General features: G+C 42.4%; 8 protein-coding genes and 1 long non-coding RNA gene across 18 annotated transcripts in view; 4 read left to right on the top strand and 5 right to left on the bottom strand.

Annotated features, from left to right (window-relative positions):
* keap1a (kelch-like ECH-associated protein 1a) overlaps positions 1-869 on the bottom strand; it is a 14,740-nt gene extending 13,871 nt beyond the window's left edge. The window contains exon 1 of the mRNA XM_085768437.1: positions 609-869. The gene's annotated coding sequence lies outside the window, so the exon portion shown is untranslated. The remainder of the gene's footprint in view (positions 1-608) is intronic.
* An 11,613-nt stretch (positions 870-12,482) lies between these two features.
* Positions 12,483-26,799, top strand: crlf1a (cytokine receptor-like factor 1a). 2 transcript variants are annotated; one of them, XM_085767317.1, is made up of 9 exons: positions 12,483-12,893; positions 16,391-16,669; positions 18,034-18,163; positions 19,555-19,724; positions 23,844-24,001; positions 25,153-25,227; positions 25,317-25,410; positions 25,643-25,827; positions 25,957-26,799. In XM_085767317.1, the coding sequence occupies exons 1-9, from the start codon at positions 12,821-12,823 to the stop codon at positions 25,978-25,980; spliced, it is 1,188 nt and encodes a 395-aa protein (XP_085623443.1). In that variant the 5' UTR covers positions 12,483-12,820; the 3' UTR covers positions 25,981-26,799. The 2 variants fall into 2 exon arrangements, with proteins under 2 accessions (XP_085623443.1, XP_085623445.1); XM_085767319.1 differs by having other exon boundaries at positions 12,486-12,893; positions 25,643-25,831.
* Positions 26,800-29,922: 3,123 nt separating this feature from the next.
* Positions 29,923-32,187, top strand: odf3l2a (outer dense fiber of sperm tails 3-like 2a). Its single transcript, XM_085767029.1, has 5 exons — positions 29,923-30,130; positions 30,567-30,671; positions 30,821-30,943; positions 31,368-31,509; positions 31,603-32,187. The coding sequence occupies exons 1-5, from the start codon at positions 30,082-30,084 to the stop codon at positions 31,946-31,948; spliced, it is 765 nt and encodes a 254-aa protein (XP_085623155.1). The 5' UTR covers positions 29,923-30,081; the 3' UTR covers positions 31,949-32,187.
* On the bottom strand, positions 32,187-35,888 carry ebi3 (Epstein-Barr virus induced 3). The gene is made up of 6 exons (XM_085767028.1): positions 35,772-35,888; positions 34,583-34,697; positions 34,370-34,475; positions 33,770-33,887; positions 33,463-33,626; positions 32,187-32,792 (listed from the first exon to the last, which is right to left on the bottom strand). The coding sequence occupies exons 1-6, from the start codon at positions 35,863-35,865 to the stop codon at positions 32,637-32,639; spliced, it is 753 nt and encodes a 250-aa protein (XP_085623154.1). The 5' UTR covers positions 35,866-35,888; the 3' UTR covers positions 32,187-32,636.
* Positions 35,889-36,201: 313 nt separating this feature from the next.
* Positions 36,202-62,339, bottom strand: LOC146963584 (rab GTPase-activating protein 1-like). Of its 2 annotated transcripts, XM_085768246.1 has the most exons (8): positions 62,293-62,339; positions 40,506-40,642; positions 39,873-39,950; positions 39,514-39,624; positions 38,677-38,958; positions 38,474-38,545; positions 37,992-38,249; positions 36,202-36,792 (listed from the first exon to the last, which is right to left on the bottom strand). In XM_085768246.1, the coding sequence occupies exons 2-8, from the start codon at positions 40,614-40,616 to the stop codon at positions 36,559-36,561; spliced, it is 1,146 nt and encodes a 381-aa protein (XP_085624372.1). In that variant the 5' UTR covers positions 40,617-40,642; positions 62,293-62,339; the 3' UTR covers positions 36,202-36,558. The 2 variants fall into 2 exon arrangements, with proteins under 2 accessions (XP_085624372.1, XP_085624371.1); XM_085768245.1 differs by lacking the exon at positions 62,293-62,339 and having other exon boundaries at positions 40,506-40,961.
* Positions 44,781-54,694, bottom strand: LOC146963585 (protein FAM163A-like). 6 transcript variants are annotated; one of them, XM_085767158.1, is made up of 5 exons: positions 54,276-54,694; positions 53,223-53,275; positions 47,336-47,439; positions 45,445-45,559; positions 44,781-45,184 (listed from the first exon to the last, which is right to left on the bottom strand). In XM_085767158.1, exons 4-5 carry the CDS (start codon positions 45,535-45,537, stop codon positions 44,804-44,806), a joined length of 474 nt encoding a protein of 157 aa, XP_085623284.1. In that variant the 5' UTR covers positions 45,538-45,559; positions 47,336-47,439; positions 53,223-53,275; positions 54,276-54,694; the 3' UTR covers positions 44,781-44,803. The 6 variants fall into 6 exon arrangements, with proteins under 6 accessions (XP_085623284.1, XP_085623281.1, XP_085623282.1 ...); XM_085767155.1 differs by lacking the exon at positions 54,276-54,694 and adding an exon at positions 54,013-54,222; XM_085767156.1 differs by lacking the exon at positions 54,276-54,694 and adding an exon at positions 54,013-54,222 and having other exon boundaries at positions 53,218-53,275.
* On the bottom strand, positions 60,094-83,270 carry nrd1a (nardilysin a (N-arginine dibasic convertase)). The gene is made up of 32 exons (XM_085768239.1): positions 83,159-83,270; positions 82,187-82,463; positions 81,363-81,615; positions 80,980-81,061; positions 79,586-79,739; positions 78,794-78,867; positions 78,519-78,614; positions 78,204-78,326; positions 77,082-77,139; positions 76,292-76,365; positions 75,784-75,853; positions 74,550-74,627; positions 73,431-73,551; positions 70,800-70,858; positions 70,491-70,545; positions 70,301-70,405; positions 69,701-69,824; positions 68,598-68,684; positions 66,752-66,871; positions 66,563-66,614; positions 66,134-66,284; positions 65,301-65,428; positions 64,968-65,130; positions 64,767-64,798; positions 64,345-64,483; positions 64,166-64,213; positions 64,002-64,054; positions 62,902-62,985; positions 62,571-62,661; positions 62,165-62,281; positions 61,041-61,130; positions 60,094-60,944 (listed from the first exon to the last, which is right to left on the bottom strand). The coding sequence occupies exons 2-32, from the start codon at positions 82,399-82,401 to the stop codon at positions 60,720-60,722; spliced, it is 3,321 nt and encodes a 1,106-aa protein (XP_085624365.1). The 5' UTR covers positions 82,402-82,463; positions 83,159-83,270; the 3' UTR covers positions 60,094-60,719.
* Positions 83,271-83,354: 84 nt separating this feature from the next.
* On the top strand, positions 83,355-104,281 carry LOC146963587 (SLIT and NTRK-like protein 3). 3 transcript variants are annotated; one of them, XM_085768240.1, is made up of 7 exons: positions 83,355-83,502; positions 92,112-92,392; positions 92,582-92,833; positions 93,059-93,174; positions 93,453-94,382; positions 95,868-96,087; positions 102,760-104,281. In XM_085768240.1, exons 2-7 carry the CDS (start codon positions 92,177-92,179, stop codon positions 103,972-103,974), a joined length of 2,949 nt encoding a protein of 982 aa, XP_085624366.1. In that variant the 5' UTR covers positions 83,355-83,502; positions 92,112-92,176; the 3' UTR covers positions 103,975-104,281. The 3 variants fall into 3 exon arrangements, with proteins under 3 accessions (XP_085624366.1, XP_085624367.1, XP_085624368.1); XM_085768241.1 differs by lacking the exon at positions 83,355-83,502 and adding an exon at positions 88,118-88,859; XM_085768242.1 differs by lacking the exon at positions 83,355-83,502 and adding an exon at positions 88,729-88,989.
* Positions 104,282-128,055: 23,774 nt separating this feature from the next.
* LOC146963588 (uncharacterized) lies at positions 128,056-130,125 on the top strand. Its single transcript, XR_015034760.1, has 3 exons — positions 128,056-128,329; positions 129,579-129,633; positions 130,040-130,125. It is a non-coding gene; the product is annotated as an uncharacterized LOC146963588 (long non-coding RNA).
* The last annotated feature ends 12,770 nt before the right edge of the window (positions 130,126-142,895 follow it).

Raw genomic sequence — 142,895 nt, forward strand, 5'->3', positions numbered from 1 at the left:
TAAATCAATAGGGACAATCAATGATGATGAATGCCTTTCTTTTTAAATGATTATGTAGTATTTTTGTTTTATTAATATATGCCAGAGAATATGGGGGAAAAAATAACAGCAGAGTCCGAGGTGACTTATTTAAATTGCACGTTTTGTTGACAACCAACATTTGGGAGAAGAAAAAAAGGGCTGGAACTAGAGAATATTTGGCGTTTTTAAGATCAATAAAACTTGGCTAATCGATTATTAGAATACAATTTTTAAGAGGATGATTAAAAATCACAACAAATGAGCTACAACAGCCTCCAAGTGTCAAAAGAAGCTCACAGCAGCTCAGCTTAAGTTTCAATTCCCTTTTGGGAGTCTGCGCACTACGGAGGAAGCAAACCGACACAAAGTCAGTGACTGGTCGACAGCACAGTTACAAACTCTACACGGACGATGTTGGTGTAGCAGCTTGTAAGAATAAGTAGAGTCACGAGTGCTGCTGCTCTGAAGATGAAACATTCACACCACGGCCAGAAGCCTTTCTGTGTTTACACTGATTTTAGGAAAGGGCGCGTCCGCTCCGAGCGTCCAACTCCTCCAAACAGTCGAACCGCTGCAGATTCACTCACCTAAAGCTACAGCTCGGCTGCAGCCGCTGGAAACTCCGTATCACAGCTTATCACAGCAATATTTATCACTTGTGAGAGTTTCCAGCAGGAGTTGTCCGGCCACAGGATGTCTTTCCCCCGGTCAGTCGATCGGTCGCTGGCTGAGGCTCCGGGTCCTGTCAGGAAACCAGCTGCTGCTGCTGCGTCGTCGTCCTCCGCCGCGCTACACGGAGAAAGAAACGTCCGGAGACGTGAGCGTCGCTGCCGAGCTGCGCCGCCACTGGCAGACGTTCAAAGGCCGCGGAGGTGGAGGTGGAGGGGGCGGAGGGTGGAGGTGGTGGAAGGGGAGGAATTTCTGCACCAACATGACTCTGCAACTTCTCCGGCACACTACAAACAAATGTGCGGGCTGTTGTACGCATGTTCAGAGACCTGCATGGCAGCGAGTCAGGAGCAGCATTCCTCAAACTGAAAGTGATCAGGGTCAGAGACTGTGTAGAGCTGGGACATGCTGCAGCAGGACAACAACAGAGCTGAGATATATGACTCATATGCAGGAATCAGAAAGCTGTAAACACTGACACTAAAATCCATTAGACGAAAGGCTGAACAAACAAAGGAACCAAACTCTAAAGAGTAGATTCAGATACAAGCAAAAAGAAAAGTTGCAGTGGAATCAATACAATAAATAGAAAATTGTATCTTTGCATTGCTTCTATATGTACAAACTGTCAGTGGCAGGTGCACACTTTCTGATGATAAATTAATAAATACTGTATCATAATCCATCCGGTAATGACCAAGAGGAGGCTCACAGAGCTGAGGTACAAACACCAGCAATAAGGACATGATGTCCATAATAACATGCTGGTGGGACATAAATAAATCCAAATAAGATGCAATACAAAAACAGCACAAATGGAAGGGCACATTTTCACTATAAAAAGAACATTTATCCCCAACTATGTTTCATTTAAAACTAAGAAAAAAGAAAGAAAGAGAGAGAGAGGGTGATCCAGCATCATAGGTCTGGTATTAGTGTTTATTAGTCTTTGTGATCAGAGATTTAACTGTTCAGCAGAATTGGGCTTTGTCTGACTCTTCCAATGGTAGAGAAGTACCAATAAAACCAAAAACTGCAAATCCACATCAATTGGATAAAACTTTAAGAGCGACATGTTTCCTAATGAGGGCACAGCTGGGAGGACTGATGAAACCACTGCCCAATACTTTTGATGACTGTTTTTCAAAAAGGAGAAGTAAAAGAACAATGTAACTGTGAGTACTTTTGAGTACTTATTTCATGTCTTTAATATATGTCTAATATGTGGTGTGAAATACTGTATGTCCACTGCAGTTTTAAGTGAGTACATGTAGCAATATAATGTTGACAGGTCAGTAACAATCACTCAAGGCCCACACTTGTTTTTGCCGTGGACTTTTACTGCCATGGTCTTCCTCTGCAGCTAGAGTTTGTTCACTTGGCACCTACCTGAGCAGTTTGTATTTTGAAATGTGAGCTCATTCATGATCTAAAAACGACATAAAAATTCAATAAAATCCCGACTCCATTAGCTAATGAAGACCATAAAGTGTAATTGAAAGCTCCAGAAAGGAGCCAATATGTGAAAGTTAAGGTAAGATAATTTTGTCAGATGACTAAATCCAGGATCATAAACTTCTACTTTCACTATCGCCAGTGGAATGAAAACCATTAAGCCTTCCTTTATGAGCCTTAAGCTTAATAAGGAATTTAATAAGATTATGCTGAGGAAAAAAAGCTTAAAGGCTTATTTCCATTGTGCTCCTTTGTAAGATCCTTTTGTCCCTAAACTCCTTTGCTCAGAGTAAAGACCATCTCCCACCTTCACCTGATACATTTTCCAGGTATGTTAAGGATCTTTGTTGTGTCTGTGTTCATCCTGACCACGTCAAACACCACAGGACCTCAGGCGTGTACCTTGACATCCTGTCATGCCAAACGGGAAGATAGATGACAGACCACACCCTTGGCACAATTCACCACAATGAATGTGCTTTAGTGAGAAAACAAACACAGTGCATGCTCGGAACATATGGAGAATACAGAGTGGATGAGTTAAAAAAAAAAGATTTTCCCAGTGTAGACTCAATAAACTGCTTCCCTTGATCTCTTGATCATCTGTGATAAAGGGAGACACGTTAATTATAACCACACTGTGTTCTTTTCATGCCCACAGACACTCTGAAACATTTTATCAAGTGGAAAAATACACATAGAGTTTGAAGGTTAATGTTCGACTTTATCCTGTCTCACCTCGACACTGTCTTAATACTGCAGCGCTCATCTCATTCTCAGCCCTCTGGATGTTTTAAATGGGTGTGTGTGTGTTTTTTTTTTTGCACTGCAGCATACTTTCAGTCAGTATCAGGTATAAAGTGTCAGAAAGTCTACATATCACTCACGTCTCACGCCACACCCAACAACATTAAAAACGTGGAAGCATAAAACGACTGCAGTGCCAGGGCAGGTTGCATCACATCAGCTGCTTCACCAAAATATGAGTTCTGTCTCTCATGTAAGACGCAACAACAAATCCATAATGATGTGAGATTTTGGTTGTCATCTCAGTGAGAATGAGATCATTTAAGATTAAGACAATATTTTACAGCATAATTATGCAATAAAATTAATTAATAAATGGGACTTTTTATATATTTGTCTCTTTACATTGACCTTTTTTTTGGACTTATATGTTGCGAATTTGGGCTGCAGGTAATACTGTGGTTAGCTCTGTTGCCTCTCAGCGAGAGGTTTGATTTCCACGCCTCGGGCCTCTCGTATTCTCCCTGTGTCTGCGTGGGTGCTCTCCGGCTTCCTCCCACAGTCTAAAGACATGTACAATTGCCCTCAGGTGTGAATTTGAGTGTGTGTCTATATATGTCAGCCATGTGATAGACTGCTGACCTGTACAGGATGTACTTCGCCCTATATCAGCTGGGATTGGCTCCAACCCCCACCCCCATCCCCCCCTCACAACCCTGCACATAAGAGCGGTACAGACAATGGAAGGAAGGGCTATGAATTCTGATTTCCATATCTTGGTTATTTGATCTTTACATATTCTTACAGAGAGAATTCATGTGAACTTCTCCTGGTGCAATTAAGGTATAAATGCCTGAAGTGTCTGACCTGATCCTTAATTATATGTAATAAACACCGTTGAATGTGACTCATATACCTGATGATTCATTGTGATTAACAAGAAAATGAGAGGTGTGTTACAGTAAAAGCACGTGTACGGGAATGTAATCAGAGATGACGGATGTTTTCTCTAGATATCTGCACTTCATGATCTTGTAAATAAACATAACACAGCCCTATAGTCTTTTTTTCTTACGTAAAGGGCTAACATCATTGTGCAGAGGCAAGAAATCAGAGATTGCTTTGTGATAATCAGACATTGCGAGGAGCAGCTGACAGCAGTGGGGGAAGTACAGTGGCCCTGAGAAAATCAACACATTGCAACTTAATGAAACACATGCACCAGTCAAAATCCAAACAAGTTCAGAAAACATCTTCATTAAATTGACAACTCATGTGCTGCAAATGTTCACATCATAATTGATGGTGTTTCCAGGGGGACACAAAACACTGACGAACACGGCTGGGAATCTGGGATGCACATGTTGTTCAACGGCCAACTGTGACTTTTGAAGTTAAAAGTGTTGAACAAGTGTTGATACAACTTCTTTTTTTTTTTTTCAAAATTATTTTTATTACTGAGTGAGAGAGAGAGAGAGAGAGAGAGAGAGAGAGAGAGAGAGAGAGAGAGAGGATGATATGCAGCATGGGCCACAGGTTGGGGTGGAAAGGGCTTTACCTTTATGGTATGTGCTCTGTTTCTTTCACATGAATTCCCATGTCGATAAAGTGCCTGTTGCACGGCATTGTGCAAATCTCTATTAACTGCAACAAGGAAGTCATAAAACAAAATACAAAACACAAAGGCATGATGACACAGCACATTTCTGCGCTGTCAGTGACTCCCTTTTATCAGTCTCTTTAATCCATCCTTTGCTGCAGCCATCCTCCTCCTCCTTTGTCTTTATTTCTCCTTTTCTTTTATTTCTTTATGGGTATACTTCTCTCTCCTCTCTTCCTCTTCTGTAGTAATGAGAGAGAACCATAGCTTAGATTCCTTTTGGCATTGGATTTTACATCTCTACATAAAATAACCCATGCATGTCTGACTCCAACAAAAAGACTTTGTTTGTTTGTGAACACACTTTTTGAATTAAGGGTTGATGTGAAAATGCTGCTCGGTTCCTATGGAGGCTGGTTAGAGCTCCGTGGAAGAACCGCAGGATTTTTATGGACCTTTGTATGAGAGTGATAATGAGAGGGGAGGGAAACTTAATATCTTACAGTGTGAGCGTGTTGCCCTCTGCTGTTTGAACACAGAAACGCAAGCAAACAGGAAAACACCACATACAGGCCACTCCACTGCATTTATACTCACTTTTTTTTTTCTTTTTCGCTGGAACAATAAAACTACTGAGGTTCAATTCCCAACTCTAATTTCCCTCCTATGGGTCCCAAGAGAACATATACTGTAGTGTGGGGGAATATTGGATTTTATACCAAATAGATAATACATTATGTTTTACAGGTTGACAATCCTCAGTCAGCTAATTACTAAACACAGTGATGATAGGTTGTGTGATAAAGGGATAGCTATAGGTAAATTAATTACCCTTGTATTGTAGAGTTTATGTCGGCATATGACTTGGGCATTTGGCAATATAGGTACAGTACACATATATGAATACTATTTGAACTACTTACGGAGGGTGATGTTTTAAAATCTTATTCCTTTTACTTATTAATCTAATTAATTAATTAATCTAAAAAAGGAAATTAAACAAACATTTGAAGTTTGGGATATCAAATATCAAAATAAGATTTCTGAGGAATTCATAAAAATTGACATGCCAAGATGTTTTTGTCAGACAACCTCTGCAAAAACCCAGACAACATGAATTACATTTAAGACCCATATGCATTTAAGTGATTGGAGATGAATAATGCTATTCATAATTTTAAAAAAACAAAACAAGACTCATTTTCACCAGGCTTGATATGTTTGCAAAGTTTCATAAGTTGTGACTTGACTTCCTCCTAATACTTTCTCAAATGGATTATATCTTAAAAGCTGAGTCCATACTGTCTTTGAGCAGTCTCTCCTGCTCTTGGACATATTAACTTCCAGTTATGTAATGCCACTGAGGCTGATTTCATTTTCAAAGGAGGCCTGACTGCATGAAAACACTGATAACATAATGAGAAAGATGCACATTTTAGCAAGATGCAGAGAAATTCTGATAACATACGACAGAAACTATAAAAAAAAATATTAAAGGAAGCTCCATCACTTTATTCACACGTGAACTGTCTAATGTAGGTGGTCCTGTCTGTCAATGCAAAGAGCGTAAAAAAACAAAACAAAACAAAGCACAAACCCATGTTTGAGCTGACATCAACACCATGTCGGTGCTCAACTGCACGTCTCCTCGGACGAGATCATAATCCTGTCTTTCTTTCTTTCTCTCCATTTTTCTTTTCTTTTTTTGTGTGTGGTTTATGTTTAGATGCGTGGTGCCCATCACCAACAACACATTGGGCCCAGATGGGAGGAGGCAGAGACACAAGGAGAGTGAGTGAGAGAGAGAGAGAGAGGGAGGGAGAAACAAAGACAGACAGAGAGAGAGAGAGAGAGCACGGTTGATGTACATCTGTCATGCATTATTGCGGCGAATGCCAGTGCTGTTATCCTGGCTTTAGAAACTATGTGAGGAGGGGGCTGATGGGTCCTCTTTAAATCACAATCTGAATCCTCCTCCTCCTTCCCACTGCTCCTTTTTAGTGTCTATATCAGCATGCACACACACATGCACGCATACGCACATGCACGCACACACAAAAACATTGTCTCTTACTTCTTCAACGTTAGTGCTTTCTCCAAACACACACACACACACACACACACACACACACACACATGCACTGACACACCACACACTATCCCCCTATGAATTCCTCAGGAAGGAGTCAGCCTTCTTCATTCCTCTGGACACAACTTTTCCTTAACAAGGTACTGATGGTCTTGACCTCCTCTTCAAACAAACCCTTCCCTCCAATCAGCAAGGATTGTGGAGCTGGGGCTCAGCCGGGGCCTGTGGGTATTACAGAGGAAACGTCCTGATTCTCCTTGATTACTCCCTCTCTCTCTCTCTCTCTCTCTCTCTCTCTCTATCCCCCTCTTTCTGCCCCCGCTCTCTCTCTCTCCAAATATCTGTGTCTCAGTGGCTGCTGGCTCTCTCCGGTTGTCTCTAACCCAATCTCGAACTTTTCTTTCCTGTCTCTGTCTGTCTACTCACTGCGTTTTCCCTCCGCTCCCGTCTGCACCCATCTGTCCCATTTACTCCCTCTGAGTTTCCCCGTTTCTTGATGATGGGCTGTTTATCCACTTTGTCACCAAATTCAGCAAATCTTTCCAAAAGGACACTGTTTCAATCTTGTTGTTGTGTTATAAAAATGTATATCTCAGATCTCTACATTGAATACTAGTAGTATAGTATTTGATTAAATTCTGTACATGACCAAGCAAGTGACTTATATTCTTCTTAGCAGTAAATATTTGCTGTCACTTTATAAATAGTTACAAGCATTAAAAGCCCAAAGAAACAATAAAGAAGAATTTAGATTGCTGTAGATTAGATTTTACTTATTTTCTATTTTCTTTCTAAGTGAAGTTAAGTTTCACAATTCCGGATTTATCCTGATCCTGAGTTAGTATTATTTGCTTAACTTTTGCTCCCTCAAATATTGAAAGAAAGAGAGAAAAAACTCAGAAACCTCATAGGAGTTAGGAACAAATTATACAATGTTTTCCTCTTAATCGGAAAATGTTAAAGTAAAAGGAAACCCTTTAAAATGAATAATTCATTTCTTGTGGGAGCCTTTTGCATGCATGCTTAACAGAAAATAGTGAGTTTTTATATTTATAAGTGTATTTTGACTTTAACATCATAACTAAGATGTTGCTCAATGTGACTTTCAGGATTTATCCAAACCAGAACAGAGCTGCTTTGCAAAGTCATGATGAAAACACAAAGTAGAGGACAATCCCACAGTGAGAGGGAAAAGGTTCACTTCAGGAAAAAAATCTTTACTGTAATGAAATAACCAGAATAATATCTACTTTTACTTGTCATCTTTATCTAACAGAGCATCTTTATCTGTTAGATGAATCACCTGAATAAATATTCTTACAGTTTAAAACAGATAATGTGAGATTTTCCAACCAAAAAAGTTTTTATTCTCACTGGCAAATCTAGAGACTAAGGTCAGTTCTCAGTGTGTGTGTGTGTGTGTGTGTGTGTGTGTGTGTGTGTGTGAACTGGAGGTCTCATGTTGTCATCCTGCTTGTACTTACCCAGGTTTACCTCTAGATTTAAAGGCCCCATGCTGTGCACTTTTCTCTGGGTTTATTTACCTGCTGATATCCCTAACAAGATGTATCATTGGTTTTGAGTGCCTGTGATCTGCTTAATATCGTCTATATTGCCCCTTTCTGTTGCCTCTTTCTGGAGTTCTAACAGGCACAGGTCATTTGGCCAATCAGAAGAGAGAATGAGAACCTCTCCTCTGATTGGCTGACTGTTTTAGAGTGGCATGTGGTCGGGCCAATCACAGGCAAGTAACTGAAACCTAAGCTGCATTCATAGAAATTGAAAAATAACAACTGGTCACGGTGGGCGGAGTTACCTTGTGTGTGACATCACAGAAAGGAGGAAGTGCTATCTGCTCGTCTTAAAGAGAATGTTCCTACAAATGGGCGGTGTGTGTTTCTCCGTTTATGACCAGTTTGATGCATGGGGCAGTATATACGTGGCCCAGAGACCTCCCCAAGCACAAAAAAATAACCAAAATCACATTTTTCATGCCATGGGGCCTTTAAGGTGAGAACAAAGGAGCATCTCCCCATCACTAGATCATTTCTCGCCCATATGCGCCAGTGGTTTACACTGAGCCATGTGTGCCCAGGCCGTGGTTCTAACCAAACACATGTAAAAGCCTTTTGTCCTCACATAACCAGTAAGATAAGAGAGCATCCATCCTCATCAAACATCTTCTTCTCCTGTCACCGTCTTAACTGAGTTTCACTGTCTCTCAACACGTAGTCCTCTGCTCTCTGTCTGTGTTTTGTATTAAAGATTGTCTGGTTGGAAGATGTGTTATTTAACTGGAACTGTGTGTGTGCATGTGTTTGTGTGTTTGTGTGAGAGTGTGTGTTTAACCCTACGGCATGCATTTGTACAACAGTAAACAAGTGGGTTTCTTTGTATGCATGTGTGCGAACAAGTGTGAAAGAGAAGATTTATGGATGTATATGTAAATGCGAATGAAGCAGTGTGTGTTTGTGTATGTGTGACTGTGTGTGGAGGAGGCATTGAAATGGAGACGACATCAGCACAAAACACACAAACCCAGGCAGTGACACAACATTTTCACTGACATGGGCGGGCGCTGACGTCTGCCCGTCATAAATCAACTATTCTAACTGTAATGTCACAGTGAATGGAAATCAGAGCACCATGACCGGAAAGTGACACAACGGACGTGACAGTGTCATGAAATTTCTTTTCACATTTCCTGGACGGTAACCATGCGGCACAAGCGGGAACTTGCCCCAGGAACAAGAGCCTCCTCTGAGCGAGGAGAAAAGGGGGACATTGTCGACCGGGGACCCAAAGGTCATCATGGCTGTTAGGCTCCCGCTCTGCTCCGGACTGGACTCCTGCTGACTCACTGCGGGTTCAGCCATGGACTAACTTGTGCATGTCTTGGGCCACCATTAGTCAAACATTAATCACAGTGCCCACCGAGGCGATGAACACAATGAAGAGTGCTTCTGTTCTCCACACACACACACAGAAGCCCCCCAATGTGGATTTCTCCGTCCCAGTGTGACTCGGTGTGATTGCATTGCATTACCTCTCCCTGCTGTGTGTCCCCGCTCTGCTCCCTGCTTATCTCCGCCGGTGTCTGTTCGGTGGCAGAAACTTGTTGGATCTCTGCCTCCACTGAGATCCTGACTGGCTAATCCACTCAGCTGATACCAAAACTGTGCCAGAGGGCAACTCTTCCTCTGTGGAGAAAACAAGTTTCTTCTGTGGAAATCAAAGTTGCTTTTCTTCCTATGAGGAATTTTATCTTAAGCTTCACTCAGTGCTTGTCATTGACACATTATCTGATCTGTGTCATTTTTCGGAAAAAAGGTGGATGTTTTATACATACATGTATGATACCACTCCTCAGAGAAGATGTCCTCTATATTTACATGATTTCTCATCAATTGATCAGCTGGCTTTAAGAATAAAAGAGTTGTTTACTGATTTATAATTAAAACCTTAGTCTTTAAATATAACCTCATATTTAAAATTTTGTGAAAAAAAGTGAAAATATTTTAAATAAGGATTTTCCTGCAGATTAGCCTACTACACTGAGTTAGATCACTGCTGAAGGGAGAGAATATTTCAAAAACAAATCTGATTTGGTGACACTGATTCATCTACATCTGCTTAAACTTTAGAGTCTTTTATTATGGTAGTACTTTTCAATCTACTAAGTTGTTTATTTCATGGATGAAAAGAAAGAATGATCTATTTCCATTTTCATTTGCCTTACATTGTCTGAATGTTGTCTTTGTCTTTTGGACAGCGTGGCATCATTGACTCAACTGGCACATTTATTGGTATAATAAAATAAGATTTACTCACTCACATTGTGCTCTGCTTTGTCATTTCTCTTCAATTTCAGTCAAAACATTTTGACAATGTGATGTTTTCCACATTGTGCCTTTTCACCTGAATTACCTAGACAACTATTTGGGAGTTTTCCTCAACATGTTTTATTCTCCTTTTCACAGTAGTAAGGGAACAGGTGTAAACAATAAAATGAATAATGGCTGAATTCCATGTGGCTGCTTCAGTTTCAGCTCCTGGTTTTGTGCATATTGGCTCACTGTCATGAACCTTGGATAGAACTGAGCCTGTTAATGTTATGAGTAAGAATTGGTGTTGATCCAACTTTGCTATGGATGATCTATGTGTATAAATGGAACTGTTGTGATTCTTGTTTACATATTTGATGTTGGTCATCGAGACTGAAGGGCAGACTGAATAAATATGAAATAAATCATCAGTGAGAGGATGTTTTAACTCATATTTAGTCAGTGTATATTTAAAGTATCATGATCTGCATTTTCAACTGGACTACAAGTAAACCAGACAAGGATGTGACATCCTGGTTGGTGCAAAGAAAAAAGGACCAGTTAATAAATATTTCAGTACATCTGTTTATAGAGACCGCAGCGAGCTGTTGGAAATATGCGGTATCGTTTTTGAAACTGTCCTGAGTTTGACTGACGATAACATCTGATAACATCAGTTCTCCCCTGCTCTGACATTTTCTGCTACTGTAAGTGTTTTGTATTTTTAAACTCTTGGCTGAATTTTCCCCTGTAAGGGAAAACATTTTGTCCTGGGCTGATGGGGGCTCAGCAGCTTGATGTGGTTACACGGTCAGCCATATTTTCTAATGAAAAAAAAAGAAAGAGCAAATTTGACCAGAATCCATGGTAAATTAGTCCTACTTATGACAGCTTTGTGTGCAAGTGAGTAATTATTTCAGCATGAGCCTCAGAGCCTCAAAGGCCCATATTTCCCATTCATACTTCCAATTACCCATATCCCTATTTTGCTGGTGAATTTTGCTGGTATTCTGGGTAATTTGCCATAACGCTTTGTTTGTATTGTGGTCCTGACTAATCTTCAATTCAAAGGCTTTGTTACCCTCCCCCTTGGCTCTGTGTCTTCAACCAAAAGGGAGTCGGGATACCCCTGCCTCTCCCTGAGGGGTAGTGCTGAGGGAGAGGCAGGGGTAGAAATGGGATTGGACCATAGTCCGTCTTTTGGGACTCTGGCCCAAAAAGTCACTTATACAACTTGAAGGGTAAATGCTAAAAAAGCATCCGGTTGTTACACTACAGTTCATGTGCATCTGTTTGCTAATGTTACCACCGCAAAGCTGCTGGGCATACCAGACCAAATGAGGCTGTAGCAGGAAAACCCTGGAGTGTACTGAACCGAGCAGGAATGTGTTTTATCTGTATTTAAATATTTATATATATATATATAAATTTGTCATCAATGTGTTTTGACATTGAAGACAAGTTTAATTGTCTCATTTTAAAATTTGTGAATCATCCCGTGTAAACTTAGGTCAACAATAAAATGTAGGGAGGGGGTTGTTGTTGACGTCCACCTTCACAGGGATGCTATCAGGAGAGTCTTTACATTTTAACACACAATAAAGACTGCAAATATAATAATAATATGCAAAATGAAATCACATAATAACTTAAATAATAAGTTAAAACAGAGAAAACATCAAATATCAAGTGGGTACAAAGAGGTTTTCTACTTGGAAAGCATCAAGTCTGTGTCACACTCCTCACAGACAAAGAGATAAAATAGAGGAAAAAGAAAAAAGACACTTCAGGATTTGGCAACCTTTCCTGTAACACTGTGACTCAACGGCCTCCTATGGTGAAAAATTGTAAAGCAGAGACCTGAGGCATGGAAAGAAACAGAGAGAGAGAAAGAGAGAGAGTGTGTGATTCAGTGAAAGTGAATGGTTGTGACTCTCCTACCCATCACTGAGGGGGGAGAGGCTGAAAAAAGAAAGGAGCAGGGAAAGGACGGAAAAAGGGGGAAATGACTGGCGACTGTGTGGGAAGAGAGAGAGAGGAGGGGCTTAAAAAGTATGAACTTGTGTATGATTTAGCTGCAGGAAGCATTAAGAAGGGAGAAGACTGCACACGGGACGTGGTATACTCACTCTTTTGGGGGCTTTACTGAGGGCGAGATGTCTTATGGCTTCGCAGAGTGAGACTTTTTCCACCGGGTCACACTTTTTCTAGTGCGCTCCCTCACTCCTGAGACTTGTCTTGGTAATAAAAAAAAAGTGAGAGAGAGATCCGGAGCGTTCAGCTTGAACCCCGTGTTGCGTTTTTTTTTCTTCTCTGGATCTGTGCGTAATTTCTGTCCAGGATCGAAAAGAAGGGCGACATCACAACAAGACAAGGGCGAGGGATCAGGACAGAGATCAAACCAAGTGGGGGAAAATGAAAGCCGTCTTGGATTTCTACTTGGTTTTCCTCACGCTGCATACTCCCGGCGTGCTGTCCTTGTCCACACGTAAGTTGCACACAGATGTCCATCGATGCGCAAAGTCGTGGTCTTGCTGGGGAAGGGTTTTAGTCTTGGTTGACTGTTTTTTTCTTTTCTTTCTTCTGTCATCTTGGAGTCCACTGAGATCAGTTTAATCCATGTGTCACCCAGAGATGTAAGTGTAAACAAGGCTGTGTGACACTGTCCTGCTCGGGTAGGCATGATAGAAGATAAAAGTGGTGCAAAAATGGACTTCAGCAAAAGTGCATCCCATTCTTGAAGGTTTTTTGGTTAATGCAAACACTACAGAGCAACTACAAGTCCTCACAGGACTATGATAGGAAGTGATATCGAACAAAAATACTATTTCATAATGCAAACATTACATAAAAGCTGCAAGGAAGGAAGGATATTAAGGCCACTAACTGCAGTGGACAGGACCACAGATGAAGTGTTTCCATAAGTGGATAAAACTGACACAAGCCAATAAAAATCCCACATATACAAATAAAAGGGATAACTCATTAGGTAATACTGTATTTCTGTTCCCAATACAAAATAACTCCACAGATTCTTTCCAAAGATGTCTTACATAATAAGGGACCACTTGCACAGGACACACTGGATCCACTAAGGTTGATTTCTGGAGACAATGAAAAAGGACAAACGCCACTTTGTCCATTTGACAGCTCCTGTTATTGATGTGCTCCTGCTGAAGTATATTGGTTGTATCCCTGCAGAGAGAGCTCGTCTCCCAGGAGGCAGAATTTCAACAAGTCAGGCCATAATTCGTTTAACACATGGAGAGCATGGGGGCTTTATGAACCGCAACAAAACAGTGACATCATTTGCTCGGGTTTTGGAGAATGTTAACCGGCAGCTTAATGCACAGTAAGGTAAATAAATCAAAGTTATGTCCGCTTCCCTCTGTTAAGTGGCTGGATTAGTTTTTATGGTGAGCTCACTGGCACAGAACAGCTCCTTGCAGAGGATCTCCTGTTATCCATCCTGTTTGAAAGGCGCTAATAAAAGAAAGTGTAGTTGTAGGGGCTTAAAGGAGACAATGGGCTTTGATCATGAGCTGCTCTGCTGTTTATTGTAAAGCCTAATTGGTCATTACTGTTTTACTCACTGTAATAATGGCTGGTACTTCCCTCCCTCACTCAGTGCTGTGGTTTTAGATACCGCTGAAACGTTGAACAGTTAATATGTGGAACTTTCTTACTAACATATAATTAGATTTTAGTGCAGCTTATAATCAAATAAAGTTAAAGTGAACTGTTAAACATATAAAGAGGTAATAATGTGGAGTATAATCATTTAATACTGAAGTCTTGACTCCAAAATACACATAAAAACACAGCCTTTTAACCAGAAACTAACTTCCCATGTCCAAATTTCCCATCTCTCCTGCCTGTGCTTGCCCTAATTTGACTTGGCGTGAGACAAGATAATCTCTCCTCTCTCCAGATAAGAGCATCTAGTTAAATACCTCAAACTTATATCTATAAAAACAGGAAGAAAAGATGAAGGCACACACATCCGCTGTTGTCTCCTCGGTCTCTTTTCAGATGGCGCTGCATGGCTCATTGTCACTAAATGTTGCGTGACTCCTTCTACTTGCCTCGTCTGCGCCGGCCCCTCAAAGAGTTCCACATGAAGGTCTATTGTGGAGCAGACAGGAGGAAAAGTATAGGCTGTCTTTGAGCTGTTACATGGATGAGTGAGGAGTAAATAGTTCTTTACAAACGGGAGCGGATGTCATGTGCTTTTGAAAGAGTGACAGCGTAAATAAGAGGCTGTTCTCAGTCCATCACAGACATTCATCGGAGACCTCTTATTATTAAACCTTTTCTCCTTCGCTTCTCAGCTCAACCTGCCCGGTGACTCCATGTCCCGCTGTCGTAGGGCTATAAGATCACTCTCTGCCTCGATCGGAGAGCAAGCGCTTCAAGCCTCCTCGGCCTCTCCAAACAAATAAGATTTTACAAGTCATTTCCTCCAGTCAGTGTGTCGAGCAGAGACAATAAACAGCAGTAATTGTGTCTCACTCTGTGGTGTTTGAACTGCGAGGGAAGGGGTGTTAGAGGGCTTCACACCCCGCTTTGGGGCAAGGTCCCATCCTCAGCACTTGGAATACATAAACACTGATTGTTATTCAGCTGGATCAGCATATTATTGGCTAATCACCCTCCTCCTCCTCCACTCCCTTTTACTCCACAACTGTATCCGATGACAAAGACAACCGACCTCTGTGTATGTGTTTGTTTCCATACATGTGTGCGCATAAATGTGCGTGGAAGTGTTGTGTCAGTGTTGGAGACGGGGTTATGATATTTCTCTTGGTTTGGAGTCACGGTTGAATTAAGTTCGTCAAAGGCGGCTTCTCTCATAAAGGACCACACAATGTCTGTCAGCGTGAGGTGGCTGGCAGCTGAAGAGATGTGGCCCCAGGCACAGATTTGTAGTGGTCTGACAAAGTGTTGACGCTGACGAATGTAAACTCTTCCCCTTTTCCTTTCTTTCTTCTATCGTTCTGCTGCTTTGTTCACCTGCAAGCGAGAGCACGGGCGCGGTGAAGCTTTATTTATTCACGCAGATTGAGATCTCGATGCGTTTTGGAGGAGACGCCGTCACAACAAGCCGATTTAGTCACACAGATGCAGGAAAAGAAACATTCACGAACATTATTGGAAGAAGGAAAAAAAGCACCTCTAACTGCAGTTTGTTTGGCAGTTTGCCACTTGTGTGGTTGTAATTTAATATTCAGTTTTAAAATATGATAACAAATGATATGTAGTTTATTTATTAAACCACTTTTATTTGGAGGATACCAAATGTTTTACAAGATTAAAAACCAAAAACCACAGGAAAATAAGGAACAGCTGAAGAGAATTACTGTAAGACAAGTGAGAGACACAATTAGAACCAGATCGAATGAAAAGCAGGAGGAAAAATAAAAAAGATAACAAACAAAAAAATGAAATGAAAAGGAAATTGGCAAAAAAACAAACAGTGAATGCTTTACATCACTACTGACATTTTGTCTCTTTTTTTCTTGGTTTTGAACCTTTCCACATATTTTTTGTCAAAGCCATGCTATGCTATGATGTAGGAAGTGTTTTTAAACTTTTTCTTGTGTCACTCCTTTTTTGTGACATTCACGCTTTACTTGAATACCCTGTATTACACAACATATTTAAATTTAGATGCTATATCTAAATGTGACAGTGAATTCAGCCCCCTCAGGTTGGTGCTCTCTATTTCAGCGATTATCCTGTACTATGTCCACAAATTTGAGGATAGCAACACTCACCTTATCTCCTAGGGAAAGCTCCTAAAATGTACTAGATCCTACATTTACCATGATGATGCATCTTTCCAATGCCACATCTGTAGTTTGTAAAGACCTAACTGAAGATGACCTGATGACATCGCTATGGCGTCGTCGACTACACACCAATCAGCATGTTAAGATATTCCTATATCATTAAGTATCACCCTCCGTTATCCATCTCCTCCAGATGTAGCAGTCATATACCCCCAGGACCCCGTCCTTCTCATGGGGTCCAACTTGACCGCCAGCTGCTGGGTCCACCCCGACCTCGGCGTCCATGCCAGCTCTCTGTTCTGGACGCTGAATGGTCAACCGCTGCCCACCTCCCTCTACAGAGTGCTGAGCCCCACCAACCTCAGCGTGACGCTGGCAGGACTCAACGCCTCCAGGCAAACGTCCGGAGACAACCTGGTCTGTCACAACCCCAAGGGACACATCTTGGCCGGCTCCTGCCTCTATGTGGGGAGTAAGTTCAAGTTTGTCAGGGGCTGTGATTCTGTTTATGAGCGTCTTGTGGTGGAGGATTATTTCATATTTGAGTCGTTTTAAGATGCATTTTTATTGATTCTCCTTGTTTGACTGGAGGAAGTTGTGGCAGATATTTCAAGTGTCCCTCCACAGTTGTAGCTGTATTTTATTAGTATTCCCGGTGAGAGGCCTCCATGAGAGTGTGATGCTCTGACCACCTGTGTGGTCCATTACTCGCACTATCACTCACAGAGCGTGGGTCTGACATTTTGCACAGACACACACACACACACACACACACACACACACACACACACACACACACACACACACTACTAAGTACTTCTGTACTTATGAGGGCATTGCCTATTCCTGAATGTTTGTCCATACTTTAAAGCAAACTTAAATTGTGATAGTGTTGATGTGGTATCTTAATAACAACATAAACATAAAATAATCTCAATTTCTCCAAGGTGAATCCATATTTTAATGAAATAGTTCGACATATTCAGAAGTATGCCCATTTGATTTCTAGATGACAGTTAGATGAGAAGATCAATACCATCCTAAAGTCGATTAAATTAGCTTAGCATGAGGACAAAGGCCCTGTTGTTCACCCTACCATTAAAATGATTCTCTACATAAGTTTGTTTCTTGGCCAATCCAGCTGGTTTTATTTTTCAAGAATCTCCCCATCTTACCAAAATTCAGCAGTTAACTGGATTAGTACCTTCTTATTATGACCAATAAACAGGATGACTGAGGCTACCCAAACCAAACCAATGCCGTAATAAGATGGAATTCTCCTTTAACCTCAAACAGCCTTTTGGAGAAATGAGGACCACCCAAAATGCCCTCACGTTTTAAAAATGTCCTCACCCTCGAGATCTAAATTTACAAATGGTCATCGAAAAGATGAGGTACACACACGCACGCACACACACACACACATACAAGGAGCTGCAGTCATGATCTTAATCTCTGTGCGACACTGGCGTTGAGCACCCTGTGTTCTGAGAGAGGAGGAATGTTGGCAGGGATCCTGAGTCTGACCAAATCAGACTACACACACACACACACACACACACACACACACAGCACAATTAAGAAAAAAACACCATTTTCTGAGGAACATCACTAATGGGTGAATTACACTCAAGGGGAAGGGGCTGAAGTAATGGCTTGAGGTAACACTGTGCCCTCTCTGACCGTATGTCTCTCCTTCGCCCCCTCTCTCTCTCTCTACTTTCCCACTCTTGTCCTGTCGCTCTCTAACTTTCTCTCTCTTCCTCCTCACCCATTTCTCCTCTCCTCTCTCTCTCTCTCTCTCCTTTTTTCCGTCTCTCCCTCTTACCGTCCCAGTGCCTCCAGAGAAGCCGGTCAATTTGACCTGCTGGTCCAGGAACACCAAAGACCTGACTTGCAGCTGGGCACCAGGAGGAAGAGGAGAGACCAACATTAGCACCCAGTACACACTCAAGTACAAACTCAGGTATGTACACACACATCGCAGCTACACTGAGAAAAGTTAAAGGGATAGTTCAACATTTTTGCAAATTGGCCCATTGCCATAATTGCTATAGTCATAGCAGTAGGTTCGTTACCTTTAATTGTAGGTGTAAGCTATTTTTAGTACAGCGGAGCGCAGCAGCTGGCTGCTCAGAGCTACGCTATGGAGGCTAAGGGAATTTCTTGGTTTCCCTCATTAAACTCATCAAATACAAAATCCCAAAACTCCACAGCGCTTTTGTAGACAAGTTGTGAGCTGCACAACCACCACGCTATGAGATAATGACGGAACGATACGAAACGGAGCCGTTTTCGAGGTAAATTCATACAAAACCGCTGATGCGCGTTGCGTTCAGGGACAGTTTTTCAGCAAGCAGTCTCCGTATTTACCCTGTATTTACCTCGAAAACGGCTCCGTTTCGTATCGTTCCGTCATTATCTCATAGCGTGGTGGTTGTGCAGGTCACAACTTGTCTACAAAAGCGCTGTGGAGTTTTGGGATGTTGAATTTGATGAGTTTAATGAGGGAAACCAAGAAATTCCCTTAGCCTCCATAGCGTAGCTCTGAGCAGCCAGCTGCTGCGCTCCGCCGTACTGAAAATAGCTTACACCTACAATTAAAGGTAACGAACCTACTGCTATGACTATAGCGATTATGGCAATGGGCCAATTTGCCAAAATGTTGAACTATCCCTTTAAAGTTATTTAACCCATAATGCAGTTTAAAAACAGATTATTCATAATATAATTACTGTTGTATTGCTTTGTAAAGACATTTTTCACTACCATTACTTGCAGTGCCTATAGCTATGGTTTCTGAGTAATGACTAGACAATTAAAGACAGAGAGAGGGTTTAGTTAATGGTCAGCTCTGTTAAGTATCCCAACTTATCCTGGATATTACAACATGTAGAGACGTGCAGTGAATTTTCAAAAAGCCTGCAAATGAAGTGAGTGCAAACCAAGAAAAAACATCTTGGTGAGCATGTTGCAATTGTTTTTCCTCAAAATCAACATGTTTTTTGTACTACTGTCAGACCTGAAAAAACACCCAATAAACCACATAAAAGTGGATCTGGAAAGAAAACCAAATACCATATCTTTCTGGCAGATCTCAATTTGAGAAAAATGAAAATGAGTTTCAGATGGGTTGTAAGAGATATAAAAGGGAAATGACTTGACATGCATTGCCCACAGGCGTGCCAACACATCTCTCATGTTAAACAGATTAGTGTAAATAATGAAACTTAATAAAAAATCACTAATGCCAGACTAACAATTTAACTAGTGACAAATTCTGTATCAGATTCATTATTCACGGATATTGAGTTGCTGCCCTGGACTTTTCCTCAGTACTTTGTGTTTTCCCTCCAGGTGGTACGGCAAGGAGAAGGAGTGTGAGGATTACACTCACACGCAGCCTTACTCCTGCAGCATCACCCGGGACCTGCACCTCTTCACACCTTATGAAATCTGGGTGGAGGCCTCCAACCAGCTGGGACGGGCCACCTCTGACGTCATCACCCTCGACATCCTAGACGTCGGTGAGTGTGGGAAGTGGTGAACTTTGACCTTCTTTCTTTTAACCGCTGTTTCTACAGCTTAGATCCCCATATCAGTGACCCCCCAGGATATAATCTATAGGTACATTGACAGTGGACACCAAACTTTTCAGGCTTGGGAGCCTTAGAAATGAAGCAGTATCTCCATACATCACAGATTGCAAATGCTTACAACATGGAAGCAGCCAATCCAGTGAGGGATTTTATGTATTTTTCTTCTCTTTTTTTGACTGTCCACCTGCTTCCTTATATTTTCCTTGGGTTTGCAAATATACAGTAACTTAAACACCATCACTCAAACACAAAAACCCACAAAAGTGGACTAGACGACAATACTACAACACTACTACAACATCTATGTAAAATTCCTAAACTTTGTTTTCCCAAAAAATCTTCATTCATTCTTTATCTTCAGTTTAACTAATCCAAGCTAACATGAAATTAGCTAGCTCGATTGTTATCCAGTTAACTAGACTCCAGACGCAGTTGGAGGATGGATTTGTTCATTACTACACAACCATTTTTTCTTGGTATTAAATTTGGGGCTGGAGCGGGGAGGCATATTAGCTTAACATTAAATCCATAAACTGGAGTAAACAGCTAAATAATGGATAAAAAATACAAGTTATCTTACCAAATCTCTGCAGTTTAATGTGTAAGAAACTTTTACAATCAGTATTTTTACAAGCAACGTGTCAGATATTATCTCTGTAACTATTTACTTCCCATTCCCAGTCATTATGATACTGCTAAGCTGGTCTTATGTTGCTGTTCATATTGAATGGACAGATATTCAGTGGTTTGGTATCATTCCTCTAAACTCTAACAGAAATGTAAGAGAGGTTAACGGGGAAACCGCCCTTGCACAGATAAATCTTTGTCTCTTTTATTTCTACAGACAGGACATTGGCTTGAGTTCTGTGGCTTCTGTCTTTTGAAGAAAACTGTTCACATGTTCTCATTCAGCTTCACACTGATAGGAGCTGAGCGCTGTTCCCTTTTAAAGCTTTGTTATGCGTTCCGTTGCTTAGCTTAGCGTAGCTTAGTGTGGTTTATAGCAAACCGAGCATGCAATAAGACCAAATTTTTCTCTTCACCCTTCACACCAACCCCCTCCGCCCCCTCAAAAAAACACACACACTCATGTCCACACCTGGACACGCGTAGGTGTGTGACGAATGGAAACACCCTCTCTTTTGATGAGCTGAACTTCTCTTTACTTATGCCCACTAGAAAACGCTCGCTGACCCCCTTTTTATGAAGTGCTGGAATGTTCCATACTGATCCTCGGACCTAATCCCATCTCAGAACTGACCGAAAAACCCCTGAGGCCTGAAGAGTTTGGGCTTTGAGGCTTTAAAACTTGGACCTGACAATAATGCAACCTGATTAACTTGCACCTCTTCACCTGGTTCACCCCTAACACGCAGCTAACGGTGCCCAGAGGATGCCATATAGAGTTTCAGAGGTGAACACGTCATTGGTGATCAAACTGGAATCCCTTTTTCATTCCCTGATGTAAGCACGCACACACACCTGTTGACACGCCTTGAGGCCAGGGCCGGACCTGGTGACAGTGTAGAGGCAGAGTGTAGGCGGTTTCTGGACCTCTTGTGTGGACGTGTGTGTGCGTGCGTGCATTTTGTTTCGCTCAAGTTGCCCTCACGGATCTTTTCGGGGCTGTTTCCACAACAGCAGCGCGTCATAAAACACAGAAACCACACCTGCATGCTTGAGCTGCTCTGACTCACTCACGTCTTACCGTCATGTCCAATCAGTAATAAAGGCGAGGCAGGACAACCTTTACATTCCTCAGTCACGGGGAGTCCTCTGAAACCAGGAGACTAGAGGCAACTTGTATTGGTGTCTCACTTTAGAGGCGAGGATGTACCGAGGAATGACGGCATATGTAAACAATGACTGATTTTGTAATCGGTCATGTCCCATTGACTCTTATTACTAAACACCTAACGTGTAGGAAGAAAGCATTTGCTGTCATCGTGCTCTTTATTACACTTGACATTTTTTTTTAAATGACTTATGCTGTTGCTCCACATTAAAATGCCAAGAGCAACTGTGGTTGCAGTAATTTTAAGTTCAATTTCAATTAATTATCTCGTTATCTCAGGATACCTTTGGTTTTCTTGGGAACAGGGTAATTCTGACTGAGACATGTTGTCTGTCTTTCCAATTGAGAAGTTAAAATTAGAAAGGCACCTTTATATTTAATGCCAAATGTTTAATGTATTCTTTTTACACAAAAAAAGCCTGCAGCCATCATCTCAGCAACAAGTAAAAACTCCATTTAGAGTAAAGGGGCAGCAGCCTCGTTGTAGCCTGAGGGGTGAATCGCAGGGCAAAGAAAATCAAGGAAGAGTTAAACTGCTGCTAAACACATAAATAACTGAATATACAGTGTGACAGTAATAAGACTCTGTTTAGAGAGATTTTGGTGAGTGAATCAGATGGAAATCCAAAATGTAGAGACAAACTGATGATTGTGAAAAGAAAAGAATACACTCTTTGTTATAATGAATCCATTATCATCAGAAAACAAATATCTTATTCCACAACAATGAGCAAATTAAATTGTGGATTTCAAGATAAAAGATAGTATGAAATGTATTACTATTGCAAGCAACTATTTGAATAGTTTTTGTTCCATTGGTTCAATCTAAACCATCAACCAAACATCAAGTTAATTGTATCTTCACTCCATTCTTTCTACCTAATATCACAACTTAGTCTGAACTGATTATCATTATTTCCTGATTGAAAGTCATAAAGCTCAGTTAAAAGTGTTTTTTTGTTTGTTTTAAAGCTTTAAACCATTGATTTTCTTAATTTTCCTGTTTAAAACAAATGTTTTTCAAAGATGGCTGACCACCACCATTGGATTTCTTTTTAAATCACTCATGCCACAGTTTGAACGAACACATTTTACTTTAGAGAGAGTTTATGAGGCTTGTTGACCAGAAATAAATCCTTGCGTGTCAACCTCCACTTTTCTCCTCCGCTGAGTCCTTCCCGTCTTCTTCTTTCGCTCCTGGGCCGTCTTGTTTGTTTACTGGTAAGAGATGACATTATGCAAAGGAACTGCAGTTTCTATTGAAACGATCTCAAAAGACCAAAACCAAAGGCGAGGAAAGTTAAAGTAATGGTCTCTTGCCACATGTTTGTTTTTCAAAAAGATAATCGTTGTCAGATGAAAAACCACCTCCAGCTCACACACGTCAAGACTTCAGAAAGTTAAGGGCTCTTAGAAACCTCCGCCAATGCCGAACAATCCTTAGACGTGCTCGAACACATGAAGATATACCACCTATCATTTAGAATTTGAATTGAATGCATTTCTTGACCCTGCAAACAAAACCATAGGATGGAGGGAGAAGCCCCTGTTGCCATAGCTACAAATCATAATCTGGGCCATCTGTCAACCAGAGGTTTATTATTATGATCTTGGGATATAAATAAATGTTTTGATTGTAGTAAATGACTCATTACAATTAAGAAAAGTGAGTTGCTCATAATGACAAACCAATTATCCACCAATTATCACAGCACTGGGAGCTTTTAAACAAGAGTTAGCCACCTGCTACGTAGCAAAGACAGACTCCATGAGGTGATCAAGTTGTTTTGGCATCCATCTTGAATGGATGTTGAGTGGTTAAGAGCACATCCCATGTTGGCAATGCTCAATGTAATGATCGCCCGTTAACTCCCGACTGTGCCGATCCGTCTCTCGCCATTATTGCAATTAAAGGCAAAAGTTGCCCCCATCCCAAAAAAAGGCCCTTGGTCAGGAAAAATATTCAAGTTAATCTGAGTAAATGTGGATATGTGGGATTAACACTGCAGCTAATTGTTATTTTCATTTTCTAATAATCTGATGATTCATTTTATCATGATTATTTGGTTTATAACAGTGGAAAATGGCCATTGCATTTTCCCCCAGCCGAAGCTGATGTGCACTTTAACATCCAAACAAAATTAGACCATAAATTTGCTCATGAAATATTCACCTTGTTTCCACAGTTTCAGTTTTCTCTTGATGAGATCTTCCTTCTTGACACCCCCTCTCCCGTCTCCTCTTCCTTCCAGTGACCACCGATCCTCCGTCAGGTGTGACCGTGAGTCGTGTCGGGCAGTTGGAAGACCAGCTAAGCGTTCGCTGGGAGGCCCCGCCCGCTCTCAAAGACTTCCTGTTTCAGGCCAAATATCAGATCCGCTACAGACTCGAGGACAGCCAAGACTGGAAGGTAAACGAGACAAGGACGCAGAGTCAAAAGGACAAACTTTTAGGCTTAAGTTGCTCTTTTTTTGTCTCTCGCACTCAAACAGACACGTATCACTGCAGCGCTGTTTCAGCTGTTTCTCATCCTTCTGCTGTAATCACCTCTAATCTAGTCTGATTGAAGCCTCTGCTGCCAGATGAGTTAATAGTTGGGCCGGTCAAAAACTTTCATAAGTCATAAATCTAGAAGTCATCTTCTGACCGGGTAAAAAACACAGGCCAGAGCCACTGTGTATACCTCTGTTTAAGCTTTTAATGAATGAAAAACACAGTGTACAACCTTCAGCTATGCAGATGGTGCTTTCCAGAATCCACTCGAGTCCTCTGGGTAGGAGTGAAGATTCTCCAGTAATTAAGGGGGAATTACACAGATGTAATATAAGCAAGTCTTTGCTCGCAAAGGTGGAGGAAGAAAAGAAAAGGGGAGTGGAGCGGCGGCGGCGGAGGGATGGGACCATTTTTCGAAAGGAGGAGAGAGAAGACTTAAATCCAAGTGCTTTAAGGGTTTGGTGGTGAAAACAGGACGCTGTAACCAACCTTAATCATGAGGTCATGCTGAGGAATGGAGGGATACATCTCAACTGTTAATGTCTTCAATATGGCTGTAAAAAAAAAAAAAAAAAGCTCAACGGTGACTTCTGCCGATTTGGCCTCCACACGTCACATCATTAGCCCTCTGATGCCTGTAATTTCCGTGCTCTGTTTTCTGTTGGAGTCGCCCTTAACAAGTGTTTACAGACTGAATGCCAGAGAGAAAGTGGGGGCTATTAGACAAGATTATTAACTGCAGCGTGTGTGTGAGTGTGTGTGTGTGTGTGCATGCTTCTTTCTCTGCATATATTTGCCTGCGTGTGTGTCCCAGCCCTGTAATAAGTAATAGAGAGCAGATTTTTACCCAACGAGCACAATTACGTAAAAAATATTTTCATAAACATGCTGATCAGAAGTCACCAAACAATGTGGCGTGCATGCATGTTTAGGTCTGTACATGGTTTGTGGTTGTGTTTTCTTGATTCTGCTCTGTGTTTTCGTTTATGCCAGTAGGTATTTAATACTGCGGTCAGACCTCCAGTGTGTTTGTGACTTGGTTTTTTTTTTCTCTTGTCTGTCGTGTAGGTGATGGACGATGTTGGGAACCAGACTTCCTGTAGACTGGCTGGACTGAGACCTGGCACCGTGTACTTTGTCCAGGTAAAGCGTGGATACATGCATCCATGTGTTACCATAACTGGTAACTGGTGTGTGATCCAGAGCGTTAAAATGTGTTGTACTTTCCGCAGGTCCGCTGTAACCCCGTGGGCATCTACGGCTCTCGCAAAGCTGGAATCTGGAGTGAGTGGAGCCATCCCACTGCTGCATCCACACCCCACAGTGGTGAGCACACACTCACGCACACACGTTGCGTCTCAGTTCTCAGGTTTTGAGAGGCTCTTGGTCCATTTGAAGAGGTACTTTGTGCCACTAAAAATTGTTTTGGACCACATATCCTGCAGTCCTCTCCCACTGTTTGAAACTGGCAACCTCATGGAAGAAGTAGATGGTGTTATTCTACCCTTCTTGTCCAGTCTTTAAGCTTGTGTTATGTTGTCTTCTCCTCTTCCTGCAGAGCGGTTAATGTCGGGCTCCTGCGACTCTAAGTCCAGCGGGGACTCCAACTCTACCCTGCGCAGGGAGCTGAAGCAGTTCTTCGGCTGGGTGCGGAAACACGCCTACGGCTGCAGCAGCATGTCCATGAAGCTGTACGATCAGTGGAGAGTGCTGATGCAGAAATCCCACAAAACTCGCAACCAGGTAGGTAAGCATCACTAATGCAAGGATGAAACACAGACACACACGCACAACATGTGCTGCACATACACATACTTTAAAAAATAAATAAATAAAAGCTGATTTGTAACAGATTTTGTCTTTTTAATTCAGGTTCTCCAAGGGGATAAATCCTAGCACATGCTGCATTTACAAGTCGAGAAAAGAACTGTGTGATTTGTGTTTTTGTCTATGTGTGTATGAGAAATGAGAAAGAGATTGTATTCGTATATGGGAATTATAAAGACAGTTTTGTGTGGATACCAGCTACAGAACGTGAGAGGACATCCAAAGAAAAACTGTGGAATTAATGCATCTTCTCCACCCGACACGACGTCGGCCGCTCTTGCCTGAAAGCTGTGAGTGGGAAGGACGGAGAAGGTGGACTTGTCACAGACATCCCGCTATCATGTGGTCTAGAACAGAAAATTGTAGCATGAAAAACCTGGACATTCAGTCAAGGTATTCAACAGGTACCGGCTCCAAATGGGCACAGATGTGGTTAAGGCAGATTCAAGCAAACAAACAAACAAAAAAAAACACACACAAGTGTTGCCAAAGCATCTAGAAGTATTCTGTGACCTTCCTGGGTTCCTCCTGTGGATTCAAAGCACCATCTAGTGGCTGATCAGCGTCCATGGAGACTCCAATCAATCAAAGCTTTCACTGTGGTCATGATGTAAAAGGAAAAAAAAGTAACTAATTATCATTCAGTATTTCTAAATCATGCTTTGTTATATAAGTGGATAATCTGCCAAACTGGTTCACCCAGGATTCCTCTGTTTCCGAGTGACAGTAAGTGACTGACAACATGATGGTGTTTGTGTATGGAAGCGTTTCACTGCCTTTATTTTTGTACTGAATTGTGTACCAGCATATTTAAAACTGTATAAAGTTATGTTTTATTTCCTAAGTTATGTTTAGTTAGTAAAGAAATATCAATGACTGAAGCTGTTATTGATTTCTGGTGTTGTTTTTGAAGAAGGTTGTCAGAGCAGGAGATTTAGGAAATCACCTGGATCCAGTCCAGGTAGCTGTTTGTGTGGCTAAAGATGACAAATGTGACACAACAACCACGTTTATCCTCATTTGATCTCTTTATAAAATGTGAGATTGTAACAAGTATTTCTGTTGAAGCAGTCTGGGAAGTGTGGAGGAAGGTGACGAAGACCAAGAACTCACATCCACATTGAAGCTGGGATTTATCGGCTTACCAGACTTCAACCTTACCCTGCCTGCGCACGGACGCCTCTATCTTAGTGACAGAAGCCACACGAAACACTAAATGTCTTTAGTCGAGGTGCCACAAGAATTAAGAAGCTCAGTGACAGGCCACTGTTATCAAGGTGTGCCATTCAACTAACTCAAGGAAAACAAAAGTGTGCACTGATGCTGCTTCTCTTGTTCCAGGCATACAGCATTTATAAAAGGCATATTTCACCATTTTGACTTTTTGGTAACACTTTACTTGAATACGGGTTCATAAGATTGACATAATACTGTCATAACCATAACATGAAACCTGTGTCATAACCATAACATGAAACCTGTCATAAACATCAATGAATACTTATGACAGTTGTTGTTAAGTGTCATTCGGTAAGTTATGTCACTTTTAATGCAAAGTTGACATTGTTTGAGGTGTACTTGTTATGAGAACTTGACATAAAGACAACATAACCTATCATAGCAGACCTAATTGCCAAAATTTTAAAATTATGTCAAGTTCTCATAACAAGTACATCTCAAATAATGTCAACTTTGCATTGAGATGTACTTGTTATGAGAACTTGGCATAATTACAAAATTTTGGCAATTAGGTCTGCTATGATAGGTTATGTTGTCTTTATGTCAAGTTCTCATAACAAGGACATCTCAAACAATGTCAACTTTGCATCAAAAGTGACATAACTTACCGAATGACACTTAACAACAACTGTCATAAGTATTTATTGATGTTTATGACAGGTGTCATGTTATGGTTATGACAGTATTATGTCAATCTTATGAACCTGTATTCAAGTAAAGTGTTACCGACTTTTTTTTTCACAATCTAAACTGGTAATATTAGTTGCTTCTCAAAGAAGAGAGGGGACCTCTAGTTAGTATATTTACTGTATTAAATATTCTGCATTAAATCTGTATTTAGTGTATGTATTAAGATATATTTATATTTTCCTATTTTGGAGCCAGAGATTTCTTCCCAGAAAAGACAAAATGTCTCCACTTACAATGAACCTGAGTAGATGTTTAATCAGTGACTTGCAGGGTATTTAACAGTAAACCTGGAAGCACTCAGGTCAGGAGTTTGAGGGATCACCTTCTCCTGCAGAGAGACATCAAATTAGACACTAGTGGAAGTCAAGGTCACTGTGTACACTTACAGTAAGGACTAACAGGGGCTAATAAATGTAATCATGCACATGTGATTTAAGTTTCAATGTAACAAACATATTTCCATCCCACAAGTTTAACAAGTACATGAGTGCTTAGAAAACAGAAAATGATTTGCAGCTGAGGAGGTGTTAGGTAGGCCAGGTCACAAACATAAAATCCCACATGATGGCGCTATGAACACGTTGGCATAACTTTCAGTTAAATAAACTTTCTGATTTGTGAATGAGCTCCTGCACAAAATGAAAAAAGGGAGTGGAAAAACAACAAGCTGTGAATTAATCCTGGCTACATCTCCTTTCAGCCCCATGTTAGTTAGTTTCATCTTTTCCCATATCGGTGTTGCTGCATTGTCTCACAGATTCTCAGAGACTTCTTTTGCGCAGCAGCAAGTTTATCTCCTGGTTTGCGACGCTGCAGAGTCTTGTTACTGAGCCTGTGACCACTCAAGAGTCACTGGTGCTTAATATTTAACCAGTGTGGGGTTTTTTCTTGGTCATGGCTCTGCACTAAAGGCTTTAGTTACCTCTGTGCTCAGGAACAGACTGAGAGAGCAAGAGGGTGAATTTCTACCTGAGTTTCTCACACTGCAAAGTAAACAGCGTTGTCTTTGCCAAAGGTTAATCCTCCTCAGGGCTCCTCTGCCACAGTTGACACTTTTCAGGCGCTGCCCTGCTGCTAACCTCGCTCACAAAGGGTTTAGTATGGAATATGCTGCGAGTTTTCTGGCAGCAAACCCAGTTCCCACAATCACAGAAATTACTTTTGAAACTGGGATGAAAGTCTTGAGCATTTTTTATCCTATTTTAAGCCCTGGAACAAGCTTTCACTGATTAAATGGAGGTTAATTCTACGTAGATCTGAAATATACTTATCTTTTGTAAATCATTATAAATAACAAAACTATAGTTTATCAGTCTTAGTTCTGTTGTTCTGTCTACTTGTCTGATCACTGTGGTTCAAGAACAAGCAAACATTGTAGAAATAATGTATCTGAAGCATCAAAGGTTTTTTGTTTTTTTTTAAATCCTGCTACACAAATTCATTTTTTGTACTTACTGTACATTATAACCTTTTGCAAAATTGTTAGCCACTTTTATCTAAATGAAATCTCTCAAATGTAGTGGATTAGGAGGATAAAGCAGAATTCGATGGAGAAGTCAATAAACGCACCTCATAACTGTGAAGATGAGATCTTATGCTGATATGAAATATGAGCAAGGTCAAATTTTAATACTTACAAGTCCATGGTTTTCATTACAGTGATGTTCAGCAAAAGAGGATCAGTGTAAGTCCTTTCATTTTTAATAGCATGTATACAAGGTGCTGTTAGTTACAGTATACATAGAGCAGTTGAGAGGTTCACTACACTATAGCGGTGTTGTGCTCTTGTAACCTAATGCCCTGGAATAGGATGACAAATGAACTACATTACATCTTACTGGCACCGTTACAGAGCCTTCAGACTTGACATCAACAGAGCACTTGCCCTCTGAATCCTGAACGTTAAACGTATGATCAGCAGCTCAGAAGCTTTCGACCACGTTCGACCATCACAGACGTTAATAAGACGTCTCAGTTCCAAACAGTCAGTGGTTCGGATGTTTTTAGACTTGACACGGTTTGACTTTGGAGGGGGAGAGCAGGGTTGGGGCGGGCGTACCCAGGGCCCCGGTCAATATAGGGTTTCTTCACCTTGTGGTCATGTATAATTCAGGGAGGCCTGTGAGGCCGTCGATCACCTGGAGAGAGCTGCACAAGAACAGGATGTGTCTGAAGTGACAGAGGACCCAAGGAGGGAGAGAAGAGGACAAAGAAGAGGAAGGGAGAGAGAAGTTGACAGGTATGGAGGAGGTGGTGAAGAAACGGCCCATTATCTCTGCCAAAGAAAGAGGTTAGTTTAAGAAATGTGTGTTAATGTATGTACATTCATGTGTGTGTGTGTGTGTGTGTGTGTAAGTGGGTTATACAGTACACACATATGGACTGTATTATAGCTGAACTGGTTTTGGTATAAAATCTCAGAGCATTATACAGTCATTGCTCAATACTTGTTTGAGATTTCTACTTTGTTTAAAATCTATTCCCAAACAAGTGGAGGAAGGACGCTAAAATGCATAACCATAGAAAATAAGTCAAAGAGCTCCATATGGAAATCATCAGAGACAACACAGGCTGAGCTCAAGCACAGTGGGTGTGCTATACTGCAGCTTGGAGATGAATCTGTTGCATCATTTTCATCACTGTCCTCCTCCTCCTCCTCCTCTTCCTCCTCCTCCTCCTCCTCTTCCTCTTCCTCCTCTCTTCTTTCTTTTGTTTCTCACCGTCAGGCCCGGGACCTGCACGTTACGCTCTGCCCCCTACAGTTGGATACATCAATCATGACTACACCAAACCCAACAGTCCAGCGTACACGTTCCACAACCGCATGAGCTGTGAGTTTTCATGTGTTGCACTGGTCGGCGGCAGCAGTCCAGCTTTCACCTACTGACGTTTTAAGTTCACCTTTTATTTAACACTTAATACCTCTGTCTCAGGGCAAAATATGTCTGTAGACGATCCTTTGCAATTGTGTTTGTTGCAGTGGTCCCTGTGGACTCAAGCCCAGGACCACGGTACCATGTTGGTGCCAAGGTAACGCGGTTTGGTCGAATGGAGACGCCATCCTACTCTATTTTGGGCAGAGGACGTCGACCAGGAAGTAAAGGTGACAAAAACTCCCCTATCACTGGTTTATTTGGCTGCTTGAATGTCATCATGGGCAAACAACAGTTACATGTACAGTATGTATTGTACGTAGATGTTGGTTAAATCATCCAATTAGAGGATATGCCTATGTTCTGTAGTGTTCATTTCTTCCATAGGATTTTGTAAACTGGAAATTATAAATATATATATTATGGTATATTATTATACAATCCTACATAAAACAGTGGAAAACTAGAAAATGATATGGTAAGGATGGTTAAAGGACTATTTATGCTTTATCTGGGGTGAGTTTCTCTGCATCGTCTCTAAGTAGGACTTCTGTGATAGATAGACCACCTGATAAAAGTTGTTTGAAAGTTTTAAAAAATACAGCAGCAGTGACCAAAATAATGTTAGTTTCTTTTGTTTAAAATTCAATACAGGTGAGCTGTTCCACACTCCTGGGCCAGGGGCCTACAGCCCAGAAAAGGCTCCACCCATCAACGCTCAGCGCAGACCTCCGTCCTACACCATTGGCAACCGCACCAGATACCGCTCCGTGGACGCCGTACCAGCACCCAACAGGTAGCAGATAATCAACTCTCACCAGATCAGCCTCAGTGTTTCAAAACTCTCATCTGAACTTTTCTTTTCTTTTTCTTTTCTTTGCTCCACCAGCTACAGCCTCCCTAATCTTCTGGGTTGCCAGGTTCCCAACAAACCCTCCAGTGCCAGCTACAGTTTCTCAAGCCGAAGGAAGGTCGGCGCTCCGGCTGAAGATCTCTCCATGAGCCCGGGACCGGGAAAATACAACAGCACCCACCCAGATATCTACCGCAATCGCCAGCCCTCCTTCTCCATGCAGAGCCGGACTAAGAGGCCCAATTACTCTGCTGTCATTCCCGGCCCGGGCGCTTACAGCCCGGAGAAATCTCACCCACATCTCCGCAAAGCCCCATCCTTCACTCTGGGTGTCAGACACTCAGAGTTCGTCACCCCACTAGTCGTGGATGTAGCTGATTAAACATTCTGTGGGTTTATTTCAATCACTTTTTTTTATTCAGTTTTTCACACAGTGTCACTTAACCCTCCTGTTATGTTGCAGGTCAAATTACATTACACACATACACACACACACACACACACACACAACCTCTCCCTATTCTCTTGACCTCAGCTATAAAGTGCGAGAGTGCAGGTGTTTTTGACGGAAACCTTTTATGTTCCCGTGGGCAAACTCCATGTACTGCTTCCTGTATGCTCCTCCATTCTCCCTCCCTGTTTCCTGACATATTTCCACTGTCCTATCTAATAAAGGCAAAAAATGCCCCACAAAATAACTTAAATAAATAGATGAAAAAGTTAGTAATGAGATGTAAACAATGCTTATAAATATTTTTTTTGGTTTCTGACACTTGTGGATAAATAAACATGCACCAGGTCAAACTGACCCTGCAGGAGCGTCATTGTTGTTCTGGAGAAATTAACATAACAGGAGGGTTAAATAAAAAATGTCAGCGAACACAAACCAACAAAATTACAAGAAACACTCTGTGGAAATGCACTTCTCTATAAATATAACAAAATATTAATATTGTATTTGCAGTTAAACAACAATGTCTCAGGCTTGTCTGCAGCTCTTAACTTTGCCATTACCAGCAGCTTAATAGGAGCGAGGTAATTAAAAAAGGGTTGTGAGGATGCATGGCTTTCTATGGCTCTGTACTTGGTATGGTGACATTCACAGGTGAGCTCCAGGTGCTACACTCGCCCAGACCCAGCAGCTCCATCGCGCACACCTGGAACAGGTACACCTGCACTGGGGTCAGCTCCTTCAGTTCAATCTTGGTGCTCTCCACTGGGCCCAGCTGGAGGAGAAGATGTACGATGTCATTTTAATTAAAACTGTTTTCTGATTAGCATGGAAATATACTATGTGCTCAGTTTATTAATGATTGATGAAAAGTTGTTATGAATACTTCATAGATCAGATAAAAAGCCTTTTATGAGAACAACGTTTGGGTTGGCAGGACATGAAACATCTATTGGCTAACATTGATCATTTATCATTTCTGTTAGGTAATAGTGCAGTTATAAATTACTTTTATCCTCAACATACTCACACTCTCTAATTAGCCCTGAGGTCTGGATAAGACATATTCATAAGTGTTGACTCAATCAGCCAAAGGATGTTTTCACCATAAAAAAAAATGTTTTTGTTCATAACTGTTCAATGAAGCCCTTGTAATTTTTTATAGGACAAATAATAGTCACTACCTGCAAATAATAATTATTTTTTAATCTTATTGATTTATTGGGACAATTTAACACTAATGCCTCACAATGAAATTCTGCTACATTTGTTTGGTCAAAATAATCAAAAGGAGTGGCAAATAACGAAACATTAGGGTTTACAGAGGATGGAACTTTCTGAAATTTCCTACATGCAAACAATTCTGCGTAATTTTGAAATGCCACTTGTTAGGTTGGTTTGTGTGTGTGCGTGTGGGTGTGGGTGGTCAGATGTGGCACTCTTACATTGACTGTTTTTGGGGAGCCCCTGTTTTCCCACTGGTATCTTAGCTGGTATTTCAGGGGGAAGATGTCCAGGTTGGGCCAGGTGCGGGGAGGAGACCACTCCACCAACAAGTCTCTGCTATTATGAGGGGAAACCCGGACATGTTGAGGAGGGTCTGGTTTCACTGTGCAACGAAACAGAGACACAGAAGGGAATCTTTACACTTCCTTGTACAGTACTGTACAGTATGTAAAACTGCCTATCTGTCAGTGTCGGTAATAAAACATTCATTACTTTCTTCTGATTATGTAAAAATGCAGCACTTACCAATTTCCTCCAACATAAAACTTGTGAGATGGGAGCTGCTGCCGCCAGAATAAACCGCTGTGACATTGATGATGTAGTCGGTAAGAAGCTTCAGGGTGGGAAACTGGCAGTACCAGAGCTGAAATAGACAGAAGATTATATGTGATGCCAAGTTGTATATATTATTTATATATTTTTTTAATAAAGTATATACTGTATTTTATATGTTTTTTGTACTTTCCATCAGAAAAATGCTCAAAATTGAAATCAGTTGCTAATTTCTGCACAAACATGCAGCTTTATTAAAAAAACTATTGCAACACTGTGCTGCTTTTTCTCTTGTCTTACTGCATGCCAAACCTAAAATTTGTTTGTGGTCTGTTGCGGCTAAAACAAGAAATGTGAAGAGGGGTTTTTCCAATACTCAGTCCACTGTGACCAGTTTGAAGATGGAATTTAAAGTAGTTGGATCAAGATGATATAATTTTTTGATTTATTTATTTCCATCATGTCATTCTTTATAAATGAGTAATGCGTGCTTGGTTTCATTTTGGCTCAAGTCTTGTTGTTGTGGAAACCCCCCTCCTTAGCTAAAGTTTGTATGCAGATCACAGCTGGTACCTTATCAGATGAGGATGACGACAATGACGACGAGTTTAATGCAGGGGATGAAGAGCCGGGTGGGATGAGGTGGCCCTGATTGGTAACCGTCTGGTTGTGTCTCTCTCTGTAAAAAAACACACAAATACATTCACACACATACCAATGTCATCCAGTGATGACACAGAGGAGGAGGAGGAGGAGAAGGACTGTTGTTTTCTTTGTCAGATTTACCTGTAGGTGGCGATGTAGTGTGTCGGTGGAGAGTTAGGTGGCTCAGGCCAGGAGCAAAGAGTCACATTTGGATAGCTCGCACACCAGCAATGCACTCTGGGAGCAGAGGCAGCGTCTGCCGGGAGAAATCACAGTTAGTCCAATAATATGCAACATGAGCAGAACACAAATACACCAGATATCTATCTATCTATCTATCTATCTATCTATCTATCTATCTATCTATCTATCTATCTATCTATCTATCTATCTATCTATCTATCTATCTATCTATCTATCTATCTATCTATCTATCTATCTATCTATCTATCAAAAATAAATAGTAATATAATACAGTTTTTCTCTTCTTTGGTGCTTTTCTCACATCACTATTAACATTTGCACAACAGTTAGTTCATTTCTCAAAACAATTAGTACAAACTGCAAAACCTAGTGGATAACCTGCAAAAGCAAATCACTTGATCAAAATGGAAAGTTCATCCCTCAAAAGCAAAGTATTCATGGCAATGAAACTGTCAGTGTCATCAAAATGAGAAAAGTCTTGACACGGCTGTTTATGAACAAGATAGTCAAATGGCTTTGTCATGTTTTCAATATGACAGTTTATTCTCTAAGTGTTTTCCAATGCAAAAAAGTCAGGTCTTGGTGACACTACCTGGACATGCTTCAAGACAGCACTATACACTACTTGTACAGCCATGTGAAAACTACAGTACAGTTACACTTTACTGTATTTAGTGGAGTAACTGATACTGTTTCACATTTTTACTGCATATGCTCTTTGCAATTCTGATTTGTTCACAGCATTGTGCAAAAGAAAAATACACTATAGTCATCTATTTACAAAGAAACATAAGAAACACCCTTTGGGTAGAGCTGTGCACAATCCTAAACAATATTGCAGTACATATTGTAATTGAACCTACAGAGTATTGTAAATCATTCCTGCACATCCAGACCTTCCTGTCTGTCTGGCCACATATTTCTATATACATCACTCTGTCAATTGTAACAATTGAAATGGATTCAATATTCCAAAACATATTCTCATCCTTGCATTGTATCTTTCTCAACCTTACAGTAAATAAAATAAAATTACTGCAGAATGATGAGTGAATCTTGTGTGTGAAAGCAAACACACATCACAGGTAAGACACTCTGTACTGTATTGTGACAGATGAATACTCACTCCCTGAGGTAGAAGTCGCTCTCAGCAGGTCCAGTGCTTGGCCTCCGAGAGCACACATGAGGAGAGCGACAGTGACACACACACGTCCAAACATTGCAGCTATCAGCCTGAGAGCGTTAACCAGGTCTATAAAGAGTGCAGTCAACCCTCCAAGATAATTCTGCTCCTTTTTTCCTTGTTCTCTTTCTCTCTTGACTATATGATCTATATCATTAGGTGTCAAAGTTCTCTGATAGCAGCTGGGCTCCTCGTACCTCTGCTCTCTGTGTGTTTTGAGCAGCAGTTGATCAGCGCTTTAAAGGCAGACGCGGTCAGAACGAAAGAGGAACAGCGGTTGTGGTATCTCACAGGAAAACCTCCTTGAGAAAGACCCGTTGGGGTATGTCTCTGTTGATGCGTCAACTTTCCACGTGACATAAAGAAAAACTTAGAGTGATACTTGATTTAATATTGTATTTAAATTGTTTACAGTTAAATAACAATATACAAAGAAGCTCAAATGCTACATAGATTAAGTGTGCATAAGAAGACAAAGCTTCATCATTGGGTAAAGTCTTTCTCTGCTGGAGAGAGATGAGGAATTTTGTCTGACAGCTCCTTGGTGCATTCAGGTACTCTTCTCTTCTCATTCAGTCTGCCCTCTAGTGCACAAAATCCAAAATAACAGCTACAGAAATCGTATGCATGGTGTTCATAACAGTGTGAGTTCATACAGCTCACTCTGTAAGAAGTTTGACCAGTCCACAATGTCCAGTTTTAGCTGATCTGCAGCCTGCAGTCTGAGCTGTCACACGTTCTCTTGATTGTCTCTGTGAGGCCACGACAGCTTCTTGCTGCTCCAGCCGCTCAGGGAGCCGCCGTGGAGGGTCCAGCCCAGCGCCGGGGTCCCGTCCTTAGTTACGCCAATGCCGTGATGATGTCCCCCGCTGGACGTCCTCAGGGAGGTGAAGGCCTTGCTGATCCAACTGTTCTTTGCTTCCTGCAGGTCATTGGTCAGGAGTCCTTTCTGGTGCTCCAGCTCCTGTCAGGAAATAATACACATCACATGTGAACATCGGTACAATACTTATTTTAATTGTACTTGAATAGTATTATTTCAATGTAATGTATAAAATATAAATATCTTTGGTAACACTTTATTTTAAGGGGTCCTTGTTCCTGTGTATCTACCTAATTAATTACAGTGTAATTACCTATGTAACCGTATGTAATAACATGTACTTACATTGTAAATACATAGTGTATTTTGGTGTACTTGCAGGTCCTTGTTACACTTGTAATAAGAAATGCCAAAGTGGCCTCTCTCTTTGCACAAGCATTTCTTATTACAAGTGTAACAAGGACCTGTAAGTACACCAAAATACACTATGTATTTACAATGTAAGTACATGTTATTACATACGGTTACATAGGTAATTACACTGTAATTAATTAGGTAGATACACAGGAACAAGGACCCCTTAAAATAAAGTGTTACCATATATTTTAAATGAGATTTCAATATGGATTCAGTTAATTGTTTTATGTAATAGTAATAAATCACATTATTATTTTTTATTATTTATGTTTAGACTGCTCAAAGCATACTTTAAAGTTGCAATAACTGAAACCAATTCAAAATATTATTGCTAATGAATAACTATACTTTTTTATAAATATTATGGTTAATTATCATATTATATTATTGTTATAATACTTACAGTACATTGAATTCCTACAACAGCCATAATGAATAGCATTTCAAGTTAGCAACAAAAGAGAGTGTTATTTATGTTTACTTCCAGTATATCACAGAACTGTTACAGTGTTTCTGTAGAGGAAAATTATTATAGAAAGTGAAGACATTATTTTCCACTTTGTCATTTTTTTCCCAAGGGGCTTACTGAGAATAAAGGTTGGATTTGAGGTTTCAGGTTAAAACTGGGATTAGTTTATATCAGAACTGACGCTTGTTGCCTCATGAATGAATTTCCGTTTTTTCTTCCCGCTCTAATCTTCTGTCACTTCTGCTTTCTTACGCTGTCAAATGCGCTCCACTTCTTTTACTTTCAACAGCTTAATGAAAATGTTTTACATCAGGTTGAGGTGTATTCCCCAGAAAGTCCCCACAATCACAAGTGCAGTTTCAAAGACTTTCTTGTAATTAGCCTGTTGTTTGATCAGAGCACTGAAAGCGTGTGCACTGATGCGTGTGCTGGTAGCGTGTGCACCAACATTTACCTGGATTTTGCACTTAGCCTCCACCATCTGGAGTTTGGTTTGTGCCAACTCCCGTTCCAACGCCCTGATCTGAGCCTTGAGGGACTTCTTCTCCTGGTCCTCCCTCCTCCGCTCTGGCTTTTCAAGACCTTCATCCTCCTCCACGGCCTGGCCTGGCTCACGCAGCCCCTGGCCTTCTGTTGGAGAGGTCTGACCTGCAGTGGGTGGTTTGTATTTTTCCAACACACGCTGACAGCGGACGCAGGCCTTCACTGCACTCTGTAGATAAGGAGAGAACAGATAAAACATTAGAGAGGATGACAACTTTTCCGCCCCACGTATGACACACAGCGATTAAAAAGCGACTGGAATAAATGATCTTTAATGAGAAGGTTGAGCAACAGAGGCGTTCGCTCCTTTTGAACATGTTTCCTACAGCGTGGTGTTAGAGACGAAGCCTGACAGAGATAAAAGATGAAAGAGATTAAAGTATATGTTGTCACCTTGAGTGAATCCAACTCCTCTTTGTGGGCAGCCTGCTGCCTCTCCAGACGGTTTGTCAGCTGAGAGCAGATCTGAGAGGAAGAGCATCTGATATTAACATCATTAGGCAAAGCACGAGCAAATTCTTTATTAATATATCTTATATAACATGTGCTTCCTGATACCCTGCAGATAAGCTTTATATTTTTCAGATTCTCTCTACCTGTTTGTAGTCTGCAACAATGCCCGACGACCTCCTGACCTCCTGCTCAGCTTTCTCCAGCTCCCTCCGAAACACCTCCTTTAGCTGGAAGAAGAAAAAATCCTTTACTCCTTCCTGCTTGTGAGTACATAACATGACTTTGTAAATCATCAGACGTGTGGATATGTTTGCTCTTGCCATTGCAGCTTCTTCTTCCTTCCCTCTCTTCTCGTCCTCTGTGGCCTGCAGCCGGTATCTGGACTGCAGGAGTTCATTGGTGAGTTCGTCCACCCTGTCCTCCGTCTGTCAGAAGAGCACAAGCAGCACGAGACGTTATTCCAGTCAGCATTGTGTATCTTAGCATTTAAATTAGTATTTTATCTATGTGAATGAATGAATTACTGATGTTTTTTTTTATCAAACAGCTGTGCCCAGAGTTACAGTACAAGATCCAAACAGCTACATTTAAAAACATGTTACCAAAGGGTCCAAAAAAAGAGAAAACTAAGGAATTCACAAGATGTAAATCAACCAAATTAAATAATCTAGTAGTTTTTTAAAACTTAAAAACTTTTAACTTTGAAAACTTACATTCACTCAATTTCAATCACCTCTACACCAGGATATTTCAGGGCTTTGTTGAACCATCTCAAAAAGCGGAAACTCTTAAAGAATAAATGTATGCTGCATGTCTCTCAAGATCCAATGACAATCCATTCAAACAGAAATGAAGTACAATTTGAGCTCCAGAGCTGAAATGTAGAAGTGGATTCTCAATAGTGACCTTCAGCAGGTGATTATTCATTTTTAAATTAAACTCTTTTAGCTTTTCTTGTGAGGGGCTGCAGCTAATTGTACCTTGTCCAAAGCGTTCCTCAGGGCGACCTTGCTGCTGATTAGTCTGTGGGCCAGGTTGTCGTTCTCCTGCTCCAGACGGAGGCTGGTCTGCTGAAGCCGGTGGTTTTCCTTCTGAAAAACACAGAAATATATTTTTAAAAAATCTATCAGGGTCTGTTGCACACAGAAGCATTCAAACTGCAGTCCTTCAGACAGCTAAGCAGTGGAAATCAGGTCATTTCAGAAAAAGAATAGCCTTAATTTCTGCTGAGCTGGAGAAGGACTGCACACTGGGACTGAGTTCTAACAATGTTTATTTCATCAGTGGATAAAAATGACTTTCATGCTTTTATTACGAGACGAAGTAAAGGATTTCTGACCTGGTACTTGTCCAGAGTATCTTCATCATCCATTATCTGAAGCAGGCCTTCTCCCAGTTTAGCTTTCTTTGTTGGAACCTGAGACAAAAGAGTTAAGTGTAATTCAACACAATAATGTAAAAAAAAAATACTGTCACATTTGACTGAAGTGAAGAAAGCTATCTCCAAACAGATCTGAAGCTGGATTTAGTATGAGTATGAATGTACCAAATTAAGAACAGGCCGCAAAATACAGATGAAGATAAGAGCTGAAGACATGATGATAATTTAGGACTAACAGTGGAATGAAGCATGAAATGACAATTTCTATATCTCAGATATCTAAAATTAACAATAAGAATTAATTTCACTTCTCTCTCTTGGCCTGCAGAGGAATGTGTTTTATTTTTGCAGTTTGCCATCTGCTCATGGTTGTGTAGGAAGCGTGCAGAGAGGACATTATGTTTCATTTTTGCATTAGTATAACTCTTGAGCATCTGTTGGTGTCATAAACATTGCAAATATAAGTTTTGTATTTGCAGTTTTTAGGTTCACTGCATTGACCAAAAAGTTTCATAGCATTTCTAATCATTTATATCAGAATTAACTTACCTGATATACAGTAAATGAATTAAATTCAAAAGTGAGTCTTACTGTGAATCTGGGTCCCGTTTCATCCACCAGACAGGCCAGGATCTCCTCCTCGCTCATCTGCTCCATAACCTGGGCATCGTATGCCATCATGACAGACACCTCCTCCATCATCCTGCCCAAGTTTGCAACCCTCCGAGCTGTTCCCGCTCACACACTGACGCACACACCAGTAATCTCTGTCTTTGCAGATGAAGCCTCCTGATTCCAATCACAGATATGGAGGAAAATTCACCAGGACTTCTGGTAACTGATGTAACATTAATTCAGAAACATCAAGTCGTCTTGTCTGGAGGAGACAGGTGTGTGGTCAGTCCAGCGTGTGAGCATAAACAGGAAGAAAAGAATATTAACAGGGACAAAGTCCAAGTTGTCCTGACACAGGGAGCGTCCAAAGGTGAAGAACAGAGATAGTCCACAACAGGTGAGGTGTAGCTGCACGCGTTCACACTGTCACATAACAAGCATGTAGTCAGAGCCACTAAGACGCAGCGTCTGGTGGAGGGGTGTGTGTGTGTGTGTGTGTGTGGTGTTTCAGGTGCGTCGTGGACAGTAACAGGTTCAACAGGGTTTATATGCGACCTGACAGTGTGTGAAAGAACAACAGTCTTGGACACACCCACCACAGAGCTCACCTTGCTTATCACATCACCTCATCTCTCTCTCTCACACTCAAACACACTTAGTCAACATGACGTATTTGCTGGTAATGAGCTCCTGTAAACTGTATAATATCATTATTTCCTCAAACACTTTCTTTTTCATCCATTTTCCCCCCTTTCCCTCTCTAGCTCACACCTCTTGGCCTAGCTGGCAGAAATGTAGCGTGAACCTGCCAGACTGCCAGACTAAAAAGTCTGCAGATGAACGCAGAAAGGAGTAAATGATGTGGTATTTGTGATGTTTCACCCTGGGGTGTTGGTGTGACACAAGCACCTTCGCTCTATTATTGTAATGGGCTGAGCAGCGACTCAGGCAGCAGAGCAAACGGGTCCAGCAGGTAAAGCGACAGAATACCAAAGCATGAATGCAGAATGACAGAAAGATTTGGCACCTCCGCCCCCAACCCCCCCGTCCTCCTCCATATCACAATGCGGTTTCTCCTGAATTTCCCCCTCCATCCTAAAATCTCTTGTTTAATTTCTCGTCTTCTTTCTCATGACAGATGATGCATCAGTTTCATGTCTTTCCCACATTTCACTTCCCTTCCTTGAAGCTTATGTGAGTTGCTATTTTTCACTTCTGTCTTTGAATTTACTCAACGGTTTTTTTTATTTTTGTCTCTGTGGTTTTTCAGTACTTCCCGCTACATGCCGGTGCTTTTCTTCTCTTTTTTTTTTTCTTTTTTTAACCAGAAACTGTGATTCCACTGCCTGTGTTATTGTAAGTCAAGAAAAGTCCAGGCAGATGTATAAACATTTATTCTTCCCTTAAAAAAAAAAAGAGGAAAAAGGACAATTTGTGAAACATGGTGGATTTTTGTTGCTGTTTCAGGAAATACCAAAACTCATTCTAGATTCATACAGAAAACCTGAAAAATACAATTTTTTAACAATCAGAACAACATTATATTAAAAATAAAAGGCGCACAGGTCAGTTGTGATACAGCTATGTGGCTCTTTGTGGTGCCACAAACATAGAATCAGTGGGCACTATGACTAAACCTCTTGCACCACACTATGAGGATCATTATGTGTGTGAGTGAGTGTATTGGCTGAGTGGCAGTGAACACCAATGCTGAGTGGATGTTTAAAATAAATAACAAAAAGGCATTTTACATATATAATGTAGCACATACTTACAAATGGCAATGGGATGTGAGGATAATGAAGCTCACAGCTCAGTGGATATTTTGTGATGTGAGAATATACTGAATAAATATATTAAATATGTCATTTAACTGATAATATTTAATCTGTTATTCTAAATATCATTGTTTCTTTCCTTCTTTCTTTCTTTTTCTTTTTTTTTTACAACATTTTTATCAATCTTGGATAATCAGATAAACCAAATCCCCAGTTCCCCATTCTCTTCCCATTGTGTTCCTCTGTTGTATCAAAACGGGCAGAAACACAAAATCAAGATGGACTAATAATCAAAGAAGAGCATGGAAAACACTTACATTTGGTACAAACTCACTAAAACACACCTAAACCCTCACATCCTTCACAAAAACTACAATATTCCTTAAAAATATATAGATTCAGGCATATACTGTGGAATAACACTGCATCTTGTTACTGTACTGTATAGCAGATATAATGGCTTATAGATACAAAAACGGAAGCTTTTCCAGGATCAACAGAATATGGTACACAATCCTAGTATCTTCCTACTGTCTCAAACTCTTTCCTTCTTTTCATCCATTTCAGTCTGTAAACTAAATTTCACACACCAGCTCATGTGGAAGACACTGCAGAGCGAACGTCCTCTGAGAGGCCCAGCTCCACTGCAGTTAACCAGAAGTGAAAATAGAAACAAACAAACAAACTTTTTTTTTTTCCTTTGGAGGCTGAAACCAGACTCGAATTCTTGCAAGATGCACACAGAAAAAAAAAGTCTCTAAACTGGACACTTCTCAACTCCTCATGTCTCTCCTCTGGACAACAACAATCTCAAGCGCCATTAGTAGTTTCTATAGTCGGCAAACAAGAACGCCTCATAGAAAAACTGTTAGCCCTCATGTACAGTGAAGATGGGGGAGGGTGGGGAGCGAGCTTATTAGCCTTTCAGTTAACAGTAACAGGCAGGGGGGGAAGGGAGGGAGGGAGGATGTGGGACAATACAGAGGGGGAAGCAACAGAAACTGAAGAAGTGACAATGATCCGGGTTTTAGTCTCTGGATTTCTATAACCAGACACAAAAGAAAAGTGGAGACTGCAGCTGATACCTGCTGACATCACAGTGCGTTTCAGCCACGTCTCCTCAGTCATCAGGTTTCCCACAAAAAAATCCCCTGGCTGGAGGCAAATTTGTGTTAAATAACTCAAATCTGGCAACAAAAACAGTGTTTGGAAGGATTTCTGTGCTTATTCAGAACCTGTTTTGGGAAAATAAATGTCTATCTGTGGTGTTTGAGAAATAAAAATCAACTTATTTAGATACATTTTGATAGTAATTAATCAATGAACAAGATATTATGGCAATTAATCAATGAACAAGATATTATGGCAACCTATCATGTGTTGTTTTTGTTGTTTTTTTCTTTTCACCTAATGCAGGCTTCAGTCTTCTGACCTTTGTTTTAAGTGCCTTGCACATTGAATCTAATCTGTGTCTTTTTAATTGTGTTAGTGTCATTAGACAATATTAGCTAATGCAACAAAGGCACAAACACTTGCTTTCTTTTATGACTGCATAATCTCCTGACTTTCTATGTTAAGTCCAATTCTGAATTAGAGAATTAAGTTAAATCAAATACTCAGATTTCAGAGCGTTTTTGTACCTCCATTCCTACCTTCCACATGGTAACTATCAAAATACACTGTTACATCCAGAAAATGTCATGATGTAAATGATTCAGATACGGTGAACCAATGAATCAAACATTAAGTGCAACCAAAAAAGCTAGATAGATAATAAAATCCAAGTTATTTTTGTTTCATTTTATTCATCACACAAACCGTTTGTTTTTGTTTTTTTCTTTAAAAAAAAAGAAAAATGTTATAATGAATCTGTAATTGATCATTAACATGGGCGATAGGTGGCTGCTTCAAATTTGCATCCTTAGCACCTACACATGAAAAATGACAGCAGTTTTGCAGTGTGTGTGTGTGTGTGTGTGTGTGTGGAGGGGGATGGATGAAGCAGCTTTTGTTTTGACACTATGGTACATGCACGGCTGCACCTGTCACTGACAACCTTCAAATGATGTCTTGATTGACAGCAATAGCTAGTGCAGGTAAGTTCACACCTGTAATCATCCAATTTCCAAAGGACACATTTCATTTCAGTAGCGCGTGTGTGATTTGGCCCTGCATGAAACAAACCGAGTACTAGAGCGATGTACGCCATCCCTGCTGATCACACACATGTTGCGTTACCATCTGCAGCTCTACGAGGGCTGCTCAGTGGATTTGTTGCCCACACGGAGGCTTTTGTTCAGTTCGTGGGTCAGCCCCTCGGATAAAACGTGTGGCTGAAATGAGCATGTGCGGTGATGTGGGTGGAGAGTGTAATTGTGCTGTTTTGTAATCCATCACCTGAATGTTAGTCCCAACCAAAAGGGCATGTGCTCGGTGTGTGTACGACGTGTCAGGTGTGTGAAAGTAAAGTCTTTTACTTGTTTGTGTGTGTCGAGGTCAGACCTGGGTGCTATAGGGGCGCGGCGGGGGAGGGAACAGGTCCGAGGGACCGTAGAAACTCAGAGGGGTGGAGCCCTGCTGCGGGTTGGCGGACAGCGGCAGAGAGACGGACGGGTTCTCGTAGTAGGTGTGGAAGCCGAGCCGCTCCCCTCCGTTACGCATGTCGTCTGTGAGTCCAGAACGAACCGGGTACGGCGAACAGCTGGGGCAGTGGTTGAGGTGAGAGCCCGCGTCCAGCTGGTCCAGGGAGACGGGGGTGATAGGCGCGCCGTCCATGGCGAGGGCGTTGCAGGCGTTGCAGGGAAAGTGAGAGAGAGGGTCCGCTCCCACCACGGAGCCCATGTCCACCTCAGAATCATTCTTCTTACAGCAGTAATACTGCAGAGGTGGACAAGGGGGAGAGGGTTACAGTTACATACTGTATGTTGTACACCAACACTAAACAAGACGCTTTTGAAACAGAACTGTGTACAAAACGGAATTAGTACCAGTTCTTGTTTTTTTCCTAATCGCATGATATTCACAGATCACTGAGCTCAGTTATTGTTTCTTATAGATCATCTGTCTAAATCTTTATCATGCAAAAGTTTACAAGGCTTTGGTTAAAAAAGAATGCACACACAGCCGCACAATGATACCTGGAGTCTACAGTAACAGAGCACTGCTACAATGCACAGCAGTATCACTCCGGCGAGAATTCCTCCGGATATAACAATAGTTCCCGCTGACATTCGACCAGCTCTCCATCAAACCCTTCAGAGTGAGACAGAAGGAGATAAAAGCAAGAGAGAGAGAGGGGGTAAAAGAGGGAGAGCAAAGGGAAATGGACATTTAAAGACAGAGGAATAAGAGTCTGAATGAGCCTATTAGACATCTGGATTTTCAGCACTGCTGCAGAATATTCTGCATACTTAGGCTCAACAAAAGGTTTCTATAATGTCTGCAATGATAATCAGTGTAGGCTAAATAAGTATATTCATGTACCATCATGATGTAACTGCAACTGATGAAACATGTTGTAACTATCTGGTTATCAGGCAGCTGTTCTCAGACAGCTGGGGTTGTTCCAGGCCTCGGAGATAGAGATGGGTGATAAGTGAAAAGGAAAAAAACATTTACACATTAAGTGTGTGAGTAAGATGCTGGCTGGGCCCCTACAGTACGAACCTGCAGAACAACCTCAAAGGAGGCATGAACACCAATCATCACTCAATTAGACCTGTATCGATACGATATGATATGATAGAAAGCGATACTATTTGATACAATCTGTTACAATAGGACACAGTGCAATATACTGTATAATACAGTAATACGATACAATTAGGGATGCACAATAACTTTTTTTGAAACCGATACTGATAACTCTCTACTTCCCGGTTTGCGAGTCGTTCTTCCGACCTTTTTCTTTCATATTTCTATGGTTTATGTGCAACCCGCTGGGTAATGGGTAAAATACTGTGGATACTTGATATCGAGTCAAGTCGGCAACTACCAAAATTATGACAGAGTCGACGAGTTGCTTTCCGAAATGATGGAGTATTCTGATGATTTTTCAGTCAGAATGTTGTTTTTCCGATTATACCAAGGCCACTTGAACGCAGCATTCACTGCAGGCCGTTCAGGTCTCATGTAGGAGCTAGAGCGCTTGATTAAAAAAACGACCCACGACACAGGGCTGACAAAAATATATACTAAATCTTATCGGGCCGATAAGTTATGATAATCAGATTTATTGAAATGACATCATAATTTCCTGATATCAGGACGATAATGTGCATCCCTAGATACAATACAGTACAACTTGATATACAATGGGATGCAATTCACTTATAAATTACATACCATGAAGGTTCCAAAGGATAATACCCTTTGTCAAGACAAAAAATAATTACAAGACGTGTACAATAAATTCATAAAAAATCCTGACATCCAAAAATTGCAGCACCACAAATTAAATAAGAAATGGGGAAGAGAGCTGTTCAACACACTTCCCCCCAAAATATCTCCCAGAGCTCCTGTGTTTGGGTTCACATTATTTTCATCCTCATCCAACCATTGAGTCGTCACGCCCCATGGACTCGTTCTCTTTCTCCACATATTCACTTTCGCTCAACGGGAGATGGCTGATACCACTCTTTTGTCAGCGCGCTAATAACAAACCACATTGTTCAAGCCGAGTCAGCAAGAGATATTGGGAATTCTTGACAGCTAGGATTTCTAACTCTTGGTTAAAGGAGTTGGCAAACTGTTTTTTTTTTTTTCAAAATGAAATGTCTGCAGAGCCACCAACCGTGGTTACATCTACATTAAAGAAAATCCAATATGAACCATCTGACCATGACTTGAGCCAAGCAAATGCTGATTTAATACAGCGGAGGTGCAGAAAGTGTTGTTTAGTGAGATAGTTGCCTTATTTAAACATTTGGTGTATTTTTAAACTTTGACCTTGACTCATTTAACTCTTGAAAACTGAATGACTTAACACAGAAACGTCTGAGCTCTCATTGAAGCTATATGGACACTTACATTAGAAGACAGCTGGAGATGCAGAGATGGAAGAGTGTGAGAAGGTAGGAAACCATGACAGGTCTGTGGAGTATCGCTTTCTAAACCTCCTCTCACTGGAAATCCTGCAAGAAGAAAGAAAAGGCTTTTGTCAGAGCTGCAGCTAATGGTTGTTGTCATTGGCCATTTATCCAACAAGTCTTGATTCATTTTTTGCTTTTGATCAAATCAAATAATTGTTTGGCCCGTTTAATGTTGAAAATAATCACTGGTGACTGTTACAAGACACCAGGGCATTACGCGATGAGCTTCAAAGTGATTAGTTCATTTAATAAACAATCAAAAAAAACCATAAATATTCAGTTTGCAATAATGAACCATTAAACAAATGAGATTTTGACCCAGTTACGACTTGAAACTATTAACTGATATTGATATGGCTTTGGAATCTGTTGTTGCAATAAAATCCTGAAACATAAGGCCACCATATAGACAGACTGTGCATCATTAGACTTCCATTAGATAGCAACAGGACTACTTTGGATGAGGAGATGCCTCTCAGGATGTCTATGTATTAGCATGCCGAATGCAGCGGCGGCACCGACTGTGCACGCAGGACATATGGCCAGTGTGTTATATGCATAGTGCGCTATAGTTGCAGCATACTAAAATGGATGCGTACGTGCACTTCCTGTCACTTCAGCAGCATGTGACCAATTCCAAAGCGCCCCTCAACTTGCAGGTTTAATTGTCATGGTGTAGGGGAGACTGTTTGCAGCATACTGATTAGGTCATTAAGACACAAGAGCACAGATCTATTTACTTCACCATAAAAAAAAAACAAGAGAGTGTTGCTGAGAACATTTGAGACTCATTAGACACGTGCCATCAGTGAAGCTGTGCAATTCCTGTATTTCTACAGTGTTCTACTCTGCATTGCAGGCACATAAGCATTGAAATATGATTCACACAAAAGCAAAAATGCTGCAAATGACAAAAAAAAAATCAAGCCGCATGCACTCATAATCATACATGCTGCACACAGCAGATATACTGAAACAGACCGTATTATAAACAGGTCCATCTGACAGAAAGCAGAGAGTTAATTGTGCAGAATAGATATAGAATTATGTCACATTAAGCACCAAATAAACACACAATCTAAATATTATTGCACTCTGACAGAATGGCCTTTCACAGCAGTATGTAAAATGCACGATTTTGACATTAATTTAAACTAATTTATACGTTTAAGCTCTGGCGTAATGATTCATTTTAAGCACTGCCATTTAAGTAATTACAACACCAGTCGTCTTTATTTATCTACTGTGCAAGCTGATTAACTGAAACATCCAGATATGTCTCAGCAGATGAACAACATTTAATTATCCAAATTAAACTGATAGAAAAACTGAAGTTTCTTTTCTCGTTACCAGTGTATTAACGTGATTTTCTAAAAAGCTACGAGCCTCTCAAGGCTGTAATTTGCGGTGAATTTTTTTGTCTTGGATCCTAATGAAATGGTTTTAAATGTTCTGGCACTTGTTGTGTTGTTATAACTGAAGAACCTCTGCCAGAAGATTAGTTAAGTTTAGGGCTGGGTGGCTTTTGGTCTGGAGCCACTCAGTACAGTCAAAGTCAAATCCAGCCAGACGTCTCTTTCTCTTTCTCTCTCTCTGCTCTCTAAGTGTCTGAATGGAGACAGAAATGCAAGGTGGCACTGAGTAGGTGGAGTTAGGATGATAAAGCATATCGTTTACCAATGAATGCAAATGAATCTCTGACAAATTCAACACAGTCACAAAGAGAAATGTGTGTGTGCGTGTGTCTGTGTGTGTGTGTGTGTTGAAAAGAGCATGTGAGCCTCCCTCGTGAGCTCACTCGGTGCAGTATCTTCCATTGCGTCACCGTACTAAATTATATACACCACGGGCCACGTTAATGTCGTTAAAAGCGATGTGAAGTCTCTCTTGCTCCACATTTCTCCATCTCCTCCCTCCCTAGCTCACTATCACCGTCTCCTCAGCCCCCCTCATGTCTCTTGTCTCTTCTTTACACTCTTTCTCGCCCCATTCACTCTTAACCCCCCACCCCCCTCTCCCTCCCCATCCCTTCCATCTCACCACACCACATCACACACTACCGCATCATTCCCCTCCTGGTCCCTCGGAATCAATTCAATGTAAAACCCGTGTTCTGCTCACTGTAGCACATTTATGCAAAAAAAAAATCACGACTTGTTCTCTGATGTATATCAACGTAGACAAAGCAACGGAGTCTTCCGAGAAGCAAAAATAAGTGATTTTGACTAACATGCAAGCAAATTATGCTAGAAAAGGGAGTGTTGAGGTAAAGCCTCAGATTAGAGAGTTTCCAAAAGACTGGAGAGACAAAGACGCCAAGTGACAGAGGTTGGGAGACTCAACTCTAACGCTGTCAGAGTATCTTAACCAAAGCAGTTCATGTATGACTCTCGGTGGGTTCAGAGCTGTCTGATTCAACCGGGAGACACACGCACACAACACAAAGCCGAGCAAACACACACACACACACGCCCGCGCGCGCACACATAACATCCTCAGATTTAACTGTGCCCTGAAAGGAGTTAGAGGATCTGCCAGAAATCCTGTCAGTTGCTGACTTGGAGAAGTGACAGGGATGAAGGAGGAGAGGGGAGGGATGAGGAAGACTCAGAGGAGCCAACAGGCATCTGATTTCCACAACACACACACATACACACACACACACACACACACACACACACAAAAACCCCTCCTCGAAGTCATTAAGTGTACATGTCCCAGGTGACCAGCAGGCTCCAGTTATACTGTGAGTATCTATCAGATGGGCTTCAGCGACAGTAAATGTAGGCTCATCTTCCTCACTGTACAAGAGGAAAATGTGTGTCCCTGAGATTTGAAGGGATTTTGAATTGAGAAGTGTGTGTGTGAGAAAGTCAGCGACACTTCCACCCAAATGATGATGTATTGACTTGAACTGCATGATGATGGTATCAGCTTATTGTGTTAGGATGTTAGAGTAGCTCTGTAGTCTCAGAGTCGACACAGCAAAGAGCTGACTGAGCTGACTGAGCCGTGTGGGTCACGTCCGAGCGGTTGAAGGATCACACCATCTTACTGCAACGTCCTCTGGCTCCTGATGGGACTTGGTTAATTTTCTGCACTGCTAATGTGAGGAGGCTTACGGCTGGACCGTTTCCCAAGGCCGGGAAGGAAATGAAACCAGCCTCAGTTTGTTGTATTAACACAAACAAAATGGCCTCTTCCAATAGAAAATATTTAGTTCTTTGTTGTTGTTTTTTTAAGTTAATGATGCAGTTCATGTGCATAAAAACACGAGAAAAGGAACTGACTTCGTCTTCCAAGTAGGATATATTTAGAAAATTTCCAAACACAGAGCTTACTTTGCTTAAACTGGATTTCGTAGCTGGAATCCAACCAATATTAGATCATTTCAACAACTAAAATGTGGTGTTTTGTTCCCAATTTAATCAACAATTAATTTTGGATATGGTACAGCTTATTCAGGCCTGTATCTGGATGCTGCTGGCAGCTGAAACTCACTGGTATCATATTAAATCCTATTCGACATAACAAAACGTTGTGTACAGTTAAGTTTGATTTGATTTTGCATGTATTTCAATTTGTATTATGATTAATAAGGATATTGTTTTCAGTCGTATCTCCTTGCTGATACACAGATCAATATTTCTTTTCCCCCTTCCTTCGCTCCATTTCTTTCTGCAACACACGATGATACTCATAAACACGCCCAGTGAGATGATTAAAACCTTTGTTCGTGCTATTAGAGCCTCATCTAGTTACGGCCTTCGTAGTGTTGGAAATTTTGAGTGAGGTGGAGAGGTTTCACACTCCACTTGCAGAACTATATTTAGCAGTTTTGTCGTCTCTTGACACAGTGAAAAGCAGGAGAGAGGCAGCTGAGGGAGGTGTCACATTTTAATTTGTTTTCTCTGTGGGAAATGAAACTATCAACTGGCGCACAGCCGCACACACACACACACACATATACACACTCATCCAGCACAAAGACACACACATCTACCACCAAATATCCCACCCTTCATCCCTGATCGAAACCTGCTGATAAAAACTCTGCCTCCCACAGAAGTTTCAAGTGGGATGTGGTGATGATTTGTGTTTTTAAAATTTGAAGCTTTTTTTCTCCCTCGTGATGCTGCGATGACTAGACCACAAAAAATTACAGTATTTTCAAAGGAAAATGTAATTAGTTGCAAGTCATCTGCATGTCAAAAGACTAATTTGGCATTTTGGGACCTATTTGCTTTCCTACTGATAAGAACACATGAAGCTGGAGCCAGCAGCCGATCAGCTTTTATAGCAGCTCTTCAATCAAAAACTCATTACATCTTGTTTCTAATGCACACAACAAAATGTGAGTTTAGAAATCATCAGGTTGTGGTTTCGACTATTTCTTTGCTTTCCGGAGTCTCTGCCTATCGCCAGGCAACCGTATGAGTCACTGCATGGATCCCGGTAAACCCCAGATTTTCTTAACTTAACTTTGAAAAGAGCCAATGAGCTGTTTCTCACTGTTTCCACCATCAAAGTTTTTCAATTCTCTCCCGACTTAAACTTTAAAAAAGAAGTCTGACAATAATGAAAGTTTCCCAGGCCCAAAGTGACATCTTCAGGGAACTCGTTTTGTCTGCCCAACAGTTTAAAAGCCAAATGTATTCGTGATGGTGTTTAGCTCAGTTGGTAGAGCACCCGCCCCATGTGTTGAGGCTATAGTCCTCACTACAGGCAGCCCCGGTTCGAATCCTGCGTCGAGCTGCCCTATCCTGCGAGTCATGCCTCCCATTTCCTGTCTCTCTCAACTCTCTTGTCCATTAAAGATGAAAAGGCCCCCAAAAATATACTAAAAAAAAAAAAATCATATAAAACTTACAAGCTGCAAATTATTGCAGACAAACAGAATAAAACAAAACTTTTAAGGTGTTTCATTTTAAGCTCTCGTGAAATGGAAGATATTGTTAAAGTGAAGTCATTTGTAGGATGAGTTATATAGGAGATAGAGAGGCTAGAAGATAGGAGGGGGGGGCAGAAACCTTACACAGAGCGAGGGGATGGCAGTACCTGAGTGGCTCCTTGATATATCCATTCTTAAATAATGATATGAATATTTCGTTGAGGTGGCCTCCGACTTTGCGCTGGAAATCACAGCGAGTCCCTGCAATTTTAAAGCCCTGGGGTTTCAATTATTCAAGTATCGTTCCTTTAACAATATTTTTCCATCACAGGGCAATTTAGCCAGGTAGTAAAATCGGGACTTTTCTGCCTTGTCCGCCTCTGAAAGCACTCATCTCAGCGTGTGAGGAGAGGAACACATCCACATCTAGGACAGAGACACCCAGAGCAGGAGGGAACAAAGGCAGCAAAGGAGTGGAAAAACAAGGGGAGGGGGAGGAAAAGTGGATGATTTCATTTTCAAATAGTCTAAACGGAATTCAGTCATCCGTTTTTTGTTTCTTTTTCTCCATATGACTGACAATGCGTACACTCGCTCTGGTCTTTTTCTGTCTTTCAGAGTGGCCAACAGGAGTCATAATTGGCTCTGTGTTATTTATTTTGGGTCACTTACGGTTGAATGTGTACGAAGTGGATTGGTAGACTGAGCAGGGGTTAAATTCTGTGCAGAAAATGGCACAAAGAAAAAGAAAAACAAGAAAAGAGCTGAAACACAAGTGAGCACAGTTGGCCCAGAGCAAGATCCCTGAGGTGCAGAGCAGAGATCAGAGATACCACATTAACAACCGTGTAGCAAAAGGATTATAGCTGGCTCCCTAAAAACAGTGTATGTCAGAGATGTAGTGTTCACAAGGATGCACAATCACACACCTTACCTGTGCAAGTCACCATCTGGAGGACAGCATCCTCAACAGTGCTGCAAAGCCTCCTGGGAAAGCACACAAAAAAGGGGGAGAGAGAGAGAGAGAAAAAAGACATGACATCAGTAATAACCATGATGTGGAGAGACGCCTCGGGCCCCAGCAGTGATGTGGTCAGCACTGCAGCTACAGTAAATGAGCCTGTTTGTTTGCAAGGGGCAAGAAAGTCAGTCAGATGGATGTGTCTTTATTCACCTCATAAATCCAGTCATTCATCACTCCTGCATTCACCCATAGTGCCTTGCTCACACATTTACTGTCACTGCTCATGCTGTGCCAGTGTTTTAATACAACTGTTAAATCTAAAAATAAAAAAGAAGATATAAACCACATGAAATCTGCAACTAAGTTGTCACAATCACAGAAAAGCAAATATAGATTTGTTTTCATTCAAGTCCATAAATCAGATGCTGTATATTGAAGTGTAATAAGGAGCAATTGGATGAAGGGTGAAAATCGATTTCACCCACCTCACTGTCCACTAGGCTATTGTCATTAATTCAAGAGCCACACCAGTGCAAGTAATATCAAACTACACTATATGCGACCTCACTGAAGGATGAAAACGTAAATCAATACTTTCCTGAACCAAACACAGCCCATGTTTTAGTGAAGTGGTGTCTGGAGGTCAATTTACCAGCTGTTACATCACTGATTGGACTCATTTTGACTCAATTAAGCGGATAAATTGATGCGCAGAGCCCAGAAGTGGCGCACGGACGGTTGTAAATCCACGGTGCTTTACCTTTCAGATGGAGGCGAACCTCAGCAACCTGTTTGAGAGAGCGTCTCTTTCTTTCTTTCTTTCTTTCTTTTTTTGAACTGCGGTCGGTCCAGTTCGGTACGCGGCTCCACACACACAATAAAGTCCGGTGATTTCCTCTCCAGCGCCGGTCATTAAAGACACCAGGTGTCCTCCTTTGCTCGCGCTACAACCAGAACCATCGCGTCGGTATCCGCCAGTCGGTTATCCCCCCCTCTCTCTTTCTCCCCCACCGGTTCACTCACAGCCAGGTGCCGTTGAGGGGCCTGTGGGAAATGTTTAAGGCATCTTCATCCTGCGTGAAGCGCTGGAGACGGATGAGACGAGGCGGCAGTCCAGCTGCTGAGTGTCATCGCTCGGCATGGCTGCGTCCGCAGCGCGGGTCCCGGGGGGCGGTTTGGCACCCGCTGCCGCCGGTCCCGGAGGGCGGGGTGGGTGGGTAGAGCAGCAGGGGGGAGCGGCGGAGTCAGCTGTGCACCGTGTGATATCACTTTTACCGGGAGGATGGGGTGGTGGTGGTGGTGGTGCTGAGCAGGGGGTCGTCACCATGCTGAGATGAAAGCGTAAAGCTGGTGGAGTGATACGCTCTGTAGTATGAAATATGCTGAGAGGTTCACTCTGCTCCTCAACTCCACACGTTTCATCAGGTGTGAAGAATGAGTGTAGAAATTTGCACACATCAGATATAGGACAAACACTATAACCTTAAATCGAGGTATGAAGGAAAACAATTAAACAATGCAACCTGCTCCTAAACAGCCTATCAAATTCAGGCTAAATTCAAAGTTATTTCAAACCAATTTCATCCCCAGAGTTAAATTTAGATAGAAGAACACTATCAAAAAGTTAAAGAGAGAATACAGCATATCTGCAGTCTGCCTTGCTCAATGGGTCTCTGCCTCTTTCACCTGCAACCATCAACCTGTTGGGCCAGGGATTGAACCTCTGACCCTCTAGTTTCAGACTCTCTCTATCCGCCTGAAGGCTGTGATTCATTGTTTACCGCAGTGAGTCCAGAACTGTAGTGAGAAAACCACCTCAGGACAAACATAATGGAGCTACTGACCATAAAATGCCCCACCAGAAAGTTGACATAAACAGCACAAAACAACAGCAGCATCAGAAGTGCATGTGCTTAGTTATTCACTTCTGAGTATTGGTCTGAAAACCTTTGTCCTAAATGCCCCTAAACACAGCATGATTACTGCAGTCTCAATTACTCTACTGATAAATTTGTTCTGTAAAACTTTCTAACTATACGCACACTTTATAAATAGTTTACAAGTTACAAGTTGTAACAAAGACTTAATTAATAAGTAATTTATTCATTGTTCCCTGATCTGCAAACCCTCTGTAAGAGGGCTGCTGGGAATTTTTAATATTTACTAGTGCATAAAGGCTTAAAAATGGTCAGTAACTTACTAAATTTGTTAAAAGATGTGACTTCACTGTCTTTAATAGATTTCAGATGTAAGATTAATAGCCTTTATTAAGATGTATAACTGCACACTTGATGACTTATGCAACAAAAAACTCCTGAGGTATTATTAATGATCTGTTAATGGGATTAGGCTTTTCAGGTGCAGGATGGTCATCAATAAACATTAAGTATGATCAATAAAATAATTGATTTACTTATTATTCATAAAGTCTTTTTTTTTAAGAAAAAACAACAACATAGAATTAGTAAATAAATGTGTACTCTGAGGAGAGAGACTGATTTGAGCAGAACACTGTTAGAATAACAAGGAAAAGATGTTTCATGCCCCTTTTAACGGCTTTTAGGACCACACACCAAAATCTCTTTTGAGATTACTTGGGGGCCTCATGCTGGTGAGGCTCTTTGTGATAACTTAGGGGTCACTGACCTCAGAGAAAGGTGCAGAACCTCCAGTCGATCAGGACAAATACAGGAAAGTCTCAGAGGAAAACACACGTATGGTGACTGCGGGCTGCTGTCCATGGTGCTGAAGTTCACTGAGAGAAAAGGTCAAACACAAGGACGGTCACCTCTTCACCTCAGAGACGTATTATCCCATCTTTGCCGCACCTGCTGCAACAAACGCACTCCATCTCGACCATGATATCCATATGATGAGGAGATTTAGTGTCTGGCTCCACTTGTACTAGTATTATCTGGATCTCACCTCTTTAGCATTGCTTTGCCTCTGTGTGTCTCTGTGGCTAAGTTAAGCTAGCTGTGTAGCAGGGGGCTGATGAAGGAGGGCCAGCGGGGAGTTCTAAGATTACTGCTCAAATTGAATAAAGGAGTCGACACATTACAGCGGCTTAGATGATACACCCCACTGCACTGATTAATTTAAAACCAGCACAGTGTTACACACGGCTCACAGAAACACACGTACACACAAAGCACACAAACAACTTGTGTAAATCTGGCCGGCCGCCCTCTTTAACACTGTCTTTTTCTCCATTTACCTTCCCTCTCATTTTCTCCTTGCCACACACACAGACACAAACACACACCCACACAAAATGACCCACAACCACTCAGCGTGGGCCCCTGCTTCATGACTTGAGTTCATTATTGCCTTGGCAGGGTTCCTTAGATGAAATTATAATGACAACAGGAATGACACAGAGTAGTAGCCGTGGAAAGTTTACAAAGGGTGAAGTCGAGAGCATGTGTGTGTGTGTGTGCGTGCACGCTGAACAAATCTAATCTTTTCTGATTCAGAGGCAAGCTTGTCTGCATGCATTTGTGGTACGCTTCCTCTTTTGCGTATGTACTCAGTCTAAGGGATGGAGAGCGAGAGCGAACGAGACAGAATGGCTTCTGACAGAAGAACACAGCATGAACACAACTCCCTGGGACAAAGTCACAAAGCCTTTCTTAGCGGGACCACCAGTTACTGTTGACAGTGCGGGCTGAGTTCATTTACTGGCAATACTACTTGTGACACAGTTACATACCCTAAAGGCTGAATTACGACTTCCCCATCCAAAGAAGCGCTGAGACACTGCTGCTCTCTATTGCACAGGCAAGACGGCAGGGGCAGGCAAATTCTCATTTTTCCTCAAAAGCACAGAGGATGTATGGATGTGCAGCTTCTTTCTATTTTTAAACTGTACAATGTTTTCCACACTTTTATAGTTTTTAAAAAACAAATTCCTGAAAAGTTCACCCCCTTCTTATGTAGTATTTAGAGATAATGCTTTACTGTTACAGCACCACCATAATATCAGATTTGGTTTTCACTAAACACTTACAAGCTAATGACATTCCCATCAGCCTCGGCTATATATACACTTTTAAGCATGCTAATACATCAATCTGAGATAATGGGCATGTTATACCCACTAAATTGCTGCATGGTTTGATTATCACTATGAAAGTATAATACCACCGTGGCTAAGTCCAGCCTCAGGGAGCTGCTGGCACGGGTGTCAAGACCCAGACTTGCTTCTGTAAGGTCATTAAAATGTCATCGGTAAGTTACAAATTATTCCTAAGGATACCTTTTTACTAGAAATCTGAAATTGAACCTTTCATGAAAAGAGAAGGTGGAGTCAGTGCAACCTCAACATGAAGTATGAAATCTTTTATTACCACTGACAGGCAAAAATGGTCTGCTGCACTATAGTGAGGTATGATGACAAGGAGTATATAGCTACAGTAAATCTTGTTGTACTAGTAAAAACAACAACTGATTTATATCTCAATAAAGCCTTTCTTATATACAGCGCCTGCTTCTACATTAGGAGAGAGAAACTAATGGAAATATTACATGAAAACTGAAAGCTCAAACTCTGAGGTAAAACGGTGAAGGTATTAGGCTGAATGTCTGGTAGCACTGCACCAGGTGGAAAAGAGCTGCAGCAGTCACCTCTAAGGCCAAATACTCTTTCAAGGTGTTTTCATGAACACTAAACGCGAGTCAAGTGCCTCGTACGACCTCTGAGCTCACCACTGTGAGACATCTGAAAAGGTTTCTGTGAGATTCTGGTGTGTAAAATGTAAAAATGGACGTTCCTCCACCTTTGAAGAACTGCAGTCTGTCTTTGTCTAAGGATGCACCCGGTTCAGGAGCCGTTCCAGGCCGTCTAAAGATGAAAATACAGGCTCCATCCAGTGCTAGTAGCTCATTTTCACAGTCAGTTTTGTCCATCAAAAGCCACAGTGTCTTCGATTTGGCGTAATATAGGACGAGTGGGCCAATGTTTAATATCCTGTGCCCCCCACAGAAGAGATTATAGCAGCTGATCAGCCAGGGAGACGCAATAAACTGAAGCTAATTACATGTGTTTGTCATCACCACGAGCGCTCTGTGGGATTATTCGGTACTATACGTCTCTACCCCTGAACTTGTCAAGTGAATTCCACATTGTATCATTAAAAATGAGTCTAATAACACAATCTGTCCCACAGGTGCAGGTTTACTTCTTCTTGGCTGGGCTTTCTTTTATGTTTCCATTAATTCTGCAATGTATGTTAACGCAGCAGAGCACATTAAAAGTCCACTTCCCTGCTGCTTCTTTCCTACACTTCGCCAACAACATTATTTACAGTTTCACACTTTGAAGCAGACTTCTTTAGCAAGACTCTATTCTGACTTATAACAGTAAAAACACAGGTTTAACTACAAACAATGCCATTATTTCAGTATGCGTCCAAGGTAGCCTCTATAGTAACAGTAACAGTGGCTGTGATGCACGATGCAGCGAGGCGGGTGGATTACTTTAAAAACCACCAGCTGCTCATACACACACATACAGTATGTTTGGATTGCTTTTTTCTTACACTTTTCAATGATAGCATCATCTCCAATGTCCTTCACAGATCAGCGTCTATAAACGTACTTCAAAATGACAGGAAAAATAGTTATGAGTTTACTCTTCAAATCATTTAATTTTCTGAAGTAAACACAAGGTTAAAGAAATAAGTTTACACAAGGTTAAATGCAACATTGTTCATCCTTTGTGTCAGGGAAAAATGATGAGACAGTACCGGGGGCTGGATGGTTAGCATGCCAACTAGAGGTAAAGATGTGAGAGGGACAAGGGTAAACATTGTCCTTGCTTTCCACCTACTGTATGGAGGCGATAAAATGTTTAATCATAATTGCATTTAAGCTCACGTAGACCTGATTGTTGATTCTCTGTTTTTCAAAATAAAATCAGAGAAACAAGTTAATGACTGTAAATGTCTCACTGTTGTCATGTAGCATTTAGTTAACAAGCCATCAGGGGTTGATGGAGACAAAAACAGAGCTGATGACCGCTGGCCTTTCAAATCACCAAATACTCATAGTTATTGTCAATAGTTACTTTTCAATTCTTACCTCACTACCGCTCTTAAAAGGAGCAAGCCCTTGGTGCCAGGATCTGAAATTCTTTGGGTTTTGTTGCAGCAGTATTTTCTCCTAATTTTGGAGTGAGATGCTGGACAGGAGCAAACAAACTCATCGTTTCTATGTAGCCAAGCTGGTTTGCCATCATCCATCATTCAGGTAACACCGACACCTTTCTTCAGTGTGTCAGGCTACTGCAGGTGAAGACTTTGCAGCGGCCTGAGACCTTCCTGTGGGCATATTAGTCAATTGTGTTAACACGCTCCGCTGCACTGGGCTCCGGATTAGTTTTTAATCACATTCCACAGTGCAGAGCGTCACCAGACACAAGCCCACACAATATCGCGTGCAAGAACCGTTTCCTTGGGGAAAATGTAGAGAGCCTGAGTAATGTACAATTTAAACATACATCAAAGCTGCGTAAATTGAGCAGCTGACGCCATATTGAGCCATCAGCATGCAAACACTTCAAAAAGACCTAAAAGAAAAGTGGATTCAAGCAATACTTGGTCATCTGAGCCATTTGTGTTGTTTAGCCTGATGAAGCAAATGCCAGTCAGTTTAGTCGCAATTTTCAAAAGAGGAAAATGCTCAAAACTCCTTAATAATAATATGCGTAAATGTAAATTCCTTCCAGCTTCAGTACGAGCCACGCTTCACATTCTCTTGTAAAGACAACTTCAAAGATACCAGTGTGTTTTCTCTAGGCTCAGTTAATTCATTCATCACTCATTGATTTATTTTCTTTGCACAGTTTCATACCATGGTACCCTCCAGGGCAGCTAACAACAATAGTGCACAGCAGAGCTTAAAATCCAGCACACAGCCAATCAAACAAATACATCTGGATTTCACAGGACTTATCATTTCCGCAGTTTTCACAGTTGATTTGTATTTATGTGTGTATTGTTGTTTTTGTGTTTTTTTGACTGTATTGAACTCAGTTTGGGCTCCAACACAAAAACAGCGGCAAAGACAAAAGATTCAGTGTTGTAAGAGCAGCAGAGCTCAGAGAACCAAATAAATGAGAATTTGATTCAAAGATTTTCAGTCAGTGTGAGACTGGGAAAGAAAATGGAGCGCTCCCACACTCCTGGTGTCTGAGGATATAAAATAATTGACTGTGAGAAAACAGAATAGATTATCACTTAGCTAAAAGAAAACTCTATCATCACTTCCAGGCTTTTTCTTATGCACACAATGTAAGTAAAATCTACAGCTGAGACCCCTAGAGACAGAATCCAGGACCAGAGAGGAGCCAAGCTGTTTCAACCTTCCTTCACCTCCACATATTAAGTGCCTGCATCTCTAATGAGGCAGCGTCCCCGAAACGAGGCAAAGCTCCGCCGGTCTGTCTCATATAGTCTGAGAAAGAGTTCATTTGAGTATCTTGTGGTAAGGGAAGAGGGGCAGGCCTTCAGTGAAAGCAGGAATGTCCATGATAGCGGTGGCACCTGACATCTTGGCTGAGGCGGGGAGGAAGGTGAGCTTAGACACCTCGCCATACATAGAGCCGCTTAAATCTTCCTCTTTGTTTTCTTCTCCTTCTTGTTTTTTACCTCCGCCTTCTTCGTCATTCTCTTCAGCACCAAATCCCACCACCTAGAGGAAACAGATACAGTATGTATGGTGTTTTAATGCAAAATACCCTTCTTTTTCTCTGTCAAACACACATATATAGATGAAGGCAATGCTTACATGCACACTGAGCTTGCGGCTGTTCTGTCCTCGGTGTTCATGGTACCAGGAGACCATCTCGGCCCTGGTCATCTGCTTCAGAGCCTCGATCTGAAAACAAAAAGAAACCCTGATGGTGAGAAGAAAAACAGGTGGAGCAGAAGGACGCGTGACTTTCACAGACAGTTTTAACCTTGTCTGTATTTTTAAACACTTATTCAAATGAGCGCGTACTATGTGAAAGCGGTGCCAAATCGCAGAATTATCACCCACAGTTAAAGCCTCTTTTATCTCAATTTTTTAACACCTCATTTAGTGTTTGCTTCAGTCTCACTGTCATTACATAAGTTCATTAAATAACCGTTAAGAGACTTCTCAGCACCAAACAGCCAGATATTTTCCCTCAGGGGTTGGTGGATAGACCAAGTCAAAGCTAAACGCAGAGTTACTGTCCCACTGGAGTCACATGTCTGATCACCTGTCAAATCTCAGTCTGATAAAGTCGCTGCTATGCTTCTGCTAGGTTTATAAAATGACAATTGTTTGGTTATTTGCAGAGGTTATATGTTGTGGCTGTTTGTCTTTGCTTTCATGTTCTTCTTGCCTCTAGAGGAATGAATCATTCATGCAGCTTCAAAAGCAGCTTAGTGATTTGACATAAACTGTTGTCACGAAGGTGAAGCACATGGAGCCAGGGTTCAGGTTTGTTTTTGTGTGGTGCTCATCTTTTCCAAATAAGCTGAAAAACACATAAACATGCACAGAGGTTTGGGCCAACTGCAAAGAACAAGGTGCTTATGGTCAGTTAACAGTGGACGGTGTTGTCAGAGGATGCGGGAATATTTTTTAACAGCAGAAAATATCTCCCCATACATTACTGCCATGCAAAAGTTTATGGTAATTTCAGTAGCAGGGTCATGAATAAAATCAATACATGGTCCCCTTAAGCATAAATAGGATGTTTGTGCCTGTTTGTCTGTTTGGCTGAAGGTGAGTGTGTGTGTGTGTGTGTGTGTGTGTGTGTGTGTGTGTGTGTGTGTGTGTGTGTGTGTGTGTGGATGTTTGCGGCCGTTTGTCTGTTTGGCTGAAGGTGAGTGTGTGTGTGGTTGTGTGGTTGTGTGTGTATATGTGTGTGATGTCCTTACCTCTCTGTTGAGCCTGTTAAACACATACTGCTGTGTAACCACCTCAGCCCAGTTCCTGTCAACCTCCTCCCCGAGGTGAGTGTCCTCACACTCTTTCAGCTTCACTAAAGCAGTCACCTATACATCACACACACGCACACACACACACACACACACACACACACACACATACACATACACACACACAAGGTTAGCAGAAGGATTTCTACACACTCTCCCTCTACTTATACAACCAGGTTTTACACAGTTAGAAAATGTTTTATTAATTCAAAAGTAACTTGAAAAAGAACTTTTGACACTTCTAAAAGTTTCTGGATGTGTATCATTTGCTGTAACTTTTCTACCTTTTCCATAACCACAGAAAACTCACAAACACAAAGTAATACACACACGGGGAGACACACACCTGGGTATTAAAGGCCTCCTCGGTCAGAGCATTGAGCTTATCCCCGAATGAAGCCAAGAACTCTTCAATCTTGAACTCCACCAGCTCGGTACTGAGAGAAAAAAGTTCATGAGGGGAAAGAGATATATTATAGGCTATGGGGTGTATTTGATTCCTTTAGTCATTCATCAGTTCCACTGGCTTCTCTCTTTCCAGGGCCACAAAGATAAATTGTAGCTCAGGTTTGGATGAACAGTAAGATAGATTACACCGTGGTTTTGGAAAGGCGGTCAAGATAAATCGCATCTTGCTTTTGGGCGAATGAAAGGTTACGATTGTGTTGTAGACTAACTTGAACTTGGTGGCCTGTGTTTCCACGGTGACAGAGAAGCCCAGTACACCTGAGGTGTTCCTGCAGGTGGGGTAGACATGGTACCTGCAGCAGGAGACGTGAGGACAGACAGCTTGGATTAGAGAAGGTGGAGAAGCAGATGAACAGAGACAGATGAAAAATAACTAGACGAGAAAGTATATTACATTCTCCAAAAGTTAGTGTCCCACCTGTCCTGACTTGGTCTACTTTGTAATCTAAAATGTAACCAGTGTGGAAAGCAAGGAGTTGGAATTTAATCATGTAGTAGTTGACTGAAGAGACAGTCTGAAGTGTGGGTAAATGTGAGCAGCTTTAGGCTTTCTCACACATTTTAGACACGCTCAATAAAAATCCAGTCTCCAGTCTCTTAACAAGTTCGACTCACACTTGTTCCTTTGGACAGGACTTAATAAAAATGAAAAAAAAAAGTCCACAACAATAAAACTGCTGCTACATGAATTATTCACACTCATCTTAAATACAGTAGTTGTGAATATATTCAAGTAGGTAGTATTATATAAAATTGTAATCATTTTGCACATTAAAAAAGATGCAAACAATCTCCCTAAAGCTGAGGAATAATTACAAAAAAGTGACACAAGAATTGTGAACATTTAAAATTTTAAATTTTAAATAAAATCAACTGTTTGCCAATCTTGGTAGAAAAACTAATTAAAGTTGAAAATATGACTAATATTGTCATATTTAAAAATTAATGAACACTAAGTAAACACTTAATAAATGATGTATTAACATACTTAATAAATGATGTATTGACATACTATAATGCAGATACAAGTGTTCATTAATGCATTAGCATTAAACCCCTTCTGTGGCCTGTGTATGATTAGATATTGAATGAGCATTGTAAAATAAAGTTGTGTTAATATAAAATATTCATCATTATAATTGTGGACAACTGTACATTAAAACTTTCCTCATTGCTGCATTTATTGTATTGTTATACGCCATTTTATCCCACATATTTGTAAAATACTTATAAATGCTAAATAGGAGAAAGTGTTTTAATTTCCCAATATGCCACAAATGTGAATGGAGCCATAAGTAGAATAACTCACCCCAGAGTCTCTTTGGTCCTGAGGAAGTCAAAGCAGGGTTCCTCCATGTGCATCTGGGAAAAACAAAAAAACAAAAACAGAGTTAAGATGCACTGTGGGATGACTTGATGGAACAAATTGAGAAATGAGGTGGAGAAAAGGAAATAAAACACATCAGAACTCACCACTAACAGCTCCATCAGCGTGTGCTCCCGTAAGGCCTTAGGGCCAGACTAGATGAAAGGTACAATGGGGAGGTAAACACAGTGAGCATAAATCAAGATGCTAAACCTGGTGGGTATTAAATTCAAGATGTCAGAGATATGAAAGGCCTGATGGACTGCAGATGTGTGTGTGTGTGTACCTGGTAGTACACGGTGACTTCAGAGTTGGCGTCTCCTTTATTGAGTGATTTGACTTTACAGATGTGGTGCTTCAGAGGAAGCTCCACCACTCTGAACATCACCGGCACCTCTGCTGGCAACTTGGAGAACTGCAACTTACTGCCAAGAGGAGGAGGGGGGAGGATGGGAGGATGAAAAGAAGGAGGGGGTTGAATTAGGAATGGTAGTAGGGAAGAGAGGAAAACAGAGCAGAGAGACAGTTTTAAAGGAGCAAATAAAGGAGAAGGCATAAGAGAAGAGGGTAGGAAGGGAATCATGGATTGAACAACTAAAGCTAATGTAAATTACTGTGTATGGCAGCAAACTAATCTATTTGATTGTATTGCATTAGTGTTCTCATTAGGGAGCACAGGGAGCACATTCAGTGCTGTAGCTGACTTACTCTGTGACATACTGCAGGAACTGCACCGACTCCTGTGGAGAGGAAACACAGTGTAGGGATAATGAACAGGTAGAGATAAGAGGGAGAGGGAGACGGCAAAGCACACATACGGCAGAGCAACGTCTGAGACGCAGCTGATGCAGCTTCGAATAGTATTGTTAATCAATCCACTTATGTGCCTACTGACTGATGTCCACTCACAGTGCTGCTGAAGTTCCCCTGCACCAGCCCCTCAGCGTACAGCTCGGCCTTGAAGCTCCGGCTGAACGCCATCAGATCGTCGCTGGTCAGACCAGCCGACAGAGCCTGATACTTCTCAACCATGGACCAGCGAGAGTGCTCTAAGATCAACAAACGCACGTCCCTGAGAAAGAGGGGGAGCGGGGGGATGAGGACAGCAAAAGGAGGAGACTCATCTGTTTAAGGTTCCCGCACATTTCACCACTAGAAGGCATCATAGACTTGGTGATGAATCAGACAGCGAGATGGAAATGCCAGAGCAAAGGAAAACGAGACGGGAGACAGACAACTCACTTGCTGAGTTTCTCGGGCTTAATGAGGATGTTGAAGTAAGTTTTTTTGAGCTGCTCTGAGAACATGCTGAAGACGTCAGGGGAGGCAGAGAAATCAGCCAGGTGGTCAATGATGAGGTGGAACAGCAACTGCACACGGAAATGACAGAAAGACAGAGCGACGGTCATTACCAAGAATGTGACAACACCACATGTGTGTGTTTGTGACTGGAATTAATATACAGCTATGCAGGTATCACATTGTGTCTCACTGAGCAGTTTTTTTTTATAATGAACAATACAATTTCAGAATGAAGTAGCAACAGATTATGCACAACTGTGAATATATGTGTAGATAAATCTAAGCAGTTAAAAGTGGTATTGATCTTCTTATCTAACTCTAAGCAAGACAGTTAATGAGTGTGTTCCCCAAAATGTCAAAAACACTCCTGTAATGCTTTATTGATTACTGTAAAGCCAAAAATAAACTGTAAACGGCAAACTGTTCAGTTGCCAGGTTTGGAAAAATATTAGATGATAAATATTGTCCACCAGAAATGTCCAATATTCCTTGTTAAGGGCAAATTATGTTTTTCTGTTTCTATTGTTATTAATCAATAAAGTTGTAATGAATGATTTATGAAACCTGACTCTTTCTAGAAAACGGCATCAAACAGTATCTACAAATACAAATAATAATATATACATATTGGGACAAATTCCTTTTTGTACTGTACATGTACAGGTTGTGCCACTGTGAAACAGTACATTTATTTCATGGTCAATATGATTTCATGCATTTAATTACAAGTGTCTGTTTGTGCATGTGCAGTTTAAATTCATTGTTTCACTCACTGATAGTTTGTGGTTGAATCCTTTGACCTTGATGACCAGGCCGTGTTCGCCGGCCACCATCTTATACTCCAGCTGGGCCACTTCAGCCTCGTAGGCCGGCTCTGCCAGGTTGTGGCCGAGGATGTTGACCAGCAGGTCAAACAACACCACACTGCCAGGATAAGAGCGACGGAGGGAAGGAGAAGAAGGGAAGAAAGGGAGCAGGAAGGAGAAAGGTGAGAGGGAGAAAAGAAGAGTTGGAGGGTGGGGAGGGAGCAGAGAAAAGAGAAAGTAAAAGTTATAATAGAGCAATAAGGAAAGGAGAGGCAGAGGAACAAATAAAAAAAGAGAGTTAGAGGTGGCAGAAAAGGACTGTAGCAAATGTTAATTTGTGTTGAGTGAAGAAAACAAATACCATTTTAACAAGGTTACATCTGAGTCTGAACTTACTTCTTAGCAGATTGCTGGATTACAGGAGAGATTAAGTGGAATCTGATGTAGGCTGCAGCAGGAGAGAGGACAAACAGGTGTCAACACCTCTGAAACGATATTAAATGTCTTACAGAAACATCTTGTGTGCTAAATTATGCACACAGTACAATAACACATACACACCACAATCACTTCTAAGCATCTTACCTTTTGGGATTTTGAACTTGTTGTCCTTCCTGTACCACAGGCAGCCCCTGTCGCTGTCGGCTATATGGACAGGGAACTCTGTGTCTGGGCAGTCAGACGGCTTCAGGGTGAAGTCAGTGGCTGAGCAAACGGACATAAACAGTACATCAGCATTATTTCACTTGGTACAATCTCATAAATAATGCCTGAGTTTCAACAACACTATATACAGTTTGGGGATAAACATGCAGCAACTTGTCAGCACAGTAAAAGTAAGATGTTGACCCCCTCCTCCACCCCTCCCCACAATAAATGATTCAGCAACCCTTGGGCTGGGAAGTGAAGACGCAGCGTCTCATTTCATCAGGATTGGCGTGTGGTGCAGTGGCCGTCCAAAACGAGTAAATATAAACACAATGTCAAAATGCATCAGCCACAACGTTTAGCCAGAACCGTACAGGAGCTGCCGTGTTAGAGTTACAAACCTTGACCTTCATTTAATGCACTACAGTTACTGGATTTGTGTGTCTGTGATAGGGAACTCATACTTGTTTTCACAATTAACCGTGGTATTAAACACCACAATTAATTAATCGCAAAGATTCCTAAATACCGGCACTTATTCGTTAAATTACGTTGATGTCAATTTACCTAACGTAACACTGAATTGGTGGGAATTTAAATGTCATTCGTAAGAAAAAAAGATATAAGATATAAAGATATAAATTATAAACTTAAACATTTGGTATAGATGACAATTAATGACTTGAATATTTCAAACATTTCCCCTGGGGGATTAATAATTGGCCATATATTAATAGATACTTTAAATATTTGTGTATATAATTAGTCATATAATCATATTTTGACTATATTTGATTTTACACATTCATAGTGTTGTGAAATTAATTAATTAATTATCCACGCTGTGAAGCACTCTGTGCATTCGTACTGAGAAGGGTGCTATATAAATAAAGTACTTACTTACTTAATGCATAATAATCGTGATAATCGTAATACCGTGATTATATTTCTAACAATAATCGTACCAAGAAAATCTGTAATCGTGACATCTTTAGTCTGTGAGCTTGAAGGTGAACTTTGGAAATCATTAACCTCGTCTAGTCTAGCGCCACCACTGGGTCAGTAAATAAACGTACCCAACACAATTGCACTAAATGGCATCTAAAAGCACCTTATATAATAACAGCTGCCTGTTTGAGTGCTGCCATTAACCACTGGTTTAATAGTCGTAGCTGGTTCTGTTGAAAAACTAAGTGACCTTCATCTCCAGTGCACTTATTAAAGGGGAGTGGAAAGCCTGTTGAGAAGAATTGAGGAATAATATTATTTCTGTCAAAAGTCGCTTTTACTATTGAACCATGTTAGCCCTTACTTTAGCACAATACTACAGTAGTGAATAACTAATATTAGCATCATTTAATAATTATTAAAAGATATCCCTTTAACTACTTAAATGTCTCTCTCTGAAGGTCAGTTACAGAGAATCTGATTGTGCCATACAAATGTAACCTACACATGAGATGAGTTTGGCTGCACAAAGTTCGCCCATCTAAGACAGAATTTCCTGCTCTGTGTCATGAGCTTACAGTGTCTCATTTTGTCTTTACTATTTCTCTCACTGTCTTAGCTGACCAGTCTCTCACAAGGCAGTTTTACAAATGGAAGGATCCATTTACCAAAACGCCCTATTCCTCTCAGCTTGGTCAATACATTTAATTATTCGTCAGACAGCTGAATGGAGAGAAAAGTACAAATTGCACCTTGTTGGACACTTTTCAGATACCTGCAGCGTTTTCTGGTTAAAGAAAGATACATTAGTGCACAAAGAAATGTATTCGCCCACCGATGAACTTGTTCTCAGCAGGAAGGTGGAGGTCATCGTTAAGGTCGAGACGTTGTGTCCACCGCTCCATCCACTCCTGCTGCATGTCTGCGGGAGGGGAAAACATTTAAACACATGATATTTGTGGCTTAAATTTGTGTTTTGAATCAAATAATCTAAAGCCTTTATTGCAACACAAGTGAAACACTGGTTTTGCACAATGTCTTATTTAAAGGGATAGTTCAACATTTTGGCAAATTGGCCCATTGCCATAATCGCTATAGTCATAGCAGTAGGTTCATTACCTTTAATTGTAGGTGTAAGCTATTTTCAGTACGGCGGAGCGCAGCAGCTGGCTGCTCAGAGCTACGCTATGGAGGCTAAGGGAATTTCTTGGTTTCCCTCATTAAACTCATCAAATTCAACATCCCAAAACTCCGCAGCGCTTTTGTAGACAAGTTGTGACCTGCACAACCACCACGCTATGAGATAATGACGGAACGATACGAAACGGAGCCGTTTTCGAGGTAAATACAGGGTAAATACGGAGACTGCTTGCTGAAAAACTGTCCCTGAACGCAACGCGCATCAGCGGTTTTGTATGTATTTACCTCGAAAACGGCTCCGTTTCGTATCGTTCCGTCATTATCTCATAGCGTGGTGGTTGTGCAGCTCACAACTTGTCTACAAAAGCGCTGTGGAGTTTTGGGATTTTGTATTTGATGAGTTTAATGAGGGAAACCAAGAAATTCCCTTAGCCTCCATAGCGTAGCTCTGAGCAGCCTGCTGCTGCGTTCCGCTGTACTAAAAATAGCTTACACCTACAATTAAAGGTAACGAACCTACTGCTATGACTATAGCAATTATGGCAATGGGCCAATTTGCCAAAATGTTGAACTATCCCTTTAAATGCTGTTCCAACACCATTGTTCCCCATCTTCAAGACAGAGATAAATGCTGGCATTTCTACTGCAGGCTCTCTGCATTATATCACCGCACAAGGGGAAGAAAGACAATGTATTCAGTGAATCCCAACATTGTGGGCAGGAGCTGTAGCGCTGACAGTAAACAAGCACGCACACACATACAGAGAGAGAGAAAAAAAGACAGAAAAAACCACACACCCTCCACGCTGTATTGCGTGCCAAACCACTTCTCCCTGAGGGGACACTGGCCCTCATGTTCTGGTGACAACAGCATCAGGTTGGCTTTCTCTGGGGTGAGGAGGGACAGAGCTGCACTGATCACCTACACACAGACACAGACACATACACACAGAAAAAGACACAGGGACAAAAAAAAGAGAGGAAAAAAAGTCAAGTTTTCAGCAAAAGAGAGTTGAGTAAACTGTTTTCCCCCTCCCCTCCGTTTCTAGATTGCTTGTTTATGTGAGAACTATTTCAGCTGTCAATCACAATAAGAAGCAGAAAAACTTAAAAGACGTTGCTGCCATCACAGAAAATATGCAAAGCCACAATTAGACTGTAACTTTTGATGCAAAATAATATCCAACAATCAAAGACAGCGACCAATAAGTCCCGCAAATATATTTCTGTCATAATATGAATAGGTGTGGGCTGCAAACTCATTATCATATCAGACAGGAAAAACGTCTTTATATTCCCACATCTGAATGACCTGTTTCATTAACGTCTTTATCTAAAAAAGGAAATATTGGATTTCAGAAGGAAAAAAAACACTCCCCTAACTACTGGACTACTTACTTCTGGGTTGAACTCAAACATCAGCTGATCTCCTGTTAGGAAATCCTCTTTAGGGAACAGCTGCATGTTCTCACAAATGTCCTCCACATACTCGATGGGGTCAATCTGACACAAAGGAAAATCAGTCTCAGTGGACGTGGCACAACATGAACTTTGCCGTTTAACATTCAACATTTGCTTGGACTCCAACCTGCTCCTGATAGTGGAACTCATTCGCTTCAATCTTCTGTATCTCTTCGTATATTCTGAAAGCGTGAACAAACAGATACAGGGACAGAATTATAATAAGTGGCATAAATACATAGACAAAAAGCCAGCATAATACATTAACCTGTCACGGTATGTGATATAAAGCAGCATTTACCACCTCATGCCCTAAGTGTACCTGGAAGCTGAACATAATAAAACTGTGTTCAAGCATAAAGGGCAGTTTTGGTACATTTCAGTGCTGCTGTTTTTTTATGACTGTTTGTGAGACACAGAGAGAGAGAGACATTACCTTTGCTGTGGTCCGAGTGTCTGCAGCATCTTCAGGTACTGGAACACCAGGTGTGTCACCTGTGAAACCCCATTGACAGGAGTGAGACGTCATAACTTGAAGTGTTTGAGCGTTATGAAACAATTACCAACATCCATTGGTTGCTACAATTACTGTTAAATCTCCCCTTTTAGTCACCATTAATGACGGGGCTTGAGGGAAATGCAGTGTTAATGCTGATAAACGATAACTGTCACACTGACGCAAGAGAGAGGCTGCCAATCACGCCAGCTACGGTTATGCGATTATAGTCATTAGAACAAGCAATGACAATCCTTTGCGAAAAGACGACTACATTTAAATACTAAACAGAAAGTAATGTGTGTATTTATTCTGCCCCCTTTTAGAGATTCAAACATGGAGATGAAAATGTCAGCTCCGCCTTAGGAGTAATAATTTTTAACGACAAACAGAAGAATTCACAGTCCTGACCAACGTGTTTGTAAGAGGAGGATGCAGGAGAGTGTGACTTTCATCATTTCGGTGGGTGCAGGCAGGGGGTGCGTGCAACAGAGTAGAAGCGACTGGATTTTAAATATGAGCAATTCAGAAAAGAAGCTGGTTCCCTGGGGCTGCGCTGACTGAAATGGTGAACCTTCGGCACTTAAAAGCACATTTTGTTTTCTGCTAATGATTCTCTTTGTAATTATTTTTGTAGTATTTTAGGTATTTTAAGGTTATATTTAACTTCTGAACTGCATACACTTAGCCGTTAAAAAAGGAATAGTTTGACATTTTGGGAAGTATGCTTTTTCTTTGCCAAGACCAGTTTCCAGGCAACCAGACCAGACTCCAGAAAGGTTAGTGGTCTCCAACTTACGTCCAAGTCTGCTCACCATGCAAATAGCATCCTCTCAAAAAAAAAAGTCCACTTCTAATTCTAGTTTTATACTTTCATATTTTTTGTTTTAAAACATATTTTAATTATACTGTGAATTCAGTTGTACAACATGTTGAAAGTTGTTCTGTCTGCACAATGAGCTACTGATTAAATGAAACCAGTTCTTTGAACAACCGGAGCCTTTGTAGCATTTTTCCAAGGTGAAGTGAGTTTTTCTTGCTTGTACTAGTTTAATATGTTGATGACTCGCTGCCTAATGAGATCAGAACGACACTGATAATCCAGCAGCAAACTGCAACTTCAAGGGTGTCAAGGCTGACGGAGTTAAGTGCCGTCTACAGAAGGGATGTTTCCAGCAACTAATTTCCTAACTGATTAAACAGAAACAGCCCGACCAGTATCCAAGTAAGAAAATAATGAGTCGAATTTGAGCACAGTTGAATTATTGGTCTGATTGGTTTGGTGCTTGCACTGAATTTGGTGATGTGAGTATTCATTCTGACAGAGCCTATGTACAATGATATGCTTGTAAGCTGTTTTGTGTTTTGTCTCAGCTATAAAATGAGGTTGCTCCTAAATATATTTCTGAGTTTAAATAAAGGTTATAATAATTTTATGATGATAAAAACATCATAAAAGCACATTGGTTTCTTCTTTCCCACTTTGCTTGTTCACTACTGGGGATGACCTTGCCCAGATGTGGATAGAAGGACGCAGATGTGTTAAGTCTTCTAGTCTTGTAGTTAATGGTTGTTCTACATGAAGAAAACATTAATAATTACGTTATAGAAGCTCTTTGTAAGCTGACAAAAGTGGCAATTAAAACGCTCTTAATGCTGACGTTGATTATGTAGCAATAAAAAAGGAACAAGTGTTTCTGGTGCCGACTAGCGAGGTTTAAGCCAACAGTCGTCATAACAACTGATTATAATTTAGTTGACTTTTCACGCACGCACACAATCTACTCAAACCAAATTGAGTAAATTTATTTCAAAAGCACAATTAAAAACACCACATTTGTCCAATTAACCCTGACAACACTGAAGCTAACTGTTAGCTGTCCTTGACACAGCTGCTGCTGATGCCAATGCGCCGATGCATTGTCCTGACTTCACATTGTTGCCAAGGAGCCTCGGGTATGCTGTGCACCTCCAGGGAACAAAACTTGCCTGCATTTGCACTTTGCACTATGATTCAGAAAGCTACTGTAGCATCCTCTGATCCAAACAACTCCAAGTCCGTCCTCTCTGAATGAAAGAGTGGAGCATGAAGCACTCTTCATCGCAGTAAACAACGTCCTCAAGGCTGCTGCATGTATTTATCTGTTCTCAATGTGTTTTTGTTGACTGAAACTTTTTTTCCCCCCATTAAGATTAGAAAACAGTGCTCCTGCTGAATAATCGCTATAAACTGCCTGCCTCTGTTTAACCCAACAGTTGTCATGGCAACGGATAACACGGATTGCCTCTCTGAAGTTGTTGTATTAATGAAAATAAGACAAATGGACTGGCTGGGTGCATGTTGAGTACATCTAACTTACACACCAACAAAAACAAGAGCAACACTGATTCTGTATTATCTCACGTCAAGTGATCGACATGATGAATGTTGAGGCGGTGATGAATGAGGAAACTGCTGCTTTTTTTCATCTGCTCAGGCCTGAGTCTCATTGTTCGAGTCTTGTGTCTCAATGAGCTCAGAATAAAAAAAAAAGGGAAGGACAGACAAATATAACAGAGAGTTTCCTTTACCTCGTAAGAGTTTTGGAAACCTTCATCAGTGAGAGTGATGGAGATGGAGAAGATGGAGTAGGTGGTGTTTTGGTCAAAGCCAGTTTCACTGTTTCCTCCAAACAAAGCCAGAGCCCAGCACCTACAGAAACACACACACACACCACATCATTAGGGACAGTGAGTAGCAGATATGTCACTTCATGTGAGCGGCCAAATAACAAACATTTCATGCATCGCACTTGAACAGTATGTTTGTCCTTTGTGTGTAGTTTTTCTTGAATTTTAACATGACAACAATGTGAAACTTACTTGAGTTTGACCGTGAACATTATGCCTACATTTATCTGTTCCAAAACATGTTGTGTGATGACACACTTACAAAGCTCGACTTTTTCCACTTACTGCATTACTACACCAAGTGGAAAATATGTTCAGTATGTTGGATCACACCCAACAAGTTTGACTTCTCACAGAGTAGTGTAGAGAATATACTTCTTCTATTTGTCTGCTTTTCAGTAAATGCAATAAAACTGCAAAAACACTCATGTTACCCTCTAAACGCCTGACCAGCATCCCAGATAAAACAGACCATTCCCTACTTTCTGTAAAGGATGGAGGGGGCAACAATGGCCATGTTTTTAAACCAGCCTCTCAGCCCCTGACATGATCGTCTGAACTCAATAAAAAACAACCACTCCACTGCCTCGGCAGGTTTGTTTCGACTGGGAGCTGATACCGAGTACACTCAAATATCACTGTTGTCATTTATCAACAAGTGAAAACAGCACAAACAATAAATAGGAATATTCATTCAAACAGTCAGAGTGGTGCTGATGGTGAAGGGGGCTATTGGATGGAGCTTGTGGTATTGTGGGACTGCACAGACTTCGGCGAATCACTTTGCCACTTAGCAGAGAGGAGGTTGAAATCCTCTTGTAAAACAACATCCAGCGATGAGAATGTATGAATCACATCGAGTGGGCCAGCGATGTGTATAGTTTGAAGGTTGGACTCGCAGCTCGTTCACAGCATGAAAAAGCTCATGTACACCCAGCAAATTGAATACCTTTTAACTGGTGTTTTTTGGAGAGCCCTCAAATCACAAAAAACAAAACAGACAGAGGCAATAACACTCACTTCCTCCTGAGCACTGAGAGGATGCTTCCTGTGCCTTCGTGGCCAATCAGCCAAGAGATGTAGTGGAGAGGCTTCACTCTGAAAAGAGGAGGGAAAGACATGAAAAGGAGAAACAAAAAACATTGATGCAATCTCTCCACAATCAGGGCAAAACGCATGGTATCTTCTGGCTGGTCTAATTCTATGTTTATATACGAAGAGGCACTGCTCTGCAGAAAGAAGACAGCGACATGGTAAAAAAGAAAAACAAACACTTTTGATGCAATTTCTCTCAAGTGAGGGGAAAGCACAGTCTGTTACAGTTGTTGTCTGACTATGCACTTACATACCCTGCACCATGTGCTGCACATCTACCAATTTCTTTTTCTCTTCAATTAAAAAGAAGCAAATTAGTTAGTTAATAAGTTAGTTAATCAAATCAGAAAAATGAACCAACCACATTAAAAAACACCAGGGTTAAAGGAGTGGTAGGGAAAGCTGTAATGAAGTGAATTAAGGTTGGTTTTCTGCCTTGATTTAAAGATTTAAACCGAACATGCTACGGCTTCACTACGCACTTCTTATGTTTTTACGCACTCTGTTCACTGCACCTTACATTTTATTTTGCACTGCCTATTTGTTGCATATACATTTGTATTACATTTTATATTGCTATTTTATTATGTATAGGTTGTTCTTTTTATTCTGTGTTGTTATTGTCACTGTGTGTAATGCTGCTGCTGCTGCACTGTAATTTCCCAGCTTGGGATCAATAAAGTATGTATATCTACTGTATCTATCTATCTATCTATCTATCTATCTATCTATCTATCTATCTATCTATCTATCTATCTATCTATCTATCTATCTACCTACCTACCTACCTACCTACCTAAAAAGCAATGCGGGGCCTCGTGCAGTGAGCACACGCTCCAAGCCAACTGATTTTTTTGTGAACTTAAGTAACGATAAGACCAGAACCAAGGGAGCAAAGTGTGCGTGTTATTCTATGTGGTATAATTAGCTGAGATAAGTAAGGTCATGCAAGTCCAAGTCCAAAAAATCAGCTCTAGTTTGCACTGTGATCAGTTCTTTAATGATCAATTATAGCAGCGATATTTCAGAACAACTAGTAGCACAACAAACAGAGAAGGGCAGTAATCAAGTCTGGAAAATACAAATGAACAAATCAAAGTCTCAGCATCATGCAACACTAGATTAGGTCAGATGTTAACCTGTCTAGTGTGTGCCTCACCTGTAGTGTTTTTCCTGAGGAGGAAGAGCCCAGGTGATGTTCAAAGCATGAACTTTCCGAACAGGGATGACTGCATACACACAAACACCGAAAAAACACCATGATAGAGAGATAACCGACTGCAAGATTACATTTCCTCCACAGCGCTGGTCCTCAACCTCTCTGGCTTGTGATCCATTAAAACAAAGCTATGCGACCTTGCCAAATCTTATCTGTTTGCAAATGTTCACAGGTCGTCTGAGCCAAACAGCAATTTTTCCCTCCACAGATTCTCTTATTGGAGGCCGGGAAATGGTAAAATCATCCAGTAATTGATAAGAAAAAACGAAGATTAGAAGAATGCCTGAAAAGATAATCCTCATTTTGAGAGGCAGAAACATGTTGTTTATACTATCTCTTTTAAATCATCTCCCGGCTGACTCAGACTTTTATAGAGGTTGGGAACCACTGCTTCTCACAACCAGAGTGCATTTTGTGATCGGATGTGCGCAGTAAAATGGATCAGTACCTCTGTAGAGCTTGTTAAAGGCTGGCGTATCAAAGGGATCCAGCAGATCTGAGAAATCTGGCTGGGGCAGACCACTGTAGAAGCAACAATGATGACTTCATTAATGCCACAACACACACATACTTTCATATAAAGCCAATTTCTGATGTCATAAGGGAGAAAAAACAGTCAACAGTTGTTATAATGTAATTGCTCTGGATATTTCTTTCAACAAGAAAACGTTTAGAACATTTTGAAGACGCTGTTTTCAACAATTATTTAAACAGCACAAAAATAGCAGCTTGTTTCTGCCAGACGTGACTTCAAAATGTCAACTTTTCATATGTTGTGTTAGCTTGATGGAAATTAGTCTAGTTCAACTACAGGAGCGGAACCTGTTTGAGAAGATTTTATGAGCTCACACATGAGAGGAATTTCATCAACCCATACAGGAGCATGTAATCCTTTAATTGAAATGAAAGCCCCCAAAACTGAGTCCTACATGTTTTCCACATAAGTATGCATGTTGATTCTCCAAGAAAAAAAAAAACTACTGCAGTGACTCACAAAGCAAACAGAAGAGGGGCTCTGCAGGAAAATACAATTCAGCTAGACTGTAGAGAGAATGATCCCTTTCAGGTGTATGTTGCTGAGAGACAACATCTGAGATCTGACTAAAAAAGAGCTGAGAAAGAGCTGGAGGATCGCTTGACATTTACATTTGAGCAAAGTCTCAAAGGATATTCAGACTCAATCTATATCATACAAGCAGCTCATTGCTGTGACTGAGAGCCTCTCCTTCAATACTTACTTGTTGGGAACCTTGCTGAAGATCTCTCTCACCCACTCCTCCAGAGTGTCCAGCTTCTCTAAAGGACACACAGAGTGAAGGAGGATAGATTACAGCTTTACTGTGTCTCAATTATTCAGCTGCAAACTAATAATTCTGGGTTCTTAAGAGAGTTTTGTACGATGCGGAGGTTTATTTCCAAGCAGCTGTAGTAGCTGTGATTGCATTTGGCCATTAACAAGGCGCAGTCAATAACCTGTTCTACCCTATAGATTACAGATGTATATCCACATGTATTATAAAGATGTTAAATATTGATTAAATGTCAGCACATTCGGTGTTTCTAAGTAATGTAAACAAACCATGAAACAGCATCAACACCCATTATAACTGCAAAGCAGCTACTTGATGCAGGAGAGATGGAGACTCCAGACTTCTGCCTTTTTGTTTACACATTTTGACATTTAGATTTAAATTTCTGCTGCTACAGTATTTATGTTTATGCCGTTTTTCTGCATTACCAGTGCAATGTCATCTGTGTATACTGTACATAATCAGTTACTCAAAATATTCACATTCTGTAACTTTATACAGTAGTTTGTTTGTAACTGACAGAGTCAGTGTCAAATTACACAGATAAAAGCTGTTGCAGAAATCTGCAACTATTAATACTCCTGTATCAATGGCAACAGAAAAACATACCATTCTACAATAGCACCTAATGCTGGTTATGTGACACGTTTATCAAACAAGACGTTGCAACATGAGAAATCTGACTTCAACGAATGGCAGATTCAGCAGTTTCATGACAATGATTTTTCTCACAAAACATCATCATTTTACTTGTACACAGAATTTAAATAGATGTGATATTTTTGGTGAAACCATGAAAAAAATCTATATACATATAATTGCACTTTATTTTGAGAAATAAAGCAATTCCAAGGAATGATTATCTACACTTGGCTTCACACGGATGAAGTGAATCATTATTAGAGCTGTGAGTAATGATTGTTTTAATTGTTGATTAGTCTGCAGATTGCTTTTTCATTTTTTTAAATTAATTTGCAACTTGACATTAATGAAATCGATTACCAACTGTCTAGATGCTGAGACGTAATGACAGGCACTGATTTTTCTAACCTTTTGACTGCACAGCCAGAGTCATGTAGTGGGCAGAGTAGTGTTTCTTCCAGAAGGCCCGCAGCCGCTTATACACATTGATCTTCTTCTTCTTTGGCTCCTGTTTCAGAGTCTGGGCATTCCCTGGTGTCGTCACAAGTAAGCAATCAATTCAGCGTAGAGAGGGGGAAAAAAAAACAATTTACAAATGTAGGGATATCAACAAGAAAGGAAACTTGGCGTTGGTCTCAGTCCTCCTGTTTGTTATTGCTGAACATACCCCAAGGAGGCCCTTGCGTGTATTATGTGTCCCAGTGGTTGTGTTTGCCAACTCACCCCAGCAGAACTTGCCCATAGGGTGTCCAGTTTTGGCCAGACTGCCAAACAGCATCTCCTTCCTGTGGGAGTCTGATGGCTTGGCCAGCTGGTACTCTGACAGACAGACAGACGGAGAGACAGAAAAACTCAAGACGACAAGAGGAAGACGCCGATCGATGGCGTGCAAGAGGGGCTGCGTGTGGAGAGCACAGCGACGCGGGCTGACGGACGGAAAGTTTAACACCTAGCGCACACAGCTGAGAGTTAACCTCTCAGTCGGACAAGAGACTCACCGCTGTCAACGGCCTCCACCTCCCTATCGATGGCGTCCCGGATCATCAGGGGGCAGATGAAGAACTGAGCCCACCTAAGCGGGTGATAGGACAGAGAGGCCATAATCAGGGGCAACATGCCAGGCAGATGGACAGGACAGGACACAGGTGAGACGGGGACAATCAGTTGGACAACAACACACGCTGATTCAGCCAGTCAATGTTGTGCCAGTCTGTTCGTACACATGGCAAGACAGTGTTACACCATATTTTTCTTTTACCCATCAAAGACCTGAATATAAAACTGTTGTTTTCCTATTGTTAACATTTTAATCATGATTCATCACATCCCCTTGTTTTGATAGGTATTAGTGAAAGTGATGTATCTAAATACTGCTGGGGCAATGCGTTTGGGTGCCATCCATCAAAATAAATCATGCAATAATGTACGATGAAGACATTTGCAGTGGGAATACAGCTGAAAATGTGAATCAGGCGACAGGATAAGATGAGTCACAGAGGACGATGTAACACAAGCCGGAACCATCTCACAAACCATCTTTGTCCAACAGATTAACATTTAAGGTTGTGATGGTGCGTTTTCTCAGTGTGCATTACAATATCAAGAAATGGCTTTTTGTGTCACTGGGTGTTTAAAAAGAGATTATTTTGTGGGTGGGATGTAACTGTTTAACATGTTTTATTTCTCCCTTTCTTGTTTATGTGTAAATCATCTGATGGTTCTCCTGTGAAGTCCACTTCTTCAGAGCAACAGCTCCAAAAAACAACAACAACCTTGTGATGCTTCCTCACCTGTCAAGAGCCTCTTTGAAGTTTTTCCTCTGGACGTCAAACTGAAAGATGGTCCTCTCGCAGTCGGTGGAGGCATTGTCGCTCCCTCCATGCTTCTTCAGGAAAGCATCAAAGCCGTTTTCAGAGGGGTACTTCTCACTGCCCATGAACACCACTAGTGGAGGAGGGGGTGGGGGGTTGTTGGGGAGAAGAGGAGGAGGGGGAGAAGAGGAGAGTAGACATTATAAATCAAACATGTAAGGAATTTAAAAGAAAAATCCACCAAAGCTTCTTGGTGATGTGCCTCGCATTTGCGATGGTGTTATTTATGTGCAGAGCCGGCCAAACACAGTGTTGTGTTATACTTCTAGCTGAGCCACAACACAATTTGATAGCTCTTCTTTTTTTTCAGATATGGCTGCACACATAGCTCTAGATACTGCTGCGAGCATTCGGTGACAGTTTTGATGACACTCGGTAAGAATGAAAAAGGACTTCTTTACAGACTGGCCATTTAGGGACATTGTTCAACAATCACATCAGTGGAAGAAGACAGATCTAACAATTTCTCCACTGACAGCAGCATCAATAGAGTGCAATGCAATTCAGAATTCACTGGACGTGACTGAGTCTTGCCTTCTCTTGACCGGAAAAATCTCTTGCCGTCGTGCCCACACTTACTGCAACAAGCTCTTTCTTGTTCTCTATTAGTGGAGTTGGGAGTGGAGGACCAACCAGGCAGAGTGGACACTCTGAGGGGCTCTAAAAGCCCCATGCTTTATGTGCGCAATTTGGTGGGTAGTCAATTAATTATTCGTTTGTTCTCCAAATTCTGTAAAATGTGCCTCTAAAGCCCAATACTAACTAAAATGATGAGGGCCATTAGAAACTTAGTAATCCTACAGCTCTCCCACACACAGAGAGCCAGAGTTTAAATCTGGTAAGAAAATTATTTTGAAGCAATATTGTTATTCACAACAAAAAGAAACAAAAAAGCTGGTTTATAAATGACCAAAACAGTCATGCAGAAAATCCTTTGCATGTATCGCTTCTTGTGTAGTCTTCTGTGTGAACTAAATGGGTATTTGGAGGTGATTGGATGGATACACAATACACAGAGGAGCAGAGGGAAAAGTGGGTCAAAAGAAGCCCAACAGCTCTTTTTTGCCCCGCAGCCTGAGTTAATCTGGCCCTAGGAGGAGGGTATTCTGGGAGATGTCAGTTATTATTAAGTGAAGTAAAACTAGACAAAACAGACAAAGAGGGCAATAAACTGCATCTGGTACGCATTCAAAAAACTGTGATCAGTGATAGGAAACAATGCATATGAGGATGAATAAGCAAATCCAGTCAAACAAACAACGTGAAGCACTTCTCAGAAGAAATGACTAGAATATCTCAGGTTAATTACTCACTGTGCTCCAGAAAGTGGGCGAGACCGGGGAGGTCACCGGGGTCACTGAAGCTGCCAACTCCAACACAGAGCGCCGCTGCAGACTTAAACACACACAGGATACGGAGCCGTTTTTTTTTTTTTTTTTGGGAGTCTGGCTGTGCACTTGAAAGAACAAACACTGTCAACAAAACCCTCTAAAAAAAGACCAAAGCTGACAAATGAGTTGATTATAATAACATGTATTTCCTTTGTAGCTGGAACCTGATTGAAGTACGCCAAAGAGATCTATTGTTGTTAAAACACACACGACTGAGTCACACTGTTGAACTGGTCCACACGCTCCCCAATTACAACAAACATGTTTGTTTTGTTTTTTAATGCCACAAGCTCTAAAACTGGTACCTGTTTCTCTGCATTTGCTTTCTTCTTCTTCCCCTCGTTGTCATCATCCTCATCGTGGTCGTCATCCTCAGACTCATCTCCAGATTCATCATCTTCACCTTCTTCACCTTCCTCATCTTCTCCTTCTTCTTCTTCTTCCTCCTCTCCTTCTTCATCGTCATCTTCTCCATCAGAGTCCTCGTCGTCTGATGCTGCCGGCCCACTGTAGTCTGAGATGAGCAGAGCCCGCAGTCCGTTCTCCAACACGACGTACCTGAGGGGAAGTAAAGTCAAAGGTGAAACGGCGTGGAGAGAAAACACTGTTGTACCATGATGTTTTACAACTTTCATTGTTTTGTTCTTATTTCAAAAACAGGCTGTTAAATCAAATGTGTCTTTTGCAGACTCCATCCACGACCCTTCGAGACTCTCTCTTGCTCTCACTGCTCTTTCACTGCAAAAAATTTTGAGTGTGTGTGCCCCACGGAGGCCAGAGGCACTGGTGTGTGCTTATAGCATGAAATCATCCCATCAAACTACAATAATACTGCACTGATCCTGCAGGAAGAGAGGCTCAATATCATTTTTTTGGGGGATCTGGGTTAGTGGATCTGGGTCATTTTCTCAGCACTTTCACATTCATGAGTACAGAGAAGTGTATCCCCTGATGAATATCAGAGCACATGAAATCATATTAATAACAATGACTGAGAACAAACTAAATAGAGGAGATAAGTCATCAGCAGAACTAGAGTGCAGTGCTAATTGAAATATTGTGCATCCAGTATGAGAGCATTTGGATGTTATAGTCGCTGAGGAGTGCAGGAGATGAGTCCTTTAGCTACCTGTACTGCTTGGGGTCACTGGGGGACTTGATGATCTCGCCGTCTCCAACATTGTCCTCTCCTCCTCCTCCTCCTTCACCTCCTGCATCCTCCACAGCCGGGCTAACCTCACGGGCCACCGACTCTTCCGGATCTTCTGCTGAGGCTCCGACTACTTGGACCGAGCCCTTGGAGTCAGACGCCGCGGCGTTTGTGGCCTTGTTTGTCTGCGGCATCCTCGGTACAGATGATGATGGTGGTGGTGATGATGATGATGATGAGGCTTTGGCACTGCGGGCTGACAGTGAGGCGCAACCATAAACAAGAGGACAGCTCGCTGTCACCGGTGGTAATTTACTCCTCAGGCCGGCAACACACCGTGTCAGCCTGAACAGAGCTATGATGAAGACCCTCTCTGACACACGAGTGAGGGGAGAATGAAAGCCCACAGACCCAGTGGGACCAAAACAACACACATTAACCAAGACTATCTCTCTCTCTCTCTCTCTCTATGGCAGAGGCCTATAGGTTTGAAACTGAGCTGCCACACACACACACAGAGAGACACACACATACACACACTAGACCAGCCAGCGCCCACAATACAGCTATTCACACAGGCTGTCTGGTGGTTTCGCTCTATTCAGCTGGATGTCAGCTAAAACACGACCCAGACCGACCACCTCCACCAAAAACTAAGCCTGTCATCCACGAAGCAACAGAAACATAAACTACAAAACACAACAAACACCACTCTCTCACCCTCACTCTCACTCTCTAACCCTTACAAAAGATAAAGTAAATACTATATGAGTGCTACAAGCTAGTAGTAGAATTTAATATTGTCAACATATTACAATTATTCTTTGACACAAGCTGTAACTGCCACGGGTGGGAGTTTGTTTCAACCCGAAAGAAAACAAGACAAAAAGAAGAATAACTTTTAGGGGTAGTTCTAGCTCTCAGACCGGTGCAACAACAACATATCCATACCTTCCTCCCGGCTCACACAGCAGAAGGGCCTCAGCAGATGTGAACGAGAGTGTGTCCGAACAAGGAGCGCTGTGATTGGCTGAGAGGAAGCGGACTCTTCCTTATGCTGACTCCTGATTGGCTTGTGCGGCAAAGAGGCGTGGTTTCATTGGTTTGGAGCCTTCCACACGTGTGTGCGCGGTGCAGTGACTAGTCAGGAGTGGTTTCGTTGTAGGAAACTGCAGGGACGAGACAGAGGCAGCGACAACTGGCCACCTGGATGTAACCGGCAGCTGTTCGCCATCTGTTAATGCTTATTGGCTGCTATAGCTACAGAGTGTTCAACCGACCACATGTCACAACCGGTAAATGTCATAATTGGTCGTTTTTTTTATTTATATATTTAGTTATATATTTATTTTTAAACCTCCTTAGAGTTTAACAGGGTGTGCACTGCACTGTCTTGTCAGCTGCAGCCCCCGTGACAGCCTCTGTGCTCCGTGAAAAATTGTAATCGTGCATCTTTAAATGCACCTGTACACGGCTGTGAACCGGGATGATTGGTTCAGGGGGGCCGCTAGGTGGCAGGCATAGGCCACGAGGGATGGAGGGTTAATTTTACACCTGACTTTTGAAGATGGCCCAAGATTTACACGCTTGTTAGGCTCTTATTAAAGGGCTACCACTCTGTATTTTCCCTCCCTCCCTCATTCATATGTGAATCAGACTTGGGTAAAACGTGAAAAAATTGGGGTTTATTTGAAATGTAGCCTATAGAATAGATGAATACAAATGAGTATGGTGGAAAAAAATGATTCAGCTGATTTACATCAGTAATATACACTAATCCAAACCTCCAATAGTTAAAAACGCAAACCTTATCATGAATAAGCCACATTGACATTTGTCCAGTGCCCTTCCTCAGCCTCCCCTCTGCAGAGTGTTGGCATTTCACCCCTCCGCTGTGCCAATATGTCCTCCCCCTCACTCACAAACTCTTCTCTCTCTCTCTCTCTCTCTCTCTCTGTCTAAAGCCAATCTGATTTGCCCCTGGGCCTCTGTCGGCAGAAAAGAGGTGATAAACACCGCAACCATGACAACCGGAGAGCCAGACACATGCCCGGAGTTCCTGTATCCTAATGGCTTAACTTGGCATCCTCTCCTCCTTTAATTCATCAACTCCATCCTTCACCTGAGCTGATATTAATACACTCGGCAGCACAGGCGAAGAAGGTGCTGTGGTTCCACTACAGTCTGAGCTCCGTCTTCATCTTCTTCAGATAAGTATGTCTGTCAGCATGCAAGATGAAACTGTACTGTATGAACACTATAAAAAATTACACAACCCTCAAAACAGAGCTCCGATAATAGTCACTGTTTAAATATTTTCTCAGTCCCATTGAAATTAACAGAAATGTTGACACATTGATTCTCCCCAACCTGCTTGAGAGCTCTGAGACAGAGAGTGAAAGTACTGGAGCTGCTATTCCCAAACATATCCTATTGATCTCTAATGGAGCCCTTGTGAAAACATCATGAATTATGTTTTCAGAGCAAAACTTCTGGCACCACCAGGCAAGGCATAGCTATTGTAGCAAGTGCAGAGCCATTGCTTGGCTGAAATTGCTGTGCTGTGGTAATAGCGAGGATAAGCAGCCTATTAGAACTGTGTGAAAGTGTTTTTTACGTGACTCGCCACGGGAAAACTTTCAGAGCGCAAATGGCAAATGTTAGTGATCGATTGGATAGGCTTCTGCAAACCATGAAGCTCCCCTTGAATGCCAACACATATGGCCTTTTCATGGTAAGGTATATTGTATTAGCGCAGCTGCAGCGCGAGCCGTCATAATTCCTCCCCCTTATTTTTTCCACTTTTGTGCCCCTCTCTATGACTGAGCCCAAATTGAAGCTCAGTTCGGGCACCTCGGGCCTCCCCAGAAAAATGTGTCTGTGATGGAGAAAACGCAATGTAGAATGCAGCCAGCTGAATCATTGTAGGTATTATGAATTTGTCCCCCTCGGTCAGCTTCCTGTAGAGTCATTGGAGGCAGAAGCAGCAGCCGCCGCAGCAAAGACAGTCTTTACCTTAAGATTTCAAGGGGGCAAGGTTCCCATAGCAACTGATCTGAATCCTAATTAAAACAGGAGATTTGATTAATTAGTTCAACGGTGTATGTGTGTGTAAGAGAGACTACGAGTGTGTGTGAGTGTGTCGCATGGCTCCTTGTAATGTGCCATGTGTGTGGGAGTCATGTTCTCGTGAGTCACAGTGTATCTTGTGTTTAGTTATGCTAAATGAGGAGGGGGTGTTATATGCCAATGTGCGTGCATTTATATGTGTGTTCATGAGCCTGTGGGTAATCCTGTGAATCACTACTGTGTTTTCAGCACGTGTGCTCCTGTATATGTGTGTGCGTGTGTGTGTGTGTGTGTGTGTGTGTGTGTGTGTGTGTGTGTGTGTGTTTCATGTCTCCCTGGAGGCTTGTCCTTGCCTGCAGTACCACTGTGTGAATCAGAGGTGAGTCCTCTGGAGTTGCCCTCTGCTTTAATCTGGAGCTAATGACAGAAACCACCTGCCCTCCTGGCCATCCTCCCCCCACTCTCCACCTATATCTATCTACTCCCTCTATCTGTTTGCTCCCCTCTCCCTCTGTCCTCTCCCTTCACCACATGTCTCAGCAAGCCCCTCAACTTCCCTCTGCTCATTGCCTCTCTTTCTCTGCATCTCCCATCAGCCTGTTTCTTCGCCCTTCCTTTCTGCTCCTCCCCTCCTCCCTCTCTCTCTTTCCACCCCTTCCCACAGTGCACTGGGTGCCCTTGCCTGCCTCTCTGATTGCCTCTTCCCACTGAGTAACTAAAGACTGGGGGCAGTGTGGACCCCCAAAGAAACCAAAAACACGTGTAAGGAGACAGTGCAACAGTATGCGAACAACGTGTAGCTTTAAGGAGATTTCCTGACCCGTGGACTGGCAGGGGAGGGGAGTAAACCACACTCTTACTCCTGTCAGTGTGTCTGCTTGTCCTCAAGTCTGGAGTGTGTGTTCATTCATGCATGCAAGCTAGTCCCAGTGGAGATCTTGTGAGCAAAAGTATAATTGGAGAGAGCTGCAAAAAAGGAAAGGATGACCACTTCCTGCAGTATGTCTACAGTGGAGCAGAGGAAAGAGTGAGCGGAGAGGAGAGGGAAACAAAAGGCAAGAAATCAAAGACAGAATGGCATGTAAACCAATCTAAATTGACAAGAGCCCACAGGAGAATCAAAGTAAGAAAATAAAGAAGGAAGAAAGCGAGTGAGGAAGAGGGGGAGAGAAAGAGGGAGAGCAGGAAGGAAGAAAGAAAGAAAGAAAGAAAGAAAGAAAGAAAGGGGAGTGAAAAAGAAGGAATCAAAAGTATGATCTGAGAGAAATAATTCAGAAGGGAGAAAGGAAAAGGCTTTGGAGAAGGAGAAAGCGGAGGAGGAAGAAAGGAGAAGTGGCTGAAATGAAACAGCATGAATCCTCATCCATTTCAGCACCGGACAGCTCCACCGACAGCACTAGGCCAGTATAAATAGATCCCCTACTTTAGAGGCCCCTTCAACGCTCCAAAAAAGTGCTTTATGTGCTCAGAGCGGCTCCTGCCCCTAGAGAACAGACACGCAGGTATCTGATGCTGCCTGATAACCATCTTCTCTCGGTTCCTCTCCGTTTGTTTTCTTAATTTAGGGAGGCTCCACGGTTCAACGCCGGCACCGCGCTGAGGAAAGCACGTTTTTCTGCCCATGTTCTCCGTCATGGCCGTTGTTGCACTGGGAGGTAGAGAGACGACACACAAATCTGACATCCTCAAACTGGAAGTATCTGGGCACCAGATAGACTTATGCATCGTTGAAGCTTCTTTACGTGTGTGAGCTGCAGCCCAGCGTATCAGAGGTGACTTATACGTGCGGATGCCATCTCCACAAATGCGTGTGATCTGTGCATACATGCCCCGCGCCTGCTGCCAGCCTGTTTCCATTGCGAGTGAGCATTAAGTAGGCTTGTGGGGAGGCTGTAATACAGCCTAATGCACCTGAGAGCCCTGAAATCTATAACCATCATCTACATCTTCCTGATATTACTGGAACCGTCTCTGTTCCTGTTTCTGATAGAAATCTCCAGGGAGAGCTTTCCCCTCCACTGCTGTAGGGAGAGGATGGAGAAAGTGTGTGAGAGAGAGAGTGTGTGTGTTTGTGTGTGTGTGTGAGTGTGTGTGTGTTAGGGAGAGATGCACCTCTCCATTTCCTCAAGGTGATTCACCTTAATGCACGCTGAAATCAATGTGAAATTGAACTGAAAATTGAACTTTCAGCTCAGTAATGTGGAAGACATGTTGTTATTAAATCTTTTCCTATAGCCATGAAACCGGCCGACTGATATTTGAACGCTTTTGAATGCTTGTTTTTTAACCAACACCATTGGCACCACTGGTGTCCTTGATGGAGAGAGACTCTGCCATTGGTCCACGGAGAGAGAGCCCGGGCCTTCACGAGGGGGCTCATACCTGTCACTTAAAGGGAAGTATTGATGGAGCATCAGCCACCTAGCAGGCTGTGATTAGCCGGCGTGGGAAGCTAAATTCAGTGTTGGTGGGGGGGCGTCATTGATCTCAGTCCTCGCGCGGCATCTGTTGCGCCCACCACCTCCATTTGGTGAGACAGGTGTTGTGATGCGGACCGTGGAAAGTTGCAGGCCTCCCTCTAATCTCCGCTTTCTACCCCCCTCCCCCCCTCCCCGCCCCATGAAAGTCACCACAGTTTTCCCGACTGATGCTGCGTGCGTGCTGTCTCTCTCTCTCTCCTTCTCTCTCTCTTGCGCGCGCGTGTGCATGCCTGCGTGCGCGCGTGTGTGCGCGACGAAGCCAGCTGGCACGAGTCGCCATGGTAACACACACCGGTTTCACGAAATCCGTCGGTGCTTAAGGGCAAGAGGAGAGATGAATAAACTAATGAGATTATAAATTATTGTCGGTATAGCTGAACAGTCGGGGCATTTTTTACCAGACTGCACACGAGGGCAACGTGAGGAGAAAGTTTATGGGGCCCATTGTCTGTGACTCTGTTGTGTCTTCTGTAATCTGTTTATGATGAGCAACTGAACTGGCTGCTTTGATGAGGAGGAACCCACCCCGCGCGCTTTTTATGCCTCATATACAAACTAGCAGTTGCGCGCCGCCTTATTGCATGATTAATTCCGGCGCCCCCCCTCTCTCCCCTTTTCTCCTCCTCCTCCTCCTCCTCCTGCTTCGCCACCCCTTCTCTTCTATGAATTACCCAGTTGTGTTGGAGATGAAGAGAGGCTTCTCCATCATTACGCAGGCTACAACTCCGCGCGTTGGCCGCCTGTCCAGGGGTCCAGTGCCGCAGCTCCCACGGGCTGCACTGTGGAGAAGCGGACCTGCATCCTAAAGCCAATCGGTTTGTTTTTCCCTCTCTCTTTCCCTCTCCTGCTCTCCCCCTCTCTCACTCTCTCCCCTGGTTTTTATCCTCCACCTCATTGCAGTCTTATCACGTCCCCCCCTCTTGCTCTGGTCCTCCCCCCCCTCCCTCCTTCCCTCTCTCCCTCCCCATCCGCCTCAGCCGCTACAGGAGCGGAGAGAGAGGGAGAGAGAGAGAGAGGAGTGCGGCTGAATGTGAACGACATGTCGACAGTCAGCCTCTAAAGTGTTTTCTCGGTCGTTCCCCAATTCTTTGGCGGCGGACTGAGTGAGTATTACCCGCATCCCTGCTCTGCTAAGCGTCGCTGTGTGGATCAGAGAGGCTGGTGGGGAGAGACAGACAATGGGGAATGCAATTGGATTGCGTTACTCTGCCAAGGATTTTCATACATAGCCTGGTAAATGTCTTAATAGGTTCTGTTAATGACTAGGCTGTTAAATTGGTCATGCTTTAATTCTGCTAACTATTGCAATTTGTGAGCTGTAATGTTTGGTGCTAATTGATTTTCTTGGAGGGCTGTGGGCTATCCAGGCTGATAGCCCCATACATTTGATCAGTAATGCTGCTGCTTGCCTGATAGTGCGGGTCTGTGCTGGGGAGCAGGGGCCCATGTAAAAAGCCAGTGTGAGGTTTGGTGAGGCTCTGTGTGTATGTGTGTGTGTGTGTGTGTGTGTGTGTGTGTGTGTGTGTGTGTGTGTGTGTGTGTGTGTGTATGTGTGTGTGTGTGTGTGTGTGTGTGTGTGTGTGTGTATGTGTGTGTGTGTGTGTGTGTGTGTGTGTGTGTGTGTGTGTGTGTGTGTGTGTGTGTGTGTGTGTATTCTGACGGACAGAAAGGACAGAGAGGTAGACACAGGAATTATGTGACATGAATAATATGGTGAAGAAAAAGCAGTGACCGTCATCTTTGGTCCGCTTGCGTCAGTGTGCAGGTCTAGAGGAGAGAGGAGGAAGAAAAAAAAAACTCAGTGTCAGAGAGACTCAAGAAAGACAGGGAGGGAAGCCACACCTGTGTCAGGCCTGTTTTTAGATGGACAGGAAAAGATAGAGAGACGGGTGGATAGATGGATAGATGGATGGATAGATAAATGGACGGATGGAAAGATGGATGGATGGAGTTTTAAATTCTGCTGTGCTGTCACCACTCAACACATAAGTCCTTTCCTCTCTTGTTAACGTAATGATGCAGAGCTATGCCGACTGCTGACTAGTCCACTTGGCTGATTGGAGAAAGAGGCTTGAGTGTTGACTGTGTTTCTTCTTCTTAAGGGGGGGAGATGGCCGTCCACCAAAGCAGAATCTAACAGGAGGGATCCCAGTGGTCTATCTGGACTGGGTATTGATCCCCCTCCATACGGGGAGGGAGGGAGGGAGGGAGGGAGGGGAGGGAAGGGAGTCGGGGCCCGGCAATAAACAATGCATTTCTTGGATGGAAAAAACGAAAACCTGCTGGGACCCCGAATGGGCCGTGTTTCATATTGTATTCCAGTTTGTCAAACACTATCGAGCACTTTGGCATAGATTCTCCTGTGTTCTTGCGTGTGAAGCCTACATGGTTCAAAACAGTTCTCCCTCCTCGTCTCACATGGCAGTAACACATGCTCTGCTCCTGTTTTCTTTTTTTTTTAAGTACAGTAGGACTTGTCCAACAAGTATTGCAGTGTTAACACGGGTTTGTTACGAAATCTCACACTCATCTACACGTGTCTCGCTACCTGTTTCTGTACTTGGCAGGCTATAAAAGCCTACTTTTTGGATATGGTTTGACCTTTCTCACATTGTTTTCAGCACACGCACTCTCTCCCTCTGTTTCTCTCTCACACAGACACAGATGCATGTAAGTTGGCTCCAGCGCCGTTTCTCTGAGGCAGGCGTACATTGTGTGCAGGGCGAGAGGAGGGCTTTGATGTAATCAATATCAGATTTCAGCGGTTTCACTGTGAGCTCTCATCCTGAGTGGCAGCCTTGACTGACTTCTCACTGCTTATGCAATCCCACTCCTCTCTCTCCCTCTCTCTCCCACCTCACCCGTTTCCTCTTCCTTTGTACCTACTCTCTGCCCATTACTCTTCCTTTATCTGTCTGTCTCTCCTTTACTCTGTTTCTTTTCGCCTTGTTCCCTTCTTTCCACCTCCTCCTCCTCCTCGCGTTTGCACCTCTCCCTTCATCTCACCCCCCCACACCCCTCTCGTCATAATCATCTCTGTGATTGCTCTTCCTTTCCCGGGCGGTGATGTTTTCACTGCTGCCTCCTTGTCTAACTCGCTGATGCTAGATTATTGCTGTATGATTACAGCTACCATACCATCATGATCATTATTGCATTTCGCATGGCAGTGTTCAACACTGTATGAGCAGATCGAGATGCTTTATCCAATTTAGATCTCATTAAGTCTTGAGAGGAAATATCCCCCCATGCAAGACTCACATCTCAGCTGTTCTTCTCCTTTTCTTGTTTTTGTTTCCTGGACTGCTGCAACTCCATTCTGTTGTTATTGCAGTGCCACCCTCATGGTCATCATCATCCCTGCCACCGTCAGTTCATGCTCCCGCTCGTCGCTGCTCTGCCTCAGCATCACATCAGCCCTTTTGAACATTTTTGAAGAGTTTTGATTTGCAGAGTTGCTTTCACTCCACTGTCATTATCACAATAATGACTATGACAGGACTTGATGGCTGTTGATAACCTAACATACTCTGCTGATTGATAATATGGGGGTATTTTGTGCCTCATCCTTCTGTTCTCTGATTGCCATTCATCTTATTAAATGGAGCAGTTCATTAGACCAGAAGCATTACGGCTCTGATTTGCATCTACCCATATTCATATTGCATACATTAAAACAACACATGCGTGACATTTCAGCTTCACCGGGCATTGGAGAATACAGATGAATATATTCATCACAAGTCCCCCCCCCCCCAAACACACATACACACATACACACACACACACTCTACCTCACTCACTTGTCCAAAAAGCCACTCAGGAAATGATAAAACGTGATTCACAGGTGAACTAAGCCACGTGTTTGCCTTTGTTTTGCATTTTCAATGTCACCATTTAAATTTTTAATTCAAAAACAACATTGTCGCAGCAGAGAGATTGTTTGGCTTCTCGTTTTTCAATCAATATCTCCTGTTTTTGTGATCCGCCATAAATCCGAAGGCCTTGTTTTTTTTACTATGCTACATACAGTACGGCTTTTGTATGTTTACCAGAGTTTAGATCATATCACGGCGATACCGTGGCCCCCAGTTGGCCTATACATCATTATTCCAATGTAATGTAATTCTTTGCCCATGGCGCTCCGGTCTGTGTGATTTAACTTTTATATTCTGACTGCTTTGGTATGCTTGTGATGTATCATCAATCTGATTCATCCTGAACTGACTTTTGCTGTTGCCGTTCTGGCTGTTTGCCCTCTTTTAACCGTGGTTGTGTGTGTGTGTGTGTGTTTCTGTGTGTGTTTCTGTGTGTGTGTGTGACTGTATGAACGTTGCCGGGCGTTTGCCATGCAGTGCGGTGAAGGGCCGATGTCGGGCTGTAGCCCCAGGCTGCTGAGCTGAGAGGGAGAAGCAGGAGGATGCAGTGGGTCACTCTGGCAGTGGCCCTGGGGTGTGTGTGTCTGTCCTGGGCGTCGCACACCCCCACCCCCACCCCCACCTCCACGCACACCCCTCTGGTGGACAACTCCGAGGAGGAAGTGGACGAGCCGTGCTTCGAGCCGTGCACGTGCGAGGTCAAAGAAGGCGTGCTGCACGTGCACTGCGATGGGCGGGGCTTCACCAATGTCAGCCAGGTATCACTCTCACTCTCACTCATTAATATGCACGTAGGGCCGCACGGTGCTTTATTGCGCCGTCATTTAGCTCATTAACATACCGTATCTCCACGGCTAATATCCTGTCTCTAACGCAGCTTTTTTTTTTTACTGTTTAATTCATGTAATTAATATGATAACTAATCAGACCCCTAATTAATCACCCAGGTGTCACAGTCGTGGGTCCGCCCTTTCAAACTCAACCTCCAGAGGAACTCTCTGAGGCGTCTCTATAGTAACGGGTTCCAGCACCTTGGCAACGCGGTGTCGGTAAACCTTGGCAACAATGCACTCCAGGACATCCGAGTGGGAGCTTTCCACGGGCTGGCCAAACTGAGACGCCTGTACCTCCACGAGAACAAGCTGGAGGTCTTCAGAAACGACACCTTCGCCGGCTTAGAGGCTCTGGAATACCTCCAGGTAGAGCTCCAGACCATAATCCATGTCGGTTACCCGTGATTGACGGGATCATTGACAAGGTTGTTGCACAATGTTACATCGGGCACTAGCTGTTAAATTAGTCGTAGCGGTTTGCAGCTGGTCCGAGCGGAAGAAATCTCTCTGTGCGCCACAGCTTTCAGCTTAGTCTGTTTTTCAACTGCAGCAATTATATGTTCATCACATTTTCTCTTTTCCTACCTGCAGGCCGACTACAACGTGATCAAACGAATAGACAGCGGTGCTCTGAGGTTCCTCTACAAGCTCCGGGTTCTCATCCTCAATGACAACCTGATCCCTGTCTTGCCTGCTCATCTATTCAGGTTGCATTTAGATTATTTTACTGCAAAGCTTTTGAATCATGCAGGGACTGATCTGTAGAAATATCAGCGTCAGACACAATTAGCTGGTCTGGACTGAGGTTGAATTAATGTTTCTGTGGCATATTATTTCATATCATAAGAGGGGATTAATCATCAGATAAAAAGCAGATTTCACAGAAATGAAATGTGTGAACCTATGTTTTCTCTCACTATCACATTGTCCTTTCATCTAACCTAGCTAACTATCCCCCTGCTTTTCCTCCTCCCTGCTGCACCAGATCCGTGTCTCTGACTCATCTGGACCTGCGGGGAAACCGTCTGAAGAGCCTGGCATATGCTGGGACCCTGGAGTACGTCGGTCGCTCCCTGATGGAGCTGCAGCTGGAGGAGAATCCCTGGAACTGTGGCTGCGAGGCAGTGCAGTTACAGCAGTGGCTGGGTCAGATCCCTTACACAGCAGTAGTCGGGGACGTTACCTGTGAATATCCCTTCCACCTTCACGGTAAAGACCTGAGGGAAATCCCTCGGAAGGAGCTGTGCGCTGACCTGCCGGATAAAGAGCTGCAGGCAGAGGCGGGCGGTCCTTCGGCGGGATCGCAGCCCCAGCATTTGCCCCCGAACTCCAAACCCAACTCCCATCCCGGGCGAGTCAGGCCGACCAAGCCCTCCTCCATGGTGCACGGCTCCCGCCAGAACACTCACACGTCCTCCACGTCATCGTCCTCTTCCTCAGCGGAGCGTAAAGACAGAGACAGGCACCCAAGGCCGACTAAAAGGCCCCGACCCTCCAGAACGTCCCCTACGTCTCGCAGCCTGATGCCCAACCCGAATCCCCCCGTGGCCGGCTACCAAACACGGCCCCCCATCCCCATCATCTGTCCGCTGAGCTGCACGTGCAACCTGCACATCACAGACCTCGGCCTGACCGTCAACTGCAAGGAGAGCGGCTTCCTCAACGTGTCCCAGCTCACGCCTCGGCCCCTGAACGGCCGCAAGCTCTACCTGAGCGGAAATCTAATCCAGAGGATCTACCGCACAGACTTCTGGAATTTCTCCAGTCTCGACCTGCTTCACCTGGGGAACAACCGCATCTCCTACCTGCAGGAGGGCGCCTTCTCCAGCCTGCCAAGCCTGAGGAGTCTCTACCTGAATGGGAACAACCTGGAGAGGCTCAGCCCACATGTGTTCCTGGGGCTGCAGAATCTAAGGTAAGATGTTTTTTGTTTTTTGTTGCTTTTTTTTTTGCTTTTTTCTCGCTGGAAGCTTTTGGATCACTCGCAGCATTTCAAGCACTTTGTTGTCACCGCACTTCAAACAAATCCACAGACTGAACCCACATGTCAGCTTAGGTATTTAGACATTTGTTTATAAGTATGTGAAAATTAATTTCACTGTAATACTGGCGTAGCACAGAGCAGAACATTCTGACAACTATTGTGCCGGAGTTTGATTGAAATGAAAGGTGCCCATTCTCTTCCAGGGTTGTCATTTGTTAGTCACGCTGCCTGATGGCTTTCTTCGGCTGAGGTGTGAGTCTGGCATGAGTGACAACGTGAAAATTAATGATTTTTTTTTTGTTTGGTTCATTTTTTTTTTGTATTCACAAACAGAGGTGTTGATAAGGCACCGAGACGTCTGGATGATGCCAGGAATCCGCTTCTCGGAGAAAGGCTTATTATGAAGAAAAGAAAAAAAAGTCGTCAGAATGATGCATATGTATCATTGTCAGATTAAGCTTACAAATATAATTCCTCTGCAAATAATGCATACAGCAAATATCTTAAGTCAGCAATTGTATTTATTCAGCGAATTAAACACGGTGGAGTTTGATTAAGACAACAGGTCAGTTTTGATGTGAAGCTATATAAAGACTAAGGGATTGTGGCATAATGCTTTCCTATTCAGAGCATCATTCAGCCATTAATTTGCAGCTCCATTGTCTCTGTATTTCGAGGTAAAGTTGAGAAAATGTAGAGACCTATTAATTTGACGATTAATCAATAATAAAGATCCTCTCTGGACATTGGAGAAGTTTTCCTCTTAACCTCTCGTTAGCCTTTGTTATAGGGCGAGTGAGCGCTGCAAGTCCATTTAAGCCACATCTACTACTTACTTAATTCAGCAATGGAAGTAGATTGGACGACTAGCATGCAAGGAAAAGTCTGTGCTGATTTCTGTGATTGAAAACGGAAAGTAGAGAAATTCCAAGTTCCTTAAACTGAACATGATGATCAGGAGAGCCAATGCAAGTGGAAGTAGTCATCAGTGTGAAATTACACAATTCCATTTGATACTGATCAGCTAATCAGCTGTGAGCAGGGAAAGTGCAGATTAAATCAAATTTCAGTTATGACTTTTTTTTTTAACATAAATATTCAGTGGTGTAATTATCATGCTGGGGTGTGGGAGAGGTAAATTACCTACAGAATACTTACAAGATAAATTGATTTAAAGATTCATGCTGTGTCCTAATCAAGAATAAAAATGATGTTTTTGCAGCAAGGTGAGACAAAGATGGACCTCACTGCTGCGTTTCATGTGTATTTACTGTCCCATTTCACCAGAAACACTGGAAGACACAGTGGTGACATCACTAACATAACCATGCCCCATTTATATCCCCATATCAATAGTCTGTCTTCAGTGTGCAGACATATAAACGCTGTAACACCGTGCTCTTCTTGGTTTTATAGGTACCTTTATTTTGAATACAACGAGATCCGCGAGATAGATCCTGGGACGTTCGACTCCATGCCATCCCTGCAGCTCCTCTTCCTCAACGCCAACCTCCTGCAGAGCCTCCCCCTCGGCGTGTTCTCGGGGGTTAATCTGGCTCGACTCAACCTGAGAAACAACCACCTTCTGCACCTTCCTATGGAGGGGGTGCTGGAGCATCTCACGGGACTGGTGCAGGTTGGTGGAAAAAAATCCAATGCTGTGTTTTTACTGAACAATCGAGGCGATTTCAGTGCGGGTGGATGCTCGAAAAAATGACTGCTCCTCCTAACCTGTGTGTGTGCGTAAATGAGTCAGATACCTGGCATGAGGCTTTTAGCAAATTTAGGGCACATAACGTGCATTTTGTTGAGCAATAGTGACAGGGTGAAAAATGTGAGATTACCAAATTGGATAACCGCTGTTGATTCACGGAACGAAAATGAGCGTAATTATACAGAGTATATTTATTTCAAATGTCATTACCAGGACACATTATATTGTCACCTGACGGAATAAACAAAAACAAGCAGAAATCTTGGATGGAGCCAAACCTGCATTTAAAACTCGGGGCAGCCCCTGATCTCCTGGTCTCTGGCACAGCTGCGGTTTTCTCCATCATCTGCGTCGTCTGTTGTTCTGAGAGCTCCGCTGCGGCATGTGGGACCGTGGCTGTGCCTCAGGTATTCTAATTGGAAAATTGCAATTGACTTGATTTGCATAAGTGGTCTTAATAAATCAGCAGCTAAACTGGAGAAAGCTGCACCCCTCAAGTTTTTGAGTATGCTTATAATTAACGCACCTCTTAGTAAATAGACTGTGTAAACGTTAGGTATTAAATTCACTGTTTTTTGTTTGGCCTCGCCTCACACATTCGGCTGCAGCACTGTGTGGCTGGCGGCCGCACACAATGCGCCGATAAGGACCGAGCCCAAGGTATTACAATTTTTTTTTTCATCCTGCCTCCACTCACTTCAGCAAATTTAGTGTACCAGGCTTTTCTCGGAGAGCCAAAGTAGAATGAGGTATGGTGGGTGTGGATTACCCCTGAATGTCATTGTGAGTTACCATTTTTACTTTGCTCCATGAAAAATTCCTGATCTTAGGGAGTGTGGGTGAGGCTTGCAGTTCACATGCTGTTTCTAAATGTTTGCTCAAGGGAAGGACGACGGTGGTTTATGCAGCTGTAGCAACCATGTAGAAGTGTATTATATTTTTGTGCCATTCTACGCCTCTGATGTCCAAGTGCATTAAAGCATTCACCAAATGGAAGCGCACTGTAGGCCCATATTCACAAAGCCCAGCGGTATCGCCATTGTAGTGCTCAAATTCTGTGGCACAGTAATTGAATTCATTCATTTACCGGGTTGTTATTACTCCGACAAAGCCACATTAGCGCTGCCCATGGACTGCAGAAAATAATGTGACAATGATATCACCTGTTGACTTACTGCTGGCCTGTTTGAAGCCTGGTTAGTGGGGTTTTCTGGGTGCTGGCATGTGTTTTTGGAGCCAAAGCTCACGCAGTAAAATCAAAGGGTAACACAGATGGAAGCAGGATGAAGCTCACAGCTGCTGCAAAAAGCACTCCATTTTGATAATCATAAAGCAGCGGCATGTATAGCTCAGACTCGGTGTTGCCATCAAGGACAGGATTATCCAGTTTCGCCCACTTACATGAACTGATATTTTTGAAAAACTACCGCCCTTGATGTCTTTGTAATTAAAAATAATCATTAACATTGGTGACTCATTAAGAGGAAATTAAAATACAGTGTCTATAGTTTCTTAACTAGCGAATTAACTGTAAAATAATTATAAACTTCAGTTAGATGAATCAGCGTCTGAGTGGGTGCCAGAAATAATAATAATAATAAACTTTATTTGTATAGCACCTTTCAAAAATAGACACGGTCTATGTATATGTCGAGTATCCTATATGTCTTTCTCAGTAAATGTAGTAAAAAATAATAAATGCACAGCACTCGCATATTATTGCCAACTGCAATGAAGGATTTGCCCACAGGAACATTTCACCTCGAGTGATGTCAGGTAGATAAACAAATCCACACGCAGGAAAGATTGATGAAAACAATACAGTGTTCACCAGGGAATGTTTTGACAGGAAACCATTACATTAATGCTCAGCACAGCTCCACCAGATTTTCAGGTTTTTCTTGACTTTCGACCCCTGTAGTTTGATTCCATCGGGCTGTCAATACATGTGTGAATTAAAAAAAAAAAATCTCATCCACCTTGTGAGAGCTCTGGTCCCTCACACACTTGCAGACAGTTGGATACGAGGACCAATACTCCTGTGCTGTTCACAGCACCACACTGTACTATTTTGCGCTTGTCAGTAGTTGGTAAGGGTACACGTAGCATAGCGTAAAGATTGAAAATGAATGAACTCACAGAACCTGTAAAGCTCATTTATTGACCTGATATCTTGTTTATTTAATCAAGGCAAAAAACAAATCAATAAAAATTGAAACAAAAATGATTTATGGGAGACAATGACAGTCAATTGTCATTGTCATTGTCACAGTCATTATCTGAACATCATCCCAAATCAAATCTAATGCAATAGAGCTCGTACCTCTGGCCTAGTGTGGTCATTATTTTCAGTTGGCTGTTTTACATCCTAACAGATATCATCATCTTCTTTTTTTTCTTCAATCTCAACATATTATAAACTGGAGGATGTGTTTACGCTGCGAGAAGAAGCTACATTTTCATGCAACATTGACCAATATTTGACTCGATATTTCCACAGAGCTGCAAAAAACAGGGGATGTTGTAACTAAACTGTAATGGCGCTCAGCTCTGAGCTGGTGTGGACTGTGACCAGTCCTCTGGCAAACACATGAATCAACGTCTTATGTCAGGATGGAAAGTGGACCATCTTCAGTATTTGTGATTAAGCATTAAATACCGAAGCCAGTTTAATTCCTGCCTCTGCACTGTTAGATTATCTCTTTTTTCTTTCAAAATAAAGGCAGGATTTTCTCTCTACTGAATGAGAAGAGGAATTGAAGTACTACTTCATTAACTATAGAGAGTGGATGATATGATATGACATAATTAGTATTAGACTTATTACTGCAATATTTTATTCAATATCAGTTCTAATATCCAGCAAAGTATTCACATTCACACATGTGAAAGTTGTATTGCATTTTACCATCATTATAGTCATATACAGAGAGGTAATGAACTGTGGTATTGGATTACTGACCAGCCTTTTATATAGCAGCTATGAAAAATAGTTTCCATTTAAATGTCCTCCAGCATGTATGTGTGATTTTCAAAAATAGCACAACTGTGTAAAAATATGATTCAAAACGGCGATGTCTGGGTGCATGTTTTTGTGTAGTGTTAGATTTCCCTGTTGGTAACATGGCACAAACACAGATTACGTCACGTCTACATACTTTCCAACACAGAAAATCCAGATATCTAATACAGCACCGTTTTAAAGTCGGTGTTTGTTTTCCCTCAGAATAAGAGATCAAGGGCTCATTTCTGGACTCACCATGTTGCACTGATGTTCGGCAGTCAGAGGCAGAGACGCCAATTTCTCCGCTGACAGTAGCCTCAGTGGACCAGAAACTCTTGCTCTTTGCTCTTTGCTATTACTAGTACCGCTCTCTCTCCACCTACACGAAACACAAACCGCAGGACAGAACAAGTTCATGCCCCTTCTCAAGGTGTTGTTGAAGTCACTCCAGGAAATATGGGAAATCGCTATCTGAGGGAGAAGTTGACGAGGCAGGCAAAAGGAGCACGAGTACACTATGAAAGTAAATTACAACACTTCAAAAAAGAAAAAAAAAAAGAAAGAAAGAAATAAAAACCTCCAGGTATTCGCTCGGCATCACAGACCAGTGATATACTACACAACAGTGTAACAGTATCCAGGAGTGAATTTGCTTTGACACATTTCTCTGGCTTTGTGTATATATAACGTCTCTCAAACTGTGGCCGCGAAGACCGTTTCCCTACACGTTTCTGTTGTGGCAGAAAGAGGTGAAACAAAAGAGGAATCAGATGGTCGAGACACAGGTGTCAGATGGGGGGTCTCTTTATTCCAACACGGCCCTGTAACCAGCGTAGGCTCGAGATATCTTCCCACATTAAAAAGAGTGACATGCCTTACAGAGCTCATCCTGTTTACCAGATATTTTGGCACTTTACCCCAAACAGGAAATGGGAGAGAACAGTTCATTTATTCATTCAGTTCATTATTCATTCATTTATCTTGAACTTTTGGTGACGTAACTTAACCCCTGGTCACGCACTTGGCTGTTATTATCACTATGGGTGTGTGTGTGGTGCAATTCCCTATTCCCATATTTCTTTGGCTTTCCCGTTGTTGTTTTCGACTTGTTTGGCGCCAGTACATGTCACAATGACCCAACTCAAATCTTGGATGGCGTGGCTTTCACATTATTGGCGCTCTATAGTGATGTGATGTGGTATATGCACTGTATTATTCTCCTACATTTCCCAGAGAAACAACATTTTGCATACACTGCAGATTCTTCTTCAAATGCGCTCCTTTTCATTTCTGCTCTGTGTGTATTATTCAAAAGACAATGAAACGTGTTCATCAGTATGTAGAAAGCTAGGCAAGCTGTCACTCAGGGGCTTCTCATCACCAGAGACTACAGCAAAGAAGCCCTGCTGCACCAGAACCTCCAAAAATCTGCTTATATTGACTATATTTCCGTGAACTAACTGGAGGAATCCTAATGACTGACAGGATATTGCTGTTTGGGCAAAGTGATCAATTATAAGACACATGGCTCGCTGAGAACATCCTGAATTTCTCCCTTGATGAGATTTTTCTTTATAGCTCCCAAGTAAAATTTTGGACAATTATTGCTTGATCTTTGATCTCTGTCATAACAATAAAAACCCACAAGAGAAGATTTACTCGTCTGTGGCTAAAGGGTGGAAGCTTCATCCAAAAGTGAAGTCATTATTTAAGTCAGGAAAATATATTTCCTGACCAAAAAAAAAGCTTTTCTGAATATGCAGCATCAAAAACAGTGAGTGTTGCATTCAAATCTATAACATTTAAATGAGAGCTGGTAGCTGGTTTTGCCTCATGTTGCTGTTAACTTGCTATATTTGACTTTGTAAGTGAACTAAGTTTACTAAAAGCCTCATTATGACAGAACTACACCGATTTTGTGCAGTTGAATTTCCACTACCGCTCCAGCACCTGTCTGGGTAACGGAAGGTCTGTAATTTCAGCTCGCACTGCGGCTTTGACTGACAAGCTGACAGCAAACCACACACTAGGTGACCAGGCGTGTAAATTGTAAACTGTGTTGGACATGTTGGACAGATGCTTGCAAAAGAGATGGGGGGGGAGACCTCTTGGGATCTGCATGAAAGCAAACAGAAAAGAAAACAGCGAAGGCAAACCTGGGAATAAAACGCTTCAAGAATTTCAAGCAGATGTGAGATTATAGTTGTGGAAGTTATGAACAGTGTTTATTCCAGTATGTGTTGTTGTTTTTTTAATGTTCAGTCATGCTACATCACAGATGTTGACAACAGTACAGAAACTTGCGAAGCAGCACTTTTTCCAGTGGACCTTTAATATAGTGGAAGTGTTAACTTAAAACTGCGGATGAGTGTTGTTTCTACTCCGCCTCCAGTCGCACTTATGTCATTATCAAAGCCACACAATGGCCCACAGTGGGCTGAAGTTCAATAAAGTGAAGGAGCATCCTGTTCTACGGCGTGAGGCATGGGGAAGAGGCCGTACCATGGCTCCCATAACAGCAATGCTGAATCATCTCAAAAAGCATCCATCTATTTCTGCAAGCCAGGGAGATGGTCTAACCAAATTAGCATGACAACATTTGTGCGAAGCTCCTTGGAAGTGTGACAGAGAGGATATCAGCCCTCGCTGCCAAAGTCATTGCTAAAGATACGGAGGAGATCAGTTGTGCAGACGAAATGACAGTGATGTAAATGATTCCCTTTGTGCATAATCTGATTTAGGCATTTCAAAGTGTGGCAAAGTGAATATTTGAGTTTGTTTTAGGACACGCAATCAATAGCTGGCAATGAGAAAAATGGATTTACGCAAATACCTATTGGATTATAGCGCAGGGGGAGAGTTGCATCACATCCCGTCTATTGTTAACAACAAAGTGCTGTGATATTCTCACATGCTCGTCGTCGCACAGGAAAAAAACAAAACCTGCCGATGAGTTTTGTGAATAACCACTTATGTAAACTCTGAGTGGTCTTTATTGTAAACTGAAATAGTCCCATAACCTGCTGTAGTACATGTGTGAACAGCTTTTTTTTTAAGAGAGCTTGTGTGGGTGGAACAAGTTGAATTGGTCCCTGCTCAGATCGTTTTCTATTATTTAGAATATATCATGCCTGTGCGCAGCCATTCAGTAAATGTAAGCATTTCAATGTTATGATGACCCTATAATGACATTATTTACATTAATCAGGGCTATCCAACCCGCGCATCTTTCAAAAAAAAAAAAAAAAAAATCATTTAGAGACACTTGCCATGGAGGAGAGCTGTATTCTATTATGCAAATGCCGAAAAACTCATTTCCCGCATATTCCACTAGTGAGAGGCAAAGGTAGCAGAGAAAATATCATTTTTCTTGTTGTCATCTTATTAGAGTGTTGGCTATTGCCTTATTCTTCAAGACACAAGACATTTACCAAGTAACTAATATATATCACAAGGTTGTCAGCAAAAGGATCTTTTTTTTTTTTCCCCCGTTGTTGTGATTCATGGATTTGCATTGCATGGCAGACCAGTAATTAGTCTTATTACTATTGCACAATGACAACGCGCTGTGGTGTTGTGTATTTCTCCAGGTGGACCTGCAGCAGAACCCGTGGGAATGCAACTGCGAGGCGGCGCCGCTCAAGCGTTGGCTGGAGGGCCTCAGCGCGGTGGTGGTGGTGGGAGAGGTGGTCTGTCACACCCCGGAGAAGACCAAAGGCGTGGACCTGCGCTCCCTCTCCATGGAGCTGCTGTGCCCCGAGCTGGAGCCCCAGGAGGAGCGCGAGGAGCAGACGGCCGCCTCCACGGCCGCGGACGACGGAGGCGCGTCGGCCGGCTACCCCGACCCCGGGCTGGGGCCGCTGATCCCCCCGGGGAAGGATTCCATCTCCCTGACGGTGTTGGTGCTCAGCCTGCTGCTGCTGTTCGTCTCGGCGTTCTTCGCCGCGGCGGCACTGATCGCCTACGCCCTGAGGAGGAGGGACAAGCTGCCGTTCCGTCGCCAGGGAGAGGTCGACCTGGCCGGCATCCAGATGGAGTGCGGGATCTTCACCGAGCAGTCGCACCACCACCACCACCACCACCACCAACAACAACAACATCACCATCAGCAGCACGGCCTCCCCGAGACGCCGCCGCCTCTCCCTCCGCCCGAACACAACCACGTCTACGACACCATCCCGCCCCCGGAAGGGACCGCGACGAAGGGCCCCGACCCCGTCGCCGCGGCCTCGCACATGTGTAGCAACCCCATCTACAAGGAGGAGCAGGACGCCGCGGTGAAGCAGCGGCCGCCGCGGCAACAGCAACAGCAGCAGCAGCAACAGACGACGACGTTCGCGGCCTCCAATGACGGCGAGGGAGGATACTGCTCGGCTGCAGAGAAGGAGAGGGAGTGGACTCTGGAGGTGTCGGCGTCGCCCATCAACACCGTCACGGGGGCCATGGGGCCGCTCGCCGGTCTCCACGGGAACGGCATCCTCTGCCCCACGGTGATCGACAGCCAGGGCCCCACGCCCAAAGTGGAACTGGTGGACTGCCTCTTCAGACTCCCGGCGCCGGAGTTCAGAGACCTGCCAGACCGGTACGCGAGGCCGCCGCCCCGCTACCCCCACCCCCACCCCCACCCCCAAGACCCCAAACAGGACAGCAGAGCCGACCAGACGCTGCTGGTCACCACCGTCAGCTCCACGTTGGCCGGCGGGAGCGGCGGTCAGAGCGAGCAGGCGCAGGCAGGGGAGCAGAGAGCCAGACTGAGGACCACACCGGACTACATGGAGGTGCTGGACCGCTCCTACCAGTTCTAACTCTCCTCCTCCTCGTCGCCCACCTCCTCTTCCTCCTCCTGCTACCCCTCTTCTCTCGTCTCCTCATCATCTCCCTCTCTGGTGATGAATCATCCAGTAACAATGACTCCTGTACAGAGGCTGGCGTGGCTCTGAGAGGAGCCTGTGGGGGAGTGGGACTACACTACACACTATGTTTATTCCTGGATAACGAGCTGAGGTCAGTTTTTTGTATTTTCCCCACTACTGGCATATAGGTTTGGCAAGGATTAGCTGATCCCAGATCTCTGCCTGGAGGCAAAAACTTCAGCTGCAGCTACTACAGTAATTTTTTTTTCTCCCTCCATTACACCTCACAATCGTAACAAACCAAGGCTCTTTCCTGGTGTTTTTTTTTTGTTTGTTTCTACTCAGCGGCACAATGAGCGGGAGACAGCATGGTGGTGGTGGTGGGCGTTAATGTTCATATTATCACTCTCAAAAAGACCTGCGTGGAGGTGAAACACACCAGCTCTTTGCAACATCCAACACAGAGTCACAAACTGTGACAGGCGGAAGGTGCGGAGCGAGCTTGGGTGGACACGCAAAGATGGAGAAGCGACAGAGACAAAGCGAGAGGGAGAGAAATTACTGAAAACAGCCAAGTGCCTTAGCAATGAACAGCCAGCAGCGTGGTCAATGCTTATTTTTCTATGAATACAGATCTATTTATCTAAACAAAGAGGTTTGACTACCAACGGATGGGACGCTGATGGACGACTGAGACTAAAACCAATCAAAGCCGCCGAATAATTGCATTCCCTGGATGAGCCAAAAATAATAATAATATACCCAGTCAATATCGGAGTTGTTTGTATGCAGTTCAGTTCATTTTCATCTCATCCAGTTAACTTAATTTGCTTATCCAGTTGAATTTTTACAGGGCTAGATGCAGGACTTATCATGACTAGGTTGTTGCGGTGTGCTGTGTGAAAGTATAAAGTGGTTTTCCAACGGAAAACATAGAGAAGTTACTATTTTTTTGATTGCAAGGGAAAACAAAGAAAAGCCGACATACAGAAGGACACTGTGGCAATGGATTGGATGCATTTTGGATTTCTTAATCAGCTAGACTTAATGGGGCCGCGAGGACCTCTGCTCCATGTTTTCTTTCATTGGACAAAGGCACTGAGGTTATTGTATTGATTTTTAAGTATTTCTCAGAGGAAAATTGAATGGCAAAAGAAAAGGACAAAAATCCAGGACGTGAAGGAATTTTTTTTTTTTTGGTTTGTTTGTTTTTTGTTTGTTTTTATCTGGTCAAAAAAAGAGAAAAGACAGACACTTCTATCAACTATCAATTATTATCTTTTACGGAGGTACCTTTTTATGCTTTCATCTCCTACCAATAGTAGAGGCAGTTGTGAATATATTTATTCTTAGTTTTTGCGTGTTGAAGCTCTCCTGTAAGGGATCATGTTATATTAATGTATAGGATGATTCTGCATCTGGTTCAGCCTTCTTACCGCCGACCCACGAAATACAATAAAGGGTGCTACGTAAAAAAAAACTGTTTGCAATGGCAGCTACTATGTGACACACACACACACACACATACACACATGCCCTGACCCCCATAAATGCACACTCACTCTCCCTCTGTCTCAGTAGTTTTAATGGTGCATGAAAGAAACAGCTCGAGGTGTGCTAAGCCTGTAAGCCTGTCCACGCAGCATGTTGGAGAGATCAGATGAGAGTTGAGCAACGCTGAGTGCCTGCAGGGTTCCTCGCACACTAAAGGCTGGAGATAGAAGCTAATAGTATGAAATCTCCCACATTAATGGTACAAAATCAATACATTCTATTTGTGAAATGAGGACTTGTAAGGCTGGTGGCCCCTCGGGGGCCAAGGTCGTGAATTGCTCCATCTCTTCCCAGCTCAGTTTCTTGGCTTAATGATTTTCTCCATATGCTTTTTCTCTTTCTCCTCCGCTTTCATCTCTCCGTCCGATGCATCCTCTCTTTTTCTCGGCTCCTCGTTCCTCCTCACCTTCCATTTTTGTTCTTTCTCTCCCCCCCCCCCCCCCCTCCCCCCTTCATTTCCCCGTCCCTCTCTTTGCCTCTCATTGCTCTGACTGTCAGCTCAGCCTCACAGGACGAACACGTAGAGCTGCTGTTCTATATGCTGCTCAACACACAGGTAGCTCACATTGAAGTGTGTGTGTGTGTGTGTGTGTGTGTGTGTGTGTGTGTATGTTTTGTGTCTTTCTGTGCTCTCTCCATCCTTCGGTGATGAGTGCAGTTCTTCAGACGCCTCCTCACTCTCAGTGTTCAGAACTCTGTTGCACAGATAATCCCCCTGTGGGTGCGTTTGTGTGTGCACATGCTGGACTGTGTGTGAGTGTGTGTGTGTGTGTGTGTTTTCAGAGGGGTGTGCCTTTTGTTTGTAGGTGTGTGTGTGTGTCTGTGTGTGTGTTGAAGAAAGTGCATGCAGCTGTGTGTTTGTGCAGCTAGTTGAGTGTCTGTCTGTTGCGCGTGACGGAGAGCGTGAGTGCGGCGCCACAGCCTCAGTCCAGCCTTAATCCTCTAAGCTGTGTAGTTCACTCATGCCACATCAGCCCCATTGTGTCCGCAGACAAAGGAGCCCAGTTAAAACTAAATGCCAGTTAAAGCAACAAACGACTAATTATAGCATCGTTTTCTCTCCGTCCCATTCTTCCTCTCTCTGTCTCACTTTTGACGCTCACTTCTCACTCCCTCGCCCATGAGCGCAGAGTGCCTGATTTTTTTTTCGCAACACTTTGGCACTCTGGACTCGCTCCAGCTGTGTGTGTGTGTGTGTGAAATAGAGAGAGTGTGTGTGTGTGTGTGTGTGTGTCTCACACTTGTGTTTCCCTGTATGCATGCGTATGCGTCCGTGTATGTGTGTTTGACTATCTGACAGCTTTGCCATGGTTCATGTGTTTGGGTCCTGTCAGAGCTGTCCTGTCACTGTGTGAAAAAAATCATTCATTTCCCAGAGTCGAGGATGAAAGAGTCTTTAGACTTCAAACGCCTGTGGGCCTCTGTTGCTTAGATTGCCTCTCGCTCTTCCTCCACTGCCGTGTCATTTATTCCTTTAAAAAAAAAAAAAAAACAGTGCGGCTGTGGCATCGGTTAAGTAGAGATGGCAGAGACATGGTGAGGAGCTGGACAATTAGCCTGATTAAAACACTGTCATTTTGCATAATAGATTTAGCCTGAGCCTGAAGATAGGCAGATTTCTGTGTGTGTGTGTGTGTGTGTGTAGGCATGAAACCATATTCTTCTCTGCATAAACATGCGGGGTATTAAAAATGCACAGTTGGGCCTGGCTTGATGTCAGTGAAAAGAGATCTATTTAAAAGTCATGGTGCATAGCTGCAGAAGCTTTGGTGTTTGGGCATGACAAATAGTTGTGGTTGAGCTGGTCATCGCTCACAGATGCACACATAACGCGCCGCGGGTACAGGCACATAAACATTTACATCATAGTATCAGTTCTGCAAATGTGTGCACCCTCGCCTACATACAAATACCAAGTGCACGAGTAAACAAAGTCCACTTAGATATGTACACAAACTGTACATACAAGCGCACATGCAAACACACAGCGTCTGCTGCTGCTGCAGCAGCACCGTGATGTTGTTTGGTTGCTCTGCATTGCAGTAATCGGCTCCACTCTTCTCCTCTGCTCTCACCCACAGACAATCACCGGCTCTCAATGGACAACATCAGCAAGGGAAATACCTACAGAGAGAGTGAGAGTCATAGAGAGGAAGAGACAGAGAGAGAGAGAGAGAGAGAGGTGGAGAGGAGAGGGTAAGGAGGATGCTGGAAGGAAGAAGATGATGATGATGAGAAGGTAGGGAGGGAAAGAGGGACTAAAGAGGACAGGGGGAGATTTGAGGGAGGATGGGAGGAGATGAAAAGAAGGGGAGAAAGATCAGCGAGCGGGTGTTTCCAGGCTTAAGGCAGCTGGAGGACTTGTTAATTTGTGCGCGAGCAGAGAGTTACAGTCAGCAGTGAGACAGAGGGAAGAAAAAAGTACTCAGTAGATGTGTGAAACAGACACGGATACTGTATTTGCCGTGGTGAATCCACACATTTCTGGCCGCCTTTTGATTTGTGTCTGCTCTCGGGCGCTCAACGCCACCCACATGATCTCTGTAAAGACTCGGAGCTCAATTTACGTGTCTGCCAAACAGTTACGGTCAGAAGATGAAGATTTCCGTGCCTCCAAGTGTAACATGACAATACTTATTTACAGTGTGGTGAAGCTAAAATGGCGGATTACTCGGCATGTTGGGTAGGTGCTATTATAGTAAGCTGATATGTGTCTGTTACTGTGTCATTCTGTCATTTCAGTAAGCGGGTGTGGAGACACTAAGATGGCAGGGACCGGGCCCAGCTGACGTTGAAAACATCACATGAGTTGTTACAGCCCTTGTGCTGCAGTTCTCAAAGTGTGTGTGTCTGTGTATGAGATCACAAACAGACAGTAAGGAGAATATGGATTCCCAGATTTGCACAGGGGGGAAAAGAAAAACAACCCTTTTGATAGAAGTAGATCACTTTCAACGGATTTTCACCCACGTTTAAGTCCCTGCACATCCGAAAGGTGTCGAGTTTCCTGCTGCAAGAAGACACCGTGTAGCCTACCTCAGGTTTCTTGCAAGATTCAGAATATTCCCCCACTAATGGAAGGAGAGGAGGAGAAAATCTGTGTGGAAATGGAGATGACCTGCTGATTGTGCATCCCTAGAAGTAATGAAAGAGTAAAACTAAAGAGATTAATCCTAGTTACAGTATTTTAATATCTGATTTGATGATTGGCATCACTGTTTTTTTTCCCCAAATCCCATTTTCCACTTGTTTTAATGTTCACTATATACTGATTATTCGCCGGATTGAGAGCTACAACAAAAAAAAGTACAAAGCCCGCGGATCAGTGTCTCACTGAAACATAAGACGGTGTTGATCGCTCCATAAATTCTGATTTGTGAACGTGTCTCTTTGCTGTTTCCACTTGTTTCCTCCCCTGTCAGGAGCCAGCCAGGAGCAGAGGATTAAAGCCTACCTCAGCACTGGAATGCCTGGTGGCTGCTATTGCACAGCTCCCATCACCTCCTAAATACCCCAGCTGGTGGTTTCAGTATTGAGAGGCAGTGGGCCACACAACTGTCGACTTTGCACTTCATTTATGATAAACTTAAGTCGGCCTTAATCTCCGCCCGTCGCCGTGTGTTGAACCAGTGTTTGGAACAACATGTTTATCTGGCGGCGAAGGCGAGTGGAGTGGGAGCCAGGGGAAGGCACCCGTTCACAGAGATAACCCAGAATATCTTCTCTCCTTCCAAGTGCCGCGCTGGAACTGGGAGCGTGATTGTGTTTATGTGTCTGGATGCAGGGGCGTAACAGTGATTTATGGGTGCTGTGCACAAAGGGGAATGCTGGGACCTATCTTTACTTTTTCATCAGCAGAGTTATTGCATCACATATCTAAAGCCAGCCAGCCATGACGCAGAGTTCACACGTTCTGATTTCCTGATCAGTTACAGAAAAGTTTTTTGGTGGGAGCCAAACGGTGATGACACTTGTCTGTTGAGATTACACAGGTGGTGTGCAGCACATGAGGACTGAATAATTCAGGAGCCCCTGCAATAAATAAAGATGAAACTTTAACTTGGCTGAAGCCTACATTTCCAACCTTTTATTCTGACAGTACCCTAAAAAAACAGGCAGACAGGAAATGTAGGAGGAAAAGAAGGGAGATGGCATCATTCTGGGATGTTCTGGTTACAGTTGGCTGCTGTGACCAGAGTCAGTTATTTAAAGCAACACTATGTAGTTTCTTGGCCTTAAAATGTTTCTAAATTCATTGAAATGGTAGAAAAAAGGTGAATAGGATAAATCGTGCTGCCACTGCAGATCTAATTCATCCTTCTAACTGTTTTTCTACAACTTCAAAAGGTTTAGAAACATTATTTTAAGGTCGAAAAACGACATAATGTTGCTTTAATGTCAAAGTGTCTTTCTCTTACTAGATGCATCAACTATATTCTGCCGACAAATTAAACATCCGTCTGTTGCAATAGCGCCATATGGATATGAACCAGCCTGGTGCTTCTTAATCAACTGATCAATCATAACGTTGGAACAGGGGAATTGACTGTAAATATTGATTATCAACAACGGTTAAGTAGCTTGCACTGTGCATCTTTTAAGTTGTTCTAATCAATATTTTTATTGACAATGAATCACATTACTATGTGTATTATGAAAGGTGACAGGATTATGACACAACCTGTGAAGTGCAGCGTTTAGCATCAATTTCAGCTTCACGCTCTGCCGCTTTAGTGTTTTGACCTTACCACTGTTTCCAGCTTAGAAAACCCAGCATGTTTCCTGCCCAGCAACACACAACAGCGAGTTAGCAACTAGCTGGTGAACACAGTGAAACATTTAGCAGCTAAGGACACACTCATTTCCTTCAGGAGTTAAAGAGATCAGAACAGCAAAAAAAGAAAGAAGAAAAAAAAAGACCCAGACTGAATATTGGACTTGCACTTCATCAGGTGGCTAGAAACACTTCAAATTGCTTTGTGTCTGCTGGAATTCAGAAAAAAATCCTTGCCCACATTGTGAGGTTGGACAGCTTGTTCCGGTGCACCCAAGTGGCCAGCAAAGATCCCAATTAATACTGCTTTAATCCTTGGCAGCACACCTTAAAACAACCAGAAAAAGAACCTGCCGATCAATTGCTTAATAAATCAAAACTGACTCATGAGTTAGCCTTGAGTAAGAGTATCTGGTGGAGAGAATAAAAAGCAAGGTAAGAAAACAAAATCCAAACAGATATTTCAGGAAGAACAGAATATCCAGAACATGTTCTCCCTTATCTATAGCACACTACAGAGAAGTGTGTGTGAGAGAGAGAGAGATGAAGCAAAACAGGGACGGAACCATCAGTATGCCTGTGCACGCTGTATCATTGCAATTTTAATGCAATTTTATAGTCATAATTAATAGTAACATTTTATGTTTAATAGTGATATTTATATTTTACACCCATCCTCGACCTGAACCCGCAGTATGCAGCTAATTCATTTCTATGGTAATTTTTCAAAGCCTTCTTGGGTTTGTGTGATGTTGTCGCACAGGATAGCACGAAACTCAGGTGTTGCATCCGTGTTGCGTTCGTTCGTGCTCTCAACAGTCAGTGTTCAAAATGTGTCTGGGGGGAGACCATTTTAAGGGCTGTTTACAAAAAAAGAAACGCCTGATTTTATTCCTGGTGGTTCTACTTTGTCTCTCATAACACGGCGCTCGCTGTTTTCTGCGTTTGATTTGTTTGCGGTTTTGATGATTCCCACCCATCCCCGTTTCAAAAAACTAGAGCAGTGTGAAATAGAAGTGTAATCTTCATAAATATACACTTGGGGATGACAAAAGGCATTTCACTTCAGACAGTTTAGGAGGCATGGCTCATCCCACCGAGCTACTGTTTATATGAATGCGGGCATAAGGAAAAGCCGTGCGTGTCTGTGTTATGTGTGTGTGTTTTTGCTGAATGAGAGACGGGAAGTATACGTGCACGTGCCAGTTCTCAGTCGTGGAATGAATCAGATCAACTCTCAAGACTGCATACCTCTCTCCAATGGGGTACTCGTAAAAGAAAGCCCAACATGAAATCCATTATGCTTAATTCCCTAAATCCATAATACCCACAGAGGTCTTAATCTCCATCCCATTCTTATATAAATTAGCTTCCTCCTCTCTGGCAGACGGGGCTTTCTGAGTCGACACCAAATGCCCAGACCTCTTTGCTCGGAGTTGGGTGGATTCAAAGCAACCTGCAAGAAGCAGTGTGCATGAGGAAATGCTTTTACTAGACAGGAACATTGACGCCACTCACGTACAGTATCTGTTTTGTTTAATGCAAGGCTACAGACAGTAGCTAGCAGACAGGGAAAACCGCTGGCTCTCTTCAACGTCAACAAGATGGGACTCTTCTACCTACACCTCTAAAGCTCAGTGATTATAATTATCATGTTGCGTCTCATTCGTTTGATCTGTACAGAAACAGTGCAGAAATGTCAGTTCACCTGTTTCATGTGCCAGACTTTTTCTTGGCCAGACACTGCAGCTTTCTTTCTCGAAATCTTGGCTGCTCACCGCCCAGAGCCAAGAAACCGTCCGACACATAGCTTCAATAAAAATGAGAAATGTACTGAGGGTGTTTTTTCAGTTCGTATTTCGTATGTTTCTTTCAAGATTCAACTAGAGATTTCAAAACTCTGATTACATCTGAAATGATGTATTTTTACCACAACTTTTCATCCATTTTTTTGCCTATATTTGTTTACCTGTGGGCAAACAGGCCCCATTGAAAGGACGGAGAATAGCTGTTGGCCATTTCTGTTTTCTTTGTATCTGTGCATGTTCAGCCATCAATGGATTATTGAAGACAACTTTTTTTTAAAAAACATGGAGTTATAAGTTTTGCTTTTTTACATTCATGGGTGTCTTTGTCTCTGAAGATAGCATCCTCACGTAAGGATAAGTCACAGTGATGCAAATATCTCAGGTACTGTGTCTAACTTATGACTATGTGCTGGTGTGCTACTGTATTTTCCACCGGCAATCATCAGACCTTATAAGCAACACGGTTTTTAAAGCACCTTAACTGCCTCCGTAAGCACATGTGTCACAGCCACTTCTGCAGCTCCGACTGCTTGGTGATTACAGAGGCATATCAGCAGGCCGGGCGACAATAACTAACTTGTTTTTAGAGCAGCAGCCATGCACTTCTAGCTGTCTTTCACCTCCTGCGGTATCTTTGCCTCCCACTGTCTTAATCTCTTGCCACCCAGATATGAGAGCGCTATCAGAGTTATCGTTTGTTTCCCAAAATGTCGAAGTTTTGCTCCAAGTGCCTGGGGGAGGGAGGGGGGGGTGAGACATCTCCAGGGGCCACTGTCCACCAGGAAACGGGGTGAACTTGTTATTTTGAGGGCACGAAGAGGGAACTGAGAGAAAGTGACGCCTTTTTCTTCTTTTTTTTTTTTTTTAATTCTTTGTCAGGCTCAGATGTTTTTTTGGCCTCCAGATTCTCTTTCTGTTCGGGGCATCTGTCAGAGGCTGTTTTCTCAAAAGTGGTTATGGGACGAGGATGAGTGAAACGCTCCAGTGTGTGTGTGTGTGTGTGTGTGTGTGTGTGGTGGTGGTGCATAACCGGGGGCGATGCACCGCAGTTTCGAACCAGGAAATAAAAACAACATTCCAAAGAGAATAATGCAGCAGGAGGAGGAACCTACTTCTACCAAGGTCCCCTGGCGTTGCTTTGCTAGCTGTGTGTGTGGCGTGGTGTGTGTGTGTGTGTCTGTGTGTGTGTGCGCCCCCATGTGCTTCCCTACCAGCATCTCTGTGTGTGCTGGTTATGTACACATGCTTGTCCTCCAGCACTGGGATGATTCACACACACACACACAGACACACACACACACACAGTCACATAATTAGTGCTGGGTCCCCACAGCGGCATATTCCAAAGATTCTTCTCCACATTTCCAAAGAACACAATGTTTTGCTTCTCTCTTGTGCGACATTAATCAGGGGGAAAGACTTTTACTGGTTTTCAGCACATTATTTTAACCCCCTGTCCACCCTCTTTACTTACTCTCCCTCACTATTACCCCTCCCTCTGTCTCTTAATCGCTTCTACTTTCAAACACCTCCCTCTGTAATTATTTCCTTCCCCTCTCCCCCATCTTCCTCCCCCTCGTTTTATTATTTCTGTCTCCCTCACTGTCCTTCCCCCTCCGTTACTTCTTATTTAATCTCACTTCACTCCCACCACCACCACCACCACCACCACCACCACTTCCTCCCTTCCCCTTTTTCCTTTCTCTCTCTCCTCTGTCTGTCTCTGTTAAATGGGAGCAGTGACCCCATTACGATGCGTTGGTGCTGGGGAGTGGAGGAGGAAGAGGAGGAGAGGGAAGGAGGAGCAGGAGGAGGAAGGGATGGGAGGATGGATTGCGTTGGGTGCGTTTGAATGGGATGATTAATGAGCATCGCCTCCAGAGGGTGTTATCCCTGCTCCGGACCAGCAGGGACACCACTGGGTCACCTCTGGTCATACACACACACACGCTACACACACTGCTCTGATACAGTCTGTTCTGATACACACCGACACAGTGCACACACAAGAGCTAACACGCTCTGCAAACACACAGCAAGGCGTGTATACACACACACAAACGCCTCACACACCCATCACTGCTGACATTATCATTAACAATAGTGGGACAATGAGATCGGGGGCCACAATAGCAAGCACAACCCAGAAGCTGGGAGTGTTCACAGTTCATGAGCTGGGTGCTATGCGACTCACTGCTGCTGCTGCTGTCTGGGCAGATTTTCCTCCTCAGGCTACTAACTAACTCTTTCCTGCCAATTCTCTTGCAAATATGTGACTGATTCAATTTGATGATTTGATTTAATCCTGAACCTGAGTATTGAAATGTTGATATTGAACCTTCCCTTCTCTCGGTTTCTTAATGATTTACGGGCGTAGCGCTGCAAACAGAATGATTATTTTCAGCATTGATTATTTGGTTAATTAATTTTCGATCAATGCAGCCGTTGTTCAGTCTGGTGAATGTTAAATGTTTTCTGTCATTCACGCCTCTCAACCCACTGTAATGGTTTAGAATTTATCAACCGTTCATATCGTGGAAATTAGTATCAATTAAGTTGTAATTCTTAAGATTTTGAAGCCATTTGGCATTTTCTCCACTGTCGCCACTCAGTGTGTTTGTTTACATCCAGTAACGAGCTCTATATAGTGGCATCTGTGCTGCATTTAGATCAGCGACAGTACCTGAGCAAAGGGATTCACAGGGAAATAACATGGCATGTAATCACTCACCCACTCACTCACTCTTTACTGTTCACTTTCTTTACACTATGTCAGAGTTATATTAAGTTCCTGCTTAATCTAAATCAAACATCCCACGGCTGCTGCTGCTGCGCCTGCTTCACATTTGAAACATGTAACCGGGGAAACACAAGGTGACTTCTCTCATGAGAAAGTCACATTTGTCTGAGTTTAACTTGAGTTTGTTTGACTGCACTGTGAACAGATAACGTATCTGTATTTCTGTAGTATCAAACTGCACTTGACTGTTCCACCGTAATCACAGATCTCACCGACTCAACCAGAGCATGAACTTGAACAAGGGCATGTTTGAGGCTCCTAATCACATAACTGAGGTATGACGTCTCTTATGTGCTGCCCTCGGAGTGGAGTTTATTCTCTGCTGCCTCAAAGCTTTCTCTTCACTCCATTACATGTCAGCCAGCTGTTGTTCTTGTCTTACCAGTCAAAAGATATGTTCACCTTGTCCTTGACATGTTGTCTTCCTGTCTGAATGACATTTACTGTACAACTCTCTGCTTTAACAGATTCATCCAGTTACGCCCTGTGTCCTGCAGTTTCAGAACCACAATTTAAGGTTATAAACTATTCATATGTTTTCCAAAGCCCAAAGTGATGTCTACAGACTTCCTGCTTGCTTTATCAAAAGCCTCAAAAACTTTTTTTTTTGCTATTTTCTTCAATTAACAATGAAACAAAAAACAAAAGCTGAAAGCAGCAAGCATCTGGTATTTTTGCACAATAAATGAGTTAAATAATTAATTATCACAATTGGTAGGAATTTCTATTCTTTTCAACCAACAGATTTACTGACTAATTGTCTCAGCACTCCAGAGCACTTTGGGATATGACGGATCTACCAGTTGTTTTGATGAGAAAAAGACAAATTAGACTGACACCATGGGAGTTTTCCGAAGGTGTAAAAACTGTTTGAAAATGCTCTTTTGGAGTCGACTGTGATTGTCCTCATTTTTATTTTCCTCTTTCATTTCGTCACTCTGCAGGACATTCTTCTTGTGTCTCTCCCCCTGCTGTTTGCTCCGCTATAGAGACTGCACTCCTATACTTCAGCCACATGTGGACAGTTGATGGCAAAATGAATTTCACTCATTCCCACAATGATGAGAGACGATGGGAGATCGGGGCATTGCTGATGTTGGCTGAAGCAGTTGAAGATGCTGCAGTAAATCATTTCAAAATATATTAAGTCGACCAGATCCCCACCAAATGCTGCACCGGTCACTATTCTGCATTTTCCTTGCTTGACAAAACTTCTCATGACAGGGAATTTGCAATTATAAGTAAGATTACCCTGCGTCTTCGTAGAGTGGTTAGGAGGCTCCTTATACCCAATTGTTGAATCGCATAAATACGCAGAAAACTGCCCGAAAACTGCACAGCTGAGCAGACTCAGCAGAGCAGAATGTGCTGCTCTGTTCAACTCGTTCCCACCCAGAAGGGCTTTTTAAATGTTGCAATGTAAATGCAGCATTAGCACGTCCACAGCTCTGCATGTAGACCAAATCAGGGCCGTCTGTTATTCAAATAATGCGGTGGGTACAAAACAGCAAAACACGCACATGCACACTCTCGCAACAACTCAGTTTTACCAGTTGCCGTGTGAGAGGTAAGGTAAGTTCAGGAGCTTCTTTGGCTCTGCTTCCCTGATCTCACAGTTTTACCTGTCAAACCTGCGTTTCTCTTCACTCGATTATTGCTTTATTACACCTGACTGCCTCCGAGTTCTCTTTCTCCCTCTCTCATTTCAGCCTCATAGAAACACTGAACCGTGTACCCTCTCTCCTTCTCCCTCTTTCCATCTGCTTCAGTCTACTTACCTCACTTCTCGCACATTTCAAGCCCCTCTCTCTCTCTCTCTCTCTCCTTCGCTCAAGATCAAACACTATATCGAAAAAAGCTGAATTGAGCATCGAGTACTTGTTTATACTTGATCCCAGGGGTGAGCTCGGTCCAGCCACACTGGACTGGGCTTTCATTTTCTTTAAGTGACCGTGCTAATCCACTTAGCAGCACAACTTTTGGTTTGCTCAGGCCTAGCCTCAGTTTCCAGAAACCATCTTTGTATTTATTATATAATCCCTTGATCCACTGTTCCACATGCATGGAAATGATGCTCAGGCAACTATGGAAACTTTTATTGTGTCCTCTGTCAAGACTTTACAAACTGTTGACCTTTGACCTAGTGTCCTTGTAGGTATTCAGTCTATCACAGGAATCACATGGTACGTACAGGGGACTGAACTGCACGTGTACAAAGCACAGATCCAAGTCGGATTTTCATTATGAACTGGGTTTAACAATATTCCCTACAGGAGAATAGATCACGCTAATAATTAATAAGGCTGCATAGGAACCACAATTAGAACATCTTGATATGAACAAAAAGACATTAAACTCTTTTAATATTTAAAAACTGTGGGAAAAGCATGAATCTGCTGCACAGCACGGTAATATAATCTGAGTGCTGGTCAAGCACACTCAGTGTAGAGGAATAGAAAATAATGATCTGTCAGTTACTCACCTCACTAGCCCTTTCTTCACTCACTTCACATAACCAGGGGGGCTGAGTTGAAAAGAAATCCTTTTTTGCTTTAATTAATCAGCATTACATCTGTAAAAAACCTTTAATGAATGACTCGTGGACATTTTCAGCTACTATCAGTGCGTCTCTGGGGATGGAAAGGTCACTATGTTAAGTCTTAGGGCCTGTTCACTATAGTCCTGACTGAACTATCTCAGCAGCTGTCAAGTGGATTTTCATGAAATTTAACAGCCATAGTTACCTAACAATGACCCTTAATTGACTTTAGTGATCCCTTCACCTTTTCTTGCAGCACCGCCGGACAGTTGAAGTGAATCATCTGAATGAATAGTGGATGTTTTTCATGAAATCTGGCACAGACATTCACATTATCCATATACGGAAGTGTGGAGATCACTCAGAGGAGCTATTTCTAAATTTTTCGGATGTTATTTAGCATTACCATTGAAAGCTGTTAACTTTTCAGAGCCTAGAGCTGTCTCCAAAGGTGAAAGCAACACCAATGTTAACTTAACTTAACAGCAAACAGACTCACTGGCGTCCAATCTTGCCTGAAGACACAACAGCCGCTTGGTATCATCTTCAAACTATGTTCAGTGGCAGAGTAACCTTAAAAACTTGAAAATAATAGAAGGCAAACACTACATTATGATGGAAATCTGTAAAGCATCACTAAGTTATTCATTACAATTAATGAAGCTATCACACTTAAAAACCTCTTTATAAAGGCTCCCTTATTAAAAAGTCGTGACCCAAATATGTGTGGTTTTGGTAATGCCAAGCACCAGCTGGTGAATATGAAATAACTGAGCTTCTTATGTCCTGGTCTATAATAAACAACAACCAATCTGTTTGGCAAACCATCAAGATTTAGTGGATGACAGCATACAATGCACACTCACAAGCTGGTCTGGCTTATAACCTGACAACTTAATGAATCACTACCTGTCAAATACCAACATCGATGTGAGCATGCTAATAAAGTGTCTGACAAAACAGGAAGGACTGCAGATGCACTATAGCTACAGGGTTGTTTGGTGCAGCCAAAAGCACCAACCTCTCTGAAGAGGTTTCTTGCGTCATCTGCGTCATCTTCATTATTAAAACCATCTTTTTGTTACCTCCACCAAAAGTGGATATCTTTTTTAAAAATGTATGAAAGGATTTTTGTTCAATTTGAAGGACAAGCAGGCCCTGGGAACAGAGAAAACGATTGAATTTTGGTGGTTAATCCATGTCTAGGAGGATGTTCACAATAAAATAATGATCATATTTGAAAACGGTAAAAGCTTGAATCTAAATCCTGAGTTTAAAATTGCATGATAAGTCCAGCATGTGTGAAAAAGCTTTAAGTGAAAGCCCTCTACAAATGCCTGCCTAGTTTTCAATTTCAAGATTGTAAGTCACTGCTAATATCTCAACACTATTGGTCGGATTATCACAAAATGGAGAGTATTCATTCACAGTCCCCTGAGGATAAAGCCTACGGACCTACAAATCACTACACAGAGCTGCTAGTTTGCCTGTAATGTGCCAGATTTTTACCTAAAACCAAACAATGTTGTCAAATGTACTATAAAAACAGATGCGTTTGATGATAGACTGTGCTGCAGTGTAGTAGTAAATTCAACTGCCAGCTGTGATGAGACAAACAAAAACATGGCCAAAGGACAAAGGCCAGAGGCAATAACGGTGAGCTTTAGAGACCACACGTCTACTCTTAAAAAATATTACACTCACCTCTGCAGCAGAGATACTAGATAAATGCTGAAGTCTCCTCTTTTCACTTCCACTGCACAGACTCCCTGCTCTCTGCTGTTGCAGGGCAGCGTGAACTTTAGTGGCCGATGAGCTGGATGCAGCAGGCAGCGAGGCGGGGGCGGACTGGTGCTGTGGCTGGGAAGAGGAAAGAGACAAGGAGCAGCACCTGAACCCCATTAACCCTATAGTTTTTTGTTGTTTTTTTCTCTTCATATTCTCTTGGTCAGTTAGAAGACGATGCTAAGAAAGAATACTATGAGCTGTGGGAATAACACCTACTGGAAAAAAAAAAAGCAATTGTTTGTGTTACAGCCAAAGTGTCTGTTTGCATTACGTCTTACAAGTCGCCGTGGTTCCCACAAGGCAAAGAGAAGTCTGTCCCCCGACTGCACTCTGCCTCGCTGAGGAGAGTGAGCTCCATTGTAATAACTGTAAATATTATACTACAGTATCATACCTTTCAGTATATACGAAGAGTTCATGTTTTATTGAAGGCATGGGCTCCTTGCAGCTTACATTAGCCAGATTCCCATTACAGCGAGCAGTAAAAATTAATAAATATCATATTTGTAAAAGACACAATGAAATTGAGAGAATATGAGGTATTTTTTTTATGTAACTTACCTCACTGTAAAACTTTTTTACAACAGTGTATAGCAAGAATTCATACCATAAAGACCTTCTACCTGGGAAGACCGACATCTATTCTACCCCTTTTTGAAGCCAATGACAAATTATGTTTTGTTTTTTCCAGGGAACCTGACTCTCACCCATAGGTACGAGGCGTGATACCAAATAAATCACACATCACAGATAAATAACACATACACCCTATCTGTACTACATGGGAAGGATAAAAATTGAGCTCACCTTCAACAAGGTGATAAATGGTCCCAGATTCATGGATAAACATTTGTTGTCAGAGCAGTAAAGTTGGTCCCGTGCACATTACTTCAGCTTCCAACCACCTTGAAAGAAAAACTATTGCGCCTTTATGCTTTTAAGTGCCATCTAAATAAAATTTATTGTTATTATTACTATTGCAAACTCTATTTAAGTGCATCAGTGACTGTGGGATGGTCCAGGATGAACTCATTTATAACTTCAGTGGCTGACAGGAGTTCCCATCCCAGCATTACCAGCTCTAATTTAATTGCACCAGGATAGTCTCCATCCAGCTCCTGCATGAAATATTCTAGTGACGGCCAGATGCATGTACGTCTACACAACCACCCACACACACACCCACACACACACACACACAATCACACAAAACTGTATGTACACTTTTAATGGCTGCCAAGCACTGGCATTTATTTTAATATTCATGTCTTTTACGTAACCTTTACGTAACTATGGGACATGTGTACACGTTTCTACGTGCATAGCATGTGTGTGTGCGTGCATGGATGGACGTTTGTGTGTGTGTGTCTGTGTGTGTCTCTGTGTGTGTAGTTTAGGTCTTCTCTCTGTAGTTTCCCTCATTATGAGAAAGCTCTTTAATGTTTGTCTCCCAGTGGAGAGGAGAGGGGAGTGTGAAACTGTTATTGCAGTGAGGGAGAGCGAGAGAGAGAAAGAAGGGAGGGAGCCAGACAGACACTCCTGCTCATGCAGTATGATCTCTCAGATGATGACACCCATATTTGCCTCTGTAGCATCGACGGGGGGCACCTACGCTCATGCATGCACTTACAGGGCTCGTCTGTCTGTCTGTCTGTGTGACCTCAGCAATAAAGTTGAAGATGATGGGGAAGAATGATTGGGGCATTTTACTTAAGAGGATAATATGGCTTCGGGGGGGAAGGAGAGGTAGAGGAGGCAGAGGAGGAGGAGGAGGAGGTGGCTGAGCTGGAGGCGGAGGGGCGGGGTGAGGTGGGGTGGGGGTGGGGGGTAGAGGGGGTGAGAGATAAGAAGCAGATGTGTGGATGAGAGGAGAAAGGAGGGGGGCAAAGTGGTACACGACGGTGAATAAAGGAGGTTGAGGGAGAGATGATGCCAGGCAAGGAAAAGGCTAATTCTGCTCCCATCAGGCTCTAACTGTACATAACAGTGACTGGAGAGGCCTCGGGATTGTGTGTCTGTGTGTCTGTGTGTGTTTGTGTGTTCTTGTACTTACTACGTTGTGAGGACCGGAAGAGTTTTTAACCAACAGAGTGAGGACATTTTTGGGAAGTGAGGACATTTTGGCCGGTCCTCACTTTTTCCAAGGGCTGTTTGAGGGTTACACTTTAGGTTATAATTAGGTTTATATTAGGTTAAGAGTAATGGTTAAGGTTAGGCATTTGTTTTGGATGGTTAAGGTTAGGGTAAGGGGCTAGGGAATGCATTATGTCAATGAGTGTCCCCACAAAGATAGCATTACAAGGATGTGTGTGTGTGTGTGTTTGTGTATGTGTGTGTCTGGGATTGCTCTGCTGGCCACTGATAACCCCACAGCAGAACTGTCACAGTCATGCTTTCACTCAAACTCACAGCAGTGTGGGCACAGTGTACAAGAGTGTGTGTTTGCATGTGTGTGTGTGTGTGTGTGTGTGTGTGTCCATCTGCCGCTCCCTGTCGCTGTCTGCCTGCCTCAGCATCAGCCTGCCTCTACGTTCCCTGATACCTCTCCAGTATCAGAGGCCGTGATTTAAAACGGCTCAGTGGCCACACGGGGAGTCCACAGATCGTGGAAGAAGGAACTCAGGGTGTATCGTGCAGCTAACAGGAGCCTCGTGGCCATTATTCCTGCACAATAGCTGCGCAGCCAGCTGGGGCGCCAGGAGGAGGCTTGGTGGTCTGTTGCTGGACCAAAACAGAAAAAGAGAAAAGAGAAAAGAGGAGTTGGTAGCTGCTTTTGTTTCTCACCGAGGGCCACGCAAAAGTGCGTTCTGAACCCGGGTGTTGATTCCAACGGCGCTGGAGGATAAGAGGGAGCGAACATGACACAGACACATCTCCACTAACACACTTTAGTATTTATAATTTTAGACAGGCGGCATTCTCCTCTGCGTCCAATGAGTTTGATAACTCCAGGCAAAGGGAAACTGTGTAAATGACATAATTCTAAAAAAGAAAAAAAAAACCTCACCAGCTGTCAGAGGTGCTCATTAAATTCATTTTTCTGTTCTGTGCCCGAGGGCAGATTTGACACAGTTTGCAAATTTTATAGTCACAAATATTAATAGCAATAAATATTAACAATTAGGTTTGACAGCTCCTAACTTGTTTATGATTTGTGTTTCTGCTATTTTGACTGATGTGCAATAATTATTGTATTGTGTGATTGTATGTTGTTATCATTCGACGAACTAATGGCTCCGGGCAAGCTCTTATTAAAATATAATTAATGAAATTAGTCATTTAAGTTTGCTCTTATGCCATACAGTATATAAGTGTGGAAAACAAAAGTGTGTTGTTTCAATGACATTTTGAGAAGGAAACATTAAATCGAACACAAGAAAAAAAATATTATTCAACCTTTCTTTATGCAGGTGAGATTATTGATCTGTTTTTCAAGGGAAAAGAAATGTATAAAATATAATAAAAAAGACAATTTATACATGATGTTAACTACAAATGAAAAAAAAATGTAATAAAGACAATGTACGATGTAAGATGTCAAGATTATTTATAAGCACAAGATGACCAACAGTTATTTCTTAATGTGCACCTTTGATTATTTCCTCTCTAAGCGGTACTTATTCTCTTCACATCGCTGCAGTATATCACCTCTTTTTCAACACAGACGGCCATAAAAAAAAATAATGTTTTAATATATCATAACAGCGAGTATAGCCTGATTGCTCAGTGAGGCAGACCTTTGAGCTAAATGCTAAATGTGTTAGATGCTGTGCGACAGAACCACCATGCTGCTGTTTTGCAGTTGTGTAGCTAATGTTTACCTTGTGGACGAGCTTTACCACTTAACACAAACCAGTGCAGCTGAGTCCAAGGGAAATGTCATTAGTTTTGAAAGTAGTCATTAACAGTAGCTTATTTAAATTAATAAGCTTTGATTAATTAAAAAGTCATTAGAATCCACTCTGAGGAAACATGAATGTCTGTACCCTGTTTCATGGTAATCCATCCTTCCAAGACTTTTTAAGATATTACACTCAAAACTACAAATGTCGACCTTGTGTTTCATTTCATTTGTTTCATAGTGATCTGATCAATACCTGATGAAACGTTTCAATCTGGATCAGATTAAATTTGACCAATCGACCCCCACAGAGCCGACATACAGTAGCAGCCAGATATTATGTCGCATTATTGTTATATTTGTTTAAAAGTGATATTTAGACATCTAATAATATTCATAATATCGCATAATGCTAATGAAGGACTTTACTATTTAAAACAGCTCCGATGTTATTTCCATTTTAATTACAGTTGCTTTTAACATTCATTTCATTACGTTATTTGACATTCTGAATGGATCTGCTGGACCAATAAAACAAGAACACTACTAAAGGTCCTCAACCTTTTCAACCAGTTAGACTGAATAGTCCCTCAAAAGCAACTCATTCTCGAGGCCTTTAAATGATTTAGATCAATTAAAGCAAACAGAGAGGTCCAAGCAGACTGATAATTCACTTGACTAGCACTGAGATTTCATGTGGAGTGAAAAACAATGAATGCAGCAAAACAAGAAAAAAAAAAACCTTCAGAGTTTCAGCAGTCAGTTGCCTCTGCTGAGCTGAATATAAACCAGCAGTGTGATTTCTGAATGTGCTGCACTGTATTAGCTTGTTATATCGACCTGACCTCTTCATTTTAAGTGATGCATTGATCGGTTGCGTTAGCTGTACTCATCTTTCATTTTGTGAAAACTGCCGTAACATGTGATCAGTGCACTTTACATAATGCAACAACATGCCAACAGCGTTTGTAACCACACAAATAACATAGAACTAAAGATGCCGACGTTGGTCAATCAATGAACCAGTTCAGACTGAAATATCTCACTTTGGGCTGTCATGGTCACATGAATAAGACATGTTTTTGGTTTTCAGTGAATTTTCTCAGTAATTATTGGATTTTTTTTTTTTTTCTTTTTTCCATTTGGTGATATTCATGTTCTAAATTGCACCTGACTTCTCCTCTAGCACTATAATCAGTTCAGAATTTATTTTCTTCAATACTTTTATTATATGTTATTATGACCAAAAAAAGGGATACTGTAACACTCCCATCAGCTACCTGCTAACTGCATGGTTGACTCTGACAACCAGGCAGTCCAGGGTGTTTGACTTCTGTAAAACACTGAAATATCCCAATTTTCACTCTGTAAGCTCTGTATGTGTCAAAGGTAAATGTCAGGCACGCTCTCGGAGTTAGCCGTCATGAAAGACAGTCCGTCTTTTCCTAAGAGCTGCAGGGTTGTGCCTTTCTTCGTTAAGTACCTGGCAGCAAAAGGGCCGTGTCCATGGAGTCTATTGTGGTGTTGTTGATGCATACAGTACATATACTTGCATTGCACACACATGTGCATGCTTCAGTGTGTGGTACACTTGGAGGTCACTACACAGAACAGACTCACAGAACATCCAATCAAAGTCAGTGAATAATGGCCCAACTATCATACCATGTTTTAGTACAAAACATTTAATGTGGTTGGATAGCCGTCAGTCCGTGGAAGCCATCAGATGAAGCTCTGTCCTCCAGTGTCTCTGTGTGTCTTTCTGTAATGCATAAATGTCAGGCCATGTCACTGCCGTTAGAGCTGAACAGGCCTCTTGACGTGCCTGCTTAAAATTCATTGTTTCCTTTCAGTCAAAATGCAGACGTAATTAGAAATCAAGCAGGTCTAATTTGTCATCTAGTGGTTTTAAGTTAATTAATGGGGAGGCAGCTTTTAGAACTAATTGTGGAAATTACTTCAAAAGAAGGCGACATGTTGTATAGGAAAGATGAGAACAGATTTGACTTCACGTCCCCTCGCTGTACAAGTTTGCAGTGATGCTCGTGTCTTCAGAAAAAAAAAACAAGGTCTTCAAGTCACAGATGATAGATACAGACTGAGCTTGATGTTTTCAGAGCTATCTATGAATGTCATCCGTGAGTAACATTCTGAACAGACAAAGCCTGGTGGAGAATATGTCATTCAGCGGCACAAAGTCGAACCTCAGTTTCCTCGGCGTGGATGTGATCGTTTTGTTTTTTGTTGTTGTTTTTGCTGCCGCATTGTGAAAGAGGCTTTTCTTTATTTCTTTTTTATTCCTTCATCAGCCAAATTTGTCAATATAAAGAGGGCATAATGAAGCATTTTGTCATCTTGAGAATAACAAATCTTAGTGTGCACTTGTCAGTAATTACAGTTTCGACAACACGCGAGAAGAATGGGGCTCGAGAGCCAGAAAGCTTTAAGACTTGCACTTTGTTTCATTTCACTGTTTTCTATTACCTCTCTGATAAGTTGGTGATTAACTGGTTCTTATTTTACTCTTGCATGTCTAAATTCATTCAGAGCCGCTGGAGGAAGTCAAGGCACTTCACAGTCCAGAATTACAGGTTCTTAGATGAGGATTATAGACAGCTAGTTAAACGTACCAGTTTATTTTCCTCCAGATTAAGGGCGAACACTAATAAGAAGCTTTCAATAAGTCTCTCTTTTTGTGGGCATTAATGAATCAGTGGTCTGGGGAAAAGGTCTGTGTCATATTCTGTCTTTTCAGCACTGATACCATCTTCTGCTGCTCTGCTGACAGCCCTTGTTGTGTTTCCTGCTCTGGCGGGATTAGAGACACCGCTTTCCTCATGTATTTTAAATCATCTTCATTTCCGGTGTTTGCCGTGCTCTCCCCGTGTTCACAGGCCGGTTGACAAAACATCCTAATGTTTGCAACAGTTCACTGATTACCAAGCAGCCTGACAGCCTGGTGGCGGGCAGCACAGCCGGACGAGCACATCATGCTGCTCTGCTTCGGGTCTGAGCTCTGCTGGGCTGATTGTCGGGGAACGGCGAGACATTTTTCAGCCTCAATGGCTGCCAACTTACAAATAGCTGCCTGTTGTCCAAAACTGATGGAAGGTCAATTTGGTGGATCAAGAGGGCTCAGCAGGAGTAAGCCTTGTGCCCCTATGATTTTGTGGGTTTAAATCTGTTTCCTGACCTTTGCTGGAAGTTATCCTCTCTCTACCTCTACCTTTGCTGCCTTTCCTCGCTCAGATCCTGCCTCTTAGCGCTGCACATCGCCTGTAAAGATGATGATGATGATGATGGCATTTGAATGAGAACGATTTGATCTGAAATCTTATATTTTCACCTAGAGCACTCCATTTGTCAAGGCTTCTTCTTCTTCTTCCCGGTTTGTTTCTACTGTTGACTTTTTTCAGTCTGTGCTCCAAAAATATACTTTTGTCCATTTGTCAGTTTTAAGTGATGTGATTGGAAGGAAGGTATATTTTGGAGAGCGTAGGAAGCAGGGAGCCAGGAGTCAAGACTAACAGAGGGTGAAATGTTTTTAGAAGTCCCATTTTTATCTCAGCTACACAGTTTGTAATTCTTCTTTCTCTTCTGCTTCATTGCCTTCCATGAGAGCCAGGAGATACGCTGTATCAATATTGTATTTATAGCAGGATGTGAGAGCAGATAACATTTGATTTTAGTTACGTAAGTGATGTTGCTTGAATTATGTCTTGTCTTGGGCTTTATGGCTGCAGTAAAAGTAAACTATGCACCGTTCCCCACAACGCTTACAGATTTGTGAACGTGAAGATTGACGAATGACAGCGGCGGAAAGAAGCTGTGATTGCAACACTCACAATATCACCACTAATGTGACAACCCATTAGCAAAAAATAGCTTAATTAAACACCCAGCAGTTACTGAGCAACATTATCATTCATTTGGAGTGCTGAGACTGATGAATTAATCATTCTTTTTTAGCTCTGTTATGGTCTCAACTCTTGAAGGAAATGTTTGTATCTTAACCTGCTTAATACCTGTTTACATTTATATTTGCGGGTGGACGCAGGTTTTACTAATAAAAGCGACTTGGCACAGCAGGCAGTGTGTTTGGAGATAAATAAAGAGAGGTTTTTCCCACACAGTTGTCACTTGATTTTGGTGTTATAAAAACACTAATGACATCAGAGGACCTTTTAATACAACCAATTGGTTGACTAATGTAATGACCTGTGCTGTGCTGAAGTCCGATTTTGGTATTTTACTAACTTCCAGTGACAGAGGAGCTGTTGTTTACTTCCTCCAGTCTATGGATGTTAGAGATCTGATCACAGCTGCTTTGTGTTTTTCTGTTTCTTGTTTCTGTCTAATTTTAGTGCGCTCCCCACAGTGCGATACCTTTGCTTCCTTTTCAACGATGCTGCACAAACTGCTGCATCTAAATAAAACACTGGGAACTAACTGCCAAGGTGGCAAGCAGACTGCAAGGTGGTGTTTAGCTTGGACAAGGACTTCCACCCACCTTATGTAATTTCAGTTTATTTGTTTAAACAGTGGTACTGCAGTGTCGTGGCAGGTCAGGCCATGCAGCGATGTCCACTCCGCACGATAACAACTCAAGTGCTGGGCTCTGTGCCAACAGATGAATGTCATCCAACGGTGGAGCAAGCATTTAAGGATAAGGATCTCCTCTCTGTACGGTCACTTTTAGTGGTCAAATTCATATGTGAAAAGTGAAGCCCGCCGCCCTCCAACCCCTCTGCAGGCTGCAAAGGCAGCGCTGTTATCTGCAGCTGCAGATTTGGCCCGGGGGGTTGAGAGTCGACGGCTGGGATGTTGTCTTCTCTCACAGTTCGGCTCATGGTTTGTGTGGGTTGGTTATCTGATGACACCTTATAATCCTTCACACAAGTATCCCTATATGGTGTCTTCTACAATCCTTACCCACACAGCAGGAGACTCCGACGCGGATCCGCATTCAAGTCACCAAACCCGCGTGACTGTCACATTCGTTTGGCCGCCGCCTAGAGGATCAGCCCCGCCTCCAGGCAGAGCCGTTATTCTACCGTCAAACAGCGGATCCCGAACGGACCCGTGTCGGACGTGTGGACACGGACGCGCCTTTACTGTAACGGTCGAACACAGTAGTCCACACCGAGCCGAGACTAGAGGAGTCATCTTTCTTTGCTGGGACACGGTTGTGCTGAAGCCTCTAGTAAGTTTATTGATTTATTGATGTATTGCGACATTCACAGTAAACATTGGCCTTTGTGTTTTTAATCGTCATGTATATTAATGCTTGTAATGACGTTGTTTGATATTAGCACTGTTAGAACTTTTGTAGTTTTGTGCAACAGGCTAGGTTAGCTTCTAGCTGAGATGTGATGATGCACGTCTGTAGCTATTTTGTTTTAAAATGGGATAGCAATTTCGGGAGAATATGTTGTGGTTGTGTGACTAAAAAAACACACATTGTTATTTGGTAACGTTATGGTTATCTGTTTTAATGTATCGCAGCTGTTATGCTGTGTAACGTTAGCCTATGCTAGCGGTAACTTATGTAACTTAGCTGCTATTTCTCCGACCTCGACCTCCCATTTCCTCGATTTAAGTAGGCTATGCCCGGTGTTCCGACTCCCAGTAATTACGAGTCGCCCTCTTCATACACATTACGGTGTTTTTTTTTTTTAAATAATTATTTTCTTTTCTTTTAAACCAACTAGCCGTTAGCGGCTAGTTAGCCGGCTAGTTAGCCGCTAACGGCTAGTTAGCCGCTCGGCTTTTATTTAAAAAATAAAAAACACCGTAATGTTTATGAAGAGGGCAACCAACTCCAACGTTACGGAGTTTAGAATGACTTTTTTTAAGCCTCTCTTTGCTCCTCATGTCGTAATTCTCCGTGACTGTTCGCTAGCCGAGCGGCTAACGGCGCTGTTGTACTGTATATCAGCACGGGTGTGATTCGGTCGTAGGCACGAGGCCGCACACCCGTGCTGATATACAGTACAACAGCACTCCCTCTGCCTTTATTCATCCCACGAAGGGGAAATTCACAAGTTTCAGCAGCAGTACAAACACACTCACACATGCCATGCACACTGGCAATATTAATGTTTAAGCTTGTCAGTGCTTTATGATGATTAATATATGCTGAGAAACAAGATAAAATTGTAAATCAAGCAGGAAAGACCAATAATTTGTGTTTAATGAATCAAATATAATCAGATATTGTTTTGGTCATAAATAGGCTATGTTTAATTCGCTGGGGAGGGAGGGGCGGGCACACAGCTTTTCTTTTTTTTAAACTTTTTTTTTTAAATAGTGAGGGCTGTCATTTTTGCTTAGCTTAAGTCAACTAAAGTTAGCTATTTTGTGTCTTCTATGTCCTGCCTTGAGTTTATGTTGTCTACACACCCACATACTTGACTTTTTTTTTCAACATTTTTTCTATTTTTACTGTGCAGATAATCCTCCAGCTATGCCAATATTTGACATGTCTCTGGGTGCTGCTGTGTAGTGGTGAGTATTAGCCTACTATTCAATTGCTTTTGTTGGTTTTCGGGATGCACATTTTGAATTTTTTTCTGACTGATGATAACCAACGCTTGTTAACCGATATGATTACAATGCTCTCGGGGGCGATCACTTTTTCTCTTTTGCGCAGCTCTGTTGTAACAGGTGATGCAGATCGATGTCCCTGTAGGCTACATTTGTTGTCTGGCCTTCTTTTATGATATTATTCCTTTTTTTAATATTGTGAGTAAAGATAATTACTGCAAGTCCTATTGCCTTTAAGATTCTAATGTTCATTTTTTTTGTTGAAACTATTTTGGAGAGATATGTCTAATAATCAGTCTTCATTACAACACAAAAATAATATGGCACCACAAACTAAACCAATTTCCATTTGTCTTTCTTTCTCTAGTGAATGTGGCAGTGTAAAGGGTGTTCAGTTGCTGTGCAATATTTGACATGTCTCAGGGTGCTGTGTCAAAGGCTCTGCAGTAGTGGTGAGTATTACTAAATCAGTTGTTGTTTTCTGAGTTTATTGTTTTTTTTTTCATTTATGTATATTATTTTTAAACAATTACTCAGTAATGAAAAAGAAATAGGGGGCATCATTGCACCAATGGATGAAGTAAATATATTCTCTGGGTTGGGGGTGTAACAACTGATTGTCTTCAAGACAAAAATGCCTTTTACCAGGACAAATGAGAATTTTCACAGAGATGAACTCAAACAACACAACTTCTCCTCTGCTTTTCTGCCGTAGGATGAATGACGTGGATCTGGGAAGAGAAATGCGTCCTAAAGACCCTCTGCGTTTTACCTGAATGAGGACCCGGAGAATCTATTGAGAGTATGTGGTAAGTATTACTTAGGTTTAGTATGTTGAGATGTTATCTTTCGTATTTTATATAAACTTTAAAACATCTACTCATTGTAATTACTTTACAGTCAGCTAAGTTGTAGGATAATATGGTAGTGCTCTTAATATCAAAGTGTGTGTTTATTTTTCATTAAAAGGATAGTTCGGGTCTTTTGATATCTATCTATACCCTTGTTTTAGCACAGAGCTAAAGGGAGAGCTTTATGAACCTGATGTGATGCTGAACCTCATCAGATGGAGTTCCATAGACTGTAGGAAAGAGGATTAGAGCAGAGAAGAGTGATCGTTGCAGCGCAGTCCATGGTGGAAGATCAGACCAACAAATATACAGACAGACAGCGTGCATCACCTCCAAGGATGGTGCTGCTGGAAAAAAAAAAGAACAGCACTCCTCTGCAGCCAGCTGACGTGTAGCTCACCTGCAGCTGTCAGAGGATCCTCGCTCTTATCTTTAGCCTGGCGTTTGATGCACTTTGTTCAACATGTGAAGATCTAACCACCATCTGACCACCGGTCAGCTGAGCCAGCTAACAGAGTGGACGTGGCTGGTGTGTAGGCTCGCTATTTTATAACGGCAAGAAAAAATAATCGTCCTGATAGTGTGTACATTTGTCCGGCTGATCTTCCATCACGGACTGCGCTGCATTACTGATCATCACCCGGTCACCCTGTCTGTCACAGCTGCAGCTGTGGTCTAACTTCAGCTTGTTGCTTCCCTGTCCCTCCTCTCTGTGTCTGCCGTTCTAACTCCATCTGACGAGGTTCAGCATCACATCAGGTTCATAAAGGTCTCCCCTTGGCTCTGTGCTAAAACAAGGGATGGCTTCATCACTTGTGTCATAATCAGATTACGTGAACTATCCGACAATAAACTCCATGAAACAGCTGATGGAAATGCGCACAGCCCGTCTAGAGGCGGCAGCGCGCAGTGATACGGAGGGAGAGAAAAATAGCAGCAAGCGATTGTGAGGTCAGACTTTTTTGTGGACAACGGTTTTGTGATGCAAATGTATCACTCTTTTGAACGCATATTGTTTTGAGAAGTAAAACGCTTTATTTTCGTGACCCCAGCCAACTAACCGGACTACATTCGTCAGCACCGCAAACTCTCAAAGTGTGAGAGAGAGAATTAAACATAGCCTATTTATTATCAGTTACTATGACCAAAACAATATTTGATTCGTTAAACATAAATTGGTCTTCCCTGTAGGATTTGTTTTATTTACAATCTTATTTCTCAGCATATAGGCCTATTAATTATCATGACAACAATAAAGCACTGACGAATAAGCCTAAACATTGATACAGGACTCTGTAACACAAACTCATCACACATTCATGCTCTCCCTGTCTGATCATCTGAGAAGCAGACAGTCTGAGGTTGAAGTTTAGGTGACACTGTGACAGGTCTCTGTACATCTTGACCACATGTCAGCTGTCAGCTGGTCAGCTGTAGTAGAGGAGAACTCAGCTGTTTTCAGCTCCACCGCACGTAGCGTTTTTTTTTTTTTTTTAGGAGCTCCGGTATATTGCGGCTTTATGCGGGAGGACACGCGATAAACTACAGCTGATCCAATGTATTTATCTGAGCTTGGTCACCGTGAGAGGCGCTTTGAGCTGCGTTCATATTAAGTTACACCTGACGCAGGACAGGGCATTTTGACAGGTCTGCGCTCACATCAGCTGTGTTTATTTACCCTCACCCTGTCACATAAGCGATCAGCTGTTTTTTTTGTTTTTTTTAACGTTTGATGTCTTTTTTTCTTTTTGCTCGAAATTAAACATGGTATGACCTTGACTCCCTATATATCTGTCTGTTTGATTACAGGTGCTGTAAGAAAAAATACAGTGACAGGTCAGCCACAGATGACGATGGTGACCAAACACGCCATCCACCTTGCGGCAGATTGTGCAGCGAGGAGACGTGTCCCGCCTCCATCCACGCGAGAACCCCAGTAGCATGTACTTTAAAAGAATAAACAATATTTGTATTGAACTTCTTGTCGTTCACCAGTTATTCATTTTCTGATATTTTAGCTTCACATTTCATTGAAGTTGTAGCCTCATTTTGTACAGTAAATTGATGTCTTGACTTCAACCTTTTCTGTATATTGACAATAGTGTTGGGTTAAAAATGCAAGGCAATGCAGATTTAAGCTTGGTGTAGAAGTCTAGGCTAGGCATAGTTATAGTTTTAGTTTAAGCTATTTTATGGAGATTTTGAAAATGATGAACGGGTCCAAAACGGACCCGGGCCAGAGGTTTTTTTTGCGTCCGTTTCGGATCCGCGGCGGATTTGCGTGTCCCGAACGGACCCGGGCCAGAGGTAATTTATAAGTCCGTTGCGGGTCCCAAACGGATCCGGGCCAGAGGGTTATTATGAGTCTGTTGCGGATCCGCGGCGGATTTGCGGGCCCTGAACGGACCCGCCGCGGAGGTATGATTTAAATCGCGGATGCGGACCGGATGCAGCGCGGATCCAGGACGGGTCCGCGATCCGCCTTCGTTGCGGATCCGTCACAGAGAGCAAGTGGACTCCGATACGGGTCCGTTTCGCGGGTCCGTTCCGGAAGCCGCGCTACATCCGCGGCGGGTCCGCGGCGGACTCCTTTTGCTATGTGGGTAACTTTGAGGCTTTTCAGTGGATTACACTAAAAAAATAGGGTCAGTAACCTTTCTGCTCTTCATCTTAACGGTACCATCTCTAAAGGGACTTTTTTTTTTTTTTTTGCTTTGCTTTTCCAAAACACTACACACCCACTTGGCATATTTTCTTTGTGTGACCTGAGATGTACCAGTTAATAACTCAGAAACCCAGTCAATCTATCCTCTTTAACATTTTATTATCTATTTTATCAAAGCAGAAGTCTTAAGTGTGACTTTCACTTTTGATGATAATAGAATTTGCTCCCATGCCAGCAATTATTTTTGAGGGAGTTGCTGCCAGTTGCTTCCATTTGCACATTTTAGCACATACATCACCACAGGAGGTCATGAATAGCAGAATAGTCTCAGCAATTCTCCATTGCTTTTACTTTGAAGTAATGTCATTTAGACCTGTAATATATATCAAAACAATTTCTGGGAAAATAGCATTTAATTCCTCAGTATACGGTCATTTATAATAAACAGGCATGTTTTTAGCTCTGGTGTTTGTTACAACAATTTATATTGAGCCTGGGGAAGAAAAGAACTAAAAGCCTGAATGCTGGTGGTTACAGCCGATTCCCAAGGCTGCCAGTGTTGTAGGTTGACTGCTCCTGAGTTCCTCTGGAGGTGTGTGTGTTTAAAAAAGCACCGAAAACATTCTGCCGCTGTGAAAAATCGCTTCAAAGGGGCATTTCAGCAGTGTTGACTACGGTAAGATACGTCTTAAAGAAAACACTTTCTTTCTGTGATGGATCTTGGTAGAGATGCGTCCAAAGGAGACAGAAGAGGCAATATGTATGAAAATGAGCACAGCAATGTTCCAGGGGCTTCAATACCAACAGCTAAGGGATGTTGTAAAATACTACCTCCTGAATATTATTGCTCTGGGATGCATCACTTGTCATGGCTTCCAGCAAGCCTTGCAGATATAACATCAACAACAACAATGAAAACACACATGGAGACACAGATGACGGATACATGTAGGCTATAATGCACACACACACACACACACACACACAGGCAGTAGCTATACACACATGCACACTCACATCCAGTTAGTAACAGGCTGCCTTGTACCTACCAACGAACCATCCAATTATAGCTTAGCAACTGTAACTGCACATTTGAGGAGTCTGGAGGGTGATATCTTTTTTATTACTTTTCCAGAAACACAAGAGTAAAAGTGTAAGGATGAATCCAATAACCAGTTTTTTATCTGTCTAACATAAGCTAGCATTAGGCTAACTATGTGGTTTTCTGGATGTAAATGAAATAGACGTCTAGCCTCATAGCTAGCTTGCTTGGCTAACTATACTGGCATGTGATTACTACATTTCTGACTACCTGCATCATATGTCTTTATCCATGCATTGTTTTTTCATTCAAGGCCCAGTGGGGGAAAAAAAGAGAAACATTTCTCTGACGTAGTGTGCTTTGATGGAAATAACACAACCATTCAAACTTTCACAAATACGTCACAGTTCATCAGCATAAAAATTGCAAAGTTGCCACACCCATCAGGATGCGTCACCATCATATGCTGCCGTTTTCCACCAAAAGACGCTGGTTCAAAATGACTCCCAATCACTTCGCCACTCTCACCATGATCAGTCTGAAGTTGGATTTATCATTAACAATGGGCACTTGTAATTAATTGTGATCAAACGCTTTACATAAATGATTGACAGCCCTAACACATCACTCACCTACACTAGTCACCTTGCATCCAAAGACAGTCAGCATGGGTTTTGTTATGGCAAACATTGACAGCTCTGGCCTTTTTCTGTGCTTGGTTTTGGGACGTTTACACTCGACTTCCTCCAACTTGTATTAGAAAGCAGGCAAAAGGAAAAAGCAGACCAACCTGTCTCACCCTGCTTTTCTTTATTTCTGTGTGAAATTGAGGACCCACTAGTTTGAAACATTACAGCAAGTAAACCTGCCACGGACGTCATAAACAGTAGTATATGTGCACTGTGAAAACCCGAGGCTTGACAGGTATAGGAACCTCTCGTCCCTTCATGCATCATACTTTCTTTCCCTTTCTATCTTTTCTCCGGGAGCACCTCCTTCTGTCCAATTTCCCCATCTCTCTCTCTCTCCATCTATCTCTCCCTCTCTTTCTCTCTCTTTGCTCTGTGCCAACCAGTGTGCTGACAATAGCTTCAATAAAGATGAATTGAAATTGGCTGTGGCTGGATTCGGCTTCCCAGGACACACAATGGAAACAGCAGAGCTGTAATTATTACTCTGGATTCCAGCACACTGTTCAGCATATTCATTTTCCCTATGTTCTTCCTCTCTCCCGTCTGTCTAGCTGTCGTTTTCCACCTGACTTTCTCTCCCTCGCTCGTTGATATTTCCCTCTGCCATCCCTATCTTCCTCCTTCTTTTCAGTCTGTCTCAGCTTCTCTTTCAGTCCCTCCCTCCCTCCCTCCCTCCCTCTCCCTCTCTCTTTTTCGCTCCCTCATTCTCACCATGTTTAACTCAGTACAGTCCATTATTGTTGTTTGCTAAAGTAGAACTATAATTTCACAGCTGAGGAGCCAGATCAGGTCTGGAGTAGTGATTAATAATCTGACGGTGAATAATGATTTCATCCTCCATATTCAGCTGTAGGTAATTATTCGCTGTGTAATCGTGGAATAGATTTGCTCATGAAAAACAGACTTATTCAAATGTGAGATAGAAACCGGAGCGCCTTGGGTGTGTCGAAGCATCCGTGAAGCTAAATTTACATGGGTGGGTTCCAAATATAGGCCCAGGAATAAGATTAGAACATTAGCGTGGGCGTCACTTCAAGCCTCTCCGGTCCCCAAGTCTTACCCGGTCTTGTATCAGCCGCTGAAGTGAGGCACACGGCCTGCCTATCCTGCTCGTCACAACTGTGATGAATGTGTCAAAAGAAGCGATGCAAGGCATTTCATTCTCTTTGTCCTTGTATCTCTTCTTGTCTATAATGATAATAGATTGCATTTATTTTCTCAATGGAAGTCGGGGGATCAAAAGGTGGCGGGCGAAGCGACAGGCAACAGAGAGAGAGAGAGAGAGAGGAGATTGCGAGGAGGGCTGCAGAAATGAGGCTTCATATTTTGCTGGTGTTCAATTTTGTTTGGGTGTGTGTATGTGTGTATGTGTGTGTGTGTGTGTTTGCTTTGTTTCAGTGCGGTCTCAATAGACAGTGCACCAGGAGGTGAAAGACAGAAAACATTGAAGCTAACTTACAAGGATCCAGACGCACTTAAAAAGGAAACACTTGTCGTGCATGGCCACACACATTTAAGTCCATGAAAGGCTTGTAGCAAAGCATAATTCATAATTTGCATACTTAACCGAGATGTCTTCATTTACATTTGTGTGTGATGTGTGTGTGTCTTTGTATTTGCACAGCTTTGGTTATTTTGGATCTTGCTGAGGATGCTAACATGCACAAAATACACATGATCAAAACAAAGGTCACACAGCAGTTAATCCTGGTTTTCATAATGGGTGTGCTTTGTACAGTGTGTGTGTGTCTGTCTCTGTATGTGTGTGTTTGTGTGTGGGTGGGTGGGGTTGCAGTGAGTGAGCAAGTGTGGGTGAATATGTGTAAAGGTGGATGTGGGTGTGTTTGCTCAGGTTTGGTTATTTCGGGTGTTGTCAATGTGAAAGTGAAATCATTTTACTGTAGGTACAAGTTTCTCCATCTCGTTGCCAGGCAACCAAAAGCCTTGAGTTAGTCCGCAAAAGGCATGTGCATGCGCGTACATCCAGATAAATGCATACACACACACACACACATATACACACACACACTGGCAGCCACAGGCACACGCACTTGCATATGAACGCGCACACCTGCATGTTACTGTGGTAAACATTTGGCTCCGGCGACAGATAAACAAGAGCTATCACCCCCTTCACAGTGTCCACTCTGGGGTTTGTTCTCACAGATCACATGCCAGATCACAAACACTGTGAGTGTCACCATGTGTGTGTGTGTGTGTGTGTGTGTGTGTATATGTGTATGTGTGTGTATCAGGGGGATTTTTAAAGTGGCATTGTTTAGACTATTTAGATAGTTCTGCTTGCCAGCGAATCACAATCCCCTCCACACATAGACACACTAATGCAGAAACACCATTACAAATGCATGCAAAATACACACACACACACCTATGCAGGCACAAATCAATGACAGGAAGATGCTCATCCCTATTCAGGCGTGGGAGACGGGCGGCGTCAGGTAGAATTTTTTTCCTCCATATTTTCTTGTGATGACAGGTGGGGTAATGGGCCATTAGATTAACACCAAACAGAGGAGGTGGTTTCAAATGTAATGTAATGCTTTGTTGATAGAAACCAGACGCTGCTCTCCTCCTGACTTAGGCTTTTCTGCAGTGTGTGTGCCTGCCCGCGCACACTTCGCTCAAAAATAAGGCCAATGATGATAGAATGAGGCAATCTCTGCTCTTTAGGGTGTGTATGTGTGTGTGTGAGAGAGACAGAGTCAGAGGAGAAAGAAAGGCACAAACATGAGGAAAGGAGAGGAGATGTGTATGCGTGTGGGGGTGTGTGAAAGTGTGTGTGCTCATTAAAACAGAACGAGAGGGAGAGAGAGGGGAGAAAAAAAAAAAAAAAGCTTGGGAGAGAGAATCCTTCGTGCCCGTCAGCAAGGATTTACTGATGAGGAGAAAAGTGTCTCTCATCTCTCCTTAAGACGATCCCCCCCTTCAGCTTGCTCTGCTTCCTTACCGCCTGTTGTTAATTGCCATTGTTCAATACCGTAAATTCCCTTTGTCAGCACATAGCCTGTGAATACGGAGAGAGTTAAAATTCTGATCAATTTTCAAAGAGAAATTTCGCTCTGTATTCCTACTGTAGATGGAAACGTCAAAAAACCAAAGCTCCTCCAGCTGCAACTTGTTTCAAGTTGAATCTGATGGTTAGACTAGGATGGCACCCCTGCAACAGGTCAGGCTTTACAACTACAAAGCTAAGATAAGTGATAATGACTTGTAACAGCAGGGTGCAAAAAGAAAAACAACACCTTGACTGGAAAAAAGTGAAATTTATTTATAAAAAAAAAAATACAGAGGGTTTTGCCTCCTTGTCGTCAGGAAACGACAAAGGAGTCAGAAACATATTTTAAGAATGCCAGGCTCCCACAAAAATGAAATAACCTCTTCCTGTGAAAAAATGCCAAAAATATAATGATAGCATATTTGAGAAGATTTCAAAGCATACGGGGTAAGGTTTTCTTCCACAGACTGACTCTCACTGTGGAAAACCGTGCTCAACATTAAAGTCCACCTCCACTCAAAAATGTGTTTTGCTTCAGTCAGATGTTGCACTGTGCAAAAATGATTAATGTGTAGAGTTTGACACGAGAAAACTGTTTTCACGTTCATCTACTGAAGGGGGAAAGTTTCTCTGTGTTCCCCATGAATCTGAGTTAAAGGCATGTCGTATGTCATTTGTGAATTTATAACATCACAGTTTTCAAACGTGTGGTGCAGAACTTGAATCCTGCAGTCTGAAAAAAAAAAAACATATCAGCACAGTCATTGATCTGGATTTTTCCATTAAGGCTTGAGTGAGAGGACTATTTTAAGTTTTAAAGTATGTCTGAGCGTTTGATTAATTATGAAAGCTCAACTTACTATTGTGGCATTACACCATTTTATTCCATCAAAGTTCAACAGAGAAAAACTTCTTCACACGTTCTTACAACATTTTGGTCGCTGGGACCTTCATCAGGTAAAGTTACGGTGTGGACAGAGGAAGCATTGAATATAAAGACAAGGGGCTTATTTGTAAGATTATTAAATTATATTATTATTATTATTATTATTATTATTCATTGTGCATTATTTTTTTAATTAATCAAAGCTCAAAACTGAAATATGGCACCTACAGTGTTCCCAATTTGACGTGCAACATTATCAATAGTTCTGCAGGAGATGACACCTTATGTCAACATTGTCTTAGACAGAGATAAGAGTGGGTTTTTTAACTGTAGACCTAATTTTAAGGTGTAAAATCAGCTTGCTATAACAACTTCTATTTAGCCAGACCAGCTACATGTTAGCCAGAACTATAATGTTGCTATTTAACTTATCAACCGGCTAGCTACGACTTCAAATAAACATTACACAAAGACACATATACCTCCTCTTTTACTTTGTTGAACAATGCGACAAACCCAGCTAGACAGGGTTGTGAGCTTTCTCAGTATCAAACTGAATGGCAGCAGCTAGCTGGTTAATTTAGACATACTCTTGTGAATCTTTAGTGTTTCCTCAGACAAAGGCATTAAAGTCTGTAAATAGTAAATAGACACAGTCTCTCTCTCTCTAGGCCATTCCTTTAGGGTCCCCAGACAAGGAGAGGCATACTTTCATCATGTCTTTTTTATTTATTTATGTTTTAACAGATTTGAAAATGGTACACTTCTGTGTTCCAGACTTCAAGGAGAATATCATAATGCTTTTGTTGAGTAAACAACTTTGATCTGGTGCGTTAGATGAGAAAGAAATAATATCCTAAATTACCTGAAACCAGAATGACTGCCTTGCGGGGGTTTTATGCCTCCACCAACCAGCCATGTTGCAGGAAATATGGTCACAATCTGTTCCTGAGTTACAGCAGTAAATAATTTTGCACAACATGATGGTAGCCTATGTGTCACAATGAAGTTGACTTTTAACCTTCATTAAATATCCTATTAGACAATTGTGTTAAATTGTGTTATAAGCAGAGCTAATTAATTTGTGAGTTTTGGCCAAAAATGTTTTTGAGGTGACTGTGACCTTTGACAAACAAAATCTAATCAGATGCCCCAGTTCAGTTGATTGTAGAGTGGACATGATATAATGAAAACATTAACCTGAATATATGTGGACCTCAGTCTATACTGTATATACATTAAATAAAGTATACTCCTTCAACTCCCCAGTATTTTCTAACTTCTTCCTGCTCAAGGATAAAAAGGTAACGGTACACCTAATTAACACAACACAGTCACTCTATGTGCTGCCACAACAAGTTAATCTTTAACACAATATCATCACAAATATTTAATGTCAGCATCGAGCTTAGATGGATCTGTTTACTTTTTTTTTTCCACACCCTGCTAATGTTAAAATGTAAATCTTGCTAATCTTTATGATAGAGTAAGGATAAGCCCCTATCTACCTGCCCAGTGAAATCTCACCATCCTTATATTCAACAGATCCTGTAACTGTCAGTCTGAGTGAGTGGGTGAGGCTGAGTCAGCCAATGACAGGCGTGCTCGGGAGGCAGGTGATCGGCTGAAATTTTCATAATGTCACTTTTCATGACTCTACTGTCATGAAAAGTGACACCAAAGTAAAATGTGACATGAGATGGAGGTCTGACTGTAGTTGAAAATGGCATCATGAAATAGAGAGAGACTTTTGGGAAAGGAAATTTGGAAGTCGAAATAATTAAATTAGATTTATTCAACACCTTTTAGGCTCTCCTATTACAGACGGGATCTTTTACAAATGAGAGACATGCGGCAACTGTTATAGGCTGGAAACTGTGTGCCCCGTGACAACAACTCAACAGCAGCTCTGACACAATATCTATAATCCTTGACATGTTCTATGGCTCGTCCTGCTCTGTGCAAAAACCCTTTATCTCCACAATGTCAACTTTTCACAGGCTAAGAAAAACTATTTTACTTTTGGCTGGGTGACAGTGCAGTTTTTTTGTTTTTTTTTCCAACATTATCCAGTGGGTTTCTGAGACATATTCATGAGCTGAAGAGATGGGGAAAATATAACCTCCAGTATGAGTCACCAAAATTGGATTTTTACATAAGAAATATATGAAGACACTTTATATTACTGGCAGTAACTGAAGTGGACATTCAAATAGCACATGGCCAGTGATAACTTCGATAACAGCTCCTCTCTCTCAGTAATTGCTTGAAGGCGAAACAATGAGTGTTTGCAAACCCGATAGAGGCCAGGGAGATGATGAGATGAGGTTGTGCTGTTTGTGTTTGTTGCTCGGTGTCGGCAGCAGCTCAAGATGACAGAGCACAAGCGAGCTACTCAAGGCCGAGCCAAGGAATCCAGATCAGGAGTGAAGCAGGGTAGTGAGAGGCAGATCAATGTGCAAACAACGCAGCCTCACAACTGCAAAGAAAACAAAGCCGTCTGCTGTGGCCAGAGGACTTCTATTTTTCTTTTTCTTTTTTTTTATTAATTGTCACCCTAATGTTAGGCCAGACCTTAAAAATGTGTCTCTTTTACGTGAGATGCTGAGTTTTGTAAGCGTGGGCCTTGATATGTTGAAATCCTAATCTGTAAGAGGCTGTTGTTTTATGTCTCTGTCTCTGGTGCCTTATTGTTGTGGTATTTATGCACTTTAGCACTCGTCTTTCGCCTTGGGTTTTATTTTGTTCAAGTTTCAATTTTCTGAGGGCTGAGCCATCTTATTTGTATGTTCAACTATGGATGTTATTGTTGCTTATGCAAATCATTCAGCTCTTCCTGTGACAAACTCCTATTACTGCTTGCCTATAATCACAATTGTGCTGTTTTTAATTGCCAAACGAAGTGTAAAAACTGGCTTTTATTTGCACTAAGAGGTGAAGGATTATCATTACTGCATAGCCAGAGGGATAAGGATTATATTTTTTACTTCAGTGTCTATGGGAAGCGGGCAGCTTTCTCTTTAAAATGCACCCAATAAATCCAGGTAAAAGCAACAACAATCACATACCGATGTCACATTTCGACAAGCCAATGTAAATAAAGCAGAGGAGGTGGATTGAAGACGATTCTCAATCTTGTGGAAACTATAGGAGTGTAACTCAATATTTGTGAAATTGCACCTCTCTCCTCCCTGTTTTGCTTCATCCTCCTGTTTCTTCATTTCTTTTGTCAGCCAGGCCATTTCGCCATCTATCTCTCTCCTCGTGGCCACAATAGAGGGTGATGTGCTATACAGCAGGCAGACAGACAGAGAGAGAGAGATACACAGGCAGATTACCAGACAGAGAGATCAGGAGGTGGGTGAATTATCTATGCAGCGAATCAGAGCAGTTACAACTTGTGATCACAGAAGGAGCGGTAGGCAGGGAGACAGAGGGAGAGTGACAGGCATAGAAACAGAGGGAGGGAGATAGAGAGAGGGAAGCAAAAACAGGTGAGGAGAGGGGAGGAGGAGGAGGAGGTGTTGTTGAAAGTAAGAGAAGAATAGAGAAGTGGAGGGAATCGATGTTCCCCATGCGATCTATAGAACTCTCAATTATCTTACTGCAGCCTGTCGACGGCAGCTCTTGAGGAGATGAAGAGGGGAGAGAAGAAGGGAGGAAGAAGCGTCAGAACGAGGGGGGGAACACACGAGGGAAGGTGCCTTCCATTTCAGCAGGCATCCACTTGCAGTGCAGTATATGCGATGGCGAACTCTGTGTTGCAATGCAAATTTACTGTCCTGCTTGTCTAGCAGCGCCGGCTGCAGAGGACGAAAACACAAGGAGAGGGAGAAAGCAGATAGAGAAAGAGAGAGTGAGAGTGAGAGAGGAAGGAGGGAGGAACAGCAACTGAATGGAAATGAGACCCAGAAAGAAAGAAAATGAGAGAGCGGAACAAAAGGAGGGAGGGAAAGTGAAAGGGTGACAGACAAAGACAATAGAAGGGGAAAAGGGGGAAGAATGCTTTGAATGAAAGAAAGACAAAACAAAAGGGGAAAAAATGACATGAGATTGCAGAGGAGAAAAGAC

Source organism: Trachurus japonicus, chromosome 22 (genome assembly GCF_045865225.1).
Source record: "Trachurus japonicus isolate A0001 chromosome 22, Traja_1.0".
Taxonomy (NCBI): Eukaryota; Metazoa; Chordata; class Actinopteri; order Carangiformes; family Carangidae; genus Trachurus; species Trachurus japonicus.

Bases quoted from the DNA above. Each gene is read 5' to 3' on its own strand.
- crlf1a (XM_085767317.1), top strand. From the start codon at position 12,821: ATGAAAGCCGTCTTGGATTTCTACTTGGTTTTCCTCACGCTGCATACT. The intron at 25,228-25,316 runs GTAAAGCGTGGA...TACTTTCCGCAG, and splicing joins GCACCGTGTACTTTGTCCAG to GTCCGCTGTAACCCCGTGGG. The intron at 25,411-25,642 runs GTGAGCACACAC...CTCTTCCTGCAG, and splicing joins TGCATCCACACCCCACAGTG to AGCGGTTAATGTCGGGCTCC.
- odf3l2a (XM_085767029.1), top strand. From the start codon at position 30,082: ATGGAGGAGGTGGTGAAGAAACGGCCCATTATCTCTGCCAAAGAAAGA. The intron at 30,944-31,367 runs GTGACAAAAACT...AATTCAATACAG, and splicing joins ACGTCGACCAGGAAGTAAAG to GTGAGCTGTTCCACACTCCT. The intron at 31,510-31,602 runs GTAGCAGATAAT...TTGCTCCACCAG, and splicing joins GCCGTACCAGCACCCAACAG to CTACAGCCTCCCTAATCTTC.
- ebi3 (XM_085767028.1), bottom strand. From the start codon at position 35,865: ATGTTTGGACGTGTGTGTGTCACTGTCGCTCTCCTCATGTGTGCTCTC. The intron at 34,698-35,771 runs GTGAGTATTCAT...TTCTCCCGGCAG, and splicing joins AGCGACTTCTACCTCAGGGA to ACGCTGCCTCTGCTCCCAGA. The intron at 34,476-34,582 runs GTAAATCTGACA...GTTTTTTTACAG, and splicing joins CACTACATCGCCACCTACAG to AGAGAGACACAACCAGACGG.
- LOC146963584 (XM_085768246.1), bottom strand. From the start codon at position 40,616: ATGATGGAGGAGGTGTCTGTCATGATGGCATACGATGCCCAGGTTATG. The intron at 38,546-38,676 runs GTAGAGAGAATC...TCTTCCTCTCAG, and splicing joins TTGTTGCAGACTACAAACAG to ATCTGCTCTCAGCTGACAAA. The intron at 38,250-38,473 runs GTGACAACATAT...CCTTATCTACAG, and splicing joins AGGAGTTGGATTCACTCAAG to AGTGCAGTGAAGGCCTGCGT.
- LOC146963585 (XM_085767160.1), bottom strand. From the start codon at position 45,537: ATGTCAGCGGGAACTATTGTTATATCCGGAGGAATTCTCGCCGGAGTG. The intron at 45,185-45,444 runs GTATCATTGTGC...CCACCTCTGCAG, and splicing joins TCTGTTACTGTAGACTCCAG to TATTACTGCTGTAAGAAGAA.
- nrd1a (XM_085768239.1), bottom strand. From the start codon at position 82,401: ATGCCGCAGACAAACAAGGCCACAAACGCCGCGGCGTCTGACTCCAAG. The intron at 73,552-74,549 runs GTGAGTGTTATT...GTGTTTCTGTAG, and splicing joins CTCTCAGTGCTCAGGAGGAA to GTGCTGGGCTCTGGCTTTGT. The intron at 69,825-70,300 runs GTAAGTAGTCCA...GTCTGTGTGTAG, and splicing joins TGTTTGAGTTCAACCCAGAA to GTGATCAGTGCAGCTCTGTC.
- LOC146963587 (XM_085768240.1), top strand. From the start codon at position 92,177: ATGCAGTGGGTCACTCTGGCAGTGGCCCTGGGGTGTGTGTGTCTGTCC. The intron at 94,383-95,867 runs GTAAGATGTTTT...TTGGTTTTATAG, and splicing joins CTGGGGCTGCAGAATCTAAG to GTACCTTTATTTTGAATACA. The intron at 96,088-102,759 runs GTTGGTGGAAAA...GTATTTCTCCAG, and splicing joins ATCTCACGGGACTGGTGCAG to GTGGACCTGCAGCAGAACCC.